General features: G+C 39.4%; 3 protein-coding genes and 1 pseudogene across 5 annotated transcripts; all 4 read right to left on the bottom strand.

The window, feature by feature from the left end:
• Positions 1-17,023: 17,023 nt before the first annotated feature.
• On the bottom strand, positions 17,024-58,791 carry LOC118847464 (dimethylaniline monooxygenase [N-oxide-forming] 1-like). Its single transcript, XM_036755947.1, has 9 exons — positions 58,524-58,791; positions 41,276-41,473; positions 40,323-40,511; positions 39,769-39,931; positions 32,728-32,870; positions 32,082-32,281; positions 30,402-30,757; positions 28,646-28,718; positions 17,024-17,894 (listed from the first exon to the last, which is right to left on the bottom strand). The coding sequence occupies exons 2-9, from the start codon at positions 41,405-41,407 to the stop codon at positions 17,555-17,557; spliced, it is 1,596 nt and encodes a 531-aa protein (XP_036611842.1). The 5' UTR covers positions 41,408-41,473; positions 58,524-58,791; the 3' UTR covers positions 17,024-17,554.
• On the bottom strand, positions 51,971-72,812 carry LOC118846754 (annotated as a pseudogene).
• Positions 72,813-75,894: 3,082 nt separating this feature from the next.
• Positions 75,895-103,256, bottom strand: LOC118847462 (dimethylaniline monooxygenase [N-oxide-forming] 1-like). Of its 3 annotated transcripts, none has more exons than XM_036755942.1 (9): positions 103,039-103,256; positions 88,885-89,082; positions 87,926-88,114; positions 87,373-87,535; positions 81,823-81,965; positions 81,173-81,372; positions 79,532-79,887; positions 77,777-77,849; positions 75,895-76,763 (listed from the first exon to the last, which is right to left on the bottom strand). In XM_036755942.1, the coding sequence occupies exons 2-9, from the start codon at positions 89,014-89,016 to the stop codon at positions 76,424-76,426; spliced, it is 1,596 nt and encodes a 531-aa protein (XP_036611837.1). In that variant the 5' UTR covers positions 89,017-89,082; positions 103,039-103,256; the 3' UTR covers positions 75,895-76,423. The 3 variants fall into 3 exon arrangements, with proteins under 3 accessions (XP_036611837.1, XP_036611838.1, XP_036611839.1); XM_036755943.1 differs by lacking the exon at positions 103,039-103,256 and adding an exon at positions 88,391-88,451 and having other exon boundaries at positions 88,885-88,974; XM_036755944.1 differs by lacking the exons at positions 88,885-89,082; positions 103,039-103,256 and adding an exon at positions 88,231-88,442.
• Positions 102,520-107,313, bottom strand: LOC118846753 (dimethylaniline monooxygenase [N-oxide-forming] 1-like). Its single transcript, XM_036755500.1, has 4 exons — positions 107,167-107,313; positions 106,216-106,404; positions 105,663-105,825; positions 102,520-102,644 (listed from the first exon to the last, which is right to left on the bottom strand). The coding sequence occupies exons 1-4, from the start codon at positions 107,296-107,298 to the stop codon at positions 102,520-102,522; spliced, it is 609 nt and encodes a 202-aa protein (XP_036611395.1). The 5' UTR covers positions 107,299-107,313.
• Between the last annotated feature and the right edge of the window lie 6,320 nt (positions 107,314-113,633).

Below are 113,633 nucleotides of genomic sequence, written 5' to 3'. Positions count from 1 at the left end.
TTATCCAAGATCTTGCCTGTTTTAGCAACAGTCTACAAGCTAGCATTTATAAAAGGTGCCAGGCACTGTGGTAAGCATGAAAATAAATTTGAATCAGAATAAACAGTAAGCTAAGAAGGCAAAAACTTTGTTCTCCACCCATTCAGATCAAAACTTGTCTTTATTATGCATACCTGTTATTAGTAAATCTTCATTTCTTTGGTGCTGTACTTTGACCAGTGAAAAATCTCATCGTATCCTTCCACAGGTAATAGATAACAGAGCAGGAATTTGTACCAAGGTCCACTTATTCCAAATCAAGAGCTCTTTCTGCCATGCTACTTACTGGGGGTAGTTGTACAAGGGGGTACTTGTCATCAGTCTGACTTTAAGATCTGTCATTATTAAAAAAAGTTTTAGAAGTATCCTAGAATGCTAAAATTGAAGGGGATCTTAGAGGTCATCTATTCCAATTTTGTGATTTTTAAGAAAACAGATTAGAGAGGAAGGCAGCTAGGTGGCACAATAGATAGAGCACTGGGATTGGAATCTGGAAGACTAATCTACATGAGTTCAAATCTGGCCTCAGATACTTATTATCTATGTGACCCTGGGCAAGGCACTTAACCTTGTTTGCTTCAGGCGTTCATCTATAAAATGAGTTGGAGAGGGAAATGGCAAACCATTCTTGTATCTTTGCCAAGAAAATCCCCAAAATGGGGTCACGAAGAGTCGGAAATGACTGAAATGACTGAACAACAACACAGAGAGGAAATTGTAGCCAAGAGAGGAGAAGTGACTAGATGGAAAATGCTTTATAAATGGAAAGCCCTATATAAGAGTAAGTTATTATAATTTCTGTTATCATTGCTCATGGTCATAGAGATAATGAGTTGGCATGGCTTTTATGTTCTTCCTTCATGAAAGAGTTGTTTTACTGACTTTAGCCAGGTTCACTATTGTAGTAAGTTGTCATGTTTTTCATATTAATGAGTATAGGGTCATGGATCCAGAGCTGGAAAGGACTTTTTAGGCCATGTAGACAAACTTTCTCACCCAAGATCAGACAGGTAGTACCTATCAGAGTCAGGGTTTGAGATTAGGTTCTCTGACTTCAGAGACAGTATTTATACCCCATTATCAGAGTTACTTTGCCTATCTAGAAGAAAATCCAGTTTATTTCAATCAGTTAATGAGCATTTGTTAAGTGTATTCTATGTGCCAGGCACTGTGCTAAGTGTGGGGTGATAGAAAGACAGGCAAAAACATGATCCCTATCCTCAAGCAGCTTACATTCAAATGGTGGAGTCAACATGTAAGCAATAAGATATATATCCATATCTGTCTATCTGTCTATCTATCTATCTATCTATCTACCTACCTATCTATCTATCTATCCATCTGATCATAAATGGGAAATAATCTCATAAGGAAGAACCTACTTCTAGAATGACTAAAACCAATAGAGGGACTCCTTCATGGAACACTATTATAAAGCATGTGCTAATTCAATCCCTGTGTAACCATGGGCAATCATTAGTCAGGGGAAGGGGTGGGACTGGGAAAGGTCTCTTGTAGAAAACAAGATTTTAGCTAATTATTGAAGGAAACTAGGAGGTAGAGATGAAGAGGGAGAATATTTAAGGCATGGGAGACAGTATGGTAGACGTGGTAGCATTGGAAGATGGAGAGTTATGTGTAAAGAACAAAAAGAAGACCAATGCTGCTAGATTATAGACTGAGAGGAAGAGAGTAAAGCATGAGAAGACTGCAAAAGTAGCAAGGGACGGGTTTTAAAAGCCAAACAGAAGATTTTACATTTGATCATAGAGGTAACATGGAGGCACTGGAGTTTACTGAATGGGGGAGGGAGGTGACATAGTTGGACATCTGTCTTGGAAAGATCACTTTGGTAGCTGAGTCAAAGATGGATTGGAGTGGGGAGAGACTTGAGGCAATGAGATCTTTGGACAACTATGGCAATAATTCAGGTGCAAAGTGATGGATACCTGCACCAGGGTAAATTCATAATATCAATGTATTTAGAACTGCAAGGAACTTAGAGAGTAATGCAGCTCAGTTCAATTCAGTTTAATTTTATAAGTAATTTTCTTTTTTTTCTTCCTCCCTCCCTCCCTCCCTCCCTCCCTCCCTCCCTTCCTTCCTTCCTTCCTCTCCTCTCTCCCTTCCTCTCCTCCCTCCCTCCCTCTCCCTCCTTCCCTATTTCCCTCCTTCTCTCTCTCTCTCCCTCTCTCTCTCTCTCTCTCTCTCTCTCTCTCTCTCTCTCTCTCTATCATTCTTTCTTTCTTCCTTTTTCTAACTCTGTGCTTTTATTAATGTAGGGAACTCTCAGGTTGAAAGTTCCTAATGGGGTAACTTCCCTTTACTGAAGCTTATAGGCAACTACAATTTAAAATTTAAGAGAAGTTTCCTTAGAGAGTGGTAAGCATAGGATGAAAACTGAGAGGCAGGAACAGGTCCAGAGGAAGGTCTTCTTGGCTCCAAGGCTGCCCCTCTATCTACGTACTGCTTCTCAGGTGTTTTTAAACCCATTTCTTATGCTGAATGCCCAGTACAGGTATTAAGTTCTGTGAGGTAGCCAGAAATGCTCATTACTCACTACTTTCCCGAATGGAGTTTATAATCTCTTCAGGGAGATAAGATTTACACAAACAAGGCAACTAAAGAATCACACAAGATGTATTAGAATGATTGCTGAAAGGCCTGATAAAAGCACTAAGTGCTAAAGGAAAGGCAGTAAGAGGAGAAATTCAAGTCCTGAACAAGTGGGTAGGGCTTTCCATGAGAATGAAATCATACAATTCTAGGTCTGGTCAGAATCTTGACTATTGGGCTCCTTACATTGTGCCTTAATCCATGGTACGGCCCTCAGTAACCCAATCGTTAAGCATATGCTACTTTCCACTTATTTCCTAATTTACTAAATGCTAAGGGGAACAGAGAATGTCATTAGCAAAATTGTTGGATTTGATGGTGTGGAGCAGTGAAGAAGGGGAAGATGAAACCTTCAAGCAATTAAATACCTCCTGACCAAAAAGAGAAGCTTCAATGGTGCCTATCTGCTTGGCTCTGCTTTCAAAAACCAACTGTGTATTTCAGTTGGGTTAGGTAAGTGTAGCAGCTGGAATCAGTGATGGTTCAGGCTGCTTTCAGCAGGCAATGCCCCAGAACCAAATATTAGATATGACTAATGGATAAGAGGGATGTGGCCAGAAAGCGATTTATTTGGAAAAAAGGTGTAGGTCTTTCAAAGGTGATCACGTCTACATGTTGTCATTATACAGCTTATTCTCCTGTTTCTGCTCATAATTTCGAAAGTCTTAAGATATGTGATCAAACAACAACCAGCCATGATTCTAGGGCTCCAATGATGAATCATGCTACTCAACTCCTGACAGAGAGGTTATGAACCTAATATGCAGAATAAGGCCTATGTTTTTGAGCATATGGCCCAAGTGGGAATTTGTGTTACTTGACTACGCAGATTTGTTTCAACGGCATTGTTTTTTTCTCAATGGAAGGGAGATGGAAGGAAGAAAAAATAAATGCTTGCTAATTGAAAAAAATAATTTAAAAATTAAAAAGAAATTGATGCATGAAAAATATTTCATACTTTTTCAGTGAACTGCAAAGGCAATATGAGTCAAGAATGTGATAACCCAACTAAAAAAGCTAATATGGACTTCCGATGAATGAAGAGAAACATAATGTATAGAACAAGAGACAATGGCCCCTTTCGACTCGGTCTGGATCTATAGTACTGTGTCCAATTTTGAACCCCATGCTTTAGGATACTGACAAACTGTATCATGTCCAGAAAAAAAGTAGTGGATAGAGTGCTGTACCTCAAGTCAGGAAAACTCAATTTTAAATTCAACTTCAGATACTTAATAGCTGTTAGTGAGAAAATCACTTACTCTCTGCTTGCCTCAGTTTCTCCAACTGTAAAACTGGGATAAAGACAGCAGAACTATCCAGAAATACTCTTGTCTCCCTGCCATTAGACTGTGAGTTCCTTGACACCAGGGATGTTTGGGACTTTTTTTTTGGGTATCCCCAGTGCATTTTGCAGTGCCTGGCATATGTAGGTATTTAATAAATGTTAAGTTGGATTTTTTACTTGAAGAATGTAGAGGCAGCTGACTTGGAATGAATGAAAGGGAAAAGCAAAGCTGAAATGGGCGTGGGGAAACCAGATTTAGATACTTAGAGAGACAGCAAAGAGGCACAGGGACAAAGAGTTATAGGAACGATGAACCACAGCCTTGTAGAATCTTAGAGTTAGCTGGGACCTCAAATGTAACTTAATCCAACTCATACCTGACCCAGAATCCTAGAGGTAACATCCGTGATGAGGCGCCCATTCAGCCTTTGTTAGATGACTTATGGTGATGGTAATGGGGTCTCATTCTTTTATGAGGTGCCCTATTTCTCCTCCCCTTCACCCATAATATGATTCTTTTTTATACTGACTGTCTGCTGAGTCTGGAACGCTCTCTCTCCATCTTCACCTTTGCCTCTGGACATCCCTGGCTTCTTTCCAGACCTTACCTTTGGTAGGATGACTTCCCAGGTCTCTCAGTCACTTAAGCCTCCCATCCTAAAATTTCTTATTTCTCAAGATGCCTATGATTAATGTTATTTCTCCCATTAGTAGGTAAACTCCTCAAAGGTGGTCTTTTACCTTTCTTTGTATTCCCAATGATTAGCATAGTACCTGGCACACAATGAGGGCTTATTAGATGACCCGTTTGATTAATTGATTCCAAATCTGGCATTTTAAAACAGCAGATATTGTTATGGAACATGTCCCTGTCATTTATTCTAAATTCACTAGTTTCTTGTCAGACTTCTTCATTGTTTTCTTTTTTAAAATTTTATTTATTTAGCATTTTATTTTTCCTCACTTAGGTGTAAAATCTTTTAAACATTCTTTTTAAAAATTGAGTTCCAAATTCTCTCCCTTCCTCCCTCTCCACCCCTCCCCTTCATTGAAAAGGCAAGCAATTCGATACAGGTTATACATATGTTGTCGTAGGAAACAGGTCCATAATAGTCATGTTGCAAAAGAAAACATAGACAATAAGCCCTCAAGAAAGATAAACAAAGTAATAAAAGCATGCTTCAATCTGTATTCAGACACCATCAGGTCTTTCTCTGGGGATGGATAGCGTTTTTTCATCGTAAGTCCTTCAGAGTTGTATTGGGTCATTGTATTGCTGGGAATAACTAAATCATTCACAACTGATCATCTTACAATATTGCTGTTACATTGTAGACAGTACATTTCACTTTGCATCAGTCCATGCAAGTCTTTCAAGGTTTTTCTTAGAGCATCCTGCTCATCATGTTCCCAGGCAACTACTTGACCCTTGAGCTTTTCGTCAGGGTATGACTGCTTGTAGAGTAGAGAGTACTTTGTCCCAAACTTGAGGGCCTGTGCTGTTGTTTTCAGAGCTATTTGTACACAGATAGCTCTGCCATACCAGTGCTCCTCCCTGACCAATAACTGCCAACCCAGACTGAGACTCAAATCTTAATCAGCCTCTGCACTCCCGCTCTGATCCCCAGATTAATTCCTGCCACTGGGTGGGCCTGTGGCCAGAAGCAACTGCACCTGTAGTTCTGTCCTCAGAACTGCACCACCCTCTGCTGCCTCTGGGGCGGTGGCTGAACCACGAACTCCTTTCACTCTGCCCTGCAGCTTTTCCCACTAACCTTCTCTGTTGTCTTTGGTGTTTGTAGGTTGAGAAGTCTGGTAACTGCCACAGCTCACTGAATCAGGGTGCTAGGGCCTGTTCTGCCCAACTCCTGGTCTGGTTGGTCCTGCTGCCACTCACGGTGGGCTCTACTCTGCTCCCACCTCCGTGCAATAGACCTTACCCAGCGACCATCCAGGCTGTCCTGGGCTGGAGCCCTGCTTCCCTATGCTATTTCGTGGGTTCTGCAGTTCTGGAATTTGTTCAGAGCCATTTTTTGTAGGGGTTTGGAGGGTCCTGGGGGAGAGCTTTGGGAGAGTCCCTGCTTTCCAGCTGCCATCCCCAGCTCTGCCTTCATTGTCTTTTTTGACCTTTCCTACAGATATTAACAAATATTATTAACAAATGTTATTAACAAATAACATCTTCATTGTGATTTCCATCATTTGTGATGCAAAGGTGGATGCGCTTTGCAAGATTCACATGAACTCGATGCAATAACTCCATATTGTCATCAATTTTAGCACATTCACTCTTGGAATATGAATATGAAATCATATGATGTTATTTGAAGTTGAAGATGTTATTTGTTAATATTCCAATTAAATAAAATGGTGTTGAAAATTTCAGTTATCTCATTTCTTGAAAATATGCATTTTTGCCTATGTGTCCAGACTTTAGGAACACCCTATAGATTCAGCAACCATTCTGCCCCCTTTCTTTTCTTTGAGTTAAAGCTTCAACAATGCCACCTAGAAAATACAAAGAGTTGATTAACTGCAGAACCAATATTTGAGTGCCTGAGGTGTGTTTGCCCTTTTGAATCCCAGGACTATAAACACATGGCCTGGGAAACACAGGGTCAGAACTCAAGGACTGAGGTTGAAATTTTTCCTAGGAATAAACAAATTTCTTAGTCAGTCAGAAGCAAAATCTGCTTGCTCAGAAGCTGAAACTCAGCCTATTCTCAGTTGGCCTGCTACTTAAACTTATCCCATAAAAATTTACTCTTGACTCCCTAGATTTCTTTTTCCATCATGTTCCAGCAGCCTTTTCATCCTGGGAGATACCTCCACCACCATGTCTCCACACAGGTACCTTCCCTTCTAACCCTTCGCTTTTCAGTTTCCTTTTATGTATCATTTCCTTCTATTAGAATGTAAACTCCTTGTGGACTGATCCAACTATTCTGGAAAGCAATTTGGAACTATGCCCAAAGAGCTATAAACAGTGCATACTCTTTGACCCAGCAACACCACTACTAGGTCTATATCCCAAAGAGATCAAAAAGAGGTGGGGAGGACTTATTGTGCAAAAATATTTATAGCAGCTCTTTTTGTGGTGGCCAAGTGTTGGAAATTGAAAGGACGCCATGTTTTAACAACCCAGCTGGGAGCTTCTGTGGGGGTGAAAGATCCCCTCCCCCACAGCCAGCGCCCAGGAGGCTGCCGGGACCCAGGAGGCTGCCGGGACGCCGGGAAAGCACAGGTTCTTTTTATCTGCTTAAACAAAGAAAGCACGGTGAAGGGGTTGACCAGCTTACTTTAATCCAGCATTCAGTTAGCATACAGACAACATTCATTTAGTTCGGGGGAAAAAACGCCAGCATTCAGTTAGTTCAGGGGAGCAAAGAGACAAGCATCAAGAGATATACCAAATACAGATTCATTCACATACTTCAGGGGAAAAAACCAGCACCCTGAGGTTCAAAACATTCATTTAGTTTGGGGGAAAGCAAACCAGCATCCCGAACCTCAAAACCAAAATACAAACAAATTACAAATATCAACAGACAGACCCAATACAATTCATAGTTGCCAACATCTGGGCTCGGCCTGAGAGAAAGGGCTGGCCCAGAGTCACACTCCCCACTGCTCCCACACCAACTGGAAGAGGAAAGAGAGCTCTTCAAGCTGTCCTCTCCCCTCTTATAGAGTTTTTGACATCATCAAGCGCCGCCTGAATGACCAGAGCCAATTGGTTCTTGAGCTGGCCCCTCCCCCTAGCGTAAACCAGGTCAACACCCAATAGGGCGTGGCTCTGGAGCTAACACCTCCCCTCATCCAGTCCCATGACTCATCACACAGGAAGTTCTGATTCCTGGCATGGTCACTGGACTTCCTGCCCAGGAAGAGCAAGCCACAGCGTCCAGAGGCTCAATGAGGTAAGCTGAGTCACTCAAAGAAAACAAAGGCCATTCTGGTTACATGCCATTCACTTGGGGAATTGCTGAACACATTGTGGTAAATGAATGTAATGAAATGCTAATCTTCCATAAGAAATGATGACCAGGCAGACTTCAGAAAAACTTGGAAAGACTTGCACGAACTGATGCTGAGTGAAGCGAGCAGAACCTGGGGACTATTGTTCATAGCAATAGTAACATTGTTCAGTGACCAAGTTTGATAGAACCAGTCTTCTCAATAATGCAGGGATCTAAGACAATTCCAAAAGGCTCATGATGGAAAATGTTATTCACATCTGGAGAAAGAACTATGGGGTCTGAATGGAGAATGAAGCTTACTATTTTTTCTTTTATTTTTGTTTCTTCTTGTGTGTTTTCCCTTTGGTTCTAATTCTTCTTTACAGCATGACTAATGTGAATATGTGTTTAATATGATCATGTATAGCCTACATCAGATTGTATACAATCTTGGGGAGGGGGAGAAAATTTAGAATTCAAAATATTATAGAAGTGAAAACCAAAAGTAAATAATTTTTTTTACAAACAAGACTATAAACTCCTTGAAGGCAGGGACTGTCTTTTTTGCTTGTACTTGTATTCCTAGCACTTAGCACAGTGTCTGGCACAAGGCAAGTGCTTAATGAATGTTTGTTGACTAATTAAACGTTAACTGTAAAAGCACTTCAGACATGCTGACTTCCTCTGTATCATCTCTCCTCTTCTCTCATCCTCAATTGGGAACTCAAACCTAAAACAAACAGATCGCATCAACTACCAGCTGCTGGGGTACTTGTAGAGGTGTTCATTTTCTGAGTCTAGGTTGGACTAAAAAGCCTTCGAGTGCTTTTCTTACATGGAGGTTATGTGCTTCTATTATGCAAATAAAATTTAGCCTTTCTGTTCTCCATTAGACAAGTATTCTGCATCTGGGGCCATCTCTAGTCATCCTGATTTATATATTGCCACTGAACCCAGATGTCCCCAGAAGAGACAATGAGGCTGTGAATTTGCCTAGCCCTGACTCTCTGAAATCTAGTTCGCTTGCAAGTCATGGAATCCCCTTCCTGATGTCATGGTCCTCTTTGACAATGAGGGGCAAACAACAATAAACAAGTACTATGAATGAACAAGCTGTCATATTCAAGACACAGACTATGATGTTCTGAATAGGACCAGGCCTTTAAAAATATCTCTTTTCTTGAGCAATGACTAGTATATGCAGAGCTATAACTAGGAGTTCTTTTCCCTGGATCAATTTCATAGAGGTCAGCTATAGGTAACGCAGTGGACAGTCTACCCTGGATGCACTTGTGCTGGGAGATGGGACACTCCTATGGAGTATGGATTACACCCTTATAGCATATGACTGATCACTTCTAATTTCTTTAAAATCTTTGTTGGGTGTAATTATTCACATTGGGAGGGGGAGAAACTTGTTGTCCAGAGAGTTTGGTTCACATCTCTCCAGTGTAGCTAATTGTCCCCTTCCTGACCCCAGGAAGGAGGAAGAGAGTTATAATCATCTGTGAAAGTAGGTCAGAGGAGAAGGGAAACCATGGAAACATGGTCACCTTGGGAAAGTGACTTCATTTCTCTGGGCCAGTTTCGGGAGTTGTAGAGTTTGGGCTAGGTTTCCTTAAAGGTCCTTGCCAACTCTGAAATACTATAGGGATAGCTATAGTGTATAGAACAATGGGCTTGGAATCAGTAAGACCTGAGTTCAAATCTCATCTCAGACACATCTTAACTGTCAGTTTCCTCAACTGCAAAAGGAGGATGATGTTAGCACCTAGATATTTATGAAATACTTAGCCCATTGCCTTTCACACGGTAGGAACTTAATATGCTTATTCCCTTTCCATAGCTAGATCATAGGATCACAGAGTTAGAGCTGAAAGGGACCTGAGAGTCTTCTAGTTCACTCCACGTTTGACAAGTTAAGAAACTGAAGTCGAGTGTGATTAACTGTTTTTGCCCATTCAAACACAGAGATTAAGTGGTAGAACTGGGATTGGAACCCAGGTCCTTTGATTCCAAACCCAGATTGTACCATTTCCATTGTACCACACTGCCTCCTCCAGATGTGATCTTTAATCATTGAACTTGACTTCTCTAAAGATGTTGTTTCTCACTCTACCCTTCCCGCTAAACATGACGATAATAATTGTGACTTTGAGTAGAATCTACTTGGTTGGCTAAATGAGCTGTTTAAAAGACGATGATTTCTTATTTGTCCTTTGGAATCTGTCCAGCATTCACTGCCTAATCTTTGAACAGCTTTTCTAGCATTAGCCGTAATGGAGTTTGTTACTTGGTGCCTGTGGTTGTAGTAGTATTGTGTTTGCTCCAATTCAATACCAGTACAGACTGATCACTGAAGTGTGGCATTGCCCTTCTTTTCCTGCACCCTCTACTTCAATTGTGCTCCACTTCTCCTCTCCATCTCTGTTGGTGCCAAGCCACCCACTGAAGCTCAGTGACTCTGGAATTGAAGTCACTTAATGGATGCTGTGATCTTGTCCATATATTCTTTTCAGAGGAGCATTTTCTCAGCAACTTTCATCATATTTACACCCTTTTCTCCCTCTCCTCTGCTCTAGCCATAACCTTAATCACAGAATTGCCAGCGGCCAGTGTGAGTGACGGATTTAGGTGATGAACTGAGAGGAGAAGGAACAGGCCAGGCCAGCCTTGTTGGTGAACAAAGCTGTTTATTAGTGCAGTGTACTCATTTTATATATTTTCTGGGATACATAGTTCAGTCCAAGAATAGTCTTGTTTACCAGTCCAGACTGCCAGGCAAGATAGGACACCTGCTGTGGATGTTAGATTCTATAAACATCTGCACATGTGAGACATCTAGCTATGGGAATGGAGGTTGAGTTTATGCTTTCCTCAGCAGTTTCAGGGTCCCTTGCTCCCTGATTGACCAGAAGCCATGTTCCAGGCCTGAACTCCCTCAGTGGGCCCTTGCACAGAATAGGCAAAAACTTTCATCATTATCACAATTGCCCCTCTCAGGAGAACAGATAGCAGGAAAGCAAGCCACTGCACAATCAAACACTCATCTCAAAGAAACTGGTCCAGTAGGCTTATTATATTGGCCAAAGGGAGATAATTGGCTGCAGTCTCTGAGTTATCCTTTTATCTTTTTTTTAAAGAATTGAAAGGCCAAATAACCTGTTCTTAGTTAAAACTACATGCTAAAACTTGTCACTTTTTAGCTATGTCAGAGAAGAAAAACAGTGAAACATTATTTTCAGTTAAAATAGTTAAAGGCTATCCACACTGCCTTTCTGTTGGTATATTTCTTTAGTTGTGTAAAGGACAGACAATCTACTTCCAGAATCATTAAATCTAGTTTAGAATCCTGTGAAAAAAGTGAAGGAAGTCCAGCCCTCACACACCTCAGCTTACATCATGATATCTAAGTCCATGAAAGTGGTCTACAGCAGGAGTTCTTAAGCTTTTTCTACTCGTGACCCCTTTTTGCCTGAGAAATTGTTATGTGACCCTGGGTATGCAGTTATATAAAATAGGTATACAAATCAAAAAATGACTGATAATAAATCAAAAAGAAATTTATTTTAAAGCAATTCTTTGGTATACATATAATTTTATTATTTATTAAAGACAAAAGAAAGTTTGCATACTAATGAGATTGATGTTCTTGTTTATTTTTACATACCGAATTTAATCTTGGTGGAACATTTGATACTGCAGAACATAGAGCATCTTCAATGTTTTTCAGATTTGATCAATATTTTGATTTCATAATCACCAATGCTGAGAATGCTGTTTTGCACAAAATACATAGTACAAAATGGCAGAAGTATGTTTCAGGCCATTTCAGAAATTGTTGGAAATTATGTCCTAATCCCAAGTCTATATCAATTTAATGATTTTTAAAAGGAAACTCAAGCTTTAATCCTGTGTTGCTTTATAACTTGGCAAATTCTTCTTGACTTTTAATGGCAGATGACTGACATTTTTTTATTTCAATTGGGTATGGTTTATGAACCTGACTTGGTTTTTTAGAATCAAAATTTGAAGGGAAGTATATCTGAAACCATGTCTCTAGGCACTTCAGATAATCTATTTTTATCTCTTACAATTAAATCTTTGGGAAAGTTATTTTTAGTTATAAAATCATCTGTAGTTTTAAACATTTCTAAAGAACTATTTCCACCCTCTTCTTCCATATGTTAAATTTTAAGCAAAACTTTCAACTTAATCTTTTAACATAAATATGCTACAATATTTCCCTTGAAGCAGCATGTTGAGTTTTCATTGTTTTTGAAAATATCCAACAAATAACAGTTTTGAAAGCCATAAGTCTTATCAAAAAATAACAAAATCAGATTTCTCCTCACTCAAAAACAGAACAACTTCATCTTTCAATTTTAATAATCTGTTTAAACTTCATCCTATTGAGAGCTGTCTTACCTATGCATGTAGTAATAAGCTTTTGTAATTGGAATTCGTGTCTTTTCAAAGGTTTCAAAACTGTCTGTTTGAAGACTATTAAGGGCACAGCTTTTAATGAAGTGAATGATTTTGATTGTATTGTGAAGCACAGCATCTAACTCTGGTGATATTTTTTGGCTGTGAGTGCCTCCTGATGGATCCTTCATTGAGTAAAAGTAATATGTTCATTGCCACCAGATTTAACTTTTGCTGCAAATCCAACATTGTCAACCATCATTGCTCCAGCACCATCTATACAGACTCCAGCACAAGTTTTCCACTGTAAAACTTAGTTTGTGAAAAATTCATTGACTTTAAGATATATATATGTATGTATGTATGTATGCACACAGACATGCACAAGATATATCTTCTCTTCTTCTGTGCCCTTCCAAAGGATGACAAAACAATAACTCCTCATGTGTATATCCTTCATAAACATATCTTACATGAAGTAGCAACTGTCCTATGTTAGAAACATCAGTTGTTTCATTTACCTGAGTGGCAAACTTTGGGATGCCCTTAAGCCAGGTAATAAGCTGCTGGAATTGGTCATTACTAATTTCAGAAATTCTTTTGGAAACAGTATCATTTAATAAAGGAATTTTAGGAATTTCATCCTCATACTTTTCTCCATGAACTATTTCTGACATTTTATTACCAGTGTATAACATAGATCTTCTTTTGTATAGGGCTTTTTGCAATTAAATAAGATGTTTCATAAGATGCAAGTAAATAATATTTCTTTTACAGTAACAAATTTATCAAAACATTATTTTTCTTCATTTGAAGATTTTAAAAGTCAGTCAAAATATTCCTTTGATTTATTGTGGTACACTCCATGCTTGGTATTAAGATGTTATTTTTGTTTGGCTGGTTTCATGCTCTCCGCAGCCAAAACTTCATTACAAATTAAACAAAGAGATTTTCCTGTACCAGTATCATTATTAGAATTAAAGCCATATTGCAAAAATAATTAGAAATATTTTCTTTTTTCTTGTCAATTGAGGTGTACTACAATCTGGTAGCAAAGACTGCCACACTGTCATCAGTATTTTTACCTCTTATTTCTAAATTTAGCTACTTATCCATAATCCAAAATTTTTGTCCTAAAATACAAAGAAATATTGCTAACAATTTCTCAAATAAATACTAGCTTTAGTTTATGAAATTACATTTGTTTGTGCTTAATTTAAAAATTGATGTATATACACATACTGTGGTGATGGTGGGGAAATATTATTAAAGACATTTTGTCTTTATTTGCTGCAATTAAATAAGTTTCTGTAAAAGAAGTAGGTAACAGAAATTTTAAAAATCAAACATTCTAACCAAATACAATCTAAAGATATAATAATTTGATATTTACATACTGAAGAATGATGGTAGGAAAATGTTAAAGGTCTTTATTTTCTGTAATTAAAATATATGTTTCTCTAACAGCAGAAAACTTTGTATGTACAGGTGAAAAACTGCAATTCATAATAAACAATAGTCTCGAATCTGAGCCAAGATGTTTCTGGGAGAGTTCGTTGGCGTCAAAGCGTAAAGGCATGAACAGTGCAAAGTGCACATGTTGTGTGTTCAGAACCAAAACTGCAGTGAAGTCGCATGATGCAGCATGGGCAAGGGATGCCAGAAACACCTCAAATTGTACCGCATTTGATTTTGATTTAATTTTCGGTTGTTGCACATTCAGAAACCTTTTACTGTGGCCAAATTTTTCATGGCCCCACATTCAGTGATGTGACCCAATATGAGGATGTGCCCCACATTTTAAGAAGCTTTGGTCTAGGGTAAAACATGGTCAGCAGGTCATTTCTAAAGAAGACCACCAGGGATAGCTGAATTTCTGAATTCTTTCAAAATCTCAAACTTCCTATTGCGACAAAAAGTTTCAGTCTCCTTTCCTCTCCTATTCTGCTTCTGCAAAGAAATGTGAAATTTAAACCACTATTTACACAAGTGATTCCCAAACTTATTGGAGTTGTGATACCTTCTTTTTGTTGGTTTGATGGCCCCCTGTTTTACTCAAGAATACAGTAGGCAGGTGGAGTGGAGTGCTGTCAAACTGAAATAGAAATGGGACCACTAATCATGAGTAAGGATACCTTCTGGTGGCATATTGACCCAGAAACCCAAATAGTATTAACATTATTTGTGTTTTGATTTATTTGGATTTTATTTATTTACTTTGATTTATTTTGTTAACTATTTCCCAAGTACATTTTAATCTGGATCAGCCCAACTTGGGAGTGTTAGGGAATAATGCTGCCTGTGTAGTGAAGTGTTTGATATCTCTGGCGTATTAGAAAGAGGACTGAACAAATTATATCAGTAATTTAAATGTATAATATTAAATCGTTCTTTTAAAATAACTAACTAAATGTATAATATAAAATGATTCCTTTTAAAAAAAAGCTATCTAATGGAGATATTAGTGTGTCTCACAGGCTGGTAGAACTGGTGTTTTTCTTTTTGAAGCCCAGTCACTTTTACTAAAAGATAGGTTTACTATGTCTAGAACATTCCCTTGTTCTACCAGTTTAATATTAGAATAGGAAATGAAGTTATTCTAGTAACATTTATTTTTGGTGAAGTTCTTAGTGATTTTTGTTTGCCTTTCTAAATATTTATTCAGCACTCCTCTACTAATAGGTCTGAAATTTTTTCAGGAATCAAGTCAACCTCACTGACCTAAAGTTTGCAGACTTGTAACCAGAATGGCCTTTGTTTTCTTTGAGTGACTCAATATATCTCAGTGAGCTTTACTAGATGCTAAGCCCTGGGCCCAAACCCCATTAGGTGTTAACATAATCCATGTGGATGTGAACCTCCCAGGGTCCTAAGGGGAGGGGCCAACTCAAGAACCAATGACCAGAGCCTGAGCTCTGGTGATTCAGATGATGTTTGATGTCTGAAGCCCTATAACAAGGGAGGACAGAGCCATTTGTGCGGGGCTCTGGAGATGGTGTTGATGAGGAGACTCCGGGCAGCTGTAGTGAAGGAGCCCTCCAGCTTGTAAACCCAGATGTTGAAACTTTGTTGAACTCTGGTAACTATGTGTTGGGATTTGAATCAGACAAAGTCTGTCTGTTGATGTTTGTAATTTGTTTGCATTTTGTTTTGAAGTTCAGGGTGCTGGCTTTTCCCCCTGAACTAACTGAATGATATTTGAATGCTGAATTAAAAGTAAGCTTGTCAACCCCTTCACCTTGCTTTCCTTAATTAAGCAGATCAGAAGAAACTGTACTGTTGGCAGCTTTCTGTGTGCTGACTGTGGGTGAATCTTATACCCCCACAGAAGCTGCTAGCCAGATTGTTGACACAAGACTTCACCCACTTCTCTTATTTGAAAAATATAAGATTTTCCCTTCTCTGGTTCTATGGGTTGTCTTTTGCTCTATGCTACTTCTGACTCAAGTTTCCACCATAACATCTATGGAAGGTGGTTAGGGATGGAAATAAGATCTGTGCCTCCTGCAAAGGCATGTGTTCACTTGATTTAGAAGATCTTAATAAGTTCTGGATAGTATTTCTTGATTTCCTCATTCTCTGCAACAAATACTTTTGCATAACCTCTAAGTATCTTCATAATGGTCGTTTAGCAAATGCTAATCACAATCCTTGCAAAATGAAATGACCAAGTGCCCCGTGAAAAGATCTTTCTTGTTGATTTTAGATGCACAATTAAACCAATGCCAATGCAACATGACACAATGGGAAGATCAGAGGCTTGGGATCTAGAGAACCCAGGTTCAAATCCTATCTCTTCCATTTACTACCTGCCGGGTCTCACTTTGCCTCAGTTTCTTCATCTGTAAAGTGAGGAGGATTGGATTTAAAACCCTCTCAGTTCCCTTCCGGGTCTAAACCTATGATCTTCCTAGTACAATGACCAAGGTGCACTTTGTCAGACCCAGCTGATATGAGGTCCAACTTAGATAATTTCTGTTCTATGACAGGACAGTTACTTTTGCTTCCCTAATCTGTCATCTTTTTCTCTCTCCCCACTTTTCCTCTTTGAGTATCTCTCTTTGCCACTCACTCTCTAGCACAGTAATAAATGATGTCCATAATGTCTCTTATGGGAAGGATAGCTTGAACCTTGTGGTGAAAAGCAGCTCTAGAAACCCAGTATGTAAAAGATATGGAGAATTGCATTATTCTTCTATAAATTCTGAGCCTAAATGTTGTTTGGAGTCATGAATCTGAACAGAAACTCCCCCTAATTCCTCAGAATATTGTCACAAGATGAAACTCTCAGAGGCAGTGTTCATTTGATAGGAAGTGACGTCACATACGTAGGCTTACGAGAGCGAGGTAGGTCTGTTGGCTTCCTGGGGCATTGAATTCATTTGAAACCACTTGGAAGGATTGAATTACTGCCAAATTATGAGACCTAATGATTTCATATTGGTTGAGCTGGGGCTCACAGAAGCTTAATACAGGTTGAGAAACTTCAGTCTGTGTGTTTGTGTGTGTATGTGTGTGTGTGTATATGTGTGTATGTGTGTGCCATTTAGATATTTATTTAATCCCCCTACTCTTCATGTTGGTGCTGATTAGACATTACTTCCCCTTTCTTCTCTCCCTACCTCATCCCTAATTCCCCTCTTTCTTAATATCCTCTCTTTCTCTCCCAACAATAAAGAGATTAAGAGAACACTCGAAGATGTTCATTGCTTTTTGTATTGTTCTTCAGTGAAAAGCATAGCATTTAACTTTTACAGACACCTAGGATTTGTAAAACTCTGGCTGTCTATGGTACACAAATTGAATTAACAATTTTTCACAAAGGGGAAGGAAGTGTAGATAATCAGATTGGTAAGTCCTCTGAAATTATCACAATCAGGAAAAACTATTTTATTCCACTGGCATTAGATGCAGATAATAAAGATGAAAACAAAGACCATAATCATAGGTCCCAATTATAGATTGTTTCCTTTCCATACGTAGGTAGAATATAGAGGTCAGTATATAGAGGGACAAGGATGGGAAAAGTACCCCCTGGAGACTATTGGCCAATAGGGCTTTCATAGAGTTTCTGGAAAGAATGTGGATTCCAGGTGGGAAGAGTAAGGTCTCAAGTTAGTTATCCTGGGAAAGAGGCACAGGAGGGAAAGCTCTGCTCTGATGGAGGATCTAGGAGATTACTCCACTACCCTGTACATTTGGTCTAAGGAACCAAAGCCTTCAGCTATTAGAATATAAGGAATATAGCCACAAGTAGAGCCAAAAAGCTGAAGACTTTGAGGAGGTAGGAAAAAGTATCTGGAGGCTCTTGTACAACTCGAGTTTTGGTTGGCTTGATTGTCCGGTCCCACTGGGTCAGAATGGCATTCCTGGCTCCATCCCACTTCCCTGGGCCAGTCAGACGGTGCTGGTATGAGGTAAGTGGCCCGAAGAAAACCTTAAAAGCCAGTAGTGGGTCCACCAGGAACATCGATAACAAGTTGGGTTTTGCATTGATGAAGGCCAAGAGCTCATCTATGTATGTGACATAATCTGTTTCCAAAATCTGATTGAAGTGTATACCAAACCTTTGTGAAGGAGAAGAGAAGAAAAAAGAGAGGTCCTCTTATTATGGGTAAAACTGAAATTCTCCTTCTAAAGTTCAGAATCGTATCCATGATTTCTCTTTTATTCTTTTTTTTGAATTTACTTGTTTTTTTATTCAATATATTTAGTTTTCAGCATTGATTTTCATAAGAGTTTTAATTACAAATTTTCTCCCCATTTCTACCCTCCCCCCCACTCCAAGATGTCATATATTCTGGTTGCCCCATTCCCCAGTCAGCCCTCCCTTTTGTCACCCCACTCCCCTCCCGTCCCATTTTCCCTTTCTTTCTTGTAGGGGAAGATAAATTTCTATGCCCCATTACCTGTGTATCTTATTTGCTAGTTGCATGCAAAAACTTTTTTTTTGTTTTTGAACATCTGTTTTTAAAATTTTGAGTTCCAAATTCTCCCCCGTCTTCCCTTCCCACCCACCCTCCCTAAGAAGTCAAGCAATTCAACATAGGGCACATGCGTGTCATTATGTATAACCTTTCCACAATACTCATGTTGTGAAAGACTCACTATATTTTGCTCCTTCCTAACCTATCCCCTTTTATTGAATTTTCTCCCTTGACCTTGTCCCCTTTTGAAAGTGTTTGTTTTTGATTACCTCCACCCCCATCTGCCCTCCCTTCTATCATACCCCCTTGTTTTTATCTTCTTCTTCCTCTTTTTTTCCTGTTGGGTAAGTTACCCAATTGAGTATGTATGGTATTCCCTCCTCAGGTCAAATCTGATGTGAGCAAGATTCATTCATTCCCCCTCACCTGACTTCTCTTCCCTTCCTACAGAATTGCTTTTTCTTGCCACTTTTATGTGAGATAGTTTACCCCCTTCTATCTCTCCCTATCTCCCTCTCTCAATATATTCCTCTCTCATCCCTTAATTTGATTTTATTTCTTTTATATATCTTCCCTTCATCTTCAACTCACCCTGTGACCGCTCTCTCTCTCTCTCCATATATATATATATATATATATATATATATATATATATATATATATATATATATACACACAAACACACACACTCACACACACACACACACATATATATATGTATATATATATACATATATATATATACACACACACACACACACACACACATATGAATATTCCCTTCAGCTACCCTAATACTGAGGTCTCATGAATCATACACGTCATCTTTCCATGTAGGAATGTAAACAAAACAGTTTAACTTTAGTAAGTCCCTTGTGATTTCTTTTTCTTGATTACCTTTTCATGCTTCTCTTGATTCTTTTGTTTGAAAATCAAATTTTCTATTCAGCTCTGGTCTTTTCACTGAGAAAGCTTGAAAGTTCTCTATTTCATTGAAAATCCATATTTTGCCTTGGAGCATGATACTCTGTTTTGCTGGGTAGGTGATTCTTGGTTTTAATCCTAGCTCCATTGACCTCCGGAATATCGTATTCCAAGCCCTTCGATCTCTTAATGTAGAAGCTGCTAGATCTTGGATTATTCTGATTATGTTTCCACAATACTCAAATTGTTTCTTTCTAGCTGCTTGCAGTATTTTCTCCTTGATCTGGGAGCTCTGGAATTTGGTGACAATATTCCTAGGAGATTTCTTTTTGGGATCTATTTGAGGAGGTGATTGGTGGATTCTTTCAATTTCTATTTTGCCCTGTGGCTCTAGAATATCAGGGCAGTTCTCCTTGATGATTTCTTGAAAGATGATATCTAGGCTCTTTTTTTTTGATCATGGCTTTAAGGTAGTCCGATAATTTTTAAATTATCTATTCTGGATCTATTTCCCAGGTCAGTGGTTTTTCCAATGAGATATTTCACATTCTCTTCCATTTTTTCATTCCTTTGGTTCTGTTTTATAATATCTTGATTTCTTATAAAGTCACTAGCTTCCACTTACTCCAGTCTAATTTTTCAGGTAATATTTTCTTCAGTGGTCTTTTGGACCTCCTTTTCCATTTGGCTAATTCTGCCTTTCAAGGCATTCTTCTCCTCATTGTCCTTTTGGAGCTCTTTTGCCATTTGAGTTAGTCTATTTTTTAAGGTGTTGTTTTCTTCAGTGTATTTTTCAGTGTTTTTTTGGGTCTCCTTTAGCAAGTCATTGACGTATTTTTCATGGTTTTCTCGCATCCTTCTCATTTCTCTTCCCAATTTTTCCTCTACTTCTCTAACTTGCTTTTCCAAATCCTTTTTGAGTTCTTCCATGGCCTGAGACCAGTTCATGTTTTTATTGGAGGCTTTCATTGTAGATTCTTTGACTTTGTTGACTTCTTCTGGCTGTATGTTTTGGTCTTCTTTGTCACCAAAGTAAGATTCCAAAGTCTGAGACTGAATCTTGGTGCGTTTTCGCTGCCTGGCCATATTCCCAACCAACTAACTTGACCCTTGAGTTTTTCATTGAGGTATGACTGCTTGTAGACTAAAGAGTTCTATTTTCCAAGCTTGGGGGGGATGCTCTCGCTCTGCCACACCAGTACTCCTCCTTCCCCAAGAATCTCCAACCCAAATTGGACTTAGATCTTCAGCAGGCTCTGCACTCTTGCTCTGATCTGCCACTTAATTCCTCCCACCAGGTGGGCCTGGGGCCAGAAGCAAGTGCAGCTGTAGTTCTGTAGCTGCCCCTCCTCCGCTTCCCCCCGGGTGGTAGCCGAACCGGGAACTCCTTCCACTCGCGCAGCTTTTCCACTAACCTTTTCTGTTGTCTTTGGTGTTTGTGGGTTAAGAAGTCTGGTAACTGCTACAGCTCACTGATTCAGGATGCTAGGGCATGCTCCAACCGGGTCATGGTCTGGTTGGACCGTGCCACCAATGCTGGGGTCTGCTCCACTCTGCTCTGCTCCGCTCCCAGCTCTGTGAGGGGTAGACCTCACCCAGAGACCGTCCAGGCTGTCCTGGGCTGGAGCCCTGCTTCCCTCTGCTCTTTTGTGGGTTCTGCAGTTCTAGAATTGGTTCACAGCCATTTTTTATAGGTTTTTGGAGGGACTTGGCAGGGAGCTCATGCTAGTCCCTGCTTTTCAGCCGCCATCTTGGCTCCAACCCCGGATCTTTCTCTTTTATTCTAACATGTAACTAATATGTCTTCTGGTCTCAAAATACTTCTTTTTTTAAAATTTTTTTAAATTTACATTTATTTTAGTTTACCACACATGGTTCTACATAATTGTGAGTTCCAGATTTTCTCCTCCCCCTTCCCCCCTCCCTCCCCAAGACGGCATAGAATCTCATATAACTACCATGTGTAACTCCACATTGAATTAATTTATATACTAGTCAAGTTGTGAAGAAGAATTATGACCACTGGAATGAATCATGAGAAAGAAGAAACAGAACCAAAAAAAAACCCCAAAAACAAAAACAAAAGAGAAGAAAAAAGGCGAGCATGTAGTGCGCCTCAATCTGTATTCAAACTTCACAGTTCTTTCTCTGGATGAAGATAGCATTCTCCATCATGAGTCCCCTGGAGTTCTCCTTGCACCTTTCGTTGCTGAGAAGAGCAAAGAAGGTCAGGGTTGGTCCTCATGGAATCCATATATCTGTGGTTGTGTACAATGTTCTCCTGGCTCTGCTCTGCTCACTCAGCATTATGTTGTGTAGGTTTTTCCAGGTTTTTATGAAGTCCGTATCATCCCCATTTCTTATGGCACGATAGTATTCCATTGCCTTCATATACCACAGCTTGTTCAGCCATTCCCCACTTGATGGGCACCTCTTTTATTTCCAATTCTTGGCTACCACAAAAAGAGCCGCTATAAATATCGTTGTACATATGGGTCCTTTTCCTTCTTGTGTGATTTCTTTGGGATACAACCCTAGAAGTGGTATTGCTGGGTCAAAGGGTATGAACATTTTTATAGCCCTTTGGGCAGAGTTCCAAATTGCTCTCCAAAATGGCTGGATCAGCTCACAACTCCACCAGCAATGTAACAATGTTCCAATTTCCCCACATCCTCTCCAGCATTTATCATTATCCTGTTTTGTCATTTTAGCCAATCTGACAGGAGAGATGTGGTATCTAAGAGTTGTTTTGATTTCCATTTCTCTAATCAGTAGTGATCCAGAGCAATTTTTCATATGCCTATAGATAGCTTTAATTTCTTCCTCTGAAAACTGCCTGTTCATATCCTTTGACCATTTCTCAATTGGGGAATGGCTTGTATTCCTATATATTTGGCTCAGTTCCCTGTATATTTTAGAAATGAGGCCTTTATCAGAGATACTAGTTGCAAAGATTTTCTCCCAATTTTCTGCTTCCCTCCTAATTTTTGTTGCATTGGCTTTTTTTTTGTACAAAACATTTCAATTTGACATAATCAAAATTATCCATTTTGCATTTTGTAATGCTCTCTATCTCTTGTTGGGTCATGAATTCTTTATTCCATAAATCTGATAAGTAAACTATTCCTTGCTTTCCCAAATTACTTATAGTATCAGCTTTTACTCCTAAATCATGAACCCATTTTGATTTTATTTTGATGTATGGTGTAAGATATTGGTCTATGCCCAGTTTCTGCCCTGCCATTTTCCAATTTTCCCAACAGTTTTTGTGAAATAGTGAATTATTAGCCCAGAAGCTGGCCTCTTTGGGTTTATCAAAGAGTAGATTGCTAAACTTGTTGATTTCTCCTACATGTGTACCTATCCTATTCCACTGATTCACACCCCTGTTTCTTAACCAGTACCAGGCAGTTTTGATGACTGCTGCTCTGTAGTACAGTTTAATATCTGGTATGGCTAGTCCACCTTCTCTAGCATTTCTTTTCATTAATACCCTAGATATTCTAGACCTCTTGTTTTTCCAGATGAATTTTGTTATTTTTTTGTCCAGCTCAGTAAAATAATTTTTGGTAGTTCGATTGGTATGGCACTGAATAGATAGATTAATTTAGGTAAAATTGTCATTTTAATTATATTAGCTCGGCCTAACCATGAGCAACTGATATTTTTCCATTTATTTAGATCTGATTTTATTCGTGTGAAAAGTGTGTCATATTTATGTTCATATAGGCCCTAGGTTTGTCTTGGCAAATACACTCCCAATTATTTTATAGTGTCTACAGTAACTTTGAATGGAATTTCTCTTTCTATCTCTTGCTGTTGGGCTTTGTCAGTAATGTATAGGAATGCTGAGGATTTATGTGGGTTTATTTTATATCCTGCAACTTTGCTAAAGTTGTTTATTATTTCAAGTAGTTTTTTACTTGATTCTCTAGGATTCTATAAATAAATCATCATATCATCTGCAAAAGTGATAATTTAGTTTCTTCTTTTCCTATTCTAATTCCTTCAATTTCTTTTTCTTCTCTTATTGCTACAGCTAACGTTTCTAGTGCCAAATTGAATAATGGGGGTGATAATGGACATCCTTGTTTCACCCCTGATCTTATTGGGAATGCATCTAGCTTATCCCCATTACAAATAATGCTTGTCGATGGTTTTAGGTAGATGCTATTTATAATTTTAAGGAAAGTTCCACTTATTTCTATGCTTTCTAGTGTTTTCAATAGGAATGGGTGTTGTGCTTTGTCAGAGGCTTTTTCTGCGTCTATTGAGATGATCATATGGTTTCTGCTAGTTTTGTTGTTGATATGGTCAATTATGCTAATAATTTTCCTAATATTGAACCAGCCTTGCATTCCTGGAATAAATCCTACTTGGTCATAGGGTATTATTCTCGTGATGAGTTGCTGCAATATTTTTGCTAATATTTTATTTAAAATTTTTGCATCAATATTCATTAGAGAAATTGGTCTATAATTTTCTTTCTCTGTTTTAACTCTACCTGGTTTGGGTATTAGTACCATATTTGTGTCATAAAAAGAATTTGGTAGGACTCCTTCTTCACCTATTTTTCCAAATAGTCTACAAAGTATTGGAATGAGTTGTTCTTTAGATGTTTGATAGAATTCACATGTAAAACCATCTGGCCCTGGGGATTTTTTCCTAGGGAGTTCATTGATGGCATGCTCAATTTCTTTTTCTGAGATGGGGTTATTAAGAAATTTCACTTCCTTTTCTGTTAGCCTGGGCAGTTTATGTTTTTGTAGATATTCATCCATATCTCTAAGGTTGTCAAATCTATGGGCATACAGTTGGGCAAAATAATTCCTAATTATTGTTTTGATTTCCTCTTCATTAGAGGTGACTTCACCCTTTTCATTTTTGATACTGGTAATTTGATTTTCTTCTTTCTTTTTTTTAATCAAATTGGCCAAAGGTTTATCAATTTTATTGGTTTTTTCATAAAACCAGCTCTTTGTTTTATTTATTAATTCAATAGTTTTTTTGGTTTCAATTTTATTAATCTCTCCTTTGATTTTCAGTATTTCTAATTTGGTAATTAGTTGGGGGTTTTCAATTTGTTCTTTTTCTAGCTTTTTCAGCTGTATGCCTATATCTTTGATCTCCTTTTTCCCTATTTTATTCATGTAGGCATTTAGGGATATAAAACTTCCCCTAAGAACTGCTTTTGCTGCATCCCATAAGTTTTGGTATGTTGTTTTATTATTGTCATTCTCTTGAATGAAGTAATTAATTGTTTCTCTGATTTGTTCTTTGGCCCACTCATTCTTTAGAATTAAATTATTTAGTTTCCAATTAGTTTTGAGCTTATTTTTCCATGGTTCTTTATTAAAAATGATTCTTATTGCATCATGATCTGAAAAGGATGCTTCTACTACTTTTGCTTTTCTGCACTGGATTGTGAGGTTTTTATGCCCTAGTACATGGTCAGTTTTTGAGTATGTGCCATGTACTTTTGAGAAGAAAGTATATTCCTTTTTATCCCCATTCAGTTTTCTCCAGAGGTCTATCATATGTGCCTTTTCTAAAATTCTGTTTACCTCCTTAACTTTTTTCTTATTTATTTTGAGGTTAGATTTATCAAGTTCAGAAAGGGGGAGGTTGAGGTCTCCCAATATTATAGTTTTGCTGTCTATTTCTTCCTGTAAGTCCCTTAACCTCTCCTCTAAGAATTTGTATGCCTTACCACTTGGTGCATATATGTTAAGCAATGATATTGCTTCATTGTTTATGGTGCCTTTTAGCAGGATATAATGTCCTTCCTTATCTCTTTTAAGTAAATCTGTCTTGACTTTTGCTTTGTCTGAGATTAGGATTGCTACACCTGCTTTTTTTTACTTTAGCTGAGGCACAATATATTTTACTCCAGCCTTTTACCTTTACCCTATGTGTATCCCCCTGTTTCAAATGCGTTTCTTGTAAGCAGCATATTGTAGGATTATGGTTTTTAATCCATTCTGCTATCTGCTTCTGTTTTATGAGTATGTTCATCCCCTGCACGTTCAGAGTTATGATTTCTATCTATGCTTTTTTCTCCATCCTAATTCCCCCTGTTTATGCTTTTATTTCTCCCTTTCCCCTTCTCCTCCTCAACAAAATTTTGCTTTTGTCCGCCGCCTTCCTCGGTTTACCCTCCCTCTTTATTCCCCTCCCTTATCTTACCGTTTCCCACTTGCTACTTCTCCCCTCCCTTCTGACCACCCCCTCCCTTTTTTCCCCCCTTCCCCTCCTACTTCCCGTAGGACAAGTTAGATTTCTAAACTCATCGGAGTATGTTATTCCCTCCCTGAGGTAGATCAGATGACAGTAAAGCTCAAATACTGCACTTCTCCCTCCCTTCTTTCCCTCTACTATGATGTTTTTGTGCCACTTCATTTGGTGTAATTTACCCTTTTCTACTACCTCCTTACCGCTTCTCTCATAGCCCTCCCTTTATATCTCTTACTTATATTTTATATCTTTACATCAGTTAATTTATACAGGCATTCACAACCTATGTATATCCCTTTCAATTTTCATAATAGGTGTACCATTCTCAAGACTGACATATATATATATATATATATATATATATATATATATATATATATATATATCATACATAAGATGATATAATCCCACATAAAGATGTAAACAACCTGCCCTATTGGTTAATAAGGTTTGTGGGGTTTTTCCACCTGGTTAACTTTTTATGTCTCTCTTGAGTTTTGTATTTGAAGATCAAATTTTCCATTGAGTTCTGGCCTTTTCATCAGGAAGGTCTGGAATTCCCTTATTTCATTGAATGTACATCACCTTGCCTGAAAAATTATGCTTAGTTTTGCTGGGTAGTTGATCCTTGGTTGCAGTCCCAGCGCCTTTGCCCTTCGGAATATCATATTCCAATTTCTCCTGTCTTTTAATGTGGAAGCTGAGAGATCATGCGTGATCCTGACTGTAGTTCCACGATATTTGAATTGCTTCTTTTTGGCTGCTTGCAGTATTTTCTCCTTGAGTTTATAATTCTGAAATTTGGCTATAATATTTCTTGGTGTTTTCAGTTTGGGATCTCTTTCAGGGGGTGATTGGTGAATTCTTTCAATGACTATTTTGCCCTCTGGTTCTAGGACCTCTGGGCAGTTGTCTTTAATAATTTCTTCTAAGATACCGTCAAGGCTCCTTTTTTCATCGTGGATTTCTGGTAGACCAATAACTCTTAAATTGTCTCTCCTGGATCTATTTTCCAGGTCAGTTGTTTTCCCAATCAGATGTTTCACATTTTTTTCTATTTTTTGAATTTGCTTTACTACTTTTGCTTTAACGTTTTGCTTTACTACTTCTTGGTGCCTCATAGATTCATTAGCTTCCACTTGCTCAACTCTAATTTTTAATGAGTTAGTGTTTTCATTTTGCTTTTGAGTCTCCTTTTCCAATTCGTTGATTTTACCTCTCAGGGTGTCATTTTCTCTCTCTAGATTCTGAATCTCCATAGCCATTTCGCCAATATTTTTTCCATATTTTCTTTTAGCTCCCTAATTTGGTTTTTAAAATCCTCCTTTAGCTCTTCCAGCAGTGCTTTTTGGGCTGGAGACCAGTTCATATTAGCTTTTGAGGCATCCGATGTATCTACAGTGTCATTGCTGTCCTCTTCCATATTGGCATTTTGATCCTGCCTGTCTCCATAAAAAGAATCTATTGTCCTCGGTTTTTTTGTATTCTTCATGTTTGTTGTTTTGCCTTTTCCTAGCGTTGCAACAAATTTCTGCCTTTGGGCCTCAGGGCTCTCTGTCCCAGCTTTCTTATTCTGGGGGTTGTGAGTCTAGAATTATAGCCTTCAGTTTCCTGAGGTGTGGGGGAGGGGTCTGGCTCCCTGACATCTCACTCCCTATGGGTGCTCTCCAGCACTTGCTTTTCAGCAATGGTCTCAGCTGTTTGTTGTTTGAGCTGATGTCTGGCACTTCCCCTGGGGGAGCAAGATTACGTCTGGGCTCCTGGTGTTGACCCCTGCCGACTCTGTCCCTCTGGGACTGATGAACTTCTACTATTTGACCACTGAAGCCCCACTACTTTCTGCTCAGTTCCAATGTTCTTTTTTTTCCCTGAGGAATTCTCTGGGTGGGGAGGGGAGGGATTAGAGCTGTTTACCTGGCCATTATGTGTCCCAGAAGTTCGAGAAGCCAAGTTTCTGGGCTGCAAGCTTCAGGAGCTGGTGTTTCCCGGCTGGTGGCGTGGCGCTGCCTCTCGTCGCTTCCACAGACTGCCGTCCTGTGTTGGGTGGCCTGGGGATCTCCGTCGGTTTCGGGCGCCCAGCATTCTCCCAGCCTGTCTCCCATGTGGATTTCCCGGCCGGCTGCTTCCGCTTTGGTCTGGAGCAGCTCCGCACTGAGCTCTCTCGGAGCCTACAGATTCGTGCCTTCGGCCTTTCAGACTCTCCTGGCTCGGAGATTTGCTCCACGCAGACTGCTCGCGGTTTCTCTCTCAAATCTGCTCAAATTCACTTTTTTATGGGAATCTGACAGACCTTGTGAGAGAGCTCTGGTAAGATGCTGCCTTCATGCGGCCATCTTGGCTCCACCCCCCTAGTCTCAAAATACTTCTGCTATTCCTACCTATAAAGTGAACTCCTTTTAAAAACGCTACTGTTCTATGGCTGGGCTGTTCTAATTGGTAAGAGTCAAATTCTATCTAGCTTGCCCAATGTTTCATCCTGGCTTTATTTTCAATATCTTTCCTGCTCTTGCTGTAATCTCTCAACAGAAACTCCAGAAATCATGCCCTGGAGTAGATAAGCCACTCAGCCATGAATCAGCCATCCTGGGACCATGCTGTCCAGATTGGTGAGAATGCACTATATCTAGCTGGACCCAGACCAAACCATGATGTTAATTTTCTTGACATCCCTCCTACTGTCATATATCTGAAATTCTAGTTCCATGGGAATCAGTATGGTATAATGGATTAAGAAGTGACTTTAAATCCAGGATGGTGTTGGTTAAAACTTCTGCCTCTGACTGGCTGTATGGTCCGGGGCAATCACATAACTTTTCACTTCTCTACACAACTCTCTAAACCATAAGTTTCAGAGAAGGTGCTGACCTGCATTGGTTGAAAGAATTTCCTGACCTTGGAGTTGTTTATGTCAGTTAAGCCACAGGTAAAGTCTCTATCCCTATTCTTTGACATGGTAGACAGTAATTATCTAGTGTCCTCATTGACATGACATGCTGGATCCCCTCATTTCCTCTTTTACCTGCAAATCCTAATAACGATTGCCCTGGAACTCTGCCAGAGTTCTTGATACTCCCTTTTTCTCCTGCTTGAAATTCACTGCTTTTGCCATCTCTGGTTAGGATGCCAATCATTGGTCCTTTAGGGAAATGCTTTACTCTGAATCCTGAAAAGTTTTAAAAATTTTGGTTGCAAATTAAAATAGCATATGAAAGTAATTAAGGGACATAGCCTACCCAGTGGCTTTATTTGCTTTCACTCTGTTAATGTCTTCTCTCATGGTTTCTGGTGGTGGTAGTTTATTCAAGCCTGCAAGATAAAATTAAAGATTTCCTTTAGGCATCTCTTAAAACTCTGGGCAAAACATATGAAGTACCATGACTTTTAATTGGTGAAGTTGGACACTGTTTTTCTTGCACCTGAGAGAGTGACAAAATCAATGGTTTAGGTTCCTGGCCATTGCAACCTTCCACAAAGGCAAATTGTGCTTAATAGGTCACAAGGCAATCCTTGTGACTTAGGCTTACCATATCTTTGTTTGCATGATGTCAAAGTAATCCACAGAAAAGTAAAATTTAAGTCAATTGACACTTGGTTTGTCCTTTATCACCAGATCTCAGAGTTAGGAAACATTTCATAAGCCAGTCAATCTAAACCATACCTAAATAAAAATCTCTGCTGTGTCCTGGAATAATGATCATCCTCTAAGGAGAGGGAACTCATTACTGTTCAGGGCAGGTCATTCCATTTGTGGATAGTCCTAATACTTAGAATTTTTTTTCCTGAAATCAAGCATAAATATGTCTCCTTGCAACTTTTACCCATTGTTTTTAGTAAAGTCTTCTGAGGCCACGTCAGATACATATATTCTTGTAAGTGTAAATATTTTTACCATGTGTATTCCATGTCTCTTTTTGCTAGGCTTCACTTCCCCAGTGCCTTTAAGTCACTCCTATATGGTAGTGTTTTAAGCTCCTACACCATTCGCATCATCCTGTTTCTGATGCTCTCCTGTTTATCAATATTTTTAGTAAAATATAATGCCCAGAAGTAATGAGAACACTTTAAGTATGGTCTGACTATGGCAGAGTACAGTTAGATAATCACTATTCTTGTTCTGGAAGTCATGCTTCCTTAATGCAAGCTGGAATCACAGCAACTTTTTGTTTGGCTGCATTATCACACTGTTGACTCATATTATGTTTGTAGCATGAAGTCTGCCAAATCCTTGTCTTTCTGCCTAAATTGCTTCAAGTTACATTTTCTTCATCTTGCTCTTGTGAAGTTGATTTTTCAACCCAGTTGTAGGACTTTAAATTTCACTTAATTAAATGTTTACTTTCCAGATATGTCCCAAGGTTCTAGCCTGTCAAGATGTTTTTGGTTTGGTTCACAATCCAGTGTTCCTACAGTGCTTTCTCACTTTTGTCTTATTGGCATATTTAAAGTGTTCTATCCATGCCTTCATCCAAGTCATTGAGCAACATGATAACTAGTATCAAGGAGGGAGCGATTTCTGAGGGTACTACTTTAGCAATGTCTTCCACTCTGGCATCAACATCTTAATCAATGGTTAGAAACATACCTAAATCTTATATCACTGTACCAAGCAACCAGTTTGACTGAAATATTTTCACTAAGATCATTTTAGTGTCTTAATTAGGCCCATTAATTTCACAAAAATACCTGATGGGCTGGGTTATAAGTGCAGATAGACCCAGCCTTTATTTTGTAGTCTCTATTTTCTTGACATTCAGAGATACAATGTAAGTCATCACTACCTTGTGACCCAGTTAATAGTAATATAAATCCAGCTTTTAGAGTTTCTGTCTGTCTTAAGCAAGAACTGATGAGTTATTAAGATTTCTAGTCTCTAAAATTAATCAGCCATCATTTCAACTTCGACAAAATTTGAGAACCACCCTGCCCTCCAACCATATTCACTTTTTGCCCTCTTGCTCCTTTGTCCACTCATGTTTGCCACCTACATACCCTTTAGGACTCGTGTCACCCATCGGGCTTGTACTTCTGATGTAGAAGTCAAGGATCCTGTAGGCTTGATGAGGCCAATGACAGCCAGTGTTGGTTTTTCCAGATGTGCAGGGAATATGTACTTATACAAAGAAGCCTGATTGTTTTCAACTTTCACTATAGATTGATCAAGGAAAGGAAAAGCAAAAGTATATCCTGTGGCCAAGACAATTATATCAATAGGCTCTTCTTCAGGAGTATTCTTAAACACCACAGAATTTTCCTTCACTTTCTCCACCCTAGGTTTGATCAACACCTTCCCAGTGAGTATGCGCCCTGGGAGCTCACCGTTCAGTACTGGTTCTCTTAGGAAAGTCCTAAATAAAAACAGAGATGGAAGAGGTTCACCAATGAATAATATGCCTCATTTATCCTCTGACCTCCCTCTGATCCTGGCTTTGATTCTGGAATCCTCCCCTTTTAATGAATATGAGGTGTCACGCTTTAGAGAAGGAAATTGTGTAGGGAAGGATTTAAAAATTTCTGATAATGACTTCTACTTACAGGCTCCTGTGTGACCAACATTCCGAGAAAGGAGATGGACCTTCAGGTTTTTGCCTGCCCTTCAGCAGTCCTTTGTTATTTTTTCCAAATTTCAGTGATTCCTGATTAGTTCTATCCATCTTTTTGACACCATATCTTCTGAGAATAACTGGAGATATTCCCATAGCACTCTTCTTCTGAGGTTGCTCATGGGTCTCTCATATGTATATATGTGTAAATATATATGTGTATATATTTGTGTGTATATGCATATATATATATATATAGATATGTGTGTGTGTATATATAAATCTCTCATCTATGTATATATATTCATATACACACATATATGTACATATGTATATGTATAATTATATTTGTATATATCTGTGCATATACATATAACTTCTTATATATGCACCCCTACATATATACACATACATATATCTTTCTATGTTTATTTATGTGCGTGTTTTCTTCACTGATATAATGTAAGTCCCTTGAGTGTTGGGACTTTTTCATTTTTGTTTTCATTTCGTCAGAAACTTTGTATCATCAATGCTTGGTATATTGTAGGTGTTTAATAAATGCCAGTTAATTTGTGTCTCTCCCTCCATTCTTTTGCCAGCTACACCCACCCTCTTCTCCTCCATCTTGCCACTCCAGCAGATGAACCCTAGTAGATGAAAGTTTTCTCTCCTCAAATTACTCATGGAATTTTGTTTAGCCTCTCCTACCTATTTGTTTTATTCTGGCCCTTATATGTAGTTGAACATATGCCCTCTAGAAGACTAAGTATCTTGAGAAGCTAATGTCACAGCTATCTTTCTTTCCAAAGTGCATTTTACATATTAGGTCCTTCTTATATGTTTGCTGAATTGAGTTGAGATTGTCTTGTTGAGGGTGTATTTTGTGGTCATTAAGGAGACTGCAAATGGAAACTATAGGATACAATTTCTCCTTACTATTGGAGCAAAAGCCCACACATCTGTCCCGTGCTCAAATTTAATCTTGGATGTGGTTCTATACTCTGTCTTTCCAAATGTTTAAAAAAACCGCATATCTTGCAGCAGAAGCAACAGTTCAGCTTTGCAAAAGTTACTGAGAAATTTGGAGTCACTTCTGTCTAAGAGCACAAAATAGAAGCCCATAAATTACCTCTTTTCTGGAATCAAACCATAGTTTCCGTGATTGAACCAGCTACTCGCCATTTTGCCAAGTAACCAGTTTACAAGTGAAGTTGGGAGGTAATCTTTTAATCTACTTTTAAATCGAGAAAGTAACATCATGTCCGTAGGATACCCATGGTCAAGAAATCGATTGAGTACCCATGCACCGCCAGTGGTGCTGAGCAAGACCTAGAAGCAAATAGACAAATTGTTTAGCATTTACTTCATAGGGTTGCTATGAAGATCAGAAGACTTAGTATTTTTAATGTTCTTTGCAAAACTTAAAGCCCTATTTAAATACCTATTATCATTATTATTAGTAATATTTTTATTTTTCAAAGCACTTTGTAAACCTTGTCATGATAAGGACCCTTTTTTAAATTCTTTCTTTGTTTTTTCATTCCTTTTTTCCTTCCTTCCTTGCTTCCTTCCTTCCTTTCTTCCCTCCTCTCTCTCTCTCCCTTCCTTCCTTCCTTCCCTCCTTCCTTTCTTCCTTTCTAGAGAAATAATAAATTCAGAATTAACTCTGAAATTGATCAATAATGAAGTGGAGCTACATTTTTAAAAGGACATTCAGCATATCAGCGCATTTTATACAACATTTTAATTACAGTTAGTAACCATCAAGTCCATACCTTTTTAGCCACATGACTGGCATCCACAGCAATATCTGCACCAGAGTTCCCCATGCCAATCACAAGGACTCTCTTATCCTTGAACAGATCTGGATGCTTGTAATCCCGGCTGTGAAAGTACTGACCTTTAAAGGTGTTGATACCTACAAAGGAAAACAAAAGAGAGGAAATGAGGGACTTGACAAGCTCTTTGAATAAAATTTGAATAAAATTTGCACCACTGTCTCTATCACAGAGTTTTAGTATAAAGAAGTCCTTTCCGGCCTTAAAGAACTTTGTAGGATTAAGAGCTAGAAGTGGCCTTAGTCCATCTTGTCCACATCCATCATCTAGTCCATTTTTCAGATGAGGTAACCATATCCCAAAAGTCTTGTCCAAGGTCATAAAGGTAATAAATAAGTAGAGGAGCAACGAAAACCAGATCTTTTCTCCCCAAATCCATTGTTCTTTCTCATTCATGATTAATAAAGCATTGTTTGTTGTTCAATCATTTAAGTCATGTCCAACTTTTCGTGATCTAATTTGGGTTTTCTTGGCAAACATCTTGGAGTAGTTAGCCATTTCCTTCTTCAGGTAATTTTACAGGTGAGGAAATGTAGGCAAAAAAGGACTTGCTCAGAGTCATACAGTTAGTAAATGTCTGAGGGTAAATTTGAACTCAGATCTTCCTGATGCCAATCCCTACACTGTAACCACTGATCTACCTAGCTGCCCCTTCAGTCCCCCTCTTTTTCATTCTTTCTTATTCTCTCCTTTCTTAACCCAGAGCTGGGCATGACATTTGACTTCATGTCAAGGTAAGGCAACTGAGCCAAAGAGAGATAATTGAATTCTATCCTATTTGCAAGAATGCTGTGTGTCTGTGTCTTCAAACTTAACTGTATTATAGACTCATGCAAGGACACTGATGAGGTCTGTTGTTGGCAGCATTAAACAAAGACCAGAGATTTTGCTGTTGGTAGGAAGGTACATTAAAGGCAGGAATTTGTAATAAAGGAACTAAGATAGAAGCCGTTAGGCCTACTTTTGTTCTTGTACCTGGGTTTATTTTAAGGGCAACCAGGAGCTTTTAGGGAAAGGGGGACTCATGGAAACTCATTATTCCATCCCCACACAGATCCTCTGTGGAAGTGTTGTGTAAGAATGGGTCAAGGCAAGGCAGACTGAGAATTTAACTATAGATAAAAGGAATTTACTAACCCAAAATCAAATATTTTATTGCGGTCAGGGATTTTGGGTAGCAGCTGGAGATACCAGAGAAAAAGAAAAAGAAAACCAAAAACCTTTATTCCTAGGTTGAAGGTTTCTGCTATTTTTTCTTTACTGCTGTTTGGGCTAGGTGAGATTATCATATCTATAGGCCATGAGGGTTAAAAGGATTTTAGCTTTCTGAGGCACCTCAGTTGAGAGAGTAGTAAAGGTAACCTGGAGGTGGAAGAGCTGAAGACCAGAAGATGGCAGCCCCAGCAGTCAGACAGAAAGAGACCTTCACTATGCTGAATGGAGAGCATAGTCTTACAGTGAAAAGAGAAACTTAATGCCAAGTAGAGATGATGAGATTTAGTGCCCAGCAGTGAGTGGAGCTGCAATGCAATGAGGCCCCAGAAAGAGCAGCAGTGCAGCTCCATAGCATCACTAGAGGATAGTAGCAGAGTATTAGAGTGTTAGAGGACACTTCCTAGCTGTGTGACCCTGGGCATGCTTAGCCATGTTTGCCTTAGTTTCTTCATCTGTATAATAAGCTGGAGAAGGAAATGGCAAACCATTCCTGTATTTCTGCCAAGAAAACCCAAGTTGGTTCATGGAGATTGGAACATGACTGAAAAATGAGTGAATGACAACAGAATTGAAGTGCTTATTTGCCTCAGTTGCATGGGTTCTCTGGCCAAAAATGCCCTATGTGAATACCTTACATCCATGTGCCCAAGCCAAATTTTTTTCTACATTTCTGTTTTCACGTATACTTTTTCACCACCTAGGTTTATTTACATGTGTGTCTCTCCACATATTCCCTGATCATATGTGTTCTTTGTATGTATGCACTCCCTCTGTTCATTGCTGGTATCCTTCTGGATGAGAACGGTTTGTGGGACATTTTTTCATCCCTTAATTTGGCTAAAGACAGTTTCCTTTGAGACAATATATCTTTTCTGGTTCACAATGTAAAGACAAAAATTGGAGATTGTGAATTATGGTTTTAATTAAGAACAGAGCCACATCCTTCAAACCTGTGGTAACTTTCTGGGGACCCACATTTGATCAGGGCATTGGGTACTAGATTCAATTTATAGAACCCATTTCTGATAGATTCGAATGTTTGCATTGAGCTAAAATCACCGTGAAAGTCTCTTCCTTGTTAGTCCTCATTAAATGACAATCTGTTTCCTTCCTTATTGAGTGAATTGTCCCACTTCAAACAATAGGATTCATCCAGACAAACATTCCATTGTTAAATGCTTAAAGTTACTGATAACTAGTGACTGGGAAGGAGAGGGTATTGATTATACCCTGAAATCCCTATTTGGAGGGGATGGATTTAAAAGTTAAATCATCCATTTTTTTGGTTGTATTTTTTTTTGCATCAGTAATTCCCGAAACATTCAAGGCACAGAAGGATTGCAATCTCTTGTCTTTGTACTACGATGTCATAGGATGTTTACTAAGAAGAAGACATAGAGAGTATCTAGTCTAGCCCTCATTTTAAAGAGGAAACTGAGGTCCAGGGAGGATAAGTCATGCCTCAGGACATACAAGAGTGTCAGATGTGGGCATTGAACTCAGGACCTCAGACCCCAGAGCCAGTGGCTTCCTTTTTTGAGATTGGATAGATCGATAGGTACGCAGATAGAGAGATGGATAATTAGGTAGAAAGATGGATGGAAAGATTGGTAGATATATGTGCACATAGATATGTAGACAGAGAAATAAATAAAACACTTAATAAGTGCTTACTGTGTCCAAGGGACTATGCTAAAACTGGGAGTATAAGTATAAACAACAACTAAAAAGACTGTCTCTATTCTCTTGATTTCCTTCTAATGGGGGAAAAATCAACACACTCATATACACAAACATTTCCTTATCCAAATAAGCATAGAATAAAGGACTGTTTAGGAGAACATAAATCTCCACTACATATGGCTAGATGGTTCAGTAGATAGAGTGGTAAGCCTGGAGTCAGGAAGACGTGAGGTCAAATCTGACCTCAATTATATTCTAGCTTTGTGACTTTGGGCAAATCATTTAACCAATTACCTCCATGGTTTGTTATGAAGCTCTTAAGAAATGATATTTAAAAAATGCTTAGCACAGTGCCTGGCACAGAGTAAATGCTATAATAATGTTAGCTATTTATTGTTGTTATTGGTTTGGTTTATCTCAAATTTAACATAGTAGTTTCCATACTGTCCTACTAGTCTGTATCCTTTTGAATTTCCTTCTTACTTCTATTTATCAATATATTTCCCTCTGTGTTTACATTGCCTCCCTAAGCTACTTTTAGGTTAATTTGGGGATTTTTGTTAGCTGTCAGAAGTGGGATTTGAACCCAGGTGTCTGTGGAAGTAGTAGATTTAAGGCTGAGCTCAGAGATCATCTGAGGCATTGAATTATAAAGTGCTTTGTGATGTTATAGAAAAAGAATAATTTTGTAAAATTTGATTTACATGAAACTTTTTAGAAGCAAATTCACCATGTTCAGTGATGTCCACTTTTAATGAATGTCATGCCTCTTTCTTCCATTCCCAACCCATACAGTAAAGCCAATCTGATTCTGAATGTATTTATCACAGCAAAATGAATTTGAAATGTAAATTGTTCTCTTCATTGAACACACAAATTACTATCTTCTATTGCATAATGCTAGGCACTAGGGGTACACAAAAATTTAAAAGGCACAAAGATTTGAAAGACATTTTACTTCCTGGAAGGAATGTCTAATTTAGTAGGAGAGATGAAACATTTGCAAAGGTCTCAGTTGATCTGGTCTTGTACTTTCACTGCTTGTGAAAGACATAATGGCAGAATGGAAAATACAGTGGATGTACTTTCAAGACTGAGTTAGGTTCATATTCTACTCATGACCCTCTCAAGTTGTATGACCACAGACAAGTGACTCAATCTCTATCAATGTTGGTTTCTTCATCTATAAGTCACATATGATAAAGGCACCTACTGGAAAGGAAGGATCTAAGGATTGAACAAGATGATAACACTGATCACCTTGAAAACCTTGAGGTGTTATGGGTATAGCCACATGGAATATATATGGGGATGGGCAGCTACCTCATGGTGCTGCCTTGCCTGTTTCTGTATGACTATGTGTGCTGGCTCAGCACTGTAGGACTTGAGTGCTTTGGGATAATGGAGCTATCCTACCATTGGTTCCTTAGTTGCGTGATGGTGAAAGGGAAGAGGGGCTACATTAATTTAATAAAGAGAGACATCTTTCAGCTGCTATCTTCCTTCCTGTCACTGGTACAAATAGTTCTCTCTCCCTGGGCTTCAAATGAAGCATTGGAGAGGGGTAACTTGCCCTTTCCCTAACACCAGCAGAAAAAAGTGCACTATGAGCATGTGATAGCTAAAGCACATGTTGGCTGAGCAAATCTAAGATGGGATCCCTGAGCTCTGAATGCTTCTTCTGCTTTGTGTTCTTTCAATGATTGAGCAGTGATCTTGAGATAGACATCTCTAGCATTAGAGACAGCTCTTTGACTTCCACAGGTCAGATATCCTGGGACTGTCAGGCAATGCTGGCTGCATTATAGAATATGATACCACACAGTGTCCGGTAGGCACAATATCCATTCAGTGCTTCTTGGAGGAGAAGACAACCATAGATAGAAGAATGAGCTCAAGCCATAGTCTAGATTGACAGAAGAGACGGGGGAGAGACTACAGAGTAGAGAAGAAATCAAAAATACCTATTCTGAAATTCTATAAGATGCTTCATATTTTGCTGTTTAAGTTTCAAACTTTCAGGGCAGTATAATAATAGTTCTAAGTTACTGAATCCTTTTTAAAAGTTTGTGTCAATTCTTGTTTAAACATCTTTTTATTTAGCATTTCTTTCATGTGAAGGAAATAAGTAGCTGTCCTATACCTGATACAGAATGCACAGTGAGTACACTCTAGCACTTTCCTCCTCCCACTTTGAGCAAAACCTAGACTTGAGACAAACTTAACTTTTAGCAATTCCCCCCCACCCCCGCCCAAGCCCCAGGATAATGATATAAAGAACTAAAGAGTGAGAGAAAAAGGATCTGTCCTTCTTTTTAGGTAATCATGCTCCCCTAGTTTGGACTATGTCCATCTGGCTCCAGAGAGTCTGCTTAATGGAGAAAGAGACAATGCCTATCCCCCTGGACCCAGATTGTGACAATAATTGTTAAACATGAACAGATGTCAGCTGTTACTATTCATAGCTGGCAAGAAAATGGATCATAAACAGTAAATTTGTTGGTATGGTATTTACTCATGGAGACACTGATTCAAGTCAGGGTTGATTTGGAGACTGCCAGAAACTCAATCTAAACCTACTGGCTTTCTGTATCAGGCCCTTCATCCTGTATTACCTTTAGGATAATAGATTATTATTTAGTTTCAGTTGGCTCAGTGATATGGGCTGGTTATCTTGTCTTTTGGTTTAAATCACCTGGCAATATAAATACCTTAGCTTGGTAATTTAATGCCAAAAGTCAGTGGACCATAAAGCACCAAATGAAAAAGGTATAGTTACTGGAAAATAATTTTTGGAGCTGTTGTTACACAATCAGATATATTTCTGTTATGTGGGAAACCAACCCTTCTCAGAAAATGTGACCAGCCAGCCAGATACTGAGAGAAGATCTGGAAAGACCTTGTCAGCTGTTTCTGTGGTGGCTAGGAATTGGAAATCAAAGGGATGCCCATCAATTGGGGAATGGCTAAACAAGCTAGGGTATAGGATTGTAATGGAATATTATTGTGGCATATGAAATGACAAACAGCATGGTTTCAGAAAAACCTGGAAAGACTTCCATGAACTGATGCCAAGTGAAGTGATCAGAACCAGGAGAACACTGTATACAGTAACAGCAATACTGTTTAATGAAGAATTGTGAATGACTTAGCTATTCTCAGCAATACACAATGATTTAAGAAAATCCCAAAGTAGTAATGATGAAGCACACACACACACAAATCTGAAAGTAAGATGGTCCTTTCTTCCAAGCAGCTTATGTTCTGATGGGGGAGAGAAAATAGATATGGAAGGTTTCATCCACATGTCAGTGAAATCAGTCTTGTGTGTGACAGAGTAGGAAAACCGATTTGGCTGGACCATAGAATGTGTGAAAGGGAGTGATGGAAAATAAGGCTGGAAAAGCTGATTGGAATCATGTGGTGAAGGGCTTTAAATGACGAGAGATTTTAACACAGTGGGAACAGGAAGCCACTGGAATTTATTGCATAGAGAAGCCATATGGCCAGACCTATGCTTTGGGAATATCACTATGGCAGTGATGTAGAGGATGGAGATGCATCAGGAGGCTATTGTAGTAGTCTGGGGAAAGGTGATGAGGATCTGAAATAGGGTGATGGCTGGATGAGTGTAGAAGAGGGCATAGATGCAAGAGATGTTGAGGAGGAATGAAATGATCTGACAGCTGCTTGGATATGTAGAGGGATGGAGAGTGAGATGTTGAGGATGAGATAGATTGTGAACTTGGGTGACTGAAAGAAGTATGGAAGGAAAGATGGGTGATACAAGGAGTTCTATTTTGGACATTTTAAATTAGAAATGCCTAAAGTAATCTATTTTGAAATGTGCAACAGACAGTTTGTGATGTGGGACTGGAACTCAGGAGAAAGAAATACTATACTAACAAAAGATATATACATCTCTGAGTCATCTGAATAGAGACAGAGAATAAGAAAAGAGGGCCCATGTATATCTACATGGTATAACACTGTGATTTTTTTTCAAAAAATCCTAAACCAGATACATGAATAAGAAGATAATTTTTAAAAAATATAGGGACTTAGAAGACAATACTATACCTGGTAAAGTATCTAGTGGCAAAAACGGGTCTGTGAGATAACCAGTGCAGACCATGACCGCATCAAATATGGCTGACTCTTTCTTCCCTTCATGTTCGGTGGTTACCTCCCACTGGCCAGAGGTAGAGAAATCTGGACATTTTTTCACATTGCGGACAACAGTCTGGAAGAAAGAATCCAGAGTATGCAAATATCATTCCTCCCCACATCCTTCAAAGAGTCCTGAATTTCCAGGCAACAAAAAAAGAGACCCAGGAATTGTGGGTATAGGACTGTGTTTGATACCATTGCTCTATATGGATTAGAACCTGTGGCCATTCAGATAGAGGCCATACATAGACAGGTTTCTACATGTGGGTTATATGGCATGAATACATATTTCCCTTCACAGGTTAACTGAAAAGTCTCCAGGGGATGATGGAATCCTGCCAATTACCACTGACCTTTGCCATTCACTCAATCTCAAGCACAGAACTTGAGTCTCAGATAGAACGCAACAAAAGAAGATATGTGGAAAGCATATTTCTACCAAGCAACAACTCCTAGTGACATACCTTGAATTGGATACATTTCAGAAGGTTGAACTTGTTCGCATACATCTTGAGATATTCCAAAAATTTTGAATGTGGCACAAAGTTTGGAAAATCCTCTGGGAAAGGAAAATCTGAGTAACAGGTCATCTCTTTGCTGCTGTTAGTAACAACAGATTTATAAAGGCTAGCCCTGCCTTCTTCAACATATTCCTATAAAAACATCACAAAGAAGAAATTGTTATTATCCTTCAGTAATTAAAACTTTCAACAAGTCAATATTCCAAATGACATGGGGAGAAATACCACCTTCAGTGGAATTTACCTACCTGCAAGTGTGAGAGAGAAAGAAAGCATGGGGAAGGGCCCCAGAGTCACAAAGGTAGGGGCTTGAGTCCCACATCTGACATAGGCTTGTCTGTGTGATCATGGTCAAGTAATTTAACTTCTCAGTGCCTTAGGCAACTTCCTCTAAATCACAGAACTGACCTGCTGCAGAGGGATCTTCCTCATTGGGAGTACCACTTATTCAGGCAATAATAGATTAAGGCTGAATAAAAAGGGAAACCTATGTGAGAGGATGAGATGTAGAACTCCTAGGTAAGTCACTTGTTCTCCTTCCACCTCTTCTCTGGAAAATGGGCATAATAATAGCATCTGCCTCCACAGGGTTGTTGTGAGGATCAAATGAGATTAAGATACACAAAGTGCTTTGTAAACTTTGGAGCACCACATAAATGCCAGCCATGATTATTCTATCCTAGCAAAAATAGAATTATCCCACTGGGTTTATCTCAAATGTTACAGAACAATTCCTCATACAGACAGGGAAAGAACTTGGAGATTATCTAAGTGAACCCTCTCAAGTTATAGACTGGTAAACTGAGGGCCAGAGAGGTAAAGTGACCAAGGTCACCTTCCCAGGTAGTTGCTGGTCAGAATACTTAATATAGAAGAGTTAAGGAAATATCACTTACTGTGAATTGCCATAGCCCTCCAATGTCACCACTCCTTTCAAAGCAGGTAGGCTCCAGCCCTTCTTCCAAGCAGCATTTGATGGAGGTGAGGCCACTCACACCAGCTCCGATAATTGCAACTCTCTTGACCATGGTCTCTTGTCAGGCAAGGATCAAGAAGAGTTTCTTCAGTTGTTCCTTCTGTTGGAACCTCTCTTCCTAAAATAAATGCTTTTTGTAAATAGAAATGCTCCTCCCTATCCTTAGCTTTTCCAGGAAAACAGGGAAAATTCTTATGGAGATCTAAAGATTTAACCAATTTGCATCATCTACAACTGCTCTCTTTGTATGGGTGTGAGAAAACCATGCCTTGGACACTGGCTTAATCCCATGCTTTTCCCTTTCATGCTTCTTATCTGGAGCAGTGGCAATGTTACGCCAATTCTGGAAGATAACAGTTTTTGCTAAAAGTCAAACTGGGTATAAAAGTACGTGTAATCTTGAAACCTGGGATCATGCTACTCCCCCCCTCACCTTTCTGGATTCATAAGTAGAGAATGGAAGGGACCTGGGAGAGCATCTAGTGCATCATCTCACATGCTGGGTGAGAACTGAAGCCAAAATGGTCAAGTCCAAAGTCACAAGCCTGGTTGTTTGCAGCACCAGAATCATTACATAGCCCTTTCAAAAAATCACACTGTCCCAATTGATAAACAGTCAAAGGATATGAACAGGCAGTTTTCAGAGGAAGAAATTAAAACTATCTATAGCCATATGAAAAAATGTTCTAAATCACTATTGATCAGAGAAATTCAAATAAAAACAACTATTAGGCACCACCGCACACCTATCAGATTGGCTAACATGACAGAATAGGAAAATGATAAATGTTGAAGAAAATGTGGGAAAGTTAGAACACTAATTTATTGTTGGTGGAGCTGTGAGATGATCCAACCATTCTGGAGAGCAATTTGGAAGTATGCCCAAAGGGTTATAAAAGTGTGCATACCATTTAACACAGCAGTACTGCTTCTAGGGCTGTATCCCTAAAGTGATCTTAAAAATGGGAAAACGACCGATGTGTACAAAAATATTTATAGCAACTCTCTTTGTGGTGGCCAAGAATTGGAAACTGAGGGGATGCCCATCAATTAAGGAATGACTGAACAAATTGTGGTATATGAATGTAATGGAATATTATTGTGCTACGAGAAATGATGAACAGGAGAACATGAGAAAAACCTAGAAAGACTTATACGAACTGAGGCTGAGTGAAATGAGCAAGACCAGGAGAACACTGTACACAGCAACAGCCAAATTGTGTGATGACTGACTTTGATAGACATAGCTCTTCTCAGAAATGCAAGAACCTAAAACTATTCAAACGACTCATGATGGAAAATGCTGTCCACATCCAGAGAAAGAACTATGGAGTCTGAATGCAAAGTTGAGCATACTATTTTCTTTTATTTTTTATGTTTTGGATTCTTTTTCTTTCTCGTGGTTTTTCCCATGTTATAATTCTTCTATAAAACATGACTAATGTGAAAATATGTTTAATTGGAATGTATATGTAGAGCCTATATCGGATTGCAGTACACCATGGAGAGGTAGGGGGAAGGGAGGGTGAGAAAATTTAAAACTCCTTGAAGTGAAGGTTGAAATTTTAAAATAAATTTATTAATTAATAAAAAATCACATCCTGTTTCCTCCTTCATGTTTTCCTTCTCACCTGGCTACTGCCACCCCCACAACTGCTGTCTGCTGTGATATAGCCTTTGCACCCCTGTGCAAATGTCAATCCTACCACAGAGCTCGGTGCTGTCTCTACCTACTATTTTGCTTTGGGATCTGTGTTGTTTTTATAGGTGTGAGGGCCAGGGCTCTGATGTGACTTTATGGATAGACAAGCTGATCACATGGGCACATCCCTAGGGATCCAGGCCTGTCATTGTTGGATGGCATTGGGATGGTAAGTCACATAGGTGAGCCAGGGACCAGAATGGTAAAGTCAAAAAAAGGCTAGATTCAGGTTCAGAAAATTCAGTTCTGAAACTTGGCTCTGCCACTTTTCATTTGTGGGACTTTGGGCCAATAAGACTGGATGGTTTCTAAGGTCCCTCACACGTCTAAATTCATGACCCTATGAGTCACTCAGCAGATGTAACTAAGAAATAAAGAAATGAATAAAGGAATGTATCTCAAATCAGTTCTGGATTGAGGGAGGAACAGACAAAAGCCCCAACTTCTCAGACCAATAGAATACAGATCAGCTTCTTTTTGCAGCAGTATATCTAGGATCATTAAACTATTTAGAAGGTGGGAGGAGCATTTGTTCTGGTTTATTTTTCAAATTCTCCTTTAGAGTAGGAACAAAATGGAATAGTGGAACAATGTAGGGAGACAGGAAAATTGAGAAGGGAAGAATCACAAAGGAGAAGGTTTCCTTCCTGCTTTAAAAATAAATGTCTCTGAGATATTGCCTGTTAATCTAGATTTTGCTACAGTACTCCTGTACCTGGTGATATATGCACATGCAATAAAATGTGTATCTCCCACTTTTTCTTCTTATTGTCCAATGGATTGTTCATTATGCTATTGCTTCTATTTCTGCCACCATTGTCTTTATCCCAATGCTTTCTGCCACATTTTTCCCTTTAAGGTCTTATGTATCCTTATATGAGCACATTCTTGATCTTAGATTAGATTTGGAAGGGCCCTTAGAGACAATTCATTCAAATTAATTCAATAACCAATTATGAAATGCCTGCTATGTGCTAGGTATCATAACAGATTCTAGCTATATAAGACAAAAAATGAAATTATACTTATCTTCAAGGAGCTTATGTTCTATTGGGGCAGGTGAAGATGGCATGTACATAATAAATAAACAAACAAATAAATACATAAAAATATAAAAATAGACAAATATTTTTGGAGGGAGCAGATTACCAGATGAGAGAATAGGGAAAGGTTTTTCTAGGTGGTTGTTGCCTTGAGGGAGTTATAGCTTTCAAGAGGCAGTAAAGAGGGAGAGTACTTCATTTTATAGATGAAAAAAATGATATATTTTAAAAATATATTTAAGGCTATTTCCCTCCTCTCCACCACCCACCCCCAACCTCCCCTATTTTTCAAATAAAGTGTAACGTTTCTGGGCTATATTCCATTCATGGGTCTCATACCAGCCAGGTTCAGTGACATCTATCAGGTTAAATTTGACTCCTTATATTAGGAGTTTTAGTTCATCCTGCTTGTCATCTGTTCTTTGTGCTCTTGTGTCTAGACTATTTGTTAAGCAGTTACCCTGGGCCAGACATGATGGTAAGTGCTAGGATACAAAGAAAGGCTAAAACAGACCTGCCCACAAGGAGCTGATAGTCTGATGGGGAGGGAAGGAGAACAACATGCAAACAACTATGTACAGACAATATGTATGTGTGTGCATGTGTGTGTGTGTGTGTGTATGTGTGTATACACAGCATAAGTTGGAGATTAACTCAAAGGAAAGGCAATAGCATTAGGACAATGTTTATCTCATAAAAGGAATCTGGTAAAGTGCTTTCTTTCTTAATTTCTGAGGATAATTTATGTGGTGTTGGAACAAGTTCTTTAAAAGTTTGATAGAATTCTCCTGTGAATCCATTAGGACCAGGATTACTACTCTCCTGCAATTTGTTTGGCAACTAGTTCTCTTTCCTTTTGTGAGAAGGAATTATTGGCATTAGCGTTAAGGTAACTAAGAAATGCTTCTTGTAGAAGGTAAGATTCTAGCTGAGACTTGATGGAAGTCATTGAAGACAAAAGGCAGAGATTATGGGGGAGAACGTTATTGGCATAGCGACCAGAGAGTAAGACCACACAGACTTGGGAGATGGAGTCTCTTGTGTAAGGAAGAAAGGAAGCCAGTGTTGCTGGATGGAAGAATATGCAGAAGGGAGTAAGTAGAAGGAGATTGAAAAGGTAAGGAATGGTCCAAGTTATGAATGGCTCCAAAAGCCAAACAGTGGATTTTTGTATTTGATCCTGGAAGTAATGGGGAGCCGTTGGATTTTATTGAATGGTGTTAGATAATACAGTTAGAAGGATGCTTTATTTGGCAAGATCACTTAGGCAGCTGAATGGAGGAAAGACTGCAGGAGAGAGACTTGAGGAAGTGAAAACAACCAGCAAGCTATTATGATAGATAGGATCAAGAGGACTTGGCTACAGATTGAAAATGGGGGTGGTGATGTGGGAAGTGTGAGTGAGGAGTCAGGGATGACACCCAGGTTTCCAGTTTAGCAGACTGGGAGGATGGTGGTGCCCTCTACTATACTAGAAAAATTTGTAAGAGGAAAGGTTTAGGGGAAAATACGTTAGGGATAGATATCTGAGGCCACGGGTTTTTATCAGATCCCAGTCTTAAGTTGTCTGTCCTTCCAATCTCTGTGTGTCTTTACTGCCAATCTTCATCCTACATCGAAGCTACACTCTCTAGTATTTAGTTTAGTGCATAAACACAGTTTTCTCTCTCTCCCTTTCCTTTTCAGTTTTATTGGGATTAGATTTAGAAGATTTCTAGCACTCCTAGCAGTCTTTTATTGGATGCATTCTGTTTCTGGACAGGAGCTAATCATTCCTAGATTAAAACCTGTGATCCAAAATTCCAAATGCCATTCTCAGATGCAATCTTTTTAACCATCTGCTTCCATTCCCAAGTATTCTTCTCTTTTCCAAATCCTTTTCCTTTGGTGGGTAGCTGTGATGTAAACCATATACATATCTGCAAAGGTTTTTGTTTAAGATTTGATAATCTGCTTTTTTTGAGTCTTTCTGCCAATACCATTTATGCCCAAGGGAATTTTGAGAAGTGGATACTACAGTTCAGTTTGACAAATCTGGAGAAGTTCTCTTATCACACTGTAAATGCATGCCCTAGGAAGACAGAAGACATCTCTTATTAGGTCAGCAGACAATTGATCCAGTGCCCATCAGTCATCAACCATCATTTCTTTTTCCACTGATACTTAGAGCATGCTGTCTCAGCTGATGTATCCTATGGATTCACACCATCATTCCTTGGGGGACATCATTACTCAAAATGCCCAGGTCTGTCCTATCCTTGAAGGGCCCAATACCTACTTGTTGGCTTTAGGGATCCTTCTGCTTTCTTTTATCATTTGTATGACATTTTTCAACCTCCAAAATCTGAACAGAAGTCAAATTTTCCCTTTGCTTCTTCAGATACTTCTTTTTTTTGACATTCATTCTTGTAAAATTTCATTTCCTTTTGAATTTGAATTCATTCTTTTAAAAAAAAAACAATACCCTGTCTTCTTTGATTACCAGGAGACTAGAAAGGTGTCCTTAAGACCTTTATGACTTTGATGTGATGATAAAAATATCTAATTAAGTGGTGAAAAGGAATTGTACTGGGAGGAGTGGAAAGGAGGAGGCAGAGAAGGGTAAATTACATCACTTGATAAGGCACAAAAACCTGTTACAGTACAGGGGAAGTCAGGAGTGAGATGAACATTGTTTGAACCTTACACTCCTCAGATTTGGCTCAAAGAGGGAACAACATATTCAGTTAGGTATAGAAATCTAACTTGCCCTATAGGAAGTAGGAGGAGAAATGGAAAGAAAAGGGAGGGAGTGGATAGAAAGGAGGGAAGAAGTAGTAAGGGTAATGGGAAGAAAAGGGAGGGGGCTAATAGAAAGAAGGGCAGATTGAGGAAAGTGGTAGTCAAAAACAATAATCTAGTGAGGAGGGAAAGGGAGAAAGGAAAAAACAGGGTGGGGGGAATAGAATGGAGAGAAAAATACAGATAGTAATCAAAACTGTGAATGTGAATGGGATGAACTCTCTCATAAAACTGAAGTGGATAGCAGAGTGGATTAAGAACCATAATCCTACAATATGATATTTATAAGACACACACTTGAAGCAGAAGGATACACAGAGTAAAGGTAAAAGGCCAGAGCAGAATATATTATGCTTTAGCTGAAGTAAAAAAAAAGCAGAGGTAGCAGTCCTGATCTCAGACATAGCAAAAGCAAAAATAGATCTAATTAAAATAGATAAGGAAGGAAACCACATCCTGGTAAAAGGTACCATAGACAATGAAGTAATATCATTACTAAACACACACACACACACACACACACACACACACACGCACGCATGCACACACACACATGCACGCACACACACATCTCAAGTGGAATACCATCCAATTTTTAGAGGAAAATTTAAGGGAGTTGTTGGAATAGATAATAAAACTGTACTAGTGGGGAGCCTCAATCTCCCCCTCTCAGAACTAGAAAGATCTTACCACAAAATAAACAAGAAAGACATTAAGGAAATGAATAGAATTTTAGAAAAGTTAGATTTGACTGATCTTGGGAGAAAACTGAATGCGGATAGAAGTAATATACCTTTTTCTCAGTGGCACCTGACACCTACACAAAAATTGACCAAGTATTAGGGCATAACAACCTCACAATCTAATGCAGAAAGGCAGAAATATTAAATGCATCCTTTTGCAAATCATGATGTAATAAAAATTAAATGTAAAAAGAGCCATGGAAAGATAGAGATTAAATTAATTGGAAACTAAATAATCTAATCCTAAAGAATGAATGGATCAAACAACAAATGATAGAAACAATCATTAACTTCATCCAAAGGAATGACAATAATGAGACAACATACCAAAACTTATGGGATGCAATGAAAGTTGTTCTTAGGGGAAATTTTATATCTCTAAATCCTTACATGGATAAAATAGAGCAAGAATAGTTCAATAAATTGGGCATGCAACTAAAAAAGCTAAAAAAGAGGAAATTAAAGATGGCCAATTAAACACCAAATTGGAAATTCTGGAAACCAAAGGAGAGATTAATAAAATTGAAATTAAGAAAACCAACTCTTGAACTAATAAATCAAACTAGGAGCTGGTTTTATGGAAAAAACAGCCAAATGTATAAACTTTTAGTTATTTTCATTAAAAAAAAGAAAGTAAGCCACCAGCATCAAAAATGAAAAGGGTGTGACAAGAATGATATCACACGGCAGATCACAGAGGCTGATCAAGCCGGAGACCTGCCCCCGAGGAACAGGCCGGAAACAGTGGTCTCCAGGAGCAGTATTACTATCAAGCCATCAGAGCCTATGGAGAGGAGTAGCCAAGAGCCCTCCTCAGAGACCCTCAGGTGGAAGAGCCACCGTCCCCTTTCGGAGATGGAGTTATCCAACACCAAACACGTTACAGTGAGGAGTGCCTGGAGGACCAGGAGGGACTTGAACTCTCTGGAAGATCCCCTGGCCCAACGAGGCAGAAATGTGGATCCTCCTAATGCATATATGCAGAGATCTTCCACAGATTTCTCAGAACTGGAGCGGCCCAGGCCCTCTCCCTTTGAGCAGGGTGTGCGAAGGGGGGCAGGAAATCCAGGGGATGGCCCTGAGCCATCTTCCCGAAGAACCCAAAGCAGCCTCACAGCGTCAGAGGTTCTCACAAGGCGTGGCTGGGCCGGTGACTCCATCACTGCTGCTGCCTTGAGTCACCCAGCAGGCCTGGAGGAAGCTGAAGGCAGTAATCCCAGCTTCTTTTGATGGCAGCACAATTGTGTGGAAAGGCCAGAGCTGCCTGCAAAGCGGTCTCCAGAGCTCATACGGGTTCGAGCTGAAGAACGGGTACATCGGGCCAAGCACTCCTCCGAAGAGAATTGATCTGACTGGGGTGGTTCCTGCTCTGCTGGGTTGATTTCCAAGATTTTGATTCTCTTCTTCCAGCAGAGGATTCACTCCGTGGTCTGCCCCAAGGGGACGCTCTCTGACCACACACCCTTCAGCCACCAGCTGCAAAGCCATCTCCCATTCTTCTCTCCCTCTGGGCATTCTTGACTTGGAGGTTTTCCAAGGAGATGATGAACGGCAGTGTGTCTGGTTGGAGGCTGCCCTGGGGGTCTCTGAGCCCATGCCCCAGGGTGGCATCTTGGGTATCCGGACTCTGGTCCTGCATCTGGGCTGGCTGTTCCCTGAGGGGCCATCCATCAGTGACACATTTTAGCCAGACCTCTCCAGACACCACCTAAGAGGACACAGAAGGGCCCACGCCCCTCCATATTCCCTTCACCAAGCACTGGAGGCTTGGCTGGCTCACGAGTTTGCCTGTGGGATCCCATGGCTGCAAGCCTCACCTTGACTTCTCATAGCAGGGTGTCATTCCCACCCCACTTGGGGATGGGGGCACGGATCCTGAGACTGTGCTAGGCCTGACCTGGCACACTCCCTTTCCCCACCCCACCCTAGTCAGGATTAACCCCTTTCCCATTTGTCATCCCCTGGAGCAATAGATCCAGGGAGAGGCAGACACTGGTGTGCTGCCCACCCTGTCCCTGCCTTCTCCCCTGACCCCTTTCCCCTGGAGAACTGCACTTTACTGAGTCAATGCAATCCTCCAAGGTTGGCTGGAAAGGGGATTTCTGTGGATTGTAATTTTCTGTTGCCTCCATCAGCAAAATGAGGGGAATATCATGGAGTTAAGGGTAGAGTGGGGGAGGGGAAGGACAATTCAAATTCAGAATGCAGCCAATTTTCCCAAATTCTACATGCAGAATTTTTTTCCCAATCAGAACCTTTGGTGACCAGTCACTTACTGGGCCATTGCCCAGCTTTGTTTAGATGCCAAACTTAGGAGCAGCCAGCCATTGACTTTATTTGGTTTAACTTTTGCTCCCTGCTCAGGAGCCCATCAAAGATAGCTGGGCTCACCACATTGGAAAGGCATTGGTTTGGGCTTGCCTGGCTCCTAACCCCTTTCCCGCAGAATGCTGAGCCGGGAGGAACCAGCCAATCCAAGCCCCAAGGGCCACAGACATTAGTTAATATGACTTACCCAACGTCATGTGGCTAGGTCATTTCCCCTGACTCCCAAGCTGATAAGGTTCTCTCTCTACAACCCAATACATCCTATCATATCCTTGCTGTGGTTTGGGGTGGGGCCCCCTAATCCTCCACTCTTTTAATCCTCCTTTGTAAGAACTCACCCAGTTTAAGGTTCTAGTTTGGGAACCAGGCTGATCTGATGATCCTTGATTCTTTGGTGTCTGTGTTGGACCCTGGCGGGGCTCCACGATGCACCGACCACTTTCTCAGGCTGTGCCTGGGAGTTCCACATCCTGGCTGCTATGCAGGAACCACTCTCATACCTCCATTTTCATGTTTTGCCAAATGTGGGCTTGTATTCCTTGGGCTGTCCTACCTTTCCTCATAGTCGCCATACTTCCTGCCTCCTCACTGACCCAGCAGGCAGGGCCCCTTAGCTAAAGCTTCTGGTTTTAACATCTAGCAAGCTGCTTGTCCCAAAGCACTCTCCACAAAGCCACCCAAGTCTGATCCTCCTCTGTTGGCTGGGAGCTCCAGGAGACCTGCAAGTCCTGGACCCTGTCAGGTGATAGCTGCTGAAAGTGGAGGAAATGGAGGCTCCCTGTTCATGGAGACTGAGGCAGTCAGCAGTCACACAGAAAGTCTCAAGTCCAGATTCTTAATGGCTTTCCTCGTGTCTCCAGATTCCAGAGCTTGAGCAAAGGCTCCTGCGTGTCTTGTACATTCTGGTAGGTGCCAACATTGTGACTCCACCAAGCTTAAATGGCGCTGCTCACTGCCTCTGTGGAACCAAGATGCCATGTGGGAGAGGGGTGAACCATGGTGCCCTCTTACTGGGACCACCATCTTGAAACCTGAGAGCAATAGGGTTTGATTGTAACTAATATTTCAGGATAAGTATTTCATGCCTCCTCCCCCCAACTTGCACAGTTCCTAGGACCCCTGATAGATTTATTTTTTAAAATTCTTGGTGTTGCAGAAAATACTGGGTGTAATTGTATAGCCAAGAGTCCAAGGCCTGGCTCTTGGGCTTGGCAGTGGCAAGGATCCCTTAGGGTTCAGCAAATTCCAAAGTTAAGATGCTATATGCTACATGATGGCATCACTCACTGCACCTTCCTAGGAGGTAGCTGGAGGCACCACAAGACCCATCCCATCCCCAAGCCTTCTCTTGGATTGAAAGGGCTTGCAGTCCTAGGGCCATTCGCTCAAAGTGGAAAGGGATTTTGGCCTGGTGGAGAAGCAAGCCTTCAAACCAAACTCCCTAAACAAAGATGACTGCTTTTCATAAAATAGTTTTCTTTGGCTGAGGAGTAGAGTAGAATGGAGTGTGGGTGGGAAGCTGGTGCATTCTAACGTCTCCAGATGCTTCTGTAGCACGCGGGAGGAAGATGGTGGAGTTGGGGGAAATGAAACCTGAAACTGGATGGTGAATCTGAGTATTAAGCCAGCCTTCTTCCACGTGCCTTTCCTCTGCACCCTGCACCCTGCACCCAGCGCTCCCCTGGCGGTCGAGATCTGTGAAGCCAGCTACAGAGATGAAAGCCTTTTCGTAGTGGTAGAGATGAGTCATGGAGTGGACTTGGTGGGCTCATGCAGTTCTCGGTGGTCACAGGATGAAAAGAATAAATTCTTAGGTTAAAAGGACTTTAGGGGTCACTGGGTACAGAAGCCCCTACACCTCCAGGAGAGACTGCACACAAGCCCCTGGTCAGATAGGCTGGGGCTGATACTGTTCTGAGCTCCCAGTTAAGTAGCTAAGGGAGTCAGTAGCTTCTCGTGGTAGTCACCAAGAGTTGTGACGGTGGGGGAAAAGATGTTGGTGCCTGCTCCTCAGGCTGTCAGGTAAGGGTCATCTGTGCCACCATCCCCACTTGGAGGTTTCCAAAGGCTGCTTCAGAGCTGGTGCTTCCAGGCCTCTGGTGGTCCTCTTGAGTTCCCTCATGGCTCTGACAGATGGCGTGGCTGTGCATCCTGCAATGGGAGAGGTGCTGCATTCTCCTGCTGCTGCCTAGCAGTTCAGAACACGTATGAATGGAATGTATTTTTAAAAGAATAAAATTTTTTTTTGTATTTTTAAAAGTTGGGTGGGGTAGGGAGGTAGTCCTATAAAGTTGTTGAGTTACAGGCAGAAAGCTAACCCTTGTTGCTGTGTGTTCCAGTCCCTCCAAGTCAACCCATTCCAGCTAACTCTGTCCGGCACCTGGCTCTAGGAGAGGCATCGGCGACTCCTGGACCTTCTGCTCCACCACCATTCTTGCTCTAAGCATGTGAGATAGGAGGAGGCCTGGCCTGCTGCTGCTCCTGTCCCAGGGCCCCCTGCCTCAGGGAGAGGCAGAGCAGCAGCCCCAAGCCCCTCTCAGGTGCATGTTTAGTTGAAGCCCGTTTGTCTGCATGTATCCCCTGGCTCTAAAGCTGTCTGTCAGCCCTACAGCACGATATGTAACCAATAAAGCTCTCCAATTTCTAAAAAAAGAATAAAAAAAATAAAAAAAATGAAAAGGGTGAAATCACCAATGAAGAGGAAATTAAAACAAAAATCTAGAGCTATTTTGCCAATAATTTTGACAATCTTAGTGAAAGAGATGAATATTTACAAAAATATAAATCGCCCTGATTAATGGAAGAGGAAATAAAATACTTAAATAATCCCATTTCAGAAAAAGAAATTGAACAAGCCATCAGTGAACTCCCTAAGAAAAAATCTCCAGGGTCAGATGGATTTACAAATGAATTCTGACAAACGTTTAAAGAAATACTAATTCTAATATTATATAAATTATTTGGGATATTAGGTGAAGACAGAGTCCTACCAAATTCTTTTTATGATACAAATATGATACTGATACCTAAACTAGGAAGAGCCAACAGAGAAAGAAAATTATAAATCTATTTCTCTAACAAATATAGATGCAAAAATTTTAAATGAAATATTAGCAAAGAGACTACAGCAATTTATCGTGAGGATAATGCACTATAACCAGGTAGGATTTGTACTAGGAATGCAGGGACGGTTCAATATTAGGAAAACTATCAGCATAAAGCCTTTGAGAAATGCAACACTCATTCCTATTAAAAACATTAAAGAGTATAGGAATAAATGAAATCTTCCTTAAAATGATTGGTAGCATCTATCTAAAACCACCAGCAAGCATTATATGTAATGGAGATAAGCTTTTACATGGAGTGGACTTGGTGGGCTCATGCAGTTTACAATAAGCATTTACAATAAGATTAGGAGTGAAACAAGGATGTCCATCATCACCACTGTTATTCAATATTGTACTAGAAATTTTAGCATTAGCAATAACAGAAGAAAAAATTGAAGGAATTAGAATGGGCAAAGAAGAAGCAAAGCCATCACTCTTTGCAGATGATATGATGGTAAACTTAGAGAACCCTAGAGCATTAAGTAAAAAACTACTTGAAATAATAAATTACTTCAGCAAACTTGCAGAATATAAAATGAACCCACACAAATAATTGGCATTTCTCTGTATTACTAACAAAGCCCAACAGCAACAGATAGAAAGAAAAATTATTGTATGATAACTGACTTTGATAGACTTAGCTCTTCTCATCAATGCAAGGATCTAAGACAACTCCAAAAGTCTCATGATAGAAAATGCTATCCAGATCCAGAGAAAACACTTTGGAGTCTGAATGTAGATGGAAGCATATCATTTGGCCTCTTTTTCTTTTGTTGTTTTGTTTTGTTTCTTCTTTCTCACGGTTCTTCCCATTAGTTATAATTCTTCTTTATATCATGACTAATGTGGAAATATGTTTAAATGAATGTATAAGTAGAGGCTATATCAGATTTCACACTGTCTTGGGGATGGGGAGGAGAAGGATGGGGAAAACATGTAAAACTAAAAATCTTATGGAAGTGAATGTTGAAACCAAAATAAATAAATAAACCATATATTATATATATACATATATACTATATGTATGTAAGTATATAGGAATACTTTGTTTCCTTGATTACTTGGAGACTAGAAAGATGTTCTCAAGGTCTTTTAGCTTCTCTTCTAGTAATGAGACCAGTTTGATCTTGGAGCACAGGTAGCTGTTCTTTGGTCAGTGGAGCAAAACCCTGCATATTTTCATTAATCTCCATAGTTCATTGGAGTGAGATCATTGGTTTTTGTGTCTGGTTATCAGCACTCTTACAGAGTACTTGGGCCAAACTACACATGGGGGGGTCTTCAACTTCAAAATTATTTCTCTCCTTATCTTACTAGCACCTTGACAATTACATACAATTTCCCATTAATATCTTATTTTACCAAATTATTTACCTTGTCTTACTTATTATTTTATTGTCCTTAAGACCTTCCTTCTATTGCTTCCACATCTCCTCTTTTTTCTAGTCATTTTCCTTTTATATCTAGAGTTCTTCTGCCCCAGCTTCTTCCCTCCATATCCTTCTGCCCAGCTTCTTCTTAGTTTCTCCTCCTTCGACCATCTCCTCTTCTTTCAGGAGGAAGCGTTTTCTTCTTTCTTCAACTTCTGATGTCATGATACATTTCTCCTCTCCAAATCTAATCTCTGACCTTTACAATCCCATAAAACTTTCTCCTCATCCTCCTCTAATTTTTACTCCCTCCCTTTCTCTTCCTTCTTTGTTTGTTCAACAACCTGTGTGGCTACCTTCTGTACCTATTGTTTTCCACATTTTACAAAAGTGGAAATTGAGACTGATAGAGGTCAAGTGACCTTCCCAGGGGCACACAGCTAGTGAATGTCGAAGGCCAAATTTGAACTCAGGTCTTCTTGACTCCAGGTCCATTTTTATCCACTGTACAACATTGCCTCCTATAGTTCAAGCCTGTCATTTCCTAACACATTCTTTAATCCATTAAAACAGTTTCTCTTCCTTTTTTCCTGTGTGATCCACCTATGAACTTGCACTGAGACACTGAGACATCCTCCACAAATCATCCACCCATCAATCAAACTATCTTCCAATATCACCCAAAGTATATTACTTATAAACCCAGTGACATTTACAATGACTTTATAGGATAGGGTCATTAATTTTCCCTTAACCCTCCACAGTTTTTAAAGAGCAATGAGATTATTCTGATGCTACTTAAGGAGAAAATAGATTATGTATCCATTGTTGAATGGTGATCACCCTCACACCCTATAACTCTGGAGGTAGCTCAAGCCTATGGACCTTGTCCTGGGCCTTCTCTTTTTTTCTCTATACTTTTACTTGGTCACCTCATTAGTTTACCTGGACTTAATGATCATTTCTATGCAGAAGAATTCCAATCTCTGTTTTGGAAATCCAATGTAGCAACAATGTTACTTGCAGCTACCATGACTGGGCAAGGCCAATGATAAGACAAACAAGACCAGCACACAGGTGAGCTACCAGCACAGGTTCTTTGAGTTACTTTTCTAAGGAAAGTAACTTTAAGGGGTTTATAATCTCACTTTTATTAAACATAAATATATCATTCACTTAGTTCAGGGGAAAATGTCAGCACCCTGACCTTCAGAGAAAACACAAACAGAAATTATAAGCAGAAATTATGTCAAAAGAGCAAAATAACAGAAGTCAACAGACAGGTTTCTATATTTCTGACCATAACAATTCATACAAAGTTACCAGAGAAAGAAGCACCAACATAGGGGTTTTCAGAGCTGGGGGGCTCCTTAACAGGTACCCAGAGTCTTGTCTGGTGAAATCACAGGAATTCTCTTCCAATGAGTGCCGCCACGCCACGCCCCTCTCCATATCATTAAGGCAGAATTCATCACTTCAAAGATTACCACTAATATGCCTGAATGGTTCAGAATCTCAGGATATAAGAATTCTCTAAGTAGAAGGCAGAGGAGATAAAGCATTTATTGAAACTCAAAAGTAGGAGACCCACGGACCAGTGTCCCCAGTTCGTCATCCTGGCAAGAACCTTCCAAAACCAGTATGCCCATCTCACAATGGTGATGAGGAGGCCAAAGCAAAACATTATGGCAGCAAGCCAAGCCATAGTGGTGCTTCCCCCCGGCCCCCAGTGCCAGGGCCCTCCAGCAAGAAGACCACCCACTGGCCTGAAGCGCCTGCTCAGCACTCTCCGTTCTCCATGAGGGTCAGTCCTTCTTTTTTGTAGTGCCTGCTGCCATTGCTGCTGCTTCTGCCTCAATCTCCAAGCTGTGTTTCAGCTAGCTGACTGCTTCATCTCTCCTTCAGCTCTTAACCGCTCTCATCAACTGCCTCACCAACTCCCTCTTAGCTCTGCTCCAACCATTCAGCAAGCTACTCCCACTACAGGCTTTATGTCATCATGTGGACCAGAAATCAGGTGCCTACCATTGGCCCCAGTCCTAGCCACTCCACCCAGGACCCTGAGAGCCACACCCCCGAAGCCGACTCAAATGGGCTGGGAAAATCTTCCCATTCTCTGATTGCCTTTACACTCCCCCCCTCCCCCCAAAGCAAAACCTCTCATTCCACAGTTCTGAGAGATCTTTTCTGGCTGTCCTCTGGGTATATGTACCCTTCTTACGGCCCAAGTGCTTCACACCTCTCCTGACCTGATTAGCAAAAGGATGTGGGCATTCCTAAAAACAAAGGCAAGACTCAATTAAAGGCACTTGATTGTCTTAGTGCTGAGAAGCACTCCAAAAGAAAAAAAAAGAGTAAATAAGTCCCACTTTGCTTGCTTTTGGATCCAGTCATGCATCTCCAACTACTTAGAGGATATTTTTAACTGGATATCACATTACCATCTCAAATTCAATTTGCCCCAAACAGAGATTTTTTCCCTTTTACCCACCACTCTCCAACCTACACTCATTCTTTCAAGGAAATTACAGTCCTTCCAGGTTCGTAACTTGCAAGTTGTCCTCCATTGCTCACTCCCACCTTATAGCTTAAATTAGTTGTCATGTTGTTAATTTTTTCTCTGCATCTCTCACATTTTTCCTCTTACATATTCCCACAACCACCACCCTGTTCAGGCCCTCTTCCCCTCTCAACTGTATCATTGAAATAGGCTCTTAATTGCTTTACTTGCTTCATCTCTTCCCACTCTAATCCATTTTCCACATGGAGTTAAAGTGATTTTCCTAAAATACAGGTCTGACTATCAGTTAAAGTTTATATAGGAGAAACTATAGTAAAACATGTGCTAGATATGCTAACTAGGTGATGAAGGGTGGGATTAGGGAATGGTTAAGGAGTGGTCTGTTCTTAAAACAACATGTACTTTTTGTATCTACTGCACAGGCATTTTACCCAGAGTTCACCAGGGAAAGCCCAAGGTAGGGCCACAGGGAGGCATGGTTTTAGGCATGCTCCTTCACTAAGTTAACTAGGGGCCAGGGTCAACTGAGGATTACCCAGTCTGCCACCCATCAATATCTTGTTTGGCAAGATAGATATAGGGAGTACATACATGTCTAAAGTCTAGGATGCATAGAATGAGGAGTCTAGGATGCATTTAATGAGGTAGGGAGTTGGTATATATAGTCCAGTGGGTACTGAATGTCTTTATGAGCTAGTACAAAGCCAGTTCAAGCTAATAATTCTTACCGGTATTGTTTGTTACTGTACCAGGTAGATAGCCTTTGTCTTAGTCACCACACAGGAATAATGACATGTAGTTTCCAACATGACCTAGCCTGTAGCAAAATTCTAGTTTCTATTCTAGAGAGAAAACATAAGACATAAGGAAACATAAAACACAAAGGAAACATAAAACATAAGACAAAAGGAAAGGAGGATGAGAGTGATTTTGTCTCCCAGGTGACTTAGGAGGAGGTAAAAATTTCTAATGCTGCCATGAAAATAAGAAATCTTGACTGTGGGATACAAGACTGGTACATAAAACACTAGCTTTAGGACTGTCTATCTAAAATTTTGGTAGATGCTAAAGGGTGTCCTGGTAGCTCAACCAAATGTAAAAAAGTGGAGGACAGAGTGCCAAGCCACTATCCCAGACCATGTTAGATTTGCTGATTGGAGGCTGCAGGCAAACAAACCAATAAACAAAACTAAAACAGAAAAAAGCAACAGAACAAAACAAGCCCTGAGCCTCTTCAAAATATCCTTTATTTACTCTACACAGGACATCTGAGTTGTGTCTCTTTAATCTCATAATTTAAGGATTTATCCAGCTGGTTCTTTATCAATGTAGCCAGAAGATAAGTGACTACCATTAAAAAATAGTCCCTTCAAAATTCCTTATACTAAGTTGAGATAAGAGCATGGAAGGGGTTTTTTTTGCGTTGTTTTGTGATATTTTTCCCCAGGATTACCAGGAAGGGAGAGAGTTCTTTCAAGACAATTCTGCTGGGGAAGATCAGCTACTAAATTGGGAAAATTCCTCTTCCAATGGGCTCATCCAAAGGCTCCTGAGCTCCAAGGGGAATACTTACTTTTTATTCTTCCTGCTCTTCGTATCCAGATGGTATTGCCCTAGTGAAATAGACAGGCACTATTTCCTGTTTAAGGATGTCGGAAATGGATTTTCCAGATACTCTGATCCAAGTTACTTATATAGAGCCAACATAGAACAAATTATCGGCCTGGGAGGAATTAATGGTGACTTTAGTACCTAAATCTAGTTATTTGAATGTCCTTGTCTCAGGCAATGAGGAAGAGCATATGAAACTACAGGGAAGACATTCACCCTAGATAAGTTGTTAGCTTAAATATTAATCTTAGAGGTAACATGGAGGCACTTGGAGTTTACTGAACAGTGTAGGGGGGGGTAATATAGTTGGGCATGTACTTTGGAGAGGTCACTTTGGTAGCTGAGTGGAAGATGGATTGGGGTGGGGAGAGACTTGAGCCAATGAGACCATCAGAAGGCTATGGCAATAATTCAGGTGCAAGGTAAGAGGTGAGTGCACCAGGGTGAATTTTTAAGATCAAAGTTCTTATTCTTCAAGAACCTTTTTCACATGGACTCTGATTTGCAGCCAGTATTTGATATTTGGTATCAGAGCAATCTTTGACCCTGATTCAAGTGGGCTCTGGTTGGCTGCCTCCAGCAGTGTGGGTAGCCAAGAACGGGATGATTTCACCACACCTCTTGAACGGTTATTTTCCTTTTGCTAAATGTCCACACTTTTGCAAGATCATAGGAACATATATTAAAAACTGAAAGGTACCTATCTGTAATTTAGTCCAACTGCTTTATTTTATAGACAAGGAACCTAAGGCCCTAGAAGGTGAAATTTGTTGTTTAGATAAGTTTCAGACTGATATTTGGACCTAAGTCTTCTGACTCTAAACCCAACACCCTTGCTGTTTTTCCATATTCAATCTGCCCAGTTCTGAAGACTGGTTTCAGAATAAGTGTGGTAGATTGTGAGCTTCTTGAGGGCAGAGGGCATCTTGCCTTTGTTTGTATGTCCAGTGCTTAGCGCAGTGCCTGGCACACAGTAGGCTTGAATTTATTTACTTCTTATTGTGTCCTATATTCTGTCCTATCACATATCCTTGTTATCAGCTATTATGAAATCTTGTTAGTTTCTGTAGCCACCCAAGGCTGAATCTGTGATTGTTTCTTCAGAGTTCCAGCCTCTTACTTTTTCCTCTCTGCATATCCCACATTGTGCCACATTGGGCTCATACCCCCAAATCCTAGATCTGCTCCATTTTCTACTTGGGCCAGTTTGTCCCACTTTATGTAATATGGTAGCCACCTGTTCCTGGGGGCTCACTATATTAATGCTGACCTTGGTTTAGACATCTGTATCAACTTAATCCACTACTGCTTAGAACTCTTGAGTTCAAGAGATCCTCTATTCTCTGCCTCCCAGTAACTGGGATTACAATGTGTACCACCATGCCAAGTGGCATTGATTTAATCTTTAAATTTTCTTTTATGATAAGAAGAAGCTATTTTTCTTTTCTCCTCTCTTGATTTGTGATGTTGCTAAGTGTGGGGACCTTAAATATCTTTCCAAGGTTACAAGGCCAGAATGTTTCAGAAGCCTATTCCCCAAGATCTTAAGTGGGTTTCCACTATACGACACTCTCTCTCAAAACAACCTAGAACCAGATCTGTTATTTCATTAGTAAAGGGAACTCCTGGATTAGGAGCCACCCTTTCTACCAATGCAGATCTCTTTCTTTCTCTGCAATTTGTGGTCTTTGAGAATTGCTGAGGCACCTAAAAGTTTATTGACTTCCTTGTCCATGGTCGCATAGGCAGTCCCATAGAACCTTAGCAATAACTCAAACAGCAAGTGAGGGGAGTTAACTATAAGAATCAATTTGGCATTGAAGGTTAGAAAAGATGTGGACTCAATCTTTCATTAATAGTAGGAGAAAATCCTCTGCCTGGCATGGTTTGGTAATTGGTGCTATCAGAAGGTAGCGAGACAGAAACTTAGGAGAGGCAGCATGCTGTAATGCACAGAGGCCTAGATTTGGTGTCATGAAGACCTGATGACACTTAGCATTTTTGTGACTGTAGGCAAATCATTCAACCACTGGTGAGACCTCTAGCATCTCCAGGGTTATCATGGAGCTGCAAAATGTAAACTCATATATAGCCAAATATTATGTAGTATCATCTAAGTTATTGTTAAATGGGCCTTAGGTCTATCAATTTTTGTATCATACAAAAACAGGATTGTTCTCCAGAAATAAAGCCTCTCTGCTTCGCAGAACTTCATGTATTCCACATGCTTGGAGTGATTTAAGGATTTCGCTCTCTTTTTGAATGATTTTTGGAAGAGAAAGTTTGGTTAGGTTGGTTGAATGGCATTTCCTTTCTTTTTTTGTCCCATTAATACTGTGTCAAAATGTCAGCACGTGATTGCAGTACATGCTGAGCATGACCGTTAATAAGATTTATTTTTAATAATTGGGAGAGAGACAATACATATGGATGGTTTCAGCCACATGTAGTGAAATCAGTCGTATGTGAGACAGAGTTGGTGAACCAATTTGGCTGGAGCATAGAATGTGTGAAAGGGAGTGATGTAGAATAAGGCTGGAAAAGCTGATTGGAATCATATGGTGAATGACTTTAAATGACAGAGATTTTATCCCAGAGGGAAGAGGAAGCCACTGGAATTTATTGAATAGAGAAGTCATATGGCCAGAGCTATGCTTTGCGAAAAATACTATGGTAGTAATGTGGAGGATGGAGAGGCATCAGGAGACTATTGCAGTAGGCTGGGGAAAGATAATGAGGATCAGAAATAGGGTGATGGCTGGATGAGTGGAGAAGAGGGCATAGATGCAAGAGATGTTGAGGAGGAGTGAAAAGATCTGGCACAGGATTGGTTATGTAGAATGATGGAGGGTGGGATACTGAGGATGAGATAGATTGTGAACTTGGGTGACTAAAGCATGGAAGAAAGGTGGGTGATACGATGAGTTCTATTTCAGACATTTTGCATTAGAAATGTCTCCAGTAATCCATTTTGAAATGTCCAATAGGCAGGCCAGCTAGGTGCTTTAACAATCCGACTGGCAGCTTCTGTGGGGGCGTAAGATGCCCCCACAGCCAGCACCCAGGAGGCTGCTGGCATGCCGGGAAAGCACAGGTTCTTTTTATCTGCTTAAACAAGGAAAGCATGGTGAAGGGGTTGACCAGCTTACTTTAATCCAGCATTCAGTTAGTTCAGGGGAGCATACAGACAAGCATCAACAGACAGGCCGAATACAGATTACAGTCAGCTAGTTCAGGGGAACAAACAGCCAGCACCATGAAGTTCAGAACATTCATTTAGTTCGGGGGAAACAAAGCCAGCACCCTGAACTTCAGAACAAAATACAAACAAATTACAAATGTCAACAGACAGACCCAGTATGATTCATATTTACCAGCATCTGGGCTCAGCCCGAGAGCAAGGGCTGGCCCAGAGTCACGCTCGTCACTGCTCCCATGCCAACCGGGAAAGGAAAGAGAGCTTTTCAAGCTGTCCTCTCCCCTCTTACAGAGTTTTTGACATCATCAAGTGCTGCCTGAATGACCAGGGCCGATTGGTTCTTGAGTTGGCCCCTCCCCCTATGGTAGACAAGGTTAACACCCAATAGGGCATGGCTCTGGAGTTAGCACCTCCCCTCAGCCAGCCCCATGACTCATCACACAGGAAGTTCTCTGTTTCCTGGCATGGTGTCTGGGCTTCCTGTCCTGGAAGAGGAGCAGCAGACCCAGCAAGGCCCAATGAAGTAAACTGAGCCACCCAAAGAAAACAAAGGCCATTCTGGTTACACTCCACCCATTGTGCTCTAGGATACATGTCTGACTAGATTATGTATCCTAGAGCACACATTATGATCCATGCAAAGATCCAATATCAGAGCCAAACTCAGATGGGAAATGTTTTTTTTTTTTTCAAACAGAACACAATGAGGAAACTAAGCCAAGAGGATCCCATCCTAGATAGAGACTAAGATTGTCCTCCCAGCCTTTACCCAGATGTACAAGCTTTCATCTGTTAATCACACAAGGTCACCTTCCCTCTGAGTGGCTTGTGGCAATTACCAGCATCAGCCATACCTGTGGGGTCCGTGAATCTATTATTATAGCCCTATTCATGGTAAAATATATGGTTCAGGGGTATGATTTGGTAATTATCTTCCCCTGAATAGACAACTATTACAGTGTTGTCCTTCCCATGGGCTATGACTTCTGCAGCCTTTGGAATATCATCTGGCTTCCATTTTACCCATACCTTAGCTCCCAACTTTATTCTATCAATGGAGCAAGACCCTTTTGCCCCTCTAGTAGTTATTTTGGGAGGAGGGTCAGTTTTCACAAAGGGTATTTTTTTCACAGGGGATAATAATCACTTGAATTATCCTATCATTTCTACAAAATTGTGCAGGTTCTTCACCCAAATTCTGGAGTGTCACAACAATTTCTTTTTGATAATTCGAATCTATCACTCCAGCCAATACATGTATTCCTTGAGCTGCTAATCCTGGTTTAGGTAATATCCATTCAAAATGATTCTTGGGGATTCTCATATTATCATACATACTCCAGTAGGGGTTTTTCTCATCTCTTTCCTATTCAACATAAAGTTCTCTATACAATGTAAATCATATCCTGCCGAACCAGGTGTTCCTGGACATGGTAGTGGGACATCTTCCCTCACAGTCCAAAATTCAATATTTTGGATCTTACGTGTTTACTGTTCTCTAATCTGCAGATTTGGGGTCATCATTCTGGCTAGAGGTGTACTCCCCCCTAAGGGCCTATTATTCAAATTACGTAAGGCAATAGACAAATTATCCTTCCAATGTCGATATGAATTATTAGAGCTTAATTTTCTCAGCTGTTCTTTCAACAATCCATTCATTCTTTCAATCAGCCCAGATGCTTGTGGGTAATATGGAATATGATGTATCCATTCTATGTTATTCAACACACAATATCTTTTCACTTCTTTGCCCTTGAAATGTGACCCATTGTCACTTTGAATCTGCATTGGGGTGCCGTAGTATAAACTTACAATATCTAGGGATTTACAGGTATTTTTCTGAGTTGCGTCCTTATAAGGACGAGCCACTAGTACACCTGAACAGGTGTCAACACACGTACATACATATTTACATCCTTTATCCTGGGGTAGTGGGCCAATATAATCTATCTGCCAAATTTGGGCTGCAACTTTTCCCCTCGCTATTTCTCTAGTTACTATCCTAGAAAGAGTTCATTCTTTTTCTAATTGGCATATACAACACCCCTCTGTTATTTGTTTTAACAATGCATGAGAGATACTGATACCTCAATCCTGTGCCCATCGGTGGCCTGGACCCCTAAATGGCCGGCAGTCTGGTGGACCCATCTTGCTAAGGCTGGGTCATCAGTTGGAGTTGGAGTAGGGACAATAACTTCAGTAGCAATCTTTGCTAGTCGATCCACGTGTGCATTGTACTCACGTTTTGGTGTGGCCGGGGTCACGTGAGCATCAACATGAAAAACTGACAAATCCGTAACCAAAGACATGTCCCATATATTTTCCCATAACTCTTTACCCCAAACTTGTTTGCCATGAATCTCCCAATTCTGATTCCTCCATATAGGCATCCAAGTAGCTAATCCATTAGCTACCGCCCATGAGTCAGTAAATATATGACACTGTCCTCCTTTCTCTGTTCTGATGGCCTGATGCACTGCCATCAGTTCAGCATATTGGCTACTTCCACCTATCCCAGAACTTTCCAGAGTTCGCGTAGATACAGGGGTTATAGGCTACTGCTTTCCAATGTCTCTTCTGTCCTAAATATTTTGCTGTCCCGTCAGTAAACCAAGCATGTTTCTTCTATTCTACCTTTAGTCCATCATATCCATTATTCCATTTCACTAAGGATGGCACCATCTGTTGCTTAGATTCAAAGGGTTTTTCATTCCTCTCAGTGTCAATGTTTGCCACAGATTCATGTAAAGCAGAAACTCCACTTTTGCCTGCTCTGGACCTATTCTGAATATAACACTTCCATTTGATTATGCTTGCCTCTTGTGCATGTCCAATTCTGTGAGAAGCTGGGGTACTCATTACCCAAATCATAATTGGAATTCCAAGCCTTAACATCACTTCATGACCCAGAGTTAGTTGCTCAGTTTCTACTAAAGCCCAATATGCAGCTAACAGCTGCTTCTCAAAAGGTGTATATTGCACTCCAGATGAGGGCAGTTTCCTTGACCAAAAGCCTAAAGGTACATTTCGGCTCTGTTGTTTTTGTCACAGACTCCAATTTGCATAGTCATCTTGTACAGTCACTTGTAACTCCATTGGCCCATTTTGCATAGGCCATAAGTCCAGAGCTAATTGTATAGCAGCCTTTGCTTCCTCAAAAGCTCTACTTTGTTCAAGGCCCCAATCAAATTCATATTTCTTTATGGTGACGTTATACAAGGGTTTTAAAATCTGTCCCAAATGTGAGATGTGGTGTCTCCAATAACCAAATAGCCCTATGAACTTTTGGGCCTCTTTCTTATTAGTAGGGGTGGGAAAATCCTGGATTTTTTTGTCGAGCTTGTGGGAGGATTTCTCGCAGTCCTCTATTCCACTGTATCCCCAAGAATTTTACAGTTTGAGCTGGCCCTTGAACCTTTGCGGGGTTGATTTCCCATCCTTTGCTTTTCACACGGTCAGTTAATAATGCTAAACTCTCCTCCACTTCTTTTGTTTTCTTTCCCTGTATCATGATGTCATCTATGTAATGTGTAAGCTGTACACCAGGTAACTTTAGTTCATCCAAATGCTCAGCTACAATCCTGTGGCAAATAGTTGGGCTATGAATATATCCTTGTGGCAGGTGTGTAAACGTACACTGTCGGCCTTGCCAAGTAAAAGCAAACTGGTTCCATTGCTTGGGGTCTATTGGGATCGTAAAGAAGGCATTGGCCAAATCAATGACTGCATACCAAGTGCCTTCATGTTTTTGTATTCTCTCTATTAAAGTAACCATATCTGGAACAGCAACATACAAGGGAGGAGTCACTTTGTTCAGCTGTCTATAATCTACTGTCATCCTCCATGTCCCATCTGACTTTCAGACTGGCCAGACAGGGTTGTTCCATTGAGTAGTTGTAGGTACTAACACTCCTGCTTCAACACATTCTCTTATAGTGTTGGCAATTTCACCTTGCCCACCTGGCACACGATATTGCCTCAAAGTAATTACTTCAGAAGGTTCGGGCAAAGTGATTGGATCCATCTTGATTTTCCCCACTAAGACGCATTAATGCCTGTTTTCCTCACAGCAAATTGGTATTTCCCTTCAGGTAAATTTAAGGTCATACCCTTCAAAATGTCTATTCCAATGATGTATTCAGGAATAGGCACAATAATCACACTATATTCTTTCTTGGGCAATTGTCCAATTTTCATCATCAATTTAACTTGTCTGTCTGATATTTCAGTCCGTCCTAGTCCTGTGATGGTAATAGGAGTTCCATGGCTGAACTTGTCTGAATTCCCATAGATAAGGGTAGCCTCAGCCCCAGTGTCTATTAATGCCCTAGTTACCGTACTTGACCCATTTTTCCAATATATGGTCAAGTTAATGTGAGGTCTGCAATCCAGCTTGTGTATTTCCTTAATTTGGGCTGGAGCTCGGCCTGTTTCCTAGTATTCCCTAACATGTGATTCACTTGGGTATGAAGGTTCAACGTCTGTAGCGTTTGCAGGAGCAGTTCTTATTTCCCTGTCTCTCCTGTTATCGAGTCTTTTATCTTGGTACATCCTGTACAATTCATTGGTTGGAATGCCATCTATCATTTCAAAACCTACCCCTGCTCTCAATAGGGCAGTGAACATTTCTTTCCTTGTCACTCCATTTTGGTGCCAAGTTTGCTGGTTATTCACCCTTGTCTCTCGAGGAGATCTATCCCTTCCCCAGTATCCTAAGTCATGTAACTATAAAATCTTATTTATCACCTCTGTAAGATGGCTCCCTACTTCCCCAAGTAACAGATTCAAAATTAGTTGTTTATAAGCAGGGGGAGCTGTCCTAATTATTAAATTCCTATGAGGGATTCCTATGGGATCATTGTAATATTTGTCTGCAGTTCCTGTCATGATAGCAGTCTTCATTACCTCCTCCTTTAGTCTCGTGACACAATCTTTAAGTGAATACCAGGGTCTGTGCTCAGTGGGCCACATAGAATCAGTAGTATATCTCTTATTGCATCCTGCAGCAGCTAACGCCAACAGAGTAGTCCTGCTAGCATCATCTCCTCGCTGATGATGTTACCTAAAATCTTGCTGAACTAGAGGATCGTGGCTGATACCTATGAATCTCATACAGTCCATCTTATCTACTAATATTCACCAGCCCCTTGATCAGTGAGTCTTACCATCCAAGATATTAATGGTTCTCCTACTCTTTGGCTGAATCTACTCAAAATATCTGTGACCTCTTGCTGTGAGAAATCTTCCTGAATTTCCCTCGTAACTAAATTGCCACCTCGGGTTTCTGTCCTCCTCCTTTCTATGGGATGAACGCTTGTCTGAGTATTCAACCATCTCCCATTCTCTGTGCGAGGGACGTCCTGAACCCTAGTAGCGTTTTGTGTCTCAGCCCCTAACAATGTCTCGTTTTCCCCCACTCGCTTCCCCTGCCACCATGGCAAGGGCAATGCAGGCAGTCAGGCTTCGTCTGGGCTGAGTTGGGATGCACTCTTGGCTTATTTGGCCTCCTGTTGCTCCTAGCCACATTAATAGAAAAGTTTTCATCTGAGTCAGTAGGTTCTTGAGCAGCAGTTTGTTCTCCTGCTATCTGAGATTCCCCTTCTTGCCGTGGGGTAGGAGTACCCCCATCTCTTTCACTTAATCTCAATCTTTCATATACTAGCCGGTAGGCTGATAACACTATCCAGCTTTGCGTAGATAGTGATGCCCCTGACTGAATCCCAACCTCTTGTAAACACCTTTCCAAATCCTTAGGATCTCCTCTCTGTAGCCTTGGTTCCCAGTTTTCACAGGGTCCGGCTTTTTTAGCCAATTCCTTTGCTAAGGAGGAATAAAATGGATCCTCCCACCCTGGGATATTCATCTCTTCCTCTGAAGTTCTTCTGCTTCTTAATAGAGATCTTATACCTAGCGATCCCATCCATGTAGTCGCCAAATGTATTATGAAGGCAGAATTTATGATTTCAAGGAGAATCTCATATATGTCTGAAAGGTTCGGAACCGCAGGATATAAGGAATTCTCTAGGTAGAAGGCAGAAGAACTAAAGCATGTATTTAAACTCCACAGTAACAGACCCACAAACCAGCATCCCCATTTTGATATTTTGATCAAAAGCTTCCAGGCCCAATAAGTCTGCCTCACAAGAGTAACCAGGAGGCCACAGAGAAGCATGAAGGTATAAAGCAAAATCGTGTACTTGCTTCCCCTCTACGGTAAGAAGATTACCCACTGGCCTCAAGTCCTTGCTCAGCACTCCTCGCTCCACACATGGGTCAGCACTGCTACTGGCAGCTCCTGCATCAGCTTTGGTGGCAGTTGTCTCTGGCTCCAACCGAAAAAGGAAAAGGGAAGCTCTTCAAGCTGTCCTCTCCCCTCTTATAGAGTTTTCGATATCCTCAAGTGCTGCCTGAATGACCAGGGCTGATTGGTTCTTGAGTTGGCCCCTCCCCCTTGTGTAGACCAGGTTAACACCCAATAGGGCGTGGCTCTGGATTTAACACCTCCCCTCAGCCAGCCCCATGACTCATTACACAGGAAGTTCTCTGCTTCCTGGCATGGTGTCTGGGCTTCCTGTACCGGAAGAAGAGCAGCAGACCCAGCAAGGCCCAATGAGGTAAACTGAGCCACCCAAAGGAAACAAAGGCCATTCTGGTTACACTAGGTGGCACAGTGAGTAGGTCAGTGGCCCTGGAATCAGGAGGACCTGAGTTCAAATCTGGACTCAACCACTGGACACACTAGCTGTGTGACCTTGGGCAAGTCACTTAATCTCAATTGCCCTGCCTTCTCCAATCCTAAAAAAAGAAAAAAAAGAAGAAAAAAAGAAATATCCAATAGGCAGTTTGTGATGTGGGACTGAAACTCATGAGAATGGAAATACTACTACTACTCATATATATGTATATATATGTATATATATATATATACATATATATGTATATATATACATATATATATATATATATATATGACATGAATAGAGATGCTAATTAAGCACCTGAGCAGTTGAGGAGGTCACCAAGAGACAGAGTATAAGAAGAGAGGGCTCATCACAGTGCTTTAGGGACACACCCACATGGTATACCAGAGTGATTTTTTTTTTCCAAAAAAATCCAAAACCAAGACACATCAATAAGAAGATAACTAAAAAAATAAAATGACTTCGAAGACAATACTATACCTGGTAAAGTATCTAGTGGCAAAAACAGATCAGTGAAATAACTAGTGCGGAGCATGACAGCATCAAATATGGCTGACTCTTTCTTTCTTTCATGTTCAGTGGCTACCTCACACTAGCCAGAGGTAGAGAAATCTGGTCATTTTTTCACATTGCAGGTGATGGTCTGAGAAAAAGAATCCATAGTATGCAAATACCATTCCTTTCCACCCCCTTCAAGAAGTCATGCTATCCAGGCAACAAAAATAGTGACCCAGGAATTGTGGGTATAGGACTGTGTTAGAAATCATAACTCTATCTAGATTGGACCCCATGGCCATTCAGATAAGGGCCATGTGTAGATAGGTTTCTACATGTGGGTTACATGGCATGAATACCTATTTCCCTCCGCAGGTTAATTGAAAACCCTCCAGGGGATGGAAGAATCCTGTCAAGTGGCACTGATCTTTGCCAGTTTCTCAATCTCAAGCAGAGAATTTGGGCCTGAGATAGGAAGCAATAAAAGAAGGTGTGTATAAAGTACCTTTCTGCCAACCATACAACTCCTAGGGACAGACCTTGAATTGGATACATTTCAGAAGGTTGAATTTGTTTGCATACATCTTGAGATATTACAAAAATTGGGAGTGTGGCACAAAATTTGGAAAATCCTCTGGGAAAGGAAAGTCTGAGAAACAGGACATCTCTTTGCTGCTGTTAGTAACAACAGATTTAGAGATGCAAGCTCTGCCCTCTTCAACATATTCCTATAAAAACATCATAAAGAGGAAATTGTTATTGTCTTTCAGGAATTAAAACTCTCAACAAGTCAATATTCAAAAAGAGAACTCCCACCTTCAGTGGAATTTACCTGCCTCCAACTATGAGAGATAAAGCAAGAATGGGGAAGGGACCCAGAGTCATTAATGTATGGACTTCAGTCCCACATCTGACATATACTTGTCTGTGTGATTTTGGGCAAGTAAATTAACTTCTCAGTGCCTTAGGCAACTTTCTCTAAATCACAGAACTGACCTAAGGCAGAGGGGGCTTCTGCATTGGGAGTTACCTATATTAATGAAATCAAAGACCAAGTGTGAGAGGATGAAATGTAGAAGTCCTGGGTAAGTCACTTGATCTCCTTCCACCTTCATTCTGTAAAATGGGGATAATAATAGCATCTACCTCCACAGGATTGTTGTGAGGATCAAATGAGATTAAGATATGTAAAGTGCTTTGTAAATCTTAGAGCACTATATAAATGCTAGCTATGATTATTCTGTTCTAGCACCAATAGAAATCTCCCACTAGGTTGATCTCAAATGTTACAGAACAATTCCCTAGACAGACAGGAAAGGACCTAGGAGATTATCTGAGTGAACCCTCTCATGTTATAGATTGGGAAACTGAGGACAAGAGAGGTAAAGTGACCAAGGTCACCATGCCAGGTCATTGATGGTCAGCATACTCCATATAGAAGAGTTAAGGGAACATCACTTATTGTGAATTGCCATAGCCCTCCAATGTCAGCACTCCTTTCACAGTAGGTGGGCTCCAGCCCCTCTTCCAAGTAGCATTTGAGGGAGGTGAGGCTACTCACACCAGCTCCAATAATTGCAACTTGCTTGACCAAGGTCTCTTGTTTCAGGGAAGAATCAAGAGTTTCTTTAGTTGTTCCTTCTCCAGGGACTTCTCCTGGAATCAATCCTTTTTATCAATAAAAATGCTCCACCCCATCCTTGGCTTTTCCAGCAAAGCAGGAAAAATCTGGAGATTAAAAGATTTAACCCGTTTGGATCATCTACAAGTGCTCTTTTTGTATGGGTCTGAGAAAACTATGCCACAGACACTGGCTTAATCCTATGCTTTTCCCTTTTATGCTTCTTATCTGGATGAGTGCCAATGTTAGGGTCATCGTGGAAGATAATAGCTTTGGGGAAAAGTGCAAACTGAATGTGAAAGTATGTGTAATCTTGAAACTTGGGAACATGCTACTCCCCCCTCACCTTCCTGGATTCATCAGTGGAGAATTGAAGGGAGCTGGGAGAGCACTTAGTGCAATGTCTTACTTGCTCAGTGAGACCTGAAGCCCAAAGAGTCGAGTCCAAGGTCACAAGACTGGTTGTTTGCAGAACCATAGTAATAGCTCCTGTTCCTTCCAGAATCATTACCCAGCCCTTTCAAAAAATCACATCATCCTTCCTCCTTCATGCTTCCCTTCTCACTTGACTACTGCTATCTCCAAAGCTGCTGCCTGTTGTGATGTTGCCCTTGCACCCCTGTGCAAATGGCAATCCTACTTCAAGAGCTCAGTGCTCTCTCCACTTACTTTAATGCTTCAGGGATCTGTGTTATTTTCATTGGTGGGAGGGCCCAGGGGGCTGATGAGACTTGATGGATAGACATGCTGATCACATGAGCACATCCCTGGGGATCCAGGACTGTCATTGTTGGATGGTACTGGGATGGTAAGTCACATAGGCAAGCCAGGGACCGGAATGGTACAGTCAAAAGAAGGCTACGTTCACGTTCAGAAAATTCAGTTCTGAGTCAGTCTGTGTCTCGGCCAGTTATCAGCTGTGGGACTTTGGACCAATACATCTAAATTGTTTCTAAGGTCCCTCCCATATCTAAATTCATGACCCTATGAGTCACCCAGCAGATGTAACTAAGAAATAAAGAAATGAATAAAGGACTGTATCTCAAATCAGTTCTTAATTGAGGATAAACAAACAAAAGCCCCAACTTCTCAGACCAATAGAATACAGATCTGATAGGATCAGCTTCCTTTTGCAGCAGTATATTTAGGGTTATTCAAACTACTTGGGGTGGGGGAAGAACTTTTATTCTGGTTTATTTTTCAAATTCTCCTTTTAATGTAAGAAGAAAATGGAATAGTGTAATAACAGAGGGAGGGAGAGAGGAAAATTGAGAAGGGAAGAATCACAAAGGAGAAGGTTTCCTTCCTGCTTTAAAAAATAAATGTATGTGAGGCATTGCCTGTTAATATAGTTTTTGCTAAAGCACGCCTGTACCTGATGATGCATCCCTGTGCAATAATAAAAGAAGTAGATAATAGAAATTTTAAAAATCAAACATTCTAACCAAATACAATCTAAAGATATAATAATTTGCTACTTACATACTGAAGAATGATGGTAGGAAAATGTTAAAGGTCTTTATTTTCTGTAATTAAAATATTATGTTTCTCTAACAGCAGAAAACTTTGTATGTATAGGTAAAAAACTGCAATTCATAATAAACAATAGTCTCGAATCTGAGCCAAGATGTTTCTGGGAGGGTTCATTGGCATCAAAGTGTAAAGGCATGAACAGTGCAAAGTGCACATGTTGTTTGTTCAGAACCAAAACTGCAGTGAAGTCGCATGATGCAGCATGGGCAAGTGATGCCAGAAACACCTCAAATTGTACCGCATTTGATTTTGATTTAATTTTTGGTTGTTGCACATTCAGAAACCTTTTACTGTGGCCAAATTTTTCATGGCCCCACATTCAGTGGTGTGACCCAATATGAGGATGTGCCCCACATTTTAAGAAGCTTTGGTCTAGGGTAAAACATGGTTAGCAGGTCATTTCTAAAGAAGACCACCAGGGATAGCTGAATTTCTGAATTCTTTCAAAATCTCAAACTTCCTATTGTGACAAAAAGTTTCAGTCTCCTTTCCTCTCCTATTCTGCTTCTGCAAAGAAATGTGAAATTTAAACCATCTACACAAGTGATTCCCAAACTTATTGGAGTTGTGAAAGCTTCTTTTTGTTGGTTTGATGGCCCCCTGATTTACTCCAGAATACAGTAGGCAGGTGGAGTGGAGTGCTGTCGAACTGAAATAGAAATGGGACCACTAATCATGAGTAAGGATACCTTCTGGTGGCATATTGACCCAGAAACCCAAATAGTATTAACATTATTTGTGTTTTGATTTATTTGGATGTTATTTATTTACTTTGCTTTATTTTGTTAACTATTTCCCAACTACATTTTAATCTGATTCAGCCCCACTTGGGAGTGTTAGGGAATAATGCTGCCTGTGTAGTGGAGTGTTTGACATCTCTGGTGTAGTAGAAAGAGGACTGAACAAATAATATCAGTAATTTAAATGTATAATATTAAATCATTCCCTTTAAATAACAATTTAAATGTAAATGTATCATATTAAACCATTCCTTTAAAGCAACAATCTAAAAGTATAATATTAAATCATTCTTTAAAATAACTAATTAAATAACATGAAATGATTCCTTTAAAAAAACTAATTGAGATATTAGTGTGTCTCTCAGGCTGGTAGAATTGATGTTTTTCTTTTTGAAGCCCAGTCAGTTTTGCTAAAAGACAGGTTTACTCTGTCTAGAACATTCCCTTGTTCTACCAGTTTAATATAAGAATAGGAAATGAAGTTGGTCTAGTAACATCTATTTTTGGTGAAGTCATGCTGGTTCTTCGTGATTTTTGTTTCCCTTCTAAATATTTATTCAGCACTCCTCTACTAATAGGTTTGAAATTTTTTTTAGGAATCAAGTCAACCTCACTGGCCTAAAGTTTACAGACTTTGCCCACTTCTCTTATCTGAAAAATATAAGATTTGCCCTTCTCTGGTCCTATGGGTTGTCTTTTGCTCTATGCTATTCCTGACTCAAGTTTCCATCGTAACATCTATGGAAGGTGGTTAGGGCTCGAAATAAGATCAGTGTCTCCTGCAAAGGCATGTGTTCACTTGATTTAGAGGATCTTAATGAGTTCTGGATAGTATTTCTTGATTTCCTCATTCCCTGCAACAAATACTTTTGCATAACCTCTAAGTATCTTCATAATGGTCGTTTAGCAAATGCTAATCACAATCCTTGCAAAATGAAATGACCAAGTGTCCTGTGAAAAGATCTTTCTTGTTGATTTTAGATGCACAATTAAACCAATGCCAATGCAACATGACACAATGGGAAGATCAGAGGCTTGGGATTTAGAGAACCCAGGTTCAAATCCTATCTCTTCCATTTACTACCTTGAATGTCTCACTTTGCCTCAGTTTCTTCATCTGTAAAGTGAGGAGGATTGGATTAAAAACCTCTCAGTTCCCTTCCGGGTCTAAACCTATGATCTTCCTAGTACAATGACCAAGGTGCACTTTGTGGAGACCTAGCTGATATTAGGTACAACTTAGATAATTTCTGTTTTATGACACCACAGTTACTTTTGCTTCCCTAATCTGTCTTCTTTTTCTCTCTCCCCACTTTTCCTCTTTGAGTATCTCTCTTTGCCACTCACTCTCTAGCACAGTAATAAATGATGTCCATAATGTCTGTTATGGGAAGGATAGCTTGAACTTTGTAGTGAAAAGCGGCTCTGGAAATCCAGTATGTAAAAGACATGGATGTGAGAAACGTGGTTTTGGCAATCACTGGACTTCCTAGGCAGGGCCAAAGTCCTGAAGAAGAACCCTGTGATAATCCCTAGGGAAGGCTGTACAGACCACAGGACTCCCAGAGGAAGACCAAGTGGTAGCCATCCCTTAAATCTGTGGGGATCACAGGGCCTCCTAGGGGTCAGACCCTAAGGAACACCCAAGTGATGGCCCCTTAGGATGGCAGTAAGATCACAAGGCTCTCGAGACAGGGCCGGAAGTCCCATGTGATGTCCCCTTAAGAAGGCCATGCAGACCACAGGATTCCCCAAGGGAATCCAGAGTGGTAGCCCTCTTAACACCGCAGTGGGGATCACAGGACACCCCAAGACAAGATCCAGGAGTAAGCCTGCAGTGGGGATCACAGGACACCCCAAGACAAGATCCAGGAGTAAGCCCGGCGAGCTTCCGCTGCCTGTTGCTTCCCTTCACTTGACCTTAGGAAAACCCATGTGATTTGCCCATTCACACCCAAAGAACTCAGGACCAGAGTGGGCAGAGGAAGGCATTTTATTACACTCCCCGGGAGAGCGGGTGTAGTGCTCGCGGGAACACTCACACAGATACAGCTGCAGGAGCAGGGGTAACCATTCCCTCCACTCCTGCTAGAGTCATGGTTAGTTTACAATCTTTGTTTTTTACATAGTTTCCCTAGGTTATATAGTTTATATAAATAGGGTAATAAGGATACAGAAGCAAAAGTGAAGTTAATTAGATTTTCCTTGTCTTAGTTTAGGATTAAACTATATTCTTTTATTTCCCCTACTTTCTCTCTTTAACATATGCAAATTATGCAAATCAGTAGGCCTGGATTCTTGACCAAGACCAGACCCTAGATAAGCTTGAACTGGTTCAAGTGGGTTTGGCCTCTCTAATTCCCCAGACTGCCTTCTCAAAAAGTATGCACATGCATACAAGCCTCTGACCTCTCACCTGACCGACCTTGAGGCCTGGTCTCTGCTAAAGCTGGGGTGGGGGAGGGTGGGGAAGCACACCTTTAGTTCTGTGGAAACAAAACTCCTTCTCCCATTTCTTACATGGAGAATTGCATTGTTCTTCTATAAATTCTGGGCCTAAATGTTGTTTGGAGTCATGAATCTGAACAGAAACTCCCCCTAATTCCTCAGAATATTGTCACAAGATGAAACTCTCAGAGGCAGTGTTCATTTGATAGGAAGTGACATCACATACGTAGGCTTATGAGAGCGAAGTAGGTCTGCTGGTTTTCTGGGGCATTGAATTCATTTGAAACCACTTGGAAGGATTGAATTACTGCCAAATTATGAGACCTAATGATTTCATATTGGTTGAGCTGGGGCTCACAGCAGCTTAATACAGGTTGAGAAACTTCAGTCTGTGTGTTTGTGTGTGTATGTGTGTGTGTGTATATGTGTGTATGTGTGTGCCATTTAGATATTTATTTAATTCCCCTACTCTTCATGTTGGTGCTGATTAGACATTACTTCCCCTTTCTTCTCTCCCTACCTCACCCCTAATTCCCCTCTTTCTTAATATCCTCTCTTTCTCTCCCAACAATAAACAGATTAAGAGAACACTCGAAAATGTTCATTGCTTTTTCTATTGTTCTTCAGTGAAAAGCATAGTGTATAACTTCTACAGACACCTAAGATTTGTAAAACTGTGGCTTCCCGTGATACACAAATTGAATTAACAATTTTTCACAAAGGGGAAGGAAGTGTAGATAATCAGATTGGTAAGGCCTCTGAAATTATCACAATCAGGAAAAACTATTTTATTCCACTGCCATTAGATGCAGATAATAAAGATGAAAACAATGACCATAATCATAGTTCCCAATTATAGATTGTTTCCTTCCCATATGTAGGTAGAATTTAGAGGTCAGTATACAGAAGGACAAGGATGGGAAAAGTACTCCCTGGAAACTATTGGCCAATAGGGCTTTCATAGAGTTTCTGCAGTGAATGAGGATTCCAGGTGGGAAGAGCAAGGTCTCAAGTTAGTTATCCTGAGAAAGAGGCACAGGAGGGAAAGCTCTGCTCTGATGGAGGATCTAGGAGATTACTCTGCTACCCTGTGCATTTGGTCTAAGCAACCACAGGCTTCAGTTATTAGAAAATAAGGAATATAGCCACAAGTAGAGCCAAAAAGCTGAAGACTTTGAGGAGGTAGGAAAAAGTATCTGGAGGCTCTTGTACAACTCGTGTTTTGGTTGGCTTGATTGTCCGGTCCCACTGGGTCAGAATGGCATTCCTGGCTCCATCCCACTTCCCTGGGCCTGTCAGACGATGCTGGTATGAAGTAAGTGGCCCGAAGAAAACCTTAAAAGCCAGTAGTGGGTCCACCAGGAACATAGACAACAAGTTGGGTTTTGCATTGATATAGGACAAGAGCTCATCTATGTATGTGAGGTAATCTGTTTGCAAAATTTCATTGAAGTATACACCAAACCTTTGTGAAGGAGAAGAAAATAAAAAGAAAGGTCATCTTATTATGGGTAAAACTGAAATTCTCCTCCTAAAATTCAGAATCATATCTATGATTTCTCTTTTATTCTAACATGTAACTAATATGTCTTCTAGTCTCAAAATACTTCTGCTATTCCCAACTATAAAGTGAACTCCTTTTAAAAACACTACCACCCTATGGCTGGGCTGTTTTGATTGGTAACAGTCAAATTCTGTCTAGCCTGCCCAATGTTTCATCCTGGCTTTCTTTTCAATATCTTTCCTGCTCTTGCTGTGATCTCTCAACAGAAACTCCAGAAATCATGCCCTGGAGAAGATAGGCCACTAAGCCATGGATCAGCCACCCTGGGACCATGCTGTCCAGATTGGTGAGAATGCACTATATCTAGCTGGACCCAGTCCAAACCATGATGTTAATTTTCTTGACATCCCTCCAACTGTCATGTATTCTGAAATTCTAGTTCCATGGGAATCAGTATTGTATAATGGATTAAGAACTGTCTTTAAATCCAGGATGGTGTTGGTGAAAACTTCTGCCTCTGACTGGCTATATGGTCCGGGGCAGTCACATAACTTTTCACTTCTCTACACAACTCTCTAAACCAGATGTTTTAGAGAAGGTGCTGAGCTGCATTGTTTGAAGGAATTTGCTAACCTTGGAGTTGTTTATGTCAGTTAAGTCACAGGTAAAGTCTCTATCCCTATTCTTTGACATGGTAGACAGTAATTATCTAGTGTCCTCATTGACATGACATGCTGGATCCCCTCATTTCCTCTTTCACCTGCAAATCCTAATAACGATTGCCCTGGAACTCTGCCAGAGTTCTTGATACTCCCTTTTTCTCCTGCTTGAAATTCACTGCTTTTGCCATCTCTGGTTAGGATGTCAATCATTGGTCCTTTAGGGAATTGCTTTACTCTAAATCCTGAAAAGTTTTAAAAATTTTGGTTGCAAATTAAAATAGCATATGAAAGTAATTAAGGGACATAGCCTACCCAGTGGCTTTATTTGCTTTCACTCTGTTAATGTCTTCTCTCATGGCTTCCGGTGATGGTAGTTTATTCAAGCCTGCAAGGTAAAATTAAAGATTTCCTTTAGGCATCTCTTAAAACTCTGGGTAAAACATCTGAAGTACCATGACTTTTAATTGGTGAAGTTGGACACTGTTTTTCTTGCACCTGAGAGAGTGACAAAATCAATGGTTTAGGTTCCTGGCCATTGCAACCTTCCACAAAGGCAAATTGTGCTTAATAGGTCACAAGGCAATCCTTGTGACTTAGGCTTACCATATCTTTGTTTGCATGATGTCAAAGTAACCCACGGAAAAGTAAAATTTAAGTCAATTGACCCTTGGTTTGTCCTTTATCACCAGATCTCAGAGTTAGGAAACATTTCATAAGCCAGTCAATCCAAACCATACCTAAATAAAAATCTCTGCTGTGTCCTGGAGTAATGGTCACCATCTAAGGAGAGTGAACTCATTACTGTTCAAGGCAGGTCATTCCATTTGTGGATAGTCCTATTACTTAGATTTTTTTTTCCTGAAATCAAGCATAAATATGTCTCCTTGCAACTTTTACCCATTGTTTTTAGTAAAGTCTTCTGAGGCCACGTCAGATACATATATTCTTGTAAGTGTAAATATTTTTACCATGTGTATTCCATGTCTCTTTTTGCTAGGCTACACTTCCCCAGTGCCTTTAAGTCACTCCTATATGGCAGTGTTTTAAGCTCCTACACCATTCTCATCATCCTGTTTGTGATGCTCTCCTGTTTATCAATATTTTTAGGAAAATATAATGCCCAGAAGTAATGAGAACAGTTTAGATATGGTCTGACCAATGCAGAGTACGGTTAGATAATCACACTCTTTTTCTGGTAGTCATGCTTCCTAAATGCAAGCTGGAATCACAGCAACTTTTTGTTTGGCTGCCTTATCACACTGTTGCCTCATATTATGTTTGTAGCATGAAGTCTGCCAAATCCTTGTCTTTCTACCTAAATTGCTTCAAGTTACATTTTCTTCATCTGGCTTTTGTGAAGTTGATTTTTCAACCCAGTTGTAGGACTTTAAATGTCACTTAATTAAATGTTTACTTGCCAGATATGTCCCAAGGTTCTAGCCTGTCAAGATGTTTTTGGTTTGGTTCACAATCCATTGTTCCGACTGTGCTTTCTTACTTTTATCTTATTGGCATATTTAAAGTGTTCTATCCATGCCTTCATCCAAGTCATTGAGCAACATGATAACTAGTATCAAGGAGGGAGCGATTTCTGAGGGTACTACTTTAGCAATATCTTCCACTCTGGCATCAACATCTTAATCAATGGTTAGAAACATACCTAAATCTTATATCACTGTACTAAGCAACCAGTTTGACTGAAATATTTTCACTAAGATCATTTTAGTGTCTTAATTAGGCCCATTAATTTCACAAAAATACCTGATGGGCTGGGTTGTAAGTGCAGATAGACCCAGCCTTTATTTTGTAGTCTCTCTTTTTTTGACATTCAGAGATACGATGTAAGTTATCACTACCTTGTGACCCAGTTAATAGTAATATAAATCCAGCTTTTAGAGTTTCTGTCTGTCTTAAGCAAGAACTGGCGAGTTATTAAGATGTCTAGTCTCTAAAATTAATCAGCCATCATTTCAACTTCGACAAAATTTGAGAACCACCCTGCCCTCCAACCATATTCACTTTTTGCCCTCTTGCTCCTTTGTCCACTCATGTTTTTCACCTACATACCCTTTAGGACTCGTGTGACCCATCGGGCTTGTACTTCTGACGTAGAACTCAAGGATCCTGTAGGCTTGATGAGGCCAATGACAGCCAGTGTTGGTTTTTCCAGATGTGCAGGGAATATGTACTTATACAAAGAAGCCTGATTGTTTTCAACTTTCACTATAGATTGATCAAGGAAAGGAAAAGCAAAAGTATATCCTGTGGCCAAGACAATTATATCAATAGGCTCTTCTTCAGGAGTATTCTTAAACACCACAGAATTTTCCTTCACTTTCTCCACCCTAGGTTTGATCAACACCTTTCCAGTGAGTATGCATCCTGGGAGCTCACCATTCACTACTGGTTCTCTTAGGAAAGTCCTAAATAAAAACAGAGAAGGAAGAGGTTCACCAAGGAATAATATGCCTCATTTATCCTCTGACCTCCCTCTGATCCTGCCTTTGTTTCTGGAATCCTCCCATTTCAATGAATATGAGGTGTCAAGATTTAGAGAAAGAAATTGTGTAAGAAAGGATTTAAAAGTTTCTGATAATGACTTCTCCTTATAGGCTACTGTGTGACCAACATTCAGAGAAAGTGAGGACACCTAGCAAATGGACCTTCAGGTTTCTGCCTGCCCTTCAGCAGCCCTTAATTTTTTTTCCCAAATTTCAGTGATTCCTGATTAGTTCTATCCATCTTCTGACACCATATCTTCTGAGAATAACTGGAGATACTCCCATAGCACTCTTCTTCTGAGGTTGCTCATGGGTCCCTCATATGTATATATGTGTAAATATGTATGTGTATCTGTGTGTGTATATGAATATATATATATATATATAGATATGTGTGTGTATATATAAATCTCTCATGTATGTATATATATACACATATATGCACATTTGTATATATATCATTATATTTGTATATATCTGTGCATATACATATAACTTCTTATGTATGCACCCCTACATATATACACATATAAATGTCTTTCTATGTTTACTTATGTGCATGTTTTCTTCATTGATATAATGTAAGTCCCTTGAGTGTTGGGACTTTTTCATTTGTCTTTATATCCTCAGAAAGCAATGCCTGGCATATTGTAGGTGTTTAATAAATGCCAGTTAATTTGTGTCTCTCCCTCCATTCTTTTGCCAACTACAACAACCCCCCTCTCCTCCATCTTGCCACTCCAGCAGATGAGTCCTAGTAGATGAAAGTTTTCTCTCCTCAAATTACTCATGGAATTTTGTTTAGCCTCTCCTACCTATTTATCTTATTCTGGCCCTCATATGTAGTTGTGTATATTCCCTCTGGAAGACTAAGTGTCTTGAAAAGCTAATGTCAGAGCTCTCTTTCTTTCCAAAGTACATTTTAGAAATTAGGTCCTTCTTATATGTTTGCTGAATTGAGTTGAGATTGTCTTGTTGAGGATGTATTTTGTGGTCATTAAGGAGACTGCAAATGGAAACTATAGGATGCAATTTCTCCTTACTAATGGAACAAAAGCCCACACATCTGTCCCATGCTCAAATTGAATCTTGGATGTGGTTCTATATTTTATCTTGCAGCAGAAGCAACAGTCCAGCTTTGCAAAAGTTACTGAGAAATTTGGAGTCCCTCCTCTCTGAGAGCACAAAATAGAAGCCTATGAATTACCTGTTTTCTGGAACCAAACCATAGTTCCCGTGTTCAAACCAGCTGTTCCCCTTTTTGCCAATAAACCAGTTTACAAGTGAAGTTGGGACGTAATCTTTTAATGTACTTTTAAATCGAGAGAAGACCATCATGTCCGTAGGATACCCATGGTCAAGAAATCGATTGAATACCCATGCACCGCCAGTGGTGCTGAGCAAGACCTAGAAGCAAATAGACAAATTGTTTAGCATTTACTTCATAGGGCTGCTATGAAGATCACTAGAGTTAATACTTTTAATGTTCCTTGCAAAACTTAAAGCACTATTTAAATACCTATTATAATTATCATTATTATTATTTTTATTTTTCAAAGCACTTTGTAAACCTTGTCATGATAAGAACCTTTTCTTTATTCTTTTTTTTGTTTTTTCATTCCTTTTTTCCTTCATTCCTTTTTTCCTTCTTTCCTTCCTTCCTTCCTTCCTTACTTCCTTCCATCCTCTCTCTTTCCCTTCCTTCCTTTTTTTTTCCTTCTTAGAGAAATAATAAATTCAGAATTTACTTCAAAATTGATCAATAATGAAGAGGAGCTACATTTTAAAAGGACATTCAGTATATCAGCATATTTTATACAACACTTTAATTACAGTTAGTAACCATCAGGTGTATACCTTTTTAGCCACACGACTGGCATCCACAGCAATATCTGCACCAGAGTTCCCCATGCCAATCACAAGGACTCTCTTATCCTTGAACAGATCTGGATTCTTGTACTCCCGGCTGTGAAAGTACTGACCTTTAAAGGTGTTGATACCTACAAAGGAAAATAAAAGAGAGAAATGAAGGATTTGACAAACTCTTTGAATAAAACCTATTATTCAGGCAATAACATCAGTTTGGGGTGATATTATGCCTCACTTAAAAGATACTTGTATTTGAAGGAGCACCATGCAGAAGAGGGATTAGATTTGTTCTGTTTGGTCTGGGTGAGAATGAGGACTACTGACTACTGATGACTAGAAGTTGTAAAGAAGAAACTATCTTGTAAAACTTCCTAACAATTAGAGCTATCCCAAAGGAGAATCAGCTACCTCCGGAGATGGTAGAGATTCTTGTTTGGGAATGCATTGGACTAGATGGCCATTGGAATCTCTCTCAATTCTGAAATTCTATGATACTGTGAAATAATTAGCAACATGAGCTCACTAGTTCATTAAGGCCTTATAGTGTGGTGATAAAATACGGTGTTTTCAGTCAGACTTAGGTTTGAATCATGGCTCAGATACTGTTTGTATGACCCTGGTCCAGCCACTTTATTATTTTTGTTTCTCAGTCTCCTCATCTGTGATGTGGTGACAATAAAATTTGCACCACTGTCTCCATCACAGAGTTTTAGTATAAAGAAGTCCTTTCTGGCCTTAAAGAACTTTGTAGGATTAAGAGCTAGAAAGCGCCTTAGTCCATCTTGTCCATATCCATCATCTAGTCCATTTTTTGGATGAGGAAACCATATCCCAAAAGTCTTGTCCAAGGTCGTAAAGGTAATAAAGAAGTAGTGGAGCAATGAAAGCCAGATCTTTTCTCCCCAAATCCATTGTTCTTTCTCATTCATGATTAATAAAGCATTGTTTGTTGTTGTTCAGTCATTTCAGTCATGTCCAACTTTTCGTGAACTCATTTCGGTTTTCTTCAAATGAAGTGTTGGAGAGGGGTAACTTGCACTTTCCCCAACACCAGCAGAAAAAAGTGTGCTATGAGTACATGATAGCCAAAGCACATGTTGGTTGAGCAAGTCTAAGATGGAATCCCTGAGCTCTGACTTTTTCTTCTGCTTTGTGTTCTTTCAATGATTGAGCAGTGATCTTGAGATAGACATCTCTAGCATTAGAGACAGCTCTTTGACTTCCACAGGTCAGATCTCCTGGGACTGTCAGGCAATGCTGGCTGCATTATGGGATATGATACCACATGGTATCAGGTAGGAACAAAATGCATTGAGTGCTTCTTGGAGAAGACAGCCATAGATAGAAGAATGAGCTCAAGCCATAGTCTAGATTGACAGAAGAGATGGGGGAGAGACTACAGAGTTGAGAAGAAATCAAAAATACCTATTCTGAAATTCTATAATATGATTCATATTTTGCTGTTTAAGTTTCAAACCTTTAGAGCAGTATAATAATAGTTCTAAGTTACTGAATCCTTTTTAAAAGTTTGTACCAATTCTTGTTTAAGAAACTTTTTATTTAGCATTTCTTTCATGTGAAGGAAATAAATAGCTGTCCTATACCTGATCTAGAATGCACAGTGAGTACACACTAGCCCTTTCCTCCTCCCACTTTGAGCAAAATCTAGACATGAGACAAACTTAAACTTTTAGCAACCCCCACCCCCAAAGCCCCAGGATAATGATATAAAGAGCTAAAGAGTGGGAGAAAAAGGATTTGTCCTTCTTTTTAAGTAATCATAGTCCCCTAGTTTGGACTATGTCCACCTGGCTCCAGAGAGTCTGCTTAATGGAGAAAGAGACAATGCCTATCCCCCTGGACCCAGATTGTGACAATAATTGTTAAACATGAACAGATGTCAGCTGTTACTATTCATAGCTGGCAAGAAAATGGATCATAAACAGTAAATTTGTTGGTATGATATTTACACATTGAGACATTGATTCAGGTCAGGCTTGATTTGGAGACTGCCTGAAACTCAATCTAAACCTACTGGCTTTCTGTATCAGGCCCTTCATCCTGTATTACCTTTAGGATAATAGATTATTATTTAGTTTCACTTGGCTCAGTGATATGGGCTGGTGATCTTGTCTTCTGGCTAAAATTAGCTGGTAATATAAATAGCTTAGCTTGGTTATTTAATACCAAAAGTCAGTGGACCATAAAGCACCAAACCAAAAAGGTATAGTTGGTGGAAAATAATTTTTGGAACTGTTATTACACAATCAGATATATTTCTGCTATGTAGGAAATGAACACTTTGTCAGCCAGCCGTATGTTGAAAGAAGATTTGGAAAAAGCTTGTCAGCTGTTTCAGTGGTGGCTAGGAATTGGAAATCAAAGGGATGTCCATCAGTTCGGGAATGGCTAAAAAAGCTGGGGTATAGGATTGTAATGGAATATTATTGTGGTATATGAAATGACAAGCAGCATGGTTTCAGGAAAACTTGGAAAGACTTCTATGAACTGATGCAAAGTGAAGTGAACAGAACCAGGAGAACACTTTGTACAGTAACAGCAATACTGTTTAATGAAGAACTGTGAATGACTTAGCTATTCTCAGCAATACACAATGATTTAAGAAAATTCCAAAGTAGCAATGATGAAGCACACACACTATCTGCCTCTAGACAAAGAAGTGATATTGTTCGAATACAGATTGAAGCATGCTAGTGTTCACTTTCATTCTTTTTATTTTATTCAAGTCTTCTTATATGAAATGACTAACATGGAAATGTTTTGCATGATTGCATACATATAATCTATATCTGTCTGCTTACTGTCACAGGGAAGAACAGGAGAGGGATAGAATTGGGAATTCAAAATTTTTAAAAAAGCCAAATGTTAAAAAGAAAGAGTTTGTGTAACATGCCTTGTGGCTTTATCAAGGTCCTATTGTCATTTGGCAAACTCACAATCATAAAGAATTTGAAACAAAGCCAATATATCAAGGCTTTAGAATGTAGGATTAGATCCTAGAATGTAGAAGTGCATGGTTCCTTGATTGATAATTAGTCCAAAGTCTTTTTACAGATGAGACAACCAAGGCCCATATAGATGAAGTGACTTTATCCAGGGTCACATAGATATTAACTAGAACATCAGAGATTCAAACCCAAGTCCTCTTACTCCAAATTCAGAGCTCGTTCCCATATGATGCTTCTACTTCAACCAAGTTCAAATTCCAGTTTACCAAAGCAACCACATATGACATTGAGTTACATTTCCCTGTATAATCAAGATGATGATATCTGCCCTGCATACATTGTATTTGGATGAATTAATGAATGAGAGGATGCCTAGAAAGAATGGAATGATAAAGATATAAAATCAAACATTCATATAGTGCTTTAAGGTTTGCAAAGTGATTTGATAAAAGTGATTTTTAAAAGCATACACATGCCATTATACCATTAAAACACAAATGCCCAAGTAGGTGTTTATGCCTACAAACCTGTCCCTTTTATGGACTGACTAATTTTCCTAAGAATAAAGAATGAAACAAACACATATTATGTTCCAGACACTGTACCATAAAAATATATCTCCATAGAAATATTTATAACATTTCCCTGAATTGGGGAACTATTCATAACAATATTTTTGTTACATCAAAAAGAAAAAAATAGATGTGCCCAAAATAGGAGGGATGACTTAAGCAATAGTGCAATTTGAATTTAATAGAATACTATGGCTCATAGTAGGTGCCTAGAAAATACTTTTTGAATGAATGAACTTACTCAGAGCAAAGAAAGCAGACATAAAGGGTGAATGTAAAGAATGACCACAACAATACAAAGGAAAATAGCATTGAAAGACATCAGAATTTAAGATGAATGTACTGTCCTACCTTGGTCTCAGAGGACTGATGGTGAAATGTATTTCCTACCTGGACATGGTGTGTTTGATGTAACTGTTTCTCTTTTTAACATTTCTTTTCTACCATGCCCTAGGAAAATGTGAGACTTCTTTGACATCTCCATCATCCCACACATCAAGTATCCTCTTCACCCTTCACCTTCCCCATTTTCAACTCCTTTTGCGTATTGTCCCCCATTAGTGTAAGCTCCCTGAAGGCAGGAACTGATTTTTTTCAAAACAAACTGTGATATTTGATTATAATGTGTTGCTGGCACTTAATACAGTGCCTGCCACATAGTAGGAAGTCAGTAAATATTTATTGACTGACTGACAGGAAGATTTGTGGGGAGAGGAGATTATCATGAAGTAACAGTGATCAATCAATCAATCAGTACATAAATTTATCACTTATTATATGTCAGGCAGAGTATAGGTTTTGAGGAATGAAACAGTCTCTCCTTTCAAGGATCTTATGTTCTTTCAGGGGAGATGACATGTATGTATATAAGGATATATAAGGTTTCTAAAAATAAATACAAAGGACTTTGGGGGTAGATGATACTAGTATCTGGAAGAAATCAGGAAAAGTCTCTTATAGAATATTGTACTTGATCCAAACTTTGAAGGAGGGTGGACATTTTAAGAGGCAGCACTGAAAGTAGAGTTTTTATGCATAGGATGTCTGTGCAAAGATATAGAGATGAGAGTTGGAGTGTCTTGAATGAATGCATAAAATGTTTGTGAGTACTTCCCATGTGAAAAGCAAGCAGTGGGGATACAATTCTGAAAGTAAGATGGTCCTTCCTCCCAAGCAGCTTATGTTCTGATGGGGGAGAGAAAATATATATGGAAGGTTTCATCCACATGTCAGTGAAATCAGTCTTGTGTGAGACAGAGTAGAAAAACCAATTTGGCTGGACCATAGAACGTGTGAAAGGGAGTGATGGAGAATAAGGCTGGAAAAGCTGATTGGAATCATGTGGGGAAGGACTTTAAATGACAAGAGATTGTACCACAGTGGGAACAGGAAGCCACTGGAATTTATTGCATAGAGAAGCCATATGGCCAGACATATGCTTTGGGAATATCACTATGGCAGTGATGTGGAGGATGGAGATGCATCAGGAGGCTATTGTAGAAGGCTGGGGAAAGGTGATGAGGGTCTGAAAAAGGGTGATGGCTGGATGAGTGTAGAAGAGGGCATAGATGCAAGAGATGTTGAGGAGGAATGAAATGATCTGGCAGCTGCTTGGATATGTAAAGTGATAGACAGTGAGATGTTGAGGATGAGATAGATTGTGAACTTGGGTGACTGAAAGAAGTATGGAAGGAAAGATGGGTGATACAAGGAGTTATATTTTGGACATTTTGAATTAGAAATGCCTAAAGTAATCTATTTTGCAATGTGCAATAGACAGTTTGTGATGTGGGACTGGAACTCAGGAGAAAGAGATACTAACAAAAGATATATACATCTCTGAGTCATCTGAATAGAGACAGAGAATAAGAAAAGAGGGCCCATGTATATCTACATGGTATAACACTGTGATTTTTTTTTCAAAAAATCTTAAACCAGATACATGAATAAGAAGATAATTTAAAAAAAATATAAGGACTTAGAAGACAATACTATACCTGGTAAAGTATCTAGTGGCAAAAATGGGTCAGTGAGAAAACCCGTGCAGACCATGACTGCATCAAATACGGCTGACTCTTTCTTCCCTTCATGTTCAGTGGTTACCTCCCACTGGCCAGAGGTAGAGAAATCTGGACATTTTTTCACATTGCAGACAACGGTCTGGAAAAAAGAATCCAGAGTATGCAAATATCATTCCTCCCCATCCTCTTCAAGGAGTCCTGATATCCAGGCAACAAAAACAGAGACCCAGTAATTGTGGGTATAGGACTATGTTTGATACCATTACTCTATATAGATTAGACCCTGTGGCCATTCAGATAAAGGCCATACATAGACAGGTTTGTACATGTGGGTTATATAGCATGAATACATATTTGCCTTCACAGATTAACTGAAAAGCCCCCAGGGGATGATGGAATCCTGCCAAGTAGCACTGATCTTTGCCAGTCACTCAATCTCAAGCACAGAACTTGAGTCTCAGATAGAATGCAACAAAAGAAGATATGTGGAAAGCATAGTTCTACCAAGCAACAACTCCTAGTGACATACCTTGAATTGGATACATTTCAGAAGGTTGAACTTGTTCGCATACATCTTGAGATATTCCAAAAATTTTGAGTGTGGCACAAAGTTTGGAAAATCCTCTGGGAAAGGAAAATCTGAGTAACAGGACATCTCTTTGCTGTTGTTAGTAACAACAGATTTATAAATGCTAGCCCTGCCTTCTTCAACATATTCCTATAAAAACATCACAAAGAAGAAATTGTAATTATCCTTCAGTAATTAAAACTCTCAACAAGTCAACATTCAACATAACATGGGGAGAAATACCACCTTCTGTGGAATTTACTTACCTGCAACTGTGAGAGACAAAGAAAGCATGGGGAAGGGCCCCAGAGTCAGGAAGGTATAGGTTTCAGTCTCACTTTTGACATTGACTTGTCTGTGTGATCATGGTCAAGTAATTTAACTTCTCAGTGCCTTAGGCAACTTTCTCTAAATCACAGAACTGACCTTCAGCAGAGGGAGCTTCCTCATTGGGAGTTCCACTCATTCAGGAAATCATAGATCAAGGCTGAATAAAAAGGGAAACCTATGTGAGAGGATGAGATATAGAACTCCTGTGTAAGTCACTTGATCTCCCTCCACCTCTTCTCTGGAAAATGGGGATAATAATAGCATCTGCCTCCACAGGGTTGTTGTGAGGATTAAATGAGATTAAGATATAGAAAGTGCTTTGTCAACTTCAGAGCACTACATAAATGCCAGCTATGATTATTCTATCCTAGCATCAATAGAATTCCACCCCCACCCCACCGGGTTCATCTCAAATGTTACAGAACAATTCCTCAGATAGACAGGGAAAGAACTTGGAGGTTGTCTGAGTGAATGCTTTCATGTTATAGACTGGTAAACTGAAGGCCGGAGATGTAAAGTGACCAAGTTTACCTTCCCAGGTAGTTGCTGGTCAACATACCTAATAGAAGAGTTAAGGAAATATCACTTACTGTGAATTGCCATAGGCCTCCAATGTCAGCACTCCTTTCAAAGCAGGTAGGTTCCAGCCCCTCTTCCAAGCAGCATTTGATGGAGGTGAGGCCACTTACACCAGCTCCAATAATTGCAACTCTCTTGACCATGGTCTCTTGTCAGGCAAGGATCAAGAAGAGTTTCTTCAGTTGTTGCTTCTGTTGGAACCTCTCTTCCTAGAATAGATCCTTCTCATAAATAGAAATGCTCCACTCTATCCTTGGGTTTTCCAGAAAAACCGGGAAAGGTCTTATGGAATTCAAAAGGTTTAACCAATTTGGGTCCTCTACAACTGCCCTCTTTGTACGGGTCTGAGAAAACCATGCCATGGACACTGGTTTAATGCTATTCTTTTCCCTTTTATACTTCTTATCTGCAGCAGTGCCAATGTTAGGGCAATTCTGGAAGATAACAGTTTTGGGGAAAACTGCAAACTGGGTATGAAGGTATGTGTACTCTCGTTACCAGGGATAATGCTACTACCCCTTCACCTTCCTGGATTCATCAATAGAGAATAGAAGGGACCTGGAAGTGCATATAGTGCAACATCTCACTTGTTGGGTGAGAACTGAAGCCCAAAGGTTCAAGTCAAAAGTCACAAGACTGGTTATTTGCAGAACCAGAATGATAGCCCCTGTTTCTTCAAGAATCATTATATAGCCCTTTCAAAAAATCATATTGTCCCAATTAATAAATGGTCAAATGATATGAACAGGCAGTTTTCAGGGGAAGAAATTAAAGCTATGTATAGCCATATGAAAAAATGTTCTAAATCACTATTGATCAGAGAATTGCAATTCAAAACGACTCTTAGGCACCACCTCACACCTATCAGATTGGCTAACACGACAAAATAGTAAAATGATAAATGTTGAAGAAAATGTGGGAAAGTTAGAACAATAATTCATTATTGGTGGAGCTGTGAGCTGATCCAACAATTCTGGAGAGCAATTCGGAACTATGTCCAAAGGGCTGTAAAAGTGTGCATAGCATTTAACCCAGCAATACTGCTTCTAGGGCTGTATCCTAAAGAGATCTTAAAAATGGGCAAAGGACCCATGTATACCAAAATATTTATAGCAGCTCCCTTTGTGGTGGCCAAGTTGGAAACCGAGGGGGTGCCCATCAATTAAGGAATGGCTGAACAAATTGTGGTATATGAATGTAATGGAATATTATTGTGCTATAAGAATTGATGAATAGGTGTACTTCCAAAAAACCTGGAAAGGTGTATATGAACTGGGGCTGAGTGAAATGAGCAGAACCAGGAGAACATTGTACACAGCAACAGCCATATTGTGCAATGACTGACTTTGATAGACTTATCTCTTCTCAGCAATGCAAGGACGTAAAACTATCCCAAAGGACTCATGATGGAAAATGCTATCTACATCCAGAGAAAGAACTATGGAGTGTGAATGAAGAGTCGAGCATACTATTTTCTTTTCTTTTTTATGTTTTGGAGTTTTTTCTTTCTCATGGTTTTTCCCATTCATTTAATTCTTCTATACAAAATGACTAATGTGAAAATATGTTTAATGGGAATGTATATGTAGAGCCTATATCAGATAGTAGGCCATCTTAGAGAGGTGTAGGGGGAAGGGAGTTTGAGAAAATTTAAAACTCATTGCAGTGAAAGTTGAAATTTTAAAATAAATAAATTATGTAAAAAAAAATCACATCCTGTTTCCTCCTTCATGTTTCCCTTCTCAGTTTACTACTGCCATCCCCAAAACTGCTGTCTGCTGTGATATAGCCCTTGCACCCCTGTGCAAATGTCAATCCTACTACAAGAGCTTGGTGCTGTCTCCACCTACTATTTTGCTTTGGGGATCTGTTTTGTTTTTATAGGTGGGAGGTCCAGGGCTCTGATGAGACTTTATGGATTGACATGCTGATCACATGGGCACATCCCTAGGGATCCAGGCCTGTCATTGTTGGATGGCACTGGGATGGTAAGTCACATAGGTGAACCAGGGACCAGAACGGTACAGTCAAAAGAAGGCTATATTCAGGTTCAGAAAACTCAGTTCTGAAATTTGGCTCTGCCAGTTTTCAGTTGTGGGACTTTGGGCCAATAAGACTGGATGGTTTCTAAGGTCCCTCCCATGTCTAAACTCATGACCATGTGAGTCACTCAGCAGATGTAACTAAGAAATAAAGAAATGCATAAAGGAATGTATCTCAAATCAGTTCTTAATTGAGGGAGGAACAAACAAAAGCCCCAACTTCTTAGACCAATAGAATACAGATCTGACAGGATCAGCTTCTTTTTGCAGCAGTATATCTAGGATCATTCAAACTATTTAGAAAGTGGGAGGAGCATTTGTTCTGGTTTATTTTTCAAATTCTCCTTTAGAGGAAGAAGAAAATGGAATAGTGGAACAACATAGGGAGAGAGGAAAATTGAGAAGGGAAGAATCACAAAGCAGAAGGCACTAGAGGTTTCATTCCTGCTTTAAAAATGTATGTCTCTGAGATATTGCCTGTTAATCTAGGTTTTGCTACAGTACTCCTGTACCTGGTGATGTACGCACATGCAATAAAATGTACACCTCCCACTTTTTCTTCTTTTTGTCCAATGGACTGTTGATTATGGTATTGCTTATATTTCTGCCACCCTTGTCTTTATCCCAATGCTTCCTGCCACATTTTTCCCTTTACGGTCTTATGTATCCTTATATGAGCACATTCTTGATCTTAGATTAGATTTGGAAGGGCCCTTAGAGGCAATTCATTCAAATTACTTCAATAATCAATTATGAAATGCCTACTTTGTCCTAGGCACCATAACAGATTCTAGTGATATAAGACAAAAATGAAATTATACTTATCTTCAAGGAGCTTATGTTCTGTTGGGGAAAGTGAAGATGGCATGTACATAATAAATAAGCAAACAAACAAATACATAAAAGGTATAAAAATAGGCAAACATTTTTGGAGGGAGGAGATTACCAGATGAGAGAATCGGGAAAGGTTATTCTAGGTGGTTATTGCCTTGAAGGAGTTATAGCTTTCAAGAGGCAGTAAAGAGGGAGAGTACCTCATTTTATAGATGAAAAAAAATGATATATTTTAAAAATATATGTACGGCTATGTCCCTTCCTTTCCACCACCCACTCCCAACCTCCCCTGTTTTTTCAAGTAAAGCATAATGTTTCTGTGCTATATTCCATTCATGGGTCTCATACCAGCCAGGCACAGTGACATCTATCAGGTTAAATTTGTCTCCTTATATTAGGAGCTTGAGTTCATCCTGCTTGTCATCTGTTCTTTGTGCTCTTGTGTCTAGACCATTTGTTAAGCAGTTACCCTGGTCCAGGCATGATGGTAAGTGCTAGGATACAAAGAAAGGCTAAAATAGACCTGCCCTCAAGGGGCTGATAGTCTGATGGGGAGGGGAGGAGAACAACTTGAAAACAACTATGTACAGAGAATACGTATGTGTGCATGTGTGTGTGTGTATGTGTGTGTGTGTGAGTGTGTGTGTGTGTGTGTGTGTGTGTGTGTACACAGGATAAGTTGGAGATTGACTCAAAAAAAAAGGCAATAGAATTAAGACAATGTTTATCTCATAAAAGGAATCTGGTAAAGTGCTTTCTTTCTTAATTTCAGAGGATAATTTATGTGGTATTGGAACAAGTTCTTTAAAAGTTTGATAGAATTCTCCTGTGAATCCATTAGCACCAGGAGTACTACTCTCCCGCAATTGATAGTTGTTTGACAACTACTTCTCTTTCTTTTTGTGAGATTGGATTATTGGCATTAGCATTAAGGGAACTGAGAAATGCTTCTTGTAGGAGGTAAGATTCTAGCTGAGACTTGATGGAAGTCATTGAAGACAAAAGGCAGAGATGATGGGGGAGAATGTTACTGGCATGCGGGACAGAGAGTAAGACTACACAGACTTAGGAGATGGAGTCTCTTGTGCGAGGAAGAAAGGAAGCCAGTGTTGCTGGATGGAAGAATATGCAGAAGGAAATAAGTAGAAGGAGACAGGAAAGGTGAGGAACGGTCTAAGTTATGAAGGGCTCCAAAACCCAAACAGAGGATTTTTGTATTTAATCCTGGAAGTAATGGGGAGCCATTGGATTTTATTGAATGGCATTAGATAATACAGTCAGAAAGATGGCAAGATCACTTAGGCAGCTGAGTGGAGGAAAGACTGTAGGAGAGATACTTGAGGAACTGAAAACAATCAGCAAGCTATCATGATGGATAGGATCAAGAGGACTTGGCTACAGATTGAAAATGGGGGTGGTGATGTGGGAAGTGTGAGTGAGGAGTCAGGGATGACACCCAGGTTTCCAGTTTGGAAGACTGGGAGGATGGTGGTGCCCTCTACCATACTAGAAAAATTTGTAACAGGAGAGGTTTAGTGAAAAATATGTGAGGGATAGATATCTGAGGCCATGGGTTTTTTTTTTTTATCAGATCCCAGTCTTAAGTTTTCTGTCCTTTCAGTTTCTGTGTGTCATTACTGCCAATCTTCATCCAACATTGAAGCTACACTCTCTAGTGTTTAGTTTAGTGCATAAACACAGTTTCCTCTCTCTCCCCTTCCTTTTCAGTTTTATTTGGATTAGAGTTACAAGATTTCTAGCACTCCTAGCAGCCTTTTATTAGATGCATTCTGTTCCTGGACAGGAGCTAATCATTCCTAGATTAAAAAGCTGTGATCAAAAAATCCAAATTCCATTTGCAGACGTAATCTTTTTAACCATCTGCTTCCCTTCTTATGTATTCTTCCCTTTTCCAAATCCTTTTCCTTTAGTGTGTAGCTATGATGCATACCATGTACATGTCTGCAAAGTTTTTTGCTTAAGATTTATAATCTGCTTCTTTTGTTTCTTTCTGCCAATACCATTTATGCCCAAGAGAATTTCAAGAAGTGGATACTACAGTTCAGTTTGACAAATCTGGAGAAGTTCTCTTATCACACTTTAGATGCATGCCCTAGGAAGACAGAAGACATCTCTTATTAGGTCAGTGGACAGTTGATCCAGTGCCCATCAGTCATCAATTATCATTTCTTTTTCCATTGATGCATAGAGGATGCTCTCTCAGCTGACAGATCCTATGGATCCACACCATCATTCCTTAGAGGACATCATTCCTCAAAATGCCTATCTCTTTCCTCCCCTTGAAGTGCCCAATACCTACTTGTTGGCTTTAGGGATCCTTCTGCTTTCTTTTGTCATTTGTATGACATTTTTCAACATCCAAAATGTGAACATAAGTCAAATTTTCCCTTTGTGTTTTCAGATACTTCTTTTTTGTTTTGACATTCATTCTTGTAAAATATCATTTCATTTTTAAATTTGAATTCATTCTTTTAAAAAAAGAATACCCTGTCTTCTTTGATTTCCAGGAAACTAGATAGGTGTCCTTAAGACCTTTTATGACTTTGAGGTGATGATAAAAATATCTAATTAAATGGTGAAAAGGAATTGTACTGGGAGGAGTGGAAAGGAGGAGGCAGAGAAGGGTAAATTACATCACTTGATAAGGCACAAAAACCTGTTACAGTACAGGGGAAGTCAGGAGGGAGATGAACATTGTTTGAACCTTACACTCCTCAGATTTGGCTCAAAGAGGGAACAACATAATCAGTTAGGTATAGAAATCTAACTTGCCCTATAGGAAGTAGGAGGAGAAAGGGGAAAGAAAAGGGAGGGAGTGGATAGAAGGGAGGGAAGAAGTAGTAAGGGTAATGGGAAGAAAAGGGAGGGGGCTAATAGAAAGAAGGGCAGATTGAGGAAAGTGGTAGTCAAAAACAATAATCTAGTGAGGAGGGAAAGGGAGAAACGAAAAAACGGAGGCAAGGGGAATAGAATGGAGAGAAAAATACAGATAGTAATCAAAACTGTGAATGTGAATGGGATAAACTCTCCCATAAAACTGAAGTGGATAGCAGAGTGGATTAAGAGCCATAATCCTACAACATGATATTTATAAGACACACACTTGAAGCAGAAGGATACCCGGAGTAAAGCTAAAAGGCCAGAGCAGAATATATTATGCTTTAGCTGAAGTAAAAAAAAAGCAGAGGTAGAAGTCCTGATCTCAGACAACGCAAAAGCAAAAATAGATCTAATTAAAATAGATAAGGAAGAAAACTACGTCCTGGTAAAAGGTACCACAGACAATGAAGTAATATCATTAGTAAACACACACACACACACACACACACACACACACACACACACCAAGTGACATACCATCCAATTTTCAGAGGAAAATTTAAGGGACTTGTTGGAAGAAATAGATAACAAAGCTCTACTAGTGGGGAGCCTCAATCTCCCCTTCCCAGAACTAGAAAGATCTTACTACAAAATAAACAAGAAAGAAGTTAAGGAAATGAATAGAATTTTAGAAAAGTTAGATTTGACTGATCTTTGGAGAAAATTAAATGCGGATAGAAGGAATATACCTTTTTGTCAGTGGTACCTGGCACCTACACAAAAATTGACCATGTATTAGGCATAACAACCTCACAATCTAATGCAGAAAGGCAGAAATATTAAATGCATTCTTTTGCAGATCATGATGCAATAAAAATTAAATGTAAAAAGGGCCATAGAAAGATAGAGAAAAAATTAATTGGAAACTAAATAATCTAATCCTAAAGAATGAATGGATCAAACAACAAATCATAGAAACAATCATTAACTTCATCCAAAGGAATGACGATAATGAGACAACATACCAAAACTTATGGGATGCAATGAAAGTTGTTCTTAGGGGAAATTTTATATCTCTAAATCCTTACATGGATAAAATAGAGCAAGAATAGTTCAATAAATTGGGCATGCAACTAAAAAAGCCAAAAAAGAGGAAATTAAAGATGGTCAATTAAATACCAAATTGGAAATTCTGAGAACTAAAGGAGAGATTAATAAAATTGAAATTAGGAAAACCAACTCTTGGGAGAACAAATCAAACAAGGAGCTGATTTTATGGAAAAAACAACAAAATGGATAAACCTTTGTTTAATTTCATTAAAAAGAAAGAAAACCAAATTACCAGCATCAAAAATGAAAAGGGTGAAATCACCACCAATGAAGAGGAAATCAAAACAATAATCTGGAGCTATTTTGCCAATAAAATTTGAAAATCTTCGTGAAATAGACGAATATTTCCAAAAATATAAATCGCCCTGATTATTGGAAGAGGAAATAAAATACTTAAATAATCCTATTTCAGAAAAATAAATTGAACAAGCCATCAGTGAACTCCCTAAGAAAAAATCTCCAGGGCCACGTGGATTTACAAGTGAATTCTGTCAAACGTTTAAAGAAATACTAATTCTAATATTATATAAATGATTTCAGATATTAGGTGAAGACAGAGTCCTACCAAATTCTTTTTATGATACAAATATGGTACTGATAACTAAACAAGGAAGAACCAACAGAGAAAGAAAATTATAAATCAATTTCCCTAATGATTATAGATGCAAAAATTTTAAATGAAATATTAGCAAAGAGATTACAGCAATCTATCTTGAGGATAATGCACTATGATCAGGTAGGATTTATACCAGGAATGCAGGGATGGTTCAATATTAGGAAAACTATCAGCATAAAGCATTTGAGAAAATGCAATACTCATTCCTATTAAGAACATTAAAGAGCATAGTAATAAGTGAAATCTTCCTTAAAATGATCAGTAGCATCTATCTAAAACCACCAGCAAGCATTATATGTAATGGAGATAAGCCAGAAGCTTTTGCAATAAGATTAGGGGTGAAGCAGGGATGTCCATCATCACCACGGTTATTCAATATTGTACTAGAAATTTTAGCATTAGCAATAACAGAAGAAAAAAATTGAAGGAATTAGAATGGGCAAGAAGAAACAAAGCCATCACTCTTTGCAGATGATATGATGATATACTTACAGAATCCTAGAGAATTAAGTAAAAAACTACTTGAAATAATAAATGACTTTTGTAAACTTGCAAGATATAAGACGAACCCACACAAATAATTGGCATTACTCTATATTACTGACAAAGCGCGACAGCAAGAGATAGAAAGAGAAATTACCCTCAGAGTTACTGTAAACATTATAAACTATTTGGGAGTCTACCTGCCAAAACAAACCCAGGAACTATATGAATGCAATTACAAACTCTTCACACAAATAAAGTCAGATCTAAATAGTTGGAAAAACATAAGTTCCTCATGGGTAGGCCGGGCTAATATAATAAAATGACAGTTCTACCTAAATTACATTACTTATTCAGTGCCATGCCAGACAAACTACCAAAACATTATTCTATGGAGCTAGAAAAAAACAATAACAAAATTCATCTGGAAGAACAAAGGATCCAGAATATCAAGGGAATTAATGAAAAAAAAAATGCAAGGGAAGGTAGCCTAGTTGTACCAGAACTTAAATTGTATAATAAAGCAGCAAATCATCAAAACTACTGGGTCCTGGCTAATAAATAGAGTGGTGGATTAGTGGAATAGGTTAAATATGCAAGACACACCAGTCAATGACTATAGTAATCTAGTACTTTATAAATCCAAAGACTCCAGCTTTTGGGTTAAGAACTCATTATTTAACAAAAACTGCTGGAAAAACTGGAAAATAGCATGGCAGAAACTAGGTATAGACCAACATCTTACAAAATGTATACATGACAGACTGATACTTAAGCAAACTAGGAGACTAGGAATAGTTTACCTGATGGATCTATGGAGAAGAGTAGAATTTATGACCTAACAAGAGATAGAGAACATTTTGAAATGCAAAATGGATGATTTTGATTACATGATATTGAAAAGTTTTTTGCACAAACAAAGCCAATGCAACCAAGATTAGAAGGGAAGCAGAAAGCTGGGAAAGAAATTTTACAGCCAGTGTCTCTGATAAAGGCTTCATTTCTAAAATAGAGAACTGAGTCAAATTTATAAGACTGCAAGTCATTCCCAAATTGATAAATGGTCAAAGGATATCAACAGGCACTTTTGAGAGTAAGAAATTAAAGCTATCTACAGTCATAAGAAAAAAATGCTTTAAATCACTATTGATTAGAAAAATGAAAATCAAAACAACTCTGAAGTACCACAGCATATCTATCAGATTGGCTAACATGACAAAAGAGCAAAATGATAAATGTTGGGGATATGGGAAAATTGGGGAATGGCTGAACAAGTTGTGGTATACGAATGTAATGGAACAGTATTGTGCTATAATAAATGATGAGCAGGCTGAATTCAGGATAACCTGGAAAGACTTACATGAACTAATGCTGAGTGAAATGAGCAGAACCAGGAGAACATTGTACACAGTAACAGCCACACTATATGATGACTGACTGTGATAGACTTAGCTCTTCTTATCAATGCAAGGATCTAAAAGTCTCATGATAAAAAATGCTATCCACATCCAGAGAAAGAACTTTGGAGTCTGAATGTAGATGGAAGCATATTATTTGGCCTCTTTTTCTTTTGTTGTTTTGTTTTGTTTCTTCTTTCTCATGGTTCTTCCCATTAGTTATAATTCTTCTTTACATCATGACTAATGTGAAAATATATTTAAATGAATGTATAAGTAGAGGCTATATCAGATTTCACACTGTCTTGGGGATGGGGAGGAGAAGGATGGGGAAAACATGTAAAACTAAAAATCTTATGGAAGTGAATGTTGAAACCAAAATAAATAAATAAACAATATATTATATATATACATATATACTATATGTATGTAAGTATATAGGAATACTTTGTTTCCTTGATTACTTGGAGACTAGAAAGATGTTCTCAAGGTCTTTTAGCTTCTCTTCTAGTAATGAGACCAGTTTGATCTTGGAGCACAGGTAGCTGTTCTTTGGTCAGTGGAGCAAAACCCTGCATATTTTCATTAATCTCCATAGTTCATTGGAGTGATATCATTGGTTTTTGTGTCTGGTTATCAGCACTCTTACAGAGTACTTGGGCCAAACTACACATGGGGGGGTCTTCAACTTCAAAATTATTTCTCTCCTTATCTTACTAGCACCTTGACAATTACATACAATTTCCCGTTAATCTCTTATTTTACCAAATTATTTACCTTGTCTTATTATTATATCATCCTTAAGACCTTCCTTCTATTGCTTCCACATCTCCTCTTTTTTCTAGTCATTTTCCTTTTATATCAGGAGTTCTTCTGTCCCAACCTTTTCCCTCCATATCCTTCTGCCCAGCTTCTTCATAGCTTCTCCTCCTTCGACCCATCTCCTCTTCTTTCAGGATGAAGCATTTTCTTCTTTTTTCAACTTCTGAAGTCATGATACATTTCTCCTGTCCAGATCTAATCTCTGACCTTTATGATCCCATAAAACTTTCTCCTCATCCTCCTCTAATTTTTACTCCTTATATTCCCCTTCCTTCTGTGGTTGTTCAATAACCTTTGTGGCTAACCTATGTACCTATTATTTTCCACATTTTACAAATGAGGAAATTGAGACTGATAGAGGTCAAATGACCTTCCCAAGGGCACACAGCTAGTGAATGTGAAAGGCCAAATTTGAACTCAGGTCTTCTTGACTCCAGGACCATTTTTATCCACTATACAACATTGCTTCCTATAGTCCAAGCCTGTCATTTCCTAACACATTCTTTAATCCATTAAAACAGTTTCTCTTCATTTTTTCCAGTGTGATACACCTATGAACTTGCCAATATACACTGAGACATCCTCCACAAATCATCCACCCATCAATCAAACTATCTTCCAATATGACCCAAAGTATATTACTTATAAACCCAGTGACATTTACAATGACTTTATAGGATAAGTTCATTAATTGTCCCTTAATCCTCCACAGGTATTATAGAGAAATGAGATTATTCTGATGCTACTTAAGGAGAAGATAGTTTATGTATCCTTTGTCGAATGGTCATCATCATCACACCCTATAATTCTGGAGGTAGCTCAAGGCTATGCACCTTGTCTTGGGCCTTCTCATGTTTTCCCTATACTTTTACTTGGTCACCTCATTAGTTTACATGGACCTAATGATCATTTCTAAACAGTAGACTTCCAATCTCTCTTTTGGAAATGTAGTGTAGCAACAATCTTACTTGCAGCTACAGTGGCTGGGTAAGGCCAACAATAAGACAAATAACACCAACACACAGGGGAGCTACTAGCACAGGTTCTTTTATTTGCTTTTCTAAGGAAAGTAACTTTAAGAGGTTTATAATCTCACTTTTATTAAATATAAATATATCATTCACTTAGTTCAGGGGAAAATGTCAGTACCCTGACCTTCAGAGAAAACACAAACAGAATTTATAAGCAGAAATTATATAAAAAGAGCAAAATAACAGAAGTCAACAGACAGGTTTCTATCTTTGAGACCATAATAATACATACAAAGTTACCAGAGAAAGAAGCACCAACATATGGGTTTTCAGAGCTGGGGCGTTCCTTAACAGGTACCCAGAGTCTTGTCTGGTGAAATCACAGGAATTCTCTTCCAGTGAGTGCTCCCCATCCCCATATCATTAAGGCAGAATTCATGACTTCAAAGATTACCACTAATATGCCTGAATGGTTCAGAATCTCAGGATATAAGAATTCTCTAAGTAGAAGGCATAGGAGTTAAAGAATTTATTGAAACTGAAAAGTAGGAGACCCACGGACAAGCATCCCCAATTCGTCATCCTGGCAAGAACCTTCCAAAACCGGTATGCCCATTTCACAATAGTGACGAGGAGGCCACAGCAAAACATTATGGCAGCAAGCCAAGCCATAGTGGTGCTTCCCCCAAACCCCCAATGCCAGGGCCATCCAGCAAGAAGACCACCCACCAGCTTCAAGCCCCTGCTCAGCACTCTCCGGCCTCCATGAGGGTCAGTCCTTCTTTTTTGCAGCGCCTACTGCCGTTGCCGCTGCTTCTGCCTCAATCTCCAAGCTGTGTTTCAGCTAGCTGACTGCTTCCTCTCCCCTTCAGCTCTTAATTGCTCTCACCAACTGCCTCTTAGCTCTGCTCCAACCATTCAGCAAGCTACTCCCACTACAGGCTTCATGTCATCACGTGGACCAGAAATCAGGTGCCTACCATTGGCTCCAGTCCTAGCCACTCCACCCAGGACCCTGAGAGCCACACCTTCGAAGCCCACTCAAATGGGCTGGGAAAATATTCCCATTCGCTAATTGTCTTTACACCCCACTGAAGCAAAACCTCTCCTTCCACAGTTCTGAGAGATCTTTTCTGGCTGTACTCTGGGTACATGTACCCTTCTTAGGGCCCGAGTGCTTCACACCTCTCCTGACATGATTAGGAAAAGGATGTGGGCCTTCCTAAAAACAAAGGCAAGACTCAATTAAAGGCACTTGATTGTCTTAGTGCTGAGAAGTACTCCAAAAGAAAAAAAAAGAGTAAATAAGTCCCACTTTGCTTGCTCTTGGATCCAGTCATGCATCTCCAACTACTTAGAGGATATTTTTAGCTGGATATCACATTACCATCTCAAATTCAATTTGCCCCAAACAGAGATTTTTTTCCCTTTTACCCACCACTCTCCAACCTACACTCATTCTTTCAAGGAAATTACAGTCCTTCCAGGTTCATAACCTGCAAGTTGTCCTCCATTGCTCACTCCCACCTTATAGCTTAAATTAGTTGTCAAGTTTGTTAATTCTTCCTCTGTGTCTCTCACATTTTTCCTCCTACGTATTTACACAACCACCACCCTGTTCAGGCCCTCTTCCCCTCTCAACTGTACCATTGAAATAGTCTCTTAATTGCTTTACTTGCTTCATCTCTTCCCACTCTAATCCATTTTCCACATGGAGTTAAAGTGATTTTCCTAAAATACAGGTCTGTCAGTTAAAGTTTACATAGGAGAAACTATAGCAAAACACGTGCCAAATATGCTAACTAGGTGACAAAGGGTGGGATTAGGGAGTGGTTAAGGAGTGGTCTATTCTTAAAGCAACATATACTTTTTGTATCTACTGCACAGGCATTTTACCCAGAGTTCACCAGGGAAAGCCAAAGGTGGGGCCACAGGGAGGCATGCTTTTAGGTATGCTCCTTCACTAAGTTAACTAGGGGACAGGGTCGACTGAGAATTACCCAGTCTGCCACCCATCAATATCTTGTTTAACAAGATAGATATAGGGAGTACGTAGATGTCTAAAGTCAAGGATGCATAGAATGATGAGTCCAGGATGCATATAATGAGGTAGGGAGTTGGTATATATAGTCCAGTGGGTATTGAATGTCTTTATGAACTAGTGCAAAGTCCGTTCAAGCTAATAATTCTTACTGGTATTGTTTGTTACTGTACCAGGGAGATAGCCTTTGTCCTAGTCACCACATAGGAATAATGACATGTCGTTTTCAATATGACCTAGCCTGTAGCAAAACTCTGGTTTCTATTCAAGAGAGAAAACAAAAGACATAAGGAAACATAAAACACAAAGGAAACATAAAACATAAGACAAAAGGAAAGGGGGATGAGAGTGATTTTGACTCCCAGGTGGCTTAGGAGGAGGAAAAGACTTCTAATGCTACGATGAAAATAAGAAATCTTGACTGTGGGATGCAAGACTGGTACCTAAAACACTAGCTTTAGGACTGTCTATCTAAAATTTTGGTAGATGCTAGAGGGTGTCCTGGTAGCTCAACCCAATATCAAAAATGTGGATGACAAAGTTCCAAGCCACTATCCCAGGCCATGTTAGATTTGATGATTGGAGGCTGCAGGGTAACCAACCAATGAACAAAACTAAAACAGAAAAAAGCAACAGAACAAAACAAGTTCTGAACCTCTTCAAAATATCCTTTATTTATTTTACACAGGACTTCTGAGTTGTGGCTCTTTAATCTCATAATTGAAGGATTTCTCCAGCAGGTTCTTTATCAATGTAGCCAGAAGATAAGTGACTACCATTAAAAAATAGTCCCTTCAAAATTTCTTATACTAAGTTGAGATAAGAGCATGGAATGGGGTTATTTTGCATTGCTTTGTGATATTTTTCCCCAGGATTACTAGGAAGGGAGAGTGTTCTTTCAAGACAATTCTGCTGGGGAAGATCAGCTACTAAATAGGGAAAATTCCTCTCCGTTCCGCCACCAATGGGCTCACCCAAAGGCTCCTGAGCTCCAAGGGGAATACTTACTTTTTATTCTTCCTGCTCTTCGTATCCAGATGGGATTGCCCTAGTGAAATAGACAGGCACTATTTCCTGTTTAAGGATGTCGGAAATGGATTTTCCAGATACTGTGATGCAAGTTACTTATGTAGAGCCAACATAGAACAAAATACCAGCCTGGGAGGAATTAATGGTGACTTTAGTACCTAAATTTAGTTATTTGAATGTCCTTGTTTCAGGCAATGAAGAAGAGCATATGACACTACAGGCAAGATATTCCCCCTAGATAAGTTGTTAGCTTAAATATTAATCTTAGAGGTAACATGGAGGCACTTGGAGTTTACTGAATGGGGGAGGGGGGGCATATAGTTGGATATGTACTTTGGAAAGATCACTTTGGTAGCTGAGTGGAAGATGGATTGGGGTGGGGAAAGACTTGATCCAATGAGACCATCAGAAGGCTATGGCAATAACTCAGGTGCAAGGTGAGAGGTGCACCAGGGTGAATTCATAAGATCAAAGTTCTTATTCTTCAAAAACCTTTTTTCACATAGACTCTGAGTGGCCGCCAGTATTTGATATTTGGTATCAGAGGAATCTTTGACCCTGATTCAAGTGGGCTCTGGTTGGCTGCCCCCAGCAGTGTTGGAAGACAAGAACGGGATGATTTCACCACACCTCTTGAATGGTTATTTTCCTTTTGCTAAGTGTCCACACTTTTGCCAGATCATAGGAACATATATTAAAAATTGAAAGGTACTTATCAGTAATTTACTCCAACTCCTTTATTTTATAGACAAGGAAACTAGGGGCCCATAGGGTGAAATTTGTTGTTTAGATAAGTTGCAGACTGATATTTGTACCTATGTCTTCTGACTCTAAACCCAACACCCTTGCTGTTTTTCCATATTCAATCTGCCCAGTTCTGAAGACAGGTTTCAGAGTAAGTGTGGTAGATTGTGAGCTTCTTGAGGGCAGAGGGCATCTTGCCTTTGTTTGTATCTCCAGTGCTTAGCACAGTGCCTGGCACACAGTAGGCTTGAATTATTTACTTCTTATTGTGTCCTATATTCTGGAACTGTGGGACATATCCTTGTTATCAGCTATTATGAAATCTTGCTAGTTTCTGTAGCCACCCAAGGCTGGATCTGTGATTGTTTCTTCAGAGTTTCAGCCTCTCACAGTTTCCTCTCTGCATATCCCACATTGTGCCACATTGGGCTCATACCCCCAAATCCTAGATCTGTTCCATTTTTCACTTGGGCCAGTTTGTCCCACTTTAGGCAATATGGTAGCCACCTGTTCCTGGGGGCTCACTATATTAATGCTGACCTTGGTTTAGACATCTGGATCAACGTAATCCACTACTGCCTCCCGGTAACTGGGATTACAATGTGTACCGCCATGTCAAGTGGCATTGATTTAATCTTTAAATTTTCTTTTATGATAAGAAGAAGCTATTTTTCTTCTCCTCTCTTGATTTGGGATGTTGCTAAGTGGTGGGACCTTAGATATCTTTCCCAGGATTGCAAGGCCAGAATATTTCAGAAGCCTATTTCCCAAGATCTTTGGTGGGTTTCCACTATACCACACTATCTCTCAAAATAACCTAGAACCAGAAAGTTTGGTTAGGTTGGGTGAATGGCATTCTTTCTGAAATATGCATTTCCTTTCTTTTCTTGTTCCAGTAATACTGTGTCAAAATGTCAGCGCCTGATTGCAGTATATGTTGAGCATGACCATTAATAGGATTCATATTTAATAATTGGGAGAGAGACAATACATGTGGAAGGTTTCAGCCACATGTATTGAAATCAGTCTTGTGTGAGACAGAGTTGGAGAACCAGTTTGGCTGGACTATAGAATGTGTGAAAGGGAGTGATGTAGAATAAGGCTGGAAAAGCTGATTCCATATTGGAATCATATTGTGAATGACTTTAAATGACAGAGATTTTATCCCAGAGGAAAGAGGAAGCCACTGGAATTTATTGAATAGTGAAGTCACATGGCAAGACCTATGCTTTGTGAATATTACTATTGTAGTAATGTGGAGGATGGAGAGGCATTGGGAGACTATTGCAATAGGCTGGGGAAAGATAATGAGGATCAGAAATAGGGTGATGGCTGGATGAGTGTTGAAGAGGGCATAGATGCAAGAGATGTTAAGGAGGTGTGAAAAGATCTGGCAGATGATTGGTTATGTAGAGTGATGGAGAGTGAGATATTGAGGATGAGATAGATTGTGAACTTGGGTGACTGAAAGAAGTATGGAAGGGAATATGGGTGATACAATGAGTTCTATTTTGGATATTTTGAATTAGAAATGCCTAGAGTAATCTATCTTGAAATGCACAATAGACAGTTTGTGATGTGGGACTGGAACTCAGGAGAAAGAAATACTTATATAAGATATATACATCTCTGAGTCATCAGAATAGAGATGCTAATTAAGCCCCCTACACTTGATCAGATCACCAAGAGACAGAGAATAAGAAGAAAAGAAGGCCCATGACGCGGCTTTTGGGTTATATCCACATGGTATAACACCGTGATTTTTTTTCAAAACGTTCTAAACCAGATACATGAATAAGAAGATAATTAGAATAAGAAGATAAAAAAAAAATATAGGGACTTTGAAGACAATACTATACCTGGTAAAGTATCTAGTGGCCAAAACAGGTCAGTGAGATAACCAGTGCAGACCATGACCGCATCAAATATGGCTGACTCTTTCTTCCCTTCATGTTCAGTGGTTACCTCCCACTGGCCAGAGGTAGAGAAATCTGGACATTTTTTCACATTGCAGACAACGGTCTGGAAAAAAGAATCTCGAGTATGTAAATATCATTCCTCCCCATCCCCTTCAAGGAGTCCTGATTTCCAGGCAACAAAAATAGAGACCCAGGAATTGTAGGTATAGGATTATGTTTGATACCATTACTCTATATGGATTAGAACCTGTGGCCATTCAGATAAAGGCCATACATAGACAGGTTTGTACATGTGGGTTATATAGCATGAATACATACTTGCCTTCACAGGTTAACTGAGAAGCCCCCAGGATATGATGGAATCCTGCCAAGTAGCACTGATCTTTGCCAGTCACTCAATCTCAAGCACAGAACTTGAGTCTCAGATAGAATGCAACAAAAGAAGATATGTGGAAAGCATAGTTCTACCAAGCAACAACTCCTAGTGACATACCTTGAATTGGATACATTTCAGAAGGTTGTACTTGTTCGCATACATCTTGAGATATTCCAAAAATTTTGAGTGTGGCACAAAGTTTGGAAAATCCTCTGGGAAAGGAAAATCTGAGTAACAGGACATCTCTTTGCTACTGTTCGTAACAACAGATTTATAAAGGCTAGCCCTGCCTTCTTCAACATATTCCTATAAAAACATCACAAAGAAGAAATTGTTATTATCCTTCAGTAATTAAAACTTTCAACAAGTCAATATTCCAAATGACATGGGGAGAAATACCACCTTCAGTGGAATTTACCTACCTGCAACTGTGAGAGAGAAAGAAAGCATGGGGAAGGGCCCCAGAGTCACAAAGGTAGGGGCTTGAGTCCCACATCTGACATAGGCTTGTCTGTGTGATCATGGTCAAGTAATTTAACTTCTCAGTGCCTTAAGCAACTTCCTGTAAATCACAGAACTGGCCTGCTGCAGAGGGAGCTTCCTCATTGGGAGTTCCACTCATTCAGGCAATCATAGATCAAGGCTGAATAAAAAGAGAAACCTACGTGAGTGGATGAGATGTAGAACTCCTGTGTAAGTCACTTGATCTCCCTCCACCTCTTCTCTGGAAAATGGGGATAATAATAGCATCTGCCTCCACAGGGTTGTTGTGAGGATTAAATGAGATTAAGATATAGAAAGTGCTTTGTCAACTTTAGAGCACTACATAAATGCCAGCTATGATTATTCTATCCTAGCACCAATAGAATTCTCCCACTGGGTTGATCTAAAATGCTACAGAACAATTTCTCATATAGACAGGGAAAGAACTTGGAGATTATCTGAGTGAACCCTCTCGTGTTATAGACTGGTAAACTGAAGGCCAGAGAGGTAAAGTGACCAAGGTCACCTTCCCAGGTAGTTGCTGGTCAGCATACTTAATAGAAGAGTTAAGGAAATATCACTTACTGTGAATTGCCATAGGCCTCCAATGTCGCCACTCCTTTCAAAGTAGGTAGGCTCCAGCCCCTCTTCCAAGCAGCATTTGATGGAGGTGAGGCCACTCACACCAGCTCCAATGATTGCAACTCGCTTGACCATGGTTTCTTGTCAGGCGAGGATCAAGAAGAGTTTCTTCAGTTGTTTATTCTGTTGGAACCTCTCTTTCTAGAATACATAGTTTTCATAAATAGAAATGCTCCACCCTATCCATGGCTTTTCCAGAAAAACAGGGAAAAGTCTTATGGAGACTCAAAGATTTAACCAATTTGGGTCCTCTACAACTGTTCTCTTTGTGCGGGTCTGAGAAAACCATGCAATGGACACTGGTTCAATGCGATTCTTTTCCCTTTTATACTTCTTATCTGCAGCAGTGACAATGTTAGGGCAATTCTGGAAGATAACAGTTTTGGGGAAAACTGCAAACTGGGTATGAAGGAATGTGTAATCTTGTCACCTGGGATCATGCTACTCCCCCCTTACCTTCCTGGATTCATCAATAGAGAATAGAAGGGACCTGGAAGTGCATATGGTGCAACATCTCACTTGTTGGGTGAGAACTGAAGCCCAAAGGTTCAAGTCCAAAGTCACAAGACTGGTTGTTTGCAGAACCACAATGATAGCTCCTGTTTCTTTCAGAATCATTACATAGCCCTTTCAAAAAATTGCATTGTCCCAATTGATAAATGGTCAAATGATATGAACAGGCAGTTTTCAGGGGAAGAAATTAAAGCTATGTATAGCCATATGAAAAAATGTTCTAAATCACTATTGATCAGAGAAATTCAAATGAAAAAAACTCTTAGGCACCACCTCACACCTATCAGATTGGCTAACATGACAAAATAGGAAAATTATAAATGTTGAAGAAAATGTGGGAAAGTTAGCACACCAATTCATTGTTGGTGGAGCTGTGAGCTGATCCAGCCATTCTGGAGAGCAATTCGGAACTATGCCCAAAGGGCTATAAATTGTGCATACCATTTAACCCAACAATACTGCTTCTAGGACTGTATCCCTAAAGAGATCTTAAAAATGGGAAAAGGACCCATGAGTACATAAATATTTATAGCCACTCTCTCTGTGGTGGCCAAGAACTGGAAACTGAGGGGATGCCCATCAATTAAGGAATGGCTGAACAAATTGTGGCATATGAATGTAATGGAATATTATTGTGCTATAAGAATTGATGAACAGGTGTACTTCCAAAAAACCTAGAGAGACTTTTGTGAACTGAGGCTGAGTGAATCGAGCCGAACCAGGAGAATATTGCAGAAAGCAACAGCCACATTGTGCCACGACTGACTTTGATAGACCTAGCTCTTCACAGCAATGCAAGGATGTAAAACTATTCCAAAGGACTCATGATGTAAAATGCTATCCACATTCAGAGAAAGAACTATGGAGTCTGAATGAAGAGTCGAGCATACTATTTTCTTTTATTTTTTATGTTTTGGAGTTTTTTCTTTCTCATGGTTTTTCCCATTCATTTAATTCTTCTATAGAAAATGACTAATGTGAAAATACATTTATTAGGAATGTACATGTAGAGCCTATATCGTATTGTAGGCCATCTTGGAGAGGTAGGGGGAAGGGAGTGTGAGAAAATTTAAAACTCATTGAAATGAATGTTGAAATTTTAAAATAAATAAATTAATTAATAAAAAATCACATCCTGTTTCCTCCTTCATTTTTCCCTTCTCACTTGACTACTGCCATCCCCAAAACTGTGTCTGCTGTGATATAGCCCTTGCACCCCTGTGCAAATGTCAATCCTACCACAGAGCTCAGTGCTGTCTCCACCTACTTTTTTGCTTTGGGGATCTGTGTTGTTTTTATAGGTGTGAGGGCCAGGGCTCTGATGAGACTTTATGGATTGACATGCTGATCACATGGGCACATCCCTAGGGATCCAGGCCTGTCATTGTTGGATGGCACTGGGATGGTAAGTCACATAGGTGAGCCAGGGACCAGAACGGTACAGTCAAAAGAAGGCTATATTCAGGTTCAGAAAATTTAGTTCTGAAACCTGGCTCTGCCAGTTTTCAGTTGTGGGACTTTGGGCCAATAAGACTGGATGGTTTCCAAGGTCCCTCCCATGTCTATATTCCTGACACTTTGAGTCACTCAGCAGATGTAACTAAGAAATAAAGAAATGAATAAAGGAATGTATCTCAAATCAGTTCTTAATTGAGGGAGGAACAAACAAAAGCCCCAACTTCTTAGACCAATAGAATACAGATCTGACAGGATCAGCTTCTTTTTGCAGCAGTATATCTAGAATCATCCAAACTATTTAGAAGGTGGGAGGAACATTTGCTCTGGTTTATTTTTCAAATTCTCCTTTAGAGGAAGAAGAAAATGGAATAGTGGAAAAATGTAGGGAGAGAGGAAAATTGAGAAGGGAAGAATCACAAAGCAGAAGGCACTAGAGGTTTCTTTCCTACTTTAAAAATAAATGTCTGTGAGATATCTCCTGTTAACCTAGGTTTCACTACAGTACTCCTATACCTGGTGATGTATGCACATGCAATAAAATGTGTGCCTCCCACTTTTTCTTCTTTTTGTCTAATGGACTGTTGATTATGGTATTGCTTCTATTTCTGCGACCCTTGCCTTTATCCCAATAGTTTCTGCCACATTTCTTCCTCTACGGTCTTACATATCCTTATATGATCATACTCTTGATCTTCTATTAGATTTGGAAGGGCCCTTAGAGACAATTCATTCAAATTAATTCAATAAGCAATTATGAAATGCCTACTATGTGCTAGGTACCATAACAGATTCTAGCGATATAAGACAAAAATGAAATTATACTTATCTTCAAGGAGCTTATATCCTATTGGGGGAAGTGAAGATGGCATTTACACAATACATAAACAAACAAATAAATAAATACATAAAAGATATAAAAATAGACAAATGTTTCTGGAAGGAGAAGATTACCAGATGAGAGAATTGGGAAAGGTTATTCTAGGTGGTTATCGCCTTGAAGGAGTTATGACTTTCAAGTGGCAATAAAGAGGGGAGGTACCTCATTTATAGATGAGAAAAATCATATATTTGAAAAATATATGTAAGGCTATTTCCCTTCCTCTCTACCAACCACCCCCAACCTACCCTATTTTTTCAATATAACATTTCTGGGCTATAATTCATTCATGGGTCTCACACCAGCCAGGCACAGTGACATCTATCAGGTTAAATTTGTCTCCTTATATTAGGAGCTTTAGTTCATCCTGCTTGTCATCTGTTCTTTGTGTTCTTGTGTCTAGACCATTTGTTAAGCAATTAACATAGGCCAGGCATGATGGTAAGTGCTAGGATACAAAGAAAGGCTAAAATAGTCCTGCCCTCAAGAGGCTGATAGTCTGATGGGGAGGGGAGGCGAACAACATGCAAACAGCTACATAAAGACAGTATGTATATTTGTTTGTGTGTATGTGTACACACAGGATAAGTTGGAGATTAACTCAAAGGAAAGGCAATAGCATTAGGAAAATGTTTATTGAACCTTACACTCCTTAGATTTGGCTCAAAGAGGGAATAACATAATCAGTTAGGTATAGAAATCTAAATTGCCCTATACGAAGTAGGAGGAGATAGGGAAAGAAAAGGGAGAAAGTGGATAGAAGGGAAGGAAGAAGGAGTAAGGGTAATGGGAAGAAAAGGGAGGGGACTAATAGAAAGAAGGGCAGATTGAGGGAAGCGGTAGTCAAAAACAATAATCTAGTGAGTAGGGAAAGGGAAAAAGGAGAAAATGGAGGGGGGGAATAGGATGGAGAGAAAGATACAGATAGTAATCAAAAATGTGAATGTGAATGGGATGAACTCTCCCATAAAACTGAAGTGGATAGCAGAGTGGATTAAGAACCATAATCCTATAATATGATATTTATAAGAAACACACTTGAAGCAGAAGGATACACAGAGTAAAGGTAAAAGGCCAGAGCAGAATATATTATGCTTTAGTTGAAGTAAAAAAAAGCACAGGTAGCAATTCTGATGTCAGACAAAGCAAAAACAAAAACAGATCTAATTAAAAGCTATAAGAAAGGAAACTACATCCTGCTAAAAGGTACCATAGACAATGAAGTAACATCGTTACTAAACATCTATTTATATCTACATCTACATCTACATCTATATCTATATCTATATCTATATCTGTATCTATATCTATATCTATATCTATATACCAAGTAGCATACCATCCAGTTTTTAGAGGAAAATTTGAGGGAGTTGGAAGAAATAGATAACAAAACTGTAGTAGTGGGGAGCCTCAATCTCCTCCTCTCAGAACTAGAAAGATCTTACCACAAAATAAACAAGAAAGAAGTTAAGGAAATGAATAGAATTTTAGAAAAGTTACATTTGACTGATCTTTGGAGAAAACTGAATGCAGATAGAAGGAATATACCTTTTTCTCAGTGGTACCTGGCACCTATACAAAAATTGACCATGTATTAGGGCATAACAACCTCACAATCTAATGCAGAAAGGCAGAAATATTAAATGCATCCTTTTTCAGATCATGATGCAATAAAAATTAGATGTAATAAGCGCCACAGAAAGATAGAGAAAAAATTAATTGGAAACTAAATAATCTAATCCTAAAGAATGAGTGGATGAGGGGGTGGGGCGAAGATGGTGACTGAAAAGCAGGGACTTGCATGAGCTCATGGCAGAAACTAGGTATAGACCAACATCTTACAAAATGGATGCATGACAGACTGATACTTAAGTAAACTAGGAGACTAGGAATAGTTTACCTGGCGGATCTATGGAGAAGGGAAGAATTTATGACCAAACAAGAGATATAGAACATTTTGAAATGCAAAATGGATGATTTTGATTACATTAAATTGAAAAGTTTTTGCACAAACAAAGCCAATGCAACCAAGATTAGAAGGGAAGCAGAAAGCTGGGAAACAAATTTTACAGCCAATGTCTCTGATAAAGGCCTCATTTCTAAAATAGAGAACTGAGTCAAATTCATAAGAATGCAAGTCATTTCCGAATCGATAAATGTCAAAGGATATCAACAGGCAGTTTTCAGAGGAAGAAATTAAAGCTATATATATAGTCATATGAAAAACAATGCTCTAAATAACTATTGATTAGAAAAATGAAAATCAAAACAACTCTGAAGTACCACAGCACATCTATCAGATTGGCTAACATGACAGAAGAGCAAAATGATAAATGTTGGGGATATGGGAAAATTAGAACATTAATGCATTGTTGGTGGAGTTGTGAACTGATCCAACCATTCTAGAGAGCAATTAGGAACTATGCCCAAAGGCCTATAAAAATGTGCATATCCTTTGACCCAGCAATATCGCTTCTAGGTTTGTATCCCAAAGAGATCATAAAAGTGGGAAAAGAACTCACATGTACAAAAATATACAATCTCTTTTTGTGATGGCCCAGAATTGGACATTGAGGGGTTGTCCATCAATTGAGGAATGGCTGAACATGTTGTGGTATGTTAATGTAATGGAATAGTATTGTGGTATAAGAAATGATGAGCAGGCTGACTTCAGGAAAACCTGGAAAGACTTACATGAACTAATGCTGAGTGAAATGAGCAGAACCAGGAGAACATTGTACACAGTAACAGCCACACTATATGATGACTGACTGTGATAGACTTAGCTCTTCTAATCAATGCAAGGATCTAAGACAACTGCAAAAGTCTCATGATAGAAAATGCTATCCACATCCTGGGAAAGAACTTTGGAGTCTGAATGTAGATAGAAGCATATTATTTGGCCTCTTTTTCTTTTGTTGTTTTGTTTTGTTTCTTCTTTCTCATGGTTCTTCCTGTTAGTTATAATTCTTCTTTACATCATGACTAATGTGAAAATATGTTTAATATGAATGTATAAGTAGAGGCTATGTCAGATTATGCACTGTCTTGGGGATGGGGGAGGAGAAGGATGAGGAGAAAATTTAAAACTCAAAATCTTGTGGAAGTGAATGTTGAAAACAAAATAAATAAATAAACAATATTATATATATATATATATATATATATATATATATATATATATATATATATATATATATATATACACACACACACACACACACACACACACGCATATATATTATATGTATGTAAGTATATAGGAATATTCTGTCTTCCTTGATTACCTGGAGACTAGAAAGATGTTCTCAAGATCTTTCAGCTTCTCTTCCACTAGTGAGAACAGTTTGATCTTGGAGCACAGGTAGCTGTTCTTCAGTCAGTGGAACAAATCCCTGCATATTTTCATTAGTCTCCATATTTCATTGGAGTGAGATCATTGGTTTTTGTGTCTGGTTATCAGCACTCTTACAGAATACCTTGGTTATACTGCACATCGAGGTGGGATCTTCATCTTCAAAATTATTCCTCTCCTTATCTTACTAGTACCTTGACAATTACA

The sequence above is a fragment of the Trichosurus vulpecula genome, chromosome 4, assembly GCF_011100635.1.
Source record: "Trichosurus vulpecula isolate mTriVul1 chromosome 4, mTriVul1.pri, whole genome shotgun sequence".
Taxonomy (NCBI): domain Eukaryota; kingdom Metazoa; phylum Chordata; class Mammalia; order Diprotodontia; family Phalangeridae; genus Trichosurus; species Trichosurus vulpecula.
The sequence above is the reverse complement of the archived record's forward strand: the minus strand, read 5'-3'. Positions and strand labels throughout refer to the sequence as shown.

What these genes read in the sequence shown, in the direction of transcription:
- LOC118846753 (XM_036755500.1), bottom strand. Translation starts at nt 107,298, where the DNA reads ATGGTCAAGCGAGTTGCAATCATTGGAGCTGGTGTGAGTGGCCTCACC. An exon ending in GAGGCCTATGGCAATTCACA is followed by an intron (nt 106,405 to 107,166) that starts GTAAGTGATATT and finishes ATGTTTTTATAG; the next exon opens with GAATATGTTGAAGAAGGCAG. An exon ending in TGAAATGTATCCAATTCAAG is followed by an intron (nt 105,826 to 106,215) that starts GTATGTCACTAG and finishes TCTTTTTTCCAG; the next exon opens with ACCGTTGTCTGCAATGTGAA.
- LOC118847462 (XM_036755942.1), bottom strand. Translation starts at nt 89,016, where the DNA reads ATGGTCAAGAGAGTTGCAATTATTGGAGCTGGTGTAAGTGGCCTCACC. An exon ending in TGAAATGTATCCAATTCAAG is followed by an intron (nt 87,536 to 87,925) that starts GTATGTCACTAG and finishes TCTTTTTTCCAG; the next exon opens with ACCGTTGTCTGCAATGTGAA. An exon ending in GGTCACACGAGTCCTAAAGG is followed by an intron (nt 77,850 to 79,531) that starts GTATGTAGGTGA and finishes TTTACCTTGCAG; the next exon opens with GCTTGAATAAACTACCATCA.
- LOC118847464 (XM_036755947.1), bottom strand. Translation starts at nt 41,407, where the DNA reads ATGGTCAAGAGAGTTGCAATTATCGGAGCTGGTGTGAGTGGCCTCACC. An exon ending in GAGGGCTATGGCAATTCACA is followed by an intron (nt 40,512 to 41,275) that starts GTAAGTGATATT and finishes ATGTTTTTATAG; the next exon opens with GAATATGTTGAAGAAGGCAG. An exon ending in TGAAATGTATCCAATTCAAG is followed by an intron (nt 39,932 to 40,322) that starts GTATGTCACTAG and finishes TCTTTCTTCCAG; the next exon opens with ACTGTTGTCCGCAATGTGAA.